At 37.6% G+C, this 144179-nt stretch overlaps 6 protein-coding genes and 1 pseudogene across 9 annotated transcripts; 4 read left to right on the forward strand and 3 right to left on the reverse strand.

The window, feature by feature from the left end:
- Nucleotides 1-1282: 1282 nt before the first annotated feature.
- On the forward strand, nucleotides 1283-21796 carry col2a1a (collagen, type II, alpha 1a). The gene is made up of 54 exons (XM_067394721.1): nucleotides 1283-1376; nucleotides 3456-3665; nucleotides 5134-5150; nucleotides 5250-5282; nucleotides 5374-5406; nucleotides 5571-5624; nucleotides 5839-5931; nucleotides 6016-6093; nucleotides 6902-6946; nucleotides 7110-7163; nucleotides 7367-7420; nucleotides 7518-7571; nucleotides 7695-7748; nucleotides 7833-7886; nucleotides 8584-8628; nucleotides 8733-8786; nucleotides 8884-8928; nucleotides 9276-9329; nucleotides 9448-9546; nucleotides 9679-9723; nucleotides 10231-10329; nucleotides 10480-10533; nucleotides 10660-10767; nucleotides 10852-10905; nucleotides 10992-11090; nucleotides 11262-11315; nucleotides 11954-12052; nucleotides 12168-12221; nucleotides 12663-12716; nucleotides 12847-12900; nucleotides 13015-13068; nucleotides 13176-13220; nucleotides 13330-13428; nucleotides 14285-14392; nucleotides 14513-14566; nucleotides 14658-14711; nucleotides 14811-14864; nucleotides 15027-15080; nucleotides 15742-15849; nucleotides 16087-16140; nucleotides 16277-16330; nucleotides 16464-16625; nucleotides 16749-16856; nucleotides 17165-17272; nucleotides 17456-17509; nucleotides 17882-17989; nucleotides 18205-18258; nucleotides 18573-18680; nucleotides 18781-18834; nucleotides 18942-19049; nucleotides 19149-19437; nucleotides 20175-20362; nucleotides 20786-21028; nucleotides 21279-21796. Exons 1-54 carry the CDS (start codon nucleotides 1283-1285, stop codon nucleotides 21423-21425), a joined length of 4467 nt encoding a protein of 1488 aa, XP_067250822.1. The 3' UTR covers nucleotides 21426-21796.
- An 8045-nt stretch (nucleotides 21797-29841) lies between these two features.
- On the forward strand, nucleotides 29842-51914 carry cry3a (cryptochrome circadian regulator 3a). 3 transcript variants are annotated; one of them, XM_067394724.1, is made up of 15 exons: nucleotides 29842-30009; nucleotides 32140-32312; nucleotides 39354-39462; nucleotides 39644-39786; nucleotides 39967-40151; nucleotides 40457-40545; nucleotides 41598-41738; nucleotides 41979-42290; nucleotides 43346-43497; nucleotides 45397-45599; nucleotides 46783-46875; nucleotides 49000-49122; nucleotides 49236-49316; nucleotides 49452-49618; nucleotides 49709-51914. In XM_067394724.1, exons 2-15 carry the CDS (start codon nucleotides 32155-32157, stop codon nucleotides 49715-49717), a joined length of 1965 nt encoding a protein of 654 aa, XP_067250825.1. In that variant the 5' UTR covers nucleotides 29842-30009; nucleotides 32140-32154; the 3' UTR covers nucleotides 49718-51914. The 3 variants fall into 3 exon arrangements, with proteins under 3 accessions (XP_067250825.1, XP_067250823.1, XP_067250824.1); XM_067394722.1 differs by having other exon boundaries at nucleotides 49452-49613; XM_067394723.1 differs by having other exon boundaries at nucleotides 49455-49613.
- Nucleotides 51915-57316: 5402 nt separating this feature from the next.
- On the reverse strand, nucleotides 57317-59863 carry gpr37l1b (G protein-coupled receptor 37 like 1b). Its single transcript, XM_067393657.1, has 2 exons — nucleotides 59234-59863; nucleotides 57317-58159 (listed from the first exon to the last, which is right to left on the reverse strand). The coding sequence occupies exons 1-2, from the start codon at nucleotides 59849-59851 to the stop codon at nucleotides 57317-57319; spliced, it is 1461 nt and encodes a 486-aa protein (XP_067249758.1). The 5' UTR covers nucleotides 59852-59863.
- A 9649-nt stretch (nucleotides 59864-69512) lies between these two features.
- LOC137027431 (kelch-like protein 10) lies at nucleotides 69513-74123 on the reverse strand (annotated as a pseudogene).
- A 9719-nt stretch (nucleotides 74124-83842) lies between these two features.
- Nucleotides 83843-117302, forward strand: itpr3 (inositol 1,4,5-trisphosphate receptor, type 3). 2 transcript variants are annotated; one of them, XM_067394726.1, is made up of 59 exons: nucleotides 83843-84213; nucleotides 85379-85449; nucleotides 86832-86953; nucleotides 87158-87244; nucleotides 89466-89624; nucleotides 90583-90681; nucleotides 90956-91039; nucleotides 91313-91459; nucleotides 92070-92165; nucleotides 92248-92286; nucleotides 92403-92542; nucleotides 92651-92750; nucleotides 93102-93262; nucleotides 93421-93562; nucleotides 93680-93841; nucleotides 94050-94222; nucleotides 95890-96009; nucleotides 96088-96270; nucleotides 96438-96689; nucleotides 97257-97401; nucleotides 97818-97962; nucleotides 98304-98497; nucleotides 98576-98696; nucleotides 99273-99327; nucleotides 99432-99597; nucleotides 99870-100037; nucleotides 100124-100201; nucleotides 101053-101172; nucleotides 101269-101391; nucleotides 101507-101707; nucleotides 102065-102316; nucleotides 102448-102573; nucleotides 102658-102783; nucleotides 104964-105084; nucleotides 105235-105416; nucleotides 105722-105870; nucleotides 105988-106096; nucleotides 106918-106980; nucleotides 107166-107253; nucleotides 107491-107666; nucleotides 107762-107924; nucleotides 108017-108165; nucleotides 109107-109307; nucleotides 110020-110130; nucleotides 110225-110320; nucleotides 110402-110503; nucleotides 111017-111103; nucleotides 111225-111305; nucleotides 112358-112550; nucleotides 112685-112807; nucleotides 112958-113130; nucleotides 113224-113388; nucleotides 114076-114265; nucleotides 114420-114503; nucleotides 114581-114702; nucleotides 114802-114967; nucleotides 115584-115744; nucleotides 115972-116133; nucleotides 116266-117302. In XM_067394726.1, exons 1-59 carry the CDS (start codon nucleotides 84122-84124, stop codon nucleotides 116386-116388), a joined length of 7989 nt encoding a protein of 2662 aa, XP_067250827.1. In that variant the 5' UTR covers nucleotides 83843-84121; the 3' UTR covers nucleotides 116389-117302. The 2 variants fall into 2 exon arrangements, with proteins under 2 accessions (XP_067250827.1, XP_067250828.1); XM_067394727.1 differs by lacking the exon at nucleotides 106918-106980.
- Nucleotides 117303-117566: 264 nt separating this feature from the next.
- On the forward strand, nucleotides 117567-125040 carry alas2 (aminolevulinate, delta-, synthase 2). The gene is made up of 11 exons (XM_067394728.1): nucleotides 117567-117702; nucleotides 118527-118688; nucleotides 119654-119824; nucleotides 120414-120491; nucleotides 120851-121073; nucleotides 121312-121496; nucleotides 121657-121836; nucleotides 122311-122475; nucleotides 122589-122857; nucleotides 123717-123879; nucleotides 124146-125040. The coding sequence occupies exons 2-11, from the start codon at nucleotides 118538-118540 to the stop codon at nucleotides 124310-124312; spliced, it is 1752 nt and encodes a 583-aa protein (XP_067250829.1). The 5' UTR covers nucleotides 117567-117702; nucleotides 118527-118537; the 3' UTR covers nucleotides 124313-125040.
- Nucleotides 125041-132221: 7181 nt separating this feature from the next.
- Nucleotides 132222-136714, reverse strand: LOC137027012 (chymotrypsin-like elastase family member 2A). Its single transcript, XM_067394729.1, has 8 exons — nucleotides 136602-136714; nucleotides 136291-136379; nucleotides 135334-135431; nucleotides 135035-135157; nucleotides 134802-134938; nucleotides 134512-134657; nucleotides 132431-132583; nucleotides 132222-132308 (listed from the first exon to the last, which is right to left on the reverse strand). The coding sequence occupies exons 1-8, from the start codon at nucleotides 136636-136638 to the stop codon at nucleotides 132291-132293; spliced, it is 801 nt and encodes a 266-aa protein (XP_067250830.1). The 5' UTR covers nucleotides 136639-136714; the 3' UTR covers nucleotides 132222-132290.
- Nucleotides 136715-144179: the final 7465 nt, after the last annotated feature.

The raw sequence follows: 144179 nt of genomic DNA on the forward strand, positions 1-144179 counted from the left end.
ATTGTGATTGAATTGGGGAACAGTTACATAAAGGAACTAAACTGGGGAAGACACAATAAAAATACATCTGCGTTGGAACAAAATAAGTCCTAATTTAAAAGCAAGCCACCTTACAGTGTTCAAAAGATCAGTTTTTCTTCAACAGATGTAAACTAAAATTGTATATATGAATTTTAGTATCGTTTATATACTATAATATTATTTATTTATATTTTAAATTATCTTTTAATTTTAGATTTACAATTTTCATTTCAATTTCAGTTATGTGCTTTTGACATATTTGTTGGTATTTCTATTTAGCTTTAATTTTTTACTGTTTTAGTTTTTGTCATTTTAGTATTTCAACACATTTTTTTTTTTTATTTACTTATCAAACTTATTTAATTCAGTTATTTGCCATGGCAACATTTCTAATTTTCATTTTCGTTTTATATATATTTTCAGCTTTATTTCAGTCATTGAAAATAATGTAAGCTTAGTTTAGGTTTGATAAAGTTGATACAAGTTTAACTTAGAATTGTGAATTTGGTGAAAATGAGATAATGTTTTACGATGTTTCAAAACAGTGATTCAAAGTAATTTGTGGGAAAATCCATAATCATTATGTTCATAATGCCATCTTTTTGTAGCATTAATAATCTCCTCCAAGTTGGAAGTAGGCCTAGGCCTGTTATTGAAAATCCAAACTCCATATATCTGATGCATCATCTATATGAGCACCCATACTCAGTTTTCGATACATAACATTATCTTGGGTTTTCAATGGTCATGTGCAGTCTGGTGGGTCAAAATCTTTGAAACAATGAATGTATTTTGGTTCTCCAAGTCTCTTTTCTGAGCAAAGGCCATTCTGATGCACTTTAATACAAAAGCACAGAGAGAAAGCCCAGCCACCACTTGCCAGGAAAGGGCAACGAGGGGAGGGGGTGATGGTTTGGATGGAATTGTTCTTGAGACAGAGGAGTGGCGGAGTTTTTTTCCTCTTCTTTCTCAATGGGGTGGGGTGGGCTGGGGGGCTGATATGGCTCGTATTTCAGCGCTCATGGGGGTCGGGGTTGGACTCACTTTTTGGGATAAACTAAGATTCATAAATGCACCAGTGAACATAAAACCGCGGAGCTCTGACTGGCGCGGTGGGTTCTGTCTGTGTGTGCCTGGCGTTGGATCCTCCCAAACACATCCACATCCACTTCCACACTCCCCGCGAGCACAGAGCTGCTGCCGCTGCGCCGGTTCTTCGGCGACTTTCACCCCTGAGGACCTGCATGTCTAATCTTTAGACATGTTCAGATTAGTGGATTCACGGACTCTCCTGCTACTTGTAGCAACGCAATGCGTTTTGCTATCCCTTGTAAGATGTCAACAAGAAGATGACCGTAAGTTGGAGTTTTTCATATTGAAATTTAAAGTATTCTGCTAAAAAAACAATTGCACGGTGTTGCCATGGTGACATGAGAGGAAAGTTTGGAATGGATCAGTTTGAGCGTTTCATCTCTGGTCTGTGGGATGCCTTTGCTCTTTTTTAAAATATATAAGACCTGAAGTATATACAGTATGATTGTATTTTAAGTCCAAGTCTGCATATATTCAAAGTTTGAACGCAGTCTACACTGCAAAAAAAAAAAAAAACGCTTTCATTATGTTTAGTGAAGCTGTCTAGTCTGTATCGGTCTCAACTTCATTGATCTTGGTTTTCGCGCGTCAGCCACGCGCAGTGTAGACAGAATGACAGATGCTGATGTTGCGCGACAGGTTAACGCACTGAAACTCTTGTTTTTGTTAGTTTTCTAAGTTTGAAGTTAAAGAACAAAACAGGTAAAGTATGTATGAATGTATTGGTTTTGCTTTTAAGTATGTATGAGCTTTACGAACGCTTTTAAACAACGTTTCAGCAATCACAAAAGTTAGGAGGCAAGTTCATCAGTGCGCTAAACAGACGCTCCAGAAGTACTAACATTCACTTGAGGAGGTTACTATAGCAACAGTTGCCTACGCTGCTCGATAACTTTCTGCTGGATAGGATCTGTATTATTATGGTACAGTAAATAAGTATGTCCCTCTCAAAAAAAAAACTAAACAAAACAAAAAAAACAAAAAACAAACAAAGCAAACTCCCTAAAGGTCACCGAATAATTAGATTTCTTAGTTTTTAAACTTCCTAAAACTGTAATGCTAGGGAAAAAAAAAATCTAAGATAAACTAAACAAACTCGTTTTCCTCAAATGTTTATGTCTGTGCCCTGGAGAGTCTTTAGCTAATCTTCAATATGTATATAAAGTGCGCAGGAAATATTGACATTCTTTGTTCACAGAGGAGCCTCTGCCAGTTTGTCAAAATGAGGAACCCTAAATGATGCTTTAAGTGTGTATATATATTTACAGTGTAGAAAAGAGGGTTATGTGTAACCATTTAAGCATTATTAGGACTAATCTCCATGTAGAGGCCATTAATATCCACTAGTGGCAGTGTGAGTGCTGTTTCACTCAAGATTAGGAGCAAAGGTTCCTACAGGGGTTCAAACGGTGCACCATTAGTACACGTGCAAAGTGTTTGGAAAGCAAAAAAATTTTGGATTTAGTTCAGGGGATTTTGCGTTGATTAGAAGGAGATTTGGGGAACTAGGTTTGGTGGGTGGATAGGGAGGGGGTTTCAGGAATGTTGCTTGAAAGACCAAAACATCACACTGGCAACCTCAAAGGGACACAAGCATCTTGGAATGAGAAAGTTTGTGATCTGTGATATTTGGTAAACTTTGAAGCGATTAGATGATGATATCCTTATGTTCTCACTGTGAACAAGGAAATGTTAATTACACAGAGCGCTTGTTTAGGCCGGAGTTATTTGCGTCCAAGAAAAGTGGATTTTCCATATTTACAGTTCAGAATTAAATGGCTATAAGTGCCTCATTCATGTACACTAGGGCTGGGAGTTAAAGTCAAATTACACTTTCATATGGATATTTGAAAAGCAAACACATCAAGGGGTTCTGTGTGTGTGAGAGGGCTGTCCTTTGTGACCCATGAGGGTGTGTTTGCCCTGGTGGTAAGTGAGACCATTAGATCCAGATGGAGCTTTTGAGATCGGTGTGTTTGCATAAGGCACCAGGCTGTCAATGCAGCCCTGTCTGTGTTTGAGAAAGCCCCATTCATGGCTAGTTTAGTAGATTTGGGGTTCAGTTACAAATACGCAGACTACAGGAGCCCACATTTTACACCGGGGTGTCAGATATTTGCACCCTGCAAATATTACTAGTCCGTGTTGTGGTGAATGTATAATCATAATGTAAACAGATGGTGGACACGAATGTATATTTCTAAATTATAATTATTAGGAGACCCTTATAGCTTGCTTTTTCTGGAAGAGGTTTATTTATTTTCATATACTGGAGTATGTGTTGCTCACCTGTCTCTTACCCCCATACACTCCTTTCTGTCGCCCCCTTCTGGTGGCTGCAGAGGAAGATTTAGGCAGCTGCATCCAAGATGGCAAGCAGTATGCGGACCGTGCTGTATGGAAGCCAGAACCGTGCCGCGTCTGCGTGTGCGACACTGGGGCAGTGCTGTGTGACGAGGTCATCTGTGAGGATGTGACAGACTGTGACAATCCCATCATTCCACTTGGAGAGTGCTGTCCCATCTGCCCAGCTGAAACCGACGAGCCTATCGGTCCGCTCTCTGCTTATACACTTTTTTTTTGCTTATCATACCTGTCCCACTCACTGTCTGCTCTGAGTTCTGTAAATATGGCAACAGTCTCACATACCACTAGACTGTAAAAGTTGGTCATGTGATTGTGTTCAGAACTCAAAGCAACATTTAAAGGGGAAGAAAGCAACACTTTTAAGTTTTACGTTTGCATTAAGTAGTGCAAATTATATGTTTTTCAGTTATAGATGGTTATAGCAGTCTATGGCTAAAATGTGCCCACTTTACATTTTACTTTGATAGTATTTTTTTTTTTTTTTTTTTTTACAGAAAATAACTCAAACCTGCCACCAGTTTGCTGTGGAATGTATGATTTTTAGACAAGATATTAGGTCAATACTAAAAAAAAGGAAATTTACAATTGTATAGTGCTCATAAATAAGCTTTAAGCTAACATTTTTATTCTTGAGTCTCATGATACTAGAGGATGATTTGACTTTCTTTAGGTTAAATTATAGGTATTATATTATATTATATGTTTTCAATGTGTGACAAAAGTAGTTAAAATAGATGGATATGAAAAATAAGGGAAAAGAAGATGGAAATTTGTTTTTGAAAGTGGACTCACCTTTGCCATAGACTGTTGAAAAACTGAAAGCTGAAAAACAAGAGCCTTTGAATGAGAGGTCATGGCATGACCTCTTTCAAACAACCTAATTAACGAAAAATTTAGAAGTGTTCTTTCAACTTTTTTCATGCACTTTCATGTTCAGTCAACCTTGACAGCTGATTATGTTCATTTTAAAAAAAAGAAGAAGTTTTTTGTTCAGATACACACAATAACAAGATGAACATAGTTATCAAAAAATGTTTTTCCTAAACATTTTAATATATTCTGTCTCAGCTCATGGGACTGATACAGAATGAGTTTTCTCTAAATATTTTATTTTAATTTCTTTCATTTAATTTGCTTGGCAGCATATATATTAATAATGCCTCTAATATTCAACTAAAGCATAATGCATCATGTTTTAATCCTCAGCTTGCACCCTCATATTCTGCTTTTAACAATTAAACCGAAGCAGACTGGGAAGGGAATGATGCTGTTTTGGTACGCAGCCTAGTGGGGTGCCGTTGAGTTGGTATTTTCAGCTATGTAGTTTCAGCAGGGAATAGCTGTTCATTAGTTCTTACAGCAGCACCGAGTGTCTGACTGGTTTACCGTCCTCATTAGAATCAGTTGGTTACTTCATTCACAGACAGTTTTCCTGACCCTTTGGTGACCTCTATTTTTTTATAATCAGCTTGCAGTGTTGTTATGAATTAATGATTCAGATGTTATGACTCCAGTTATTTTGCAACATTATTATTTTATTAATACATTATTATTTGAAATACTTGCTTATTGATAGAATACATGAAAACTACTTCATTCGGTGTCTAACTGTCAATCTTTATCTTCCCTTTATCCTGTGGCCTGATTCAACAGAGTCAGTTGGTGCCAAGGTGAGGTCTTGACTTATTCACTTATCAATGACATTATTTAATAAATGCCTATAGTCTTAAGGTTTAGATCTTAAATAAGTTATTACTTACTGTCCACAGGGACAGAAAGGTGAACCAGGTGATATTGCAGATGTAAGTTTTTTCACTAGTAAACAACTTTGTTTTAGAATGATTTTACCAAATTATAAGTTGCTAAATACAATTTATTTGTTTGTTTCTGTAGGTGGTAGGACCAAGAGGACCTGCTGGCCCAATGGTGAGATGATTTATAAACACTTTGGTAGTATATTTCTGAATATTTTCTAACGCGATTCTCCACTAGGTGGCTCTCCTGAACGTTTATTTGCCTACTGTTTTTGCAGGTTTTTGAGTTCACTTAAGAGACTATATAAATGATTTTTTTTCTTTCTTTGATTTCAGGGACCCCCAGGAGAGCAAGGACCACGTGGCGAGAGAGGATCTAAGGGTGAGAAGGTAAGGCATTTTCCCTTTTCAAACTATTATTTTTTTTCTCAGACTTGTTAGGTAAAGTGATGTCAGACCTTATTAGTAGTTATCCGGGTACATTAAGGGGGCAGTGGACACACTCTGCAGGAAGCTGTCATGTGAAAAGGCTTTAGTTAATCTGTTCATTCTCCTTTATTTTCTTGATTTTTGATTTTCTTTCTTTTTTTTCTTCTGCTCTCAGGGAAGTCCCGGCCCAAGAGGGAGAGATGGCGAGCCTGGTACACCTGGAAACCCAGGACCCCCTGGACCACCAGGACCTAGTGGACTTGGAGGAGTATGTCTCTTCTCTCCTTTAATCTACTCCCTAAATTTGTATCTGACACTTGCAGGGTTACTGTAAATGTGTTTTTCTGTGCAGAACTTTGCTGCTCAGATGGCTGGAGGTTTTGATGAGAAGGCAGGAGGTGCTCAGATGGGTGTGATGCAGGGACCAATGGTGAGTAAAAAACCACACAGAAAACATACATATGTATTAAATAAGTATTAAAAGGGAATGTTATATGTTACATCACACCTGTTTTAACACACCACCCATTTGGAATAAATCTCACGTCAAGTCAATATTTTAAAGTGCCCGATTTCGCTAATATGGAATTTCAACAATCTGTCAAAATAAGTCAAATATTCAGTTATTATAGGATATAGTTCTATAATTCATAAACTGCCCCCTTGTGGAATGGTCTGGAATGACACAAGCTGCATTTTTAACATACAAATACAAAAAAAGAGTAAGAAAATAATGCAAAAACAACAGGCACAAATAAATAAAACTTACCTGAAGTTTCAATGTTTAGGATTGAGATAAGCATTAAGGTGCTGCTATTATTTATAGTTATTGTACTTTGAGATCTGTAAGCCAAATTAATCCATTGCCTAAAGCTTTTATTTAAATAAATGATCAACTCTGAAGCATACTGAACAATATTTCAGAGTTTCTTGACTTCTGATCACTAGTGTGTCCTACTGAAATTTAGTCACAATAGCATTTTCAAATGCCACCTGTTCTCAGGAAGCTACAGTGCTTCATGGATTCAAAGCTTTTAACATATGAACAACAAATGTGGTTACTAAAAATAAATAATTACTACTAATTACTACAACTAAACAAATAATTCATCTTATTAGACTTCAACTAGCTTTGAAACATAATATATAAATAACTGGAAAATACAACACTGCCATGCTGTTTTTGTTTATCTGGGTCAAAGTGGCCATGCTGCATTTAACTCTATCTGTTTCTACAGGGTCCAATGGGTCCCCGTGGTCCTCCCGGTCCGCCTGGAGCACCTGTAAGTACATGCACATATTCATATAATTATTTCATATTACCAATGTATTATTATGGATTATATTCTCAACAGAAGCCACTATTGATGAGAGAGATATGAGTAACATGTTAGCACCCACCAATGCCAACTCCTAACCACACACTGTCATTTGTTTCCATTCCAGGGCCCACAAGGTTTCCAAGGCAACCCTGGAGAGACTGGTGAACCCGGCCCTGCTGTGAGTGTCCCAGATCTTGCCGGTTTCAAGAATAAGCCTACATATATGACATTTATATGCCCACATACATATTACATGGCCCACACAGATGACACATTCATATGCACATTGACAATGACATGGTTTTACAGAGAGTGATGGTACATTGTATTTACTATGACACAATACAGTTTAATCAACTTTTAATGATTGTTTTATTTTAGGGTGCCCTTGGACCCCGTGGCCCACCAGGCCCCCCTGGAAAATCTGGAAGTGATGTGAGTAGTTTTTGCCATTAGCTTGATATTTAACCTATTAAAATTAGGAAGGCTTGAAAGATACTAACTACTATGTCTCTGCCCGCTCTTCTTCCAGGGTGAGGCTGGCAAACCTGGTAAGCCTGGTGACCGTGGACCCCCAGGGCCTCAGGTAAACAACCAGCATGCAACAGTTTTGGTCACTTTTTCTTATAATGGTCATATAATGTAATATAATAAAATTTTTACAAAAATGCAACATAATCACTGAATATGATTCTTTTTCGTTTGACAGGGAGCCCGTGGATTCCCCGGAACTCCTGGCCTTCCTGGAATCAAAGGACACAGAGTGAGTTTCAGTGGAGACTGGAGTCATTGGTTTCTCTGTACATGTATTTGTGTATGCATCTAACATCTTTAAATGTGTTTGTAGGGACACCCAGGTATTGATGGAGCTAAAGGAGAGGCTGGTGCTGCAGGTGCTAAGGTAAAGCAACATAAAAAAACAGTCAGTTTTTAGACAAAACACCCAACTGTGACATAAGCTGTGTAAAAGTCACATAACACACTGTCTATGATCATATCTGACAAACAGCATGTAAGATTAAACTGCACACATGTTTCACAGGGCATCAGAACTATTTATCAAATCAGATATTTATCAAATTTATGTAGTTGTAAGGCATTATTGTTTACAAATCTGCTTTGGAACAGTATAAACATTATTAAATAAGGCACGTTTTATTACATGTTGATGCATTGTAAAACACTTGCTGCTATTAAGGTGGGATACAGGTAAGGCTAGGGACATGTTTAGTGGTATGGGTAGGTTTAATGGTGGGTTAAAAGGGAAAGATCAACAGTGTAATTATAGCTGTTATTAATTTGAAATGAATTGCAGATGTCATTCCATGCATCCAATTATAATAATATAAGTACAATGTCAAAAACATAATAAGTGCATTGCATCAAAATAATTAAAATGTTAGTAATTGAAGACATCAGATATAATTGAATTTATTTTATGTATAAAGATATTTTAAACTATAAAAATTCCCTATGAGAAACATATTGAGGAACATAGTTACCCGCACAGATGCTAAATAGGCTAATTCATTTTATTCAGTTCTGAGGAAATTATGCAACTGCAAGGTCTAATCAGTCTCCTCTCTTTTTTCCTACAGGGTGAGGCTGGTTCTAATGGTGAGAGTGGTGCTCCTGGACCAATGGTGAGTACCTAATGTCAGAAATGGCCTAATGATTCAATACATGTAGTTTTCTGACACTGAAATAGTGCATCTAACTCCATCCCATTTTCTTTTTTGTCTATCAGGGTCCACGTGGTCTGCCCGGTGAGAGAGGTCGTCCCGGTGCAACTGGTGCTGCTGTAAGTGAACACTCAGATGGGTCCTGTGATATGATCACAATTTCTGTAGCTGATGGTGGCTTCAAACTATAATGATTCTACTTATGTCTGTCCATAGGGTGCCCGTGGTAATGATGGTCTGCCTGGTCCTGCTGGTCCTCCCGTAAGTGCATTTCCTTACTTCCTTTCTCACATACTAGAAAATCATTGTTCCTGTTCTGTTTTGAAGGTTATTCATTATAACGCTATGGCTAATGCTAACTAATGGTTAACCCATTTGGGATACATAGAGATATCCAGGTGGAAAATTGTTGATATATATTAATTAAACTTGATAGCAAATTATTTCACACAATATTTATTAAAAATTATTTTACATTTTTTACTTAAAAAATCAGAAAGTGTGCATCATTCACTTACAAATCTCAGAGTAACATTAAAGGGATTTGTATAGGGTGCACAAGAAATAAGCATCCCTCTTTGATCATTTGTTGATGTCTCTGTCTTCAGGGTCCTGTTGGTCCTGCTGGAGCTCCAGGTTTCCCTGGATCCCCTGGTTCTAAGGTAAAATACCTCTCATCTACAGTACTTTGTGAATTCTTTCCCATTCTCAAATTTAAACATTTTAAGTATAAAGAATACCATTAGCCTTGAAAATGAGATGTGATCTTCACTCCTGCAGGGTGAAGCTGGTCCCACCGGAGCTCGTGGACCTGAGGGTGCACAAGGACCCCGTGGAGAGGCTGGAACACCTGGATCACCTGGACCTGCTGGTGCATCTGTGAGTAAACTTACAGATAATATTACAAGCCATATATTTGATTTTCTTTGTCAATGTATAAAATATATATACAATATTTTGATTTACAATGGTTACAGTGAGTTTTAAATATTAAATGTTTACATTCTGCAGGGTAACCCTGGTACTGATGGTATTCCTGGAGCCAAAGGATCTGCTGTGAGTATATCCACATAATCTTTTAATTTTCTTTCACTCATTTTTCTGTTAAGAGAAATAACATACATTTTTTAGTTTTAGCCACAATGAAATGGAAGTAGCAACAGATTTATTCTTCCATATTGTGATGTACATCTGAGTGTAAAAGATTATCAAAAAAGAAAACATTTAGGGTGGGAACTTAGTTCTATGCATTGATTGTTGATTGGATTTGAGATGTGGGAACTCAAAAAATGGATGCAGATGAACATGAGCTTGCAGGGGTGGGTTTAAGCATACTAAATGATTAGAGAAGTCACCAGAAAGATTTCTGATTAAACTTTACAAGGTCAAAACATTAAAAAAAAGAAAAGAAAGATATGCACTGATTAATTGTTCACAATAAGATCTATAATATGTATTTGAAGATAGATAAATTATTTTCATTTCATGCCAACTTTAACACTTTGGTCACACTGTTGCATTGAATCTATTGTAAACAAGTACTGATTTATTTCCCCTTTGCAGGGTGCTTCTGGCATTGCTGGTGCCCCTGGTTTCCCAGGACCCCGTGGCCCGCCAGGACCTCAGGGAGCTACTGGACCTCTTGGACCTAAAGGACAATCTGTACGTAATCATATTCTGAACCAAAAAAGCTCTCAATGTTTCCCAGACATCTTTTAGTTATTTCATGTAGATGATAGCACAGGTTACTGATTATTCTGCCATTCGAGGTTTGCCATTGTACTAATTGAAAACACTATTGTATTTATACAGGGAGACCCTGGTATCCCAGGATTTAAAGGCGAGGCTGGACCCAAGGGAGAGCGTGTAAGTAACCAACATCATACTTATCATCAGCTGTGCTTTCTATTGTATCCAAAGGCTGTTGACCATAACAATCATATGAAATATTGTAGCAAACTAATCAGGCATATTTTTCTTCTAATTGTACAGGGTGTTGTAGGACCTCAGGGTGCCCCTGGGCCATCTGGAGAGGAAGGAAAGAGAGGACCAAGAGGAGAGCCTGGTTCTGCCGGACCTCTCGGACCCCCTGGAGAGAGAGTGTGTATCATATCCGAATTAGTTTCACTGATTCACAGAATGAAGAAGAACCACACTAATAAGTCCATATGTGTTCTTCCTTAGGGAGCTCCGGGTAACCGTGGATTCCCTGGTCAGGATGGTCTAGCTGGAGCAAAGGTTGGTGACTCATAGTTGGTTACTCAAATACTCAACACATGTATTCCCTCCTGATTTCTGTACTCAAATGTTCTGTACTATAATAGGGTGCACCTGGTGATCGTGGTGTTCCAGGTGTGACCGGGCCAAAAGGAGCAACTGGAGATCCTGGCCGCACAGGCGAGCCTGGTCTTCCTGGAGCCAGAGTGAGTCATTGTGGTATTTCTGGGATTTATCTGAAAATATATTATTCAGGTCAATTTAGATCATCATAACTGTACACAACATACATTGAAATCTAAAGTTTCAGCTTTTATGCTTGTTGCTTTAAAGGCTCATTGCATTTTTCACCATTCATCTGTTCCCTCCACTAACAGGGTCTGACTGGACGCCCTGGTGATGCTGGACCTCAAGGAAAAGTTGGAGCACCTGTGAGTATCTATAGAATATACAGCACTTTTATTGTTACTTTAACAGTAAAGGGTTACAGTCTGCAAACTGATGTACACTACCATTCAAATGTTTGGGGTCAGTACGATTTGTTTTTTCATAGAAAGAAATTTATATTTTTATCCCAGAGGGACATATTTTGTTTCATTCTTTAATTCACTACAGCTTGAGAGTTAACATAATTTTTTAAAAAACAGAATCCTGAAAAAAACATATCACAGTGTCCACAAAAATATTAAGCAGCACAGCTGTTTTCAACATTGATAAACAGAAGAAATGTTACGTGAGCACCAAATCAGCTTATAAAATGATTCCTGATGGAAATCAGCTTTTCCGTCACAGAAATAAATTGAGTTTTAAAACTTATTAAAATATAAAGCAGTTATTTAAATTGTAAAAATATTTCACAATATTACTGTTTTTTACTATATTTTTTAATCTCTTATGTTGAGTATAAGAGACGTCTTTCGAAAACATAAACAAATCATACAGACCCCAAACTTTTACCGTAAAAGTGACTAAATATCTTTTGGGTATAAACGACTTTCAGATACTAATTGCTGCATATTAACAAAGTTTAGGGCAAACTTCAGTGCTGAACCAGTTTTATTCGTTGTAGGGTGCCCCTGGTGAAGATGGACGCCCTGGTCCTCCTGGGCCTCTGGGAGCTCGTGGTCAGCCTGGAGTGATGGGATTCCCTGGACCTAAGGGAGCCAATGTAAGACCATTGGAGTATTTCTGCAAATAAACTATAAGTGTTTATATTCATGTCCATTAAAGTGGGTGGGAAGCGTGTGTGTTGTACCTCAGGTGACTGTATCTCTCTCACACAGGGTGAACCTGGAAAAACTGGAGAGAAAGGACTTGTTGGACGCCCTGGTCTTAGAGTAAGTCATGTTCCAAACTTCCAACAGACATGCATATTCAGATTACTTGGCCTTTTATGTCAAAAGACACCAGATCTCCTATGAAATACAGTAACTCATAAGAAACAATTATTCTGAAGCATCAGCATGCTACAGCAAACATCACTATTACACATTTGTAAGTAATCAGACTTACAGCATAGGAAATCCTTTAGATTTACATTGAAGGAGGATCACAAACCATATCTAGAATATCACAGATACTTGGGGTTGTGCTCTTTTGGCCTAGCAACCACACAGCATTGCACTGAAAACCAATCAGAACACCTCAGCAACCATAGCGCAACACCTCGGAAAACACCCACAACACCTAGCAGTGTGGGTTTTCCCACAGACAAGCACCAAGAAAATCTAACAGTCAATTTTTCTCATTCTTTCTCACTTTGTTTTTTCTTCCATTAGGGTTTGCCTGGTAAAGATGGAGAGACTGGAGCTGCTGGTCCACCTGGCCCTGCTGTTAGTATTTTGTCACATTACTCACAATGCCTTATGACCTAAATTTTTGCTATCAATCAATAATATTAAAATCCAATTTACTGTTCTCTCTAATACTTCCTAATAAATTGTGATTTCAATGTGTTTTAAGGGTCCTGTTGGTGAGAGAGGAGAGCAAGGTCAGCCTGGTCCATCTGGCTTCCAGGTACAGTTACACAATTAATTGTGAAAGAGTGTTAAAACTGCACTTTTTAAGTTAATGAAAGTGAATAAGTGTAATTACCAGGGTTTTATAAGATTTACTCACATTTTTGCACAGGGTCTTCCAGGACCTACTGGAGCCCCCGGAGAGCCCGGTAAACCTGGTGACCAGGTAAGGATCACTTAAGATATTTTTTATTATTCTCTATTTTTACTGTTATTAGTGATTTTAACTATCCTGACTGTGCTGAACTTCTTTCCTGTTCTTCCTCTCTATAGGGTGTTCCTGGAGAGGGTGGTGCTGCCGGTCCCACTGGACCAAGAGTGAGTTCCTATCCTTAACTAACAAGATTCCCAATTTGTGCTCAATGGAAATCAGTTCTAATGCATCATTATTTTGCACAAAAATAACTCTTGCCTGTGCTTCTCTCAGGGTGAACGTGGTTTCCCTGGTGAGAGAGGAGGTGCTGGCCCTCAGGGTCTCCAGGGACCAAGGGGACTTCCAGGAACTCCCGGAACTGATGGACCCAAGGTCAAACCCAAATCCCGTCTTACTGAGATTGTGCTCTACTATTCAAAATCATAGTCAAATTAATGCTTATAGTACCATTTATAGTCTCTTATGCTCACCAAGACTGCATTTATTAAATCAAAAATAGTAATACAATAAACAGCAAAACAGTGAAATACTTTTACAATTTAAAATAACTATTTTCTATTTTAGTATATTTTATAATATATATATTTTAAAATGTAATTTATTCCTGTGATGGCAAATCTGCCATTTTCAGCAGCCATTACTCCAGTCTTCAGTGTCACAGATATCATTACAATATTACAAATATGCTGAATTAGTGCTTTAGAAACATTCTTATTGTTATTATTAGTGTTGAAAACAGTTGTGCTGCTAAATATTTTTGTGAAAGCAGTGATGCATTTTTTTCAGGATTCTTAATGCATATGAAGTTCAGCAGTTAATGAAAAGTTCAGTTTATTTTAATTTATTTTTGTAACAATGCAAAATACTTTACTGTCAGCTTTAATCAATTGAAGGCATTCTTGTTGAATAAAAATATTAAATCCATACTTTTATTACTCCAGTACTGTATATACATGCACATATATAATATATAAATCATTTTTATATATACATTAACTGCCTGGAGTTACAATAACTTATATATTTTTATAAACAACTTATATTTAACTTAATAACATTTTTATAATAACTTTTTTTATAAATCATTATTATCCAAGTTACAATGAAAAAAAGAAAAAAAAAATCCAATATTTTCAATGTGATCTCAAACTTTTGGACCCCACCCCAACACTCTAAACACAACCCATCTCTCAAACTCCCACTCATGTCTCTGCTTGATTTCCAACAGGGTGCCATTGGACCAGCTGGCGCTGCTGGAGCTCAGGGCCCTCCCGGTCTGCAGGGCATGCCTGGTGAGAGAGGAGCTGTTGGAATTGCTGGAGCTAAAGGTGACAGAGTAAGTATATTTAGAAATGGTACAATCCCCCCTCTCTGTGATTGAATCAACCTAATGTCATATTACTTATGAATAGCCTACTGAATGATTGAATGACTTATTGAATGTCTCATTTGCTAGGGTGACAGCGGAGAGAAAGGACCTGAAGGTGCTCCTGGCAAAGATGGTGCAAGAGTAAGTGCTATAAAGACAGCAAATGTTAGGAAATTGTTTGCATTTTTCTTGCTCATTATAAGTAATGATGTTTCTGTCATCTTTTTGTCAGGGTTTGACTGGTCCAATTGGTCCACCTGGTCCTTCTGGTCCTAATGGTGCAAAGGTGAATGTCTCATCCCTGCCTTGGTCTTCCACCATTGATTTTATGGTGAAATTATTTGAGGAGATTGTTTAATTCGCTATTCTTTTTCTTCTCTCACAGGGTGAAACTGGAGCCATTGGCCCAATTGGTGCTCCTGGTGCTCGTGGTGCCCCTGTAAGCAAAACATTTGTTCGATTTTTGTTCTATGTTATTAGTGTAATTTATTAACATTACAACTAGACAGCAAAAAGAAGTCAAAATGGAGTTTGTGGTTTTGTCAGATGTACAGTTTAAAGGTTTTCTTCTTGTTTATTATCTTTTTTGTCATCCTGTTAGGGCGACCGTGGTGAGATTGGTGCACCTGGACCTGCTGGCTTTGCTGGACCCCCTGTAAGTAGTTACAAAATGCCTAAATTTTTCTACAGTGATACAATTGTGATAGAATATTATAGACTGTCATTTATCATAAAAGATCATTACAATTGTGAATTAATTAATAAAAATGACTTCAATCAAAGCAACTTAAAGAAGCAGTAAAAAACAACCAATTAATAATATATTGTGAATAAAAAGAGATATTCTGTGAGACACAGATGCAAATACAATACAAGTATAGCCACTAGCACCATTATAAATTGTTTTATGCATTCATTTCAAAATGGAATATTCTTGACATGAAAAGGTGGACATATCTTAAGATTTTGGCTTTGTAAAGAGCATCATAAAAGACAAATAAAATGATTAGAAAAATAATGTATCAATTAATGTCACCTAATTTTTACATCTATTGGAAACTCCATTGAATTGCTACAAAACTCAATACTCTTTAGTTACAACGTACGAAATGTACAATTCTCTGTTGCTACAATGTAAAAATGATTATTCATATACTTTTTCATTTCACTTTTTTATTTGACTTTCTCAAACAGCCCAGTGGAAGGTAAAAAATTATCGATTAGGGAGTGTCTTTATTATTTAAACCGGAATTAAGAGCATTTAGTCATGAGAAAGCCAAAACTGATTACAACCTTTCATCTCTGTCTCTCCTCAGGGTGCTGATGGCCAGCCTGGAATTAAGGGAGAGCAGGGTGAGTCAGGACAGAAAGGTGATGCAGGATCCCCTGGACCCCAAGGACCATCCGGAGCACCTGGTCCAGTGGTAAGGGTCTTTGCCTCAGCATTGAATGCTATTTTGAATCTGTTTTACACTGATTTTCAGTTGAAAGATGCTGTTATTAGAAAGCAGTTTGGTTATTGCCACATGATATTTTTTGAAATCTTTGTGATTGTGTACATAAATAAATTGAGAGTTTAGCGTAGTGCATAAACTTTGTGCTGTTTTTACTTGGATGAAATGAATATATTTGGCTCATCAATGTTCACTGCTTGATTTCAGGGCCCAACTGGTGTTACAGGACCTAAGGGAGCACGTGGAGCCCAAGGAGCCCCTGTGAGTTACTAAATAAGTCAATTAATCACGAGTAATCATTTTCAAATAGGTTTTTTTATATTTTCTAGTTACTTTTATAGTAAAGATATTAGACTGCATTGATTTTTCTTAACAAAAATACATTCCTCTATTGTAGGGTGCCACTGGTTTCCCAGGTGCTGCAGGAAGAGTTGGACCACCTGGCCCCAATGTAAACCTCTCAATATCACTGATATCTCTCTGTGGTTCCTCCATAATGTGTTTAAATTAATAGACTAGACTGTATTATCCAAAACATATCCTAATCTAAATCTTTTTTCACTTATTTTTCCCTTTCTTCTCAGGGTAACCCTGGTCCTGCTGGCCCTGCAGGTGCTGCTGGTAAGGATGGTCCTAAGGGAGTTCGTGGTGATGCTGGTCCACCAGGCAGACCAGGAGATTCTGGACTGCGTGGACCTCCTGGTTCTCCTGGAGAGAAGGGAGAGCCTGGAGAGGATGGTCCTCCTGTAAGGCTCAGATTGATTGATTCATGCCCATTTTAGCACCAAAGGCACATTTGACTGGTGTATTCAGTACAGGTTCATTGTTTCTTCACTGTATTCCTAACCTTTCTTCTATTTCCTGTGTAGGGTCCTGATGGTCCTTCTGGTCCTGCTGGTCTTGCTGGTCAGCGTGGTATTGTTGGTTTGCCTGGTCAGCGTGGTGAAAGAGGTTTCCCAGGACTCCCAGGACCCTCTGTAAGTTGAAGAAAACCCACCGGAAACATAATTTCATTTGAAAATCTCTTATTCTTCATTCAATCACTGTTTAAATTCAAGTTAAATTTTACCATAGACTTTAGTGTATACCAGGTCAAGTAAGTGGTTAATATTAAGTATTAATATTACAAATGGCCTCTTTTAATAGGCCACTTACTGTACATATTTTAGCTCATGATATATCTAAATGTATTTTTTTTTCTCAAACTGAATATTAAGTACTGATGGTGATATTATTAGATACCGATGCAGTGTCCCTAATCTGACACTAATGATTTGTACCACAGGGTGAGCCTGGCAAACAGGGAGCTCCTGGTTCTTCTGGTGACCGTGGACCACCTGGCCCTGTTGGACCTCCTGGATTGACTGGACCTGCTGGCGAGACTGGACGTGAGGTAAAAAAAAAAACATTCATGCATAACATGATAATATCAGAACCAATCAAGACAAAACTAGACTGGATTCATCTGACTCAAAAGTAGATCTGAAGTGAACGCTTTACTGAACAGATTCCTTTAATATAGATAATACGATTATATCAAGACCAGATCTCTCTCATCCATTCTGTTTAACTTCAGGGTAATCCTGGATCTGATGGTCCACCTGGTAGAGATGGTGCTGCTGGTGTGAAGGTGAGGAAACAAACAAACACATATGATATCTTTTTGTTGCTCTCTGATCTTTGTAAATCACAAAGCAGTCCAGAAAATCCACACAAGTAAACAATATATTACTATTTATCACACACACTGGTGTCCAAAAGACCTCTAGTTAACTTTTATTTTTTTCATTTCTAAATTATATCATCAATTTAATTTTACTGAAAAAATCAGTAACTTTAGAATGACTTAACATTTAATATATAGTAAATGCAATTATTTAGTAAAATGTTAAATATTTCTTATTCATTTTAAGTAATTTCTCTGTCTAAAATTTTGGACAAAAATTGTGGTTTGTCCATACACAGAAAGATTTGTATGTGTGTTTCGCTTGTTCTTCTCCAGGGTGAGCGTGGTAACACTGGCCCGATTGGTGCTCCCGGAGCTCCTGGTGCCCCTGGTGCTCCTGGTTCTGTTGGTCCAGTTGGCAAACAGGGAGACAGAGGAGAGAATGTGAGTACATAAACACAAGAAATCTCACTATAAAGATTATTTAAAGATTATATCTTCTGGATACAAGAATGCATGACATTAGCATTCAGAGGAAAAAACACAAAAAAAATCATTAGGAGGATTAGCCCGGAGCTAAAGAGCTTTAGCAATGTTTAACACTTACATTAGATTAAGTATTTTTATTTATTATGTATTTACCATCTTACTTTCTAAAGGGCCCACAAGGACCTGCTGGCCCCCCTGGACCGGCTGGAGCTAGAGGCATGGTTGTAAGTATCTTTTATGAAGCTAGTGGAACAAAACAGAAAGTAAAAAATACACAAAAATGGCCAGTTTCAAAATATATTATGCTTACAATATAGCTAAGAAGAAAATACAGTAAATTAACCAGAAGAGTTCAGTTTCTTACACCTGAACTCCATTAAGTTATAATGCAAAAATTGTCCTTCATGTAAATTAACTAGTTTTATTCAGGTTAAACTTATTATTGATTTATTTAAGTCATATCAGGTTGTGTCTGTTGCTTTTATTCATCACTTTGTTGCTCTCATGTTGATGGACCTTTTCCATTTCTATGCATCAGGGACCACAAGGACCTCGTGGTGATAAGGGTGAGGCAGGAGAAGCTGGAGAAAGAGGTCAGAAGGGACACAGAGGATTCACCGGTCTGCAGGGTCTGCCAGGACCTCCTGTGAGTCTCATTTACAAGTCTTAGTTTTTACAAACAGGCTAAAATGGTAAAGCAGAGACATGAGATATGCTAACACCTCTGTTGTGTCTCCTCAATTAAGGGTGCTCCTGGAGACCAGGGTGCTGCTGGACCTGCTGGACCAAGTGGCGCTAAGGTGAGTGTCTCTTCTGTTGTCTATAACTTGATGAGAACCACAATTTAGAAACTTCAATGCTTAGATTGATTATTAATGGTCTGTTTAACCCATCTTATTTGGAATAGGGACCTGCAGGACCTGTTGGACCAGCTGGTAAGGACGGTTCTAATGGTCAGCCTGGACCCATTGGACCACCTGGACCTCGTGGACGCTCTGGAGAGTCTGGCCCAATTGTGAGCACAGCTGAAATAGTCACAGACATCATGTTAATAGGTCTGTTTATATGAAAATAATATGTCTAATTCATTTTTCTTCCTATCCGCTCTCTTTAGGGTCCACCTGGTAACCCTGGACCTCCTGGTCCTCCTGGTCCCCCTGGCCCTGGCATTGATATGTCTGCCTTCGCTGGGTTGTCTCAGCCCGAGAAAGGACCCGATCCTCTGCGTTACATGCGTGCCGATGAGGCCTCCAGCTCTCTTAGACAACATGATGTTGAGGTGGATGCCACACTGAAGTCAATCAACAGCCAGATCGAGGACATTCGCAGCCCCGATGGATCCCGCAAGAACCCTGCACGCTCCTGCCGAGACCTGAAACTCTGCCACCCTGAATGGAAGAGCGGTAAGAAACGATTAAGAGAAAATCTTACATTAGGAAAATGTTCGTATTCATCATGAAAGAGATTCCAAATGCTCAAAATCGGGGGTGTCCAATCCTGCTTCTTGAGGGCCACTGTCTTGCAGAGTTCAGCTTCATGCTCAATTAAACACACCTGAGCAAGCTAATCAAGGTCTGACTAGGCATACTAGAAACTTCCAAGCAGATGTGTTGAGGTACGTTGGAGTTAAACTCTGCAGGACAGTGGCCTTCCAGGGCCTAGTTTGGACACCCCAGCTCAAAACAGTCAAACACACTTGTTTGAATGATACTCACTTTCATTCATTTGAGCAGAGGAGAACTGGCCCATGACTGAGCCTGGTTTCTCCCATGTTTTTTCTCCATTTCTGTCCCCTGATAGAGTTTAGGTTCCTTGGCTCTGTCGCCTTTAGCTGGGACTTAAAAGACACTTGATATTCAATAATATTATCGATTTGACTACACTAACATTATAGGATGAGTGCAAAACCTGAACTGAAATGAGCTGAATAGCGAGACTGTTGTCTTCTGTAGAGCTGCTTATACTGAATTGAACTCGTTTCATAATTGATGAACTTTACACAGTTATTTAACTGAACTAAACCAACACTGAACTGACTGAATTGAATAATAACTCTATCTTTTTAGAGCTTTTTTATTTACAATCTGTATTGTATAAATACAGGTGAGTTGACTTGAACATGTTTGGTCCCTATCCACAGGTGACTACTGGGTTGATCCAAACCTTGGTAGCAGTGCTGATGCCATCAAAGTCTTCTGTAACATGGAGACTGGAGAGACCTGTGTGAAGCCCAGCACTCCCAAAATCCCACGCAAGAACTGGTGGAGCAATAAGGGCAAGGGACAGAAGCACGTGTGGTTTGGAGAGAGCATGAACGGTGGATTCCACGTGAGTATAATCCTTTTATTTTGGAGATGTTCACTTTAAATTTTAGTGAAGTGATAACAAACAAAACAAAACCTAAAAAGAAATCCTAAAAAAAGTCTAAAAAAAGGTTTACAGTACCACAAAAGGACATTTGGATTTGATTATGAACAGTTGTTCCATAGCCAGTCTGGGTCCTTGCAAATTCCCATCATGTGGTTGAGATCACAGCTGGTTTCGGGAGCTGTTCACAGTTCTGAATTTCTGTTGGTCCATGGTGCTGAAAATCGGCCAATTATAAATCAACAGGGACAAGGAGCTAAAATACTCCCATCTTCCAGTTTCACAATCTATTTTTCTAGTGTTTCATTTAATGAACCGTTTTCATGCAGTGACATTAACAACCAATTTTTTAAGTAAAAGACACTTTTTTCCCTTTTCTAACAGTTCAGCTATGCTGATAGCAGCCAGACTCCTAGTACTACCAGCATCCAGCTGAACTTCCTGAGACTGCTGTCTACTGAGGCCACTCAGACCATCACCTACCACTGCAAGAACAGCGTTGCTTACATGGACCAAGCCACAGGCAACCTGAAGAAGGCCATTCTGCTGCAGGGCTCCAATGATGTGGAGATCAGAGCAGAGGGCAACAGCCGCTTTACATATGGCGTGCTTGAGGATGGCTGTCAGGTGAGTCACACCATATAATATACTTTTCAAGCATACTGGCTATGGTTAAAAAGAATTAAATTAAATAAAAACTTTACATTGTTATAAAATTTTACAATATTACTACCATTTTTACAAAAGATCTTGTTGAACCCAAATAAAATAATCAAATATTTATTTATTTATTCATATATATGTTATATATGTACACTTATTTATTCATATATATGTTATATATGTTGACTTATATGGCTTTTTTGCTGTCTTACAGAAGCACACAGGTCAGTGGGCCAAGACTGTGATTGAGTACAAAACTCAGAAGACATCCAGGCTGCCCATCGTGGACATTGCTCCAATAGACATCGGAGGAGCAGATCAGGAGTTTGGAGTGGACATTGGTGCAGTCTGCTTCTTGTAAAAAAAACAAAACATATGTGGATTGAGATAAGACATGGAAAAATACCAATGACGAGCAATAACTGTGAGGATGCAATACACTCTCCAAATAACGAAATATGGAAGAAAAGAAAAGAATTCTGAAAATTGACGAAAGTTTTTTTTCTCTAAAACAAAAAAAGTCGTGCTGTCCACGTTTAGTGTGCAGGAAAACCAGCGCTAAATGGGATTGCCCCAAATAGTCTCTCCCTCTGAAATCCAGCCATGTTTCCCCACAAGTCCTCAGTGCAGCGCCTCCTCCTGACGGGAGCCAAGAGGGGGACGGAACAAGTGAGCGCAACCAGAAGAATAAGAGATTCAATGAAAGACAGAAACATGGCTTGATGTCATCACATCCTGCAGTGGGTGGGTGGGTGGGTGTGGGTGGGTGATGCTGTACAGCATCATGGCTGGATACCACAGTAGTCCCTCCCACTAAAGAAGAAAGAAGGCCATACCCAGTCCCACTTCCCCCCTCCTTCTGCCTCTTGACTGTGACTCAGAAGAAAACATCACATTATGCAAGATTTTGTGAAATGTTAAACCTGAGGAGGGAATAAGTTTATATTTACTGTGTATAATAACAAAAAAAAATCTTGATTCAGTCTGTACTGAAGCAGCCAGATCTATATATTTTCACAATTATGTGTTTGTGTGTGTGAGCATGTGCCTATACACACCGACAATATTTTGGGGAAAGTGCAGTTCCATTTCTTTCTTTCTTTTTTTTTTTTTTTTTTTTTTTGTGTAAATCAATATTTTTTTTCCCATGATTGCCCAAACAAGGAAATGTTGGTCCCTTAACATAACAACAAAAAAGAAAAAAATCAAATAAATTTGGAAAACATTTCTATTTTTTGTTTATTTGCATGATCTTCATTTTTCAAGAAAAGCTACCTCACACAGGAAAAAACGAAGTTAAAATCTGGATGTGAACGAAAGCAGCCTGGGGTTCGAGAAACGTCAGGAAGACACCCCGGCACGGCTCAGTCCATCTTCAGAAGGTGCTATTAGTATTGATCTATCAGTCAGTATTTCCCAGAATTCCCAGACCATCCCACTCCCTAACTGGCCTCATTAAACACACACAGCCTGCTCAGAGGATACGGAACTATGCGGGATGATCAAAAAGCAGAGGGACTCTTTTATTGCTCCCAAAGGATCACCGTAGCACTGAGCAGGATGTGTGTGTGTGTGAGGGTGTGTATATTTTTGTTATAATTAATATTATTATGATCTTGGTCTTTTTTTGTTTGTTTGTTCTCTCTTTTTGGTTCTGGTTTTGTTACGATTTTAATTAATGTAAATTGAAAATAAAGGAAAAAACAAGGAATTATGAAGTCAGATTTTAATTGTGTTTTTAATCATCATGAGCACAAAATGTTAAATGTATCAATTTGGAGTACAAAACTATAATTGCATTGCTTGTTTGAATTAGTTTGTGTGTGTGTGTGTGTGTGTGAATGAGTACACTGAAAGTACGTCTGAAAGTTCACAAATGAAGCAGTTACACTTCATGTAGAAAATATTTTAGGCTTCCTTGAAGATAAAGGCCTGGTTTCACAGACAGGGTTTAGGACTCAAGCCAGGATTAAGCCTTAGTTCAGTTAGGGCATTTAAGTGATAATTTTATAAATGTGCCTTAAAAAACAAACACTACTGGTGTGCATCTTGAGACAAATCAATGGCTCCAACATATTTTAAGATATGTCACTGGCTTTCATTTAAAAACATGAACATGCATTTTAGTCTGGGACTAGCTTAAGCCTTGTCTGTGAAACCAGGGGATAATGTTTCAGCAAGTCTGCTTAAAGAATCGTATCAATGTTTATAATGAAGATTTTCTTATCAAAGTGATAAAATGTGTTGCAAAATTGATTACAGCCTTACTGAAAATTTAGGAATAAAACTCTTCTGGTGCAAGACAAACATTTTTGATCAACAGGTGAGTAAGGTGAACCAAAACATTTGAATAGTAATTCCTCGACAATTAAAAGTGTTATCTAGGCCATTGAATCTTTCTCATACTTAATGCTGACAACAATGGAACCACATATATGAGAGAATTGTCAGAAGACTTATTTCTTTGCACAAAAGAGGACAATGGTACATGAAGATTACCAAAGCAAAATTTTAAGTGTGAAATTATAGCAGAAACTCAAAAATAATGGTCTTGTGACAAAGTTCATGAAACAATTATGTCTTTTCTTTACTATGGACAGTTTGTATGGGATCAGATTCCCGCCAATAGTATTGCGGTCACGGATCAAAAAATAATACCACATGTATAACACATGTAAAAATATATAGCACAAACTTAAAAAAAATAATGCAAAATGATCGGAATGGCAAAGAACATGGTCACGGATCAAAATATAATAAGCGTAAATCGAAAAATCAAAAGCACATTTAAAAAAATAACAAGCATGAATCAAAACTTTAAACACATTAAAAATGATATTGCACAAATCTTAAACTTGTGTTTATGCGTTCTTAAAAGTTGTTTTCCTTGCTTTTATTACTCTTTTCTTTCTGCTCTCTTTACATTTTCTGCTTATATTTTACTCTTTTGTGCGCTTGTGCAGTTTTTCTCTTTGCTCTTCTTTCTACGTTCTGCTCTTGCTTTTCCAAATGTTGCAGTTCGAGTTTCATGTAAATTAGGCTGGGCTTAAGCGCCACCATTGGTCCACTAGTTCTAGATTGACAGCTCCTCCTCTAGCCAATCAATCGAAGGGAGGGAGATGACATCACTTCAATGCGACTCATGGCTACTGATGCTCACACTCATACAGGAGAAGATAACAGTTTAATCTGAAACTTTACACGGACTTTCAATCTGTAAAGTTATCTGAACTATGGACAAATAATTCCTCTTTTTGAGATACTCTTTTTATTGTGCAGTCTACTTATGATTGTTAATCTTTATGTTCATAATATATGGTATTTGGTGTTAAAATATTACTTGGCTCATGGTGCTAATATGCTAAGGCTACTGTAGCTAATATATTTCTTAATTGTTGTTAAACGATCATAGGTAAATTAATTCTAAGACTGAATGTATCATCTCTGCATTGACTACGATAGTGTTACAGAGAAGATAGTTACAGAAACCAGGTGGATTTGATATGCAGTGATTTATTCACACATTTATTGTGTTTAATTACATAACTACATAATTGCACAATACTATAAGATTAATGTTTTAAATAAAAACAAAATTACAGATACAGATATGTAGGTGGCGGAGAGTTCATTCAAACTTCTCGTTCAAATCAGGAATTCATTAATGAAACACTGCTGTGTTGCTCAGAGACGAGCGAATAGCTATATTGATTTATACAACAGCTCAATAAACATTTGCAATTGCTCTAATATTGGGGAAAACACTGATGTGAAGGCTATTGCTTAACTTTATAATTTTATAATCTCAGTGTTAAAATGTGATCAAATTCATAAACCAACACCCGTGTCAATGACATACTGTACATGGAAGACAAAATCTATAAATCTGTTTACAGGAAAACAATACATGACAAAATATGCACAGTTTACTATTACGAGTAACATACAATGATCTAAACCAGTGGTTCCCAACTTTTCAGAGTGGAGTACCCCCTGAGACACTTACCATCCTTCTGCGTACCCCCTCTCTTCCACTTAGATTGTAAATTTTCCATTAAGGGACAATATTTGCCCCCTAAATTGACTTTCTAGTGCAGTTTTTGATCTTTGTGAATACCTTTACAACAATAATAATGTTTTAAATTAAAAAAATGTTCAATAGAGAAATATGCAATGCTAAAAACGTGAAAAGTGATTATTTTAAATACTAAAACCGCCAGTAGATGGCGGTAAGTCACTGTCTTAATGCCTGAGTCATCGAGTCATTCATTCAAAGAAGCAAGTGGCTGTATTTATGAATGAATCATGACTTTCACGAACAATTCATTCAAAGTTGCAGATTCGTTCTCGAAGCACTGCTGTGTTGTAATCCTGCTGTTGTTTTCGTTGCAAAATAGAGCAAATACTGACAATACTGTGAAGAATAACACTTAATATTAACTTACCCCTTTGTTTGTTGAACTGTTGTGTGGATATTTGGATTTGCATTCTTGCTCATATAATATTATCAACATTAAAAACAAGAACTCACAAAAGGTAGGCTATGTTTTGTATCAAGAGTTTGAATCTTAAATTGATATTTAAGCCCGAGAGACAACAAGCAAGCATATTATTATTAATATTATTGTATGAATACTAAAAATATCTAACAGTAACATAACAGGTATAGACGAGCCAGGCACACATAAGAGTGATGTTGTGAGGCTGCTGCATGGTGGACGCTGCGTTTCACGGTGCCAAGTCCAGTTGTAGGTGCATTAAAGATTAATATAACAATGATAGATCGTCAGACAGGCACAACTGTGACAGGTTGTCGTTAGGATGGTAAATTTAACAATAAAAGATTGTCCAGGTAGAAGTAGCCTATATACCGGTGACAGGTCGAGTTGCAGGTACATATGTATGAAGGTACATATGTACATATGTTATAATGTATATATATGCATTATAACAGTGTCCTGCAACAGAAAGAGTTTACCACAGCTCGGAAATTGCCAGCTGTGATGGTTATCTTCTCCTGTATGAGTGTGAGCATCAGTAGCCATGAGTCGCATTGAAGTGATGTCATCTCCCTCCCTTCGATTGATTGGCTAGAGGAGGAGCTGTCAATCTAGAACTAGTGGACCAATGGTGGCGCTTAAGCCCAGCCTAATTTACATGAAACTCGAACTGCAACATTTGGAAAAGCAAGAGCAGAACGTAGAAAGAAGAGCAAAGAGAAAAACTGCACAAGTGCACAAAAGAGCAAAATATAAGCAGAAAATGTAAAGAGAGCAGAAAGAAAAGAGTAATAAAAGCAAGGAAAACAACTTTTAAGAACGCATAAACACAAGTTTAAGATTTGTGCAATATCATTTTTAATGTGTTTAAAGTTTTGATTCATGCTTGTTATTTTTTTAAATGTGCTTTTGATTTTTCGATTTACAATTATTATATTTTGATCCGTGACCATGTTCTTTGCCATTCCGATCATTTTGCATTATTTTTTTTAAGTTTGTGCTATATATTTTTACATGTGTTTTTAATTTTGTGATTCACGTTTATTATTTTTTGATCCGTGACTGCAATACAATTGGCGGGAATCTGACCCCATAAGTTTACTATCCCCAAAGAGTGTAGAACCCAAGAGGCGACACTTTGATACTTTTTGGGTAACAGACACTAGATGGCGCTCCGGTAGCGCGGCCGCCATTATGGGGTGAAAATACTAACTGGACCATAGAATCCTTCACATCTTACACACCCAAAATCGGCGAATTTCACGGCCAAATCAAGTCACCAGTAAATTATATGGCTTTTACAGTAAATGTTGTATTGTCTTATATATGTTTTACTTTACCAGTTGTGGAATTCAACCAATCATCTGAGGTAACGTAGTTAGCTTACTTTGAGTATTTCCATTTTATGCAGCTTTACACATTTATTAATAGTAAATTTAAATTAATAATTTTAAGATCATAATGTTTGCAGCGAACAATATATTTCAGACCTAGGAGCAATAATAATAGCCTAATATATCGGTCTGAATTTAAATATTGTAGGCTACGTTTTAATGGATCACGCTACAAACACCATGATCTTATAATATATGATGCATTGCTGTGTCTGTTATCGCATAATTCCCACTTTTGGACACTTTTGCTTTAACGGACATTAGACAACACTGCAAAATCAAGCTGTTATATTCATATATTTATTGCCCATTCCCATTTTTTTATGCATGTCCTTAATTTAATTTCATATGTTGTATTAATTCAGTGTTTATAATGCTAATACTTGAACTTCAAAGAATTTTAACCCAAACTTACTGGGTTTCTAGAGAGCAAAGGTAGTTATTTTGGAAAACATTAATCAAATTTGATTTAGAGATTGTTAAAGGTGCTACAGAGGATGTTTTGTTTTACATTTGTGCAATACTTGAAACTGTCTTTACTAACAGACTTTATTAGGTGCACTGAAAGGAATAATATCAATATACATCATCTGTGCACGAGGTAGGGCCTTAAAAACATCAGCCAATCGTTTACGCGATCATCGAGTAAATGATTGGCCCTCTGGCTTGTCAATCACTGCCATGACGTTCCTTGTGAGAGATGTGCGCACTATTCCCTCCTCAGGTTTAACATCCACTAACACGACACAGCGAATGCCGGTGGTAAACACTCGTGTTCCAATACTCGTGCACGAGTTTTGGGAGGCGTTCCCTCGAAATGAGCTGTGAAGGAGGGGGGTTGTTCTTACGCATGCGCTCATTTCAAAATCTCAGTAACAGTCTTTGGTTTCTCAATCGATAAGTAGAGAGCATAATAGGCCAGCCAGACAGCATTGTTTGAATGTAATAGTGGGATTTTGATTAGCATTTACATTGAAATTATAACACTTTGATGGATAATACTTAGATCTCTACCCTCGACACATGGTCTTCCACCTTGTCTATTCTTTCAGTGTTTCTACTACAATATGAGACCCATGTGTATTATTCACTTATTTATTTTTTTACTTTTTCCATTTCAGAATGCCAAGATGTCATCGGACCACCCCCCACTGGATGTACGCAAAGACATGATTGCACATTTCCCAGTAAAGACGAAGAGAGTACGCTGCAGACACTGCAATTACGGATACACAAATACACTGTGTAGCAAGTGCAATGTTGGCATGTGCTTTTCAGATGAAAAGAGCTGTCTTGGGGACTATCACTGCAAAACACAGACTTCATTCAAACCACATTGAAAGTGATAGAAGCAAAAGTTTTATAAATAAACATTTTTTCAATATTTTTATTAATTGTTAAATAATTTCTTATTTCTTAAGCTTCACTTTTTGACTTTCTCTGTGTGTTGGGATTTTTCCATTGTGCACATCCTGTACCTACCTAGACAAAACAAGAAGTAGTCCTTGGACACACTGACTCTCTCACACGTAACCAGAAGTTGAAGACACGCACACATTTACGCACATACATTTCTTGTTATTGTATTTCTTGAAATGCCATACATGGTAAGGTTTGATTCTTAAGTCGTATGATTGAATGCTCAAGCCATCCTGGAGATTGATGTTTGACCTATGTCTATAAATATGACCCTTCTTCCTGAATAAATCGGAGAATGCTTTGTACCACACTTGATCTGTGTCTGCTTGGTCATTCTCCCGAGATCTCACGCTGCTGCTGCCACAAATCACAGGGGTTGAGGCGCCTGTTTCTAAACTGATGACTAAGACTACAAATATACTACCTATTATTGAGATTTTGATCTATCATTAATACATGCTTATTCATTAAAAAAAAATATGATTGTTCTGTTATTATTACTCATGATATATACTGTTATGGGGCTAAGTAAGCAATCAACTCTGCAAATGAATGCTTACATGCTCTGTTTAGACAAAGTGAGTACAAATACAGAGATTCTGTTCCTAACTAGGCCCAACGTTGCAACATTACAACATTTCCCTAAAAACTTACTAAAATATAAAAAATTTGAAAAATCTTTCATTTCTACATAGGCCTCCTAAAACAATATCTGGGAGGTCAAAAAAACTTTGCTTGCACATTTCATACTAAACACTAGAACACATTACTTATTCAAAATAGTACCTACTAAAGTGGTTGCACCAGTTCTTAGTTAAATTGGAACGTAAAGTCCACAACTACTAGCAAATATGTACTTTGTTTTGTTGCACCATGAAGTAATGCGTAGTCGCATAATATGACGTTTACTCTCAAAGATCAATGCTGTGAATTTCAGTTTATCCTTCATTCTAACTTTTTTGCCTCACTTAACTAATGCTAAAAATAGGTTTCCATTACTATAAATATCACGAAAAACGTAAAAGGAATTTTATATGTAAATAACATTCAGAAACTGTATTTGAAATTAATAAGGATTAATAAAAATACTGATATAAAAACATTAGAAATTATGGAAACACTTTACAATAAGGTCTCATTTGGTAACATTAGTTCATTAACATGAACTAACAATAAGCAATATTTTTTACAGCATTTATTGACCTTTGATAACGTTGGTTAAGAAACATTTTAATTTTCATGTTCATACGTTCTTCGCACGTATTCTTATTTTTGATATTACAAACTGCTTATCTATTCAGTAAATTCATTCCCACCATCAGCTCAACCATCGTCGTTCACCATTCCATGCTTCCCAAACGTGAGCGTCCGCGTACCCCGTGACCTCGTTTCGACCAATCAGAAGCGTTATTCCGCTCACTAGGAAATCCTCATTGAGAGCGTTGCATTGAACCAAGAGCAGAGAGCCAAACAGAGCAGGCGCGGTGCATGAGCCTCTCATGTAGGCAGCTTGACCGTCTGTGAGCCAGACTGAATCTCAATCGGCGGAAAAGCATAGTTTTTGAGCTGTGAGACTCTCGCTTTATCGTGGGAAGAGATGATCATGTCTTCGGGACTGACATAACGGTCAAAGGTAATGCGTTCGAGTCGTGTATTTATTCCTTTAGGCTTTATTTATTGCCTTGTAAAAAACCGCGTTACATAACGTGCGCCTGTGACCCAATTTCCCATGTTTGTTTTTATATTGAAGTTTTTCATTTTTTTCCCCCCTATGTCTCAACGTTTTAATCTGAATATCTCGTTTTAGTTCTAGGGAAAATTGTGGGGAACCCGAAATGTATACATTAACTCTAACGTCTCACCAGTTTCACCTACTTGAATTGACCTAATTTCTACTCCAGGAGGCTTTCAATGTTTCTGTGGACCATTGTCGCGCGACACTGTAAATTGTTCTCTAAAATATTTATTTTGTTTACTACTATTATTTGTACCATTTTTATTTTTTTATTTTTTATTTATTTTTTGTGGTGTTTTTTCATCAATGGTAATTTGAGATTGGTGCAGTTATGAAAATCTGACCTACCTTTCCTTCCCACAGCATTCTTTTAATGTTAAGGTGTGGGGTTTGGCTGTGGGTGCTTTTGGTAGTACATCCATTCTACTTAATGAGGTTTTCTCATTAAGATTTCAGATTTTCAGTAGACCGTTAGGTAAAATATCTTTAAGTAGATTAAAGGCAGGACACCACTGGTGAATAGGGTAAAAGATGTAACTAATGGATATCACCATACTAAGCTGGTTGATTAATTACAGTACATTAAGTCAATTGTTGTATATTACAAGTTTTCTAAAATGTTTTGTTTAAATATGTAAATGATGGATTAGCAAATTAAATGTGCATTAATTTGCATACATTTCCAAAATTATATATGAATAAACCCATCTTTAAAAACTTTCAGAATATAGAAGTTTTAGTGCTACTGAAGTGGAGATTTCTGGTGCAGTGCATGAGAAAACTAATTTTGAGCAAACAGCCTTTAAATATGTTTTTTGTAATTTAAATCTACAGATGCAAATAGATAATGTGTAATAAAATAAACACTTAAATTTTTTGAAAGAAGTGAAATGGAACATAACAAAATAATCCAAAATTTCAAAATTGACCAGTACATGAAAACAAACTAACAAAAACAGTGGTTTTACCTTTTGTGTCTTGCCTTAAAAAATGTATCAGTGTAATAGTGGCTGGTGTATATTATGCACTTTTTAAGTAATGCGATAAAGTGCTGTTGCATGGGAATTAAGTGGTCCTGTATTATATAAATGTGAGCCATGTCCTGTATAATCAGCTATTATAGTTTATAGTTGTTGTCCTGCAAATTTTAACTTTACACATTAGCCCACTTTAGTCCTCTTCGTACACCCAAACAGTTTTTCAGCTAAAAGATTTTGTAAATATTAAAGACAAGAACCTGCTCAATTTTGTGCACAGTTGTAGCAGATAGGCTGCCAGTACAAGTTGCTAGATCAATCCCAGTTAGAGGTGGCCCACAGTAATTCCCAGGACACAGACAACTGATAAGTTGCCTTAGACAGAAGTTTATCCTTACATCTAGATGAATCCTCTGCATCTTTTAGACCACATTCGTTCTTTGCATATGTGTACAGCTGTTTTCAAGCAGGGCTCAAATATATACAAGTAAGCTTCTATGAAGGCCACATCATCAATGAGATAGTATGGCATTAGCATTTATGACAGTAATTCAGTCCAGTGCAGACGTCACACATCTTGAGTCAGACTGAGGAAAAGCCAAGAATTGAATGTCACAGAATGACTGCTCAGATAGACTGGTTTCAAGTCCAGATTTGTAGAATTCCTCCATCATGAACGGAAACAGGACAAGAAAAAAAAAAGACTAAAATGTATACCAAATTGTCTCTAAGCATAAATTTAAAATGACAATCCATTTTTTCTGCATCAGAGTAGGTTATTTTGATGATGCTGATGTCTGTCAAATAAGAAAGTAATAGTCTAACTATTTTGATTGAGATCATATGAAACATCTGCCGATGACATCTTTTGCAATTAATCAGCAGCTGCTACTAGAATGAATGAATGAATGAATGAATGAATGAATGAATGAATGAATGAATGAATGAATGAATGAATGAATGAATGAACGAACGAACGAAACGAACGAACGAACGAACAAACTTTTTTAGTCCTGATTTAATTGTGGTTGTTTTTTGTTTTTTTTTGAAGGGTGACTCAGTGAACATGGCCCCAAATTCCATCCACTGGTTCCGGAAGGGCCTCCGTCTCCATGACAACCCTGCACTTCTGGAGGCAGTGCGTGGGGCAGACACTGTTCGATGTGTCTACTTCCTGGATCCCTGGTTCGCTGGGTCGTCCAACCTTGGGGTCAACAGATGGAGGTTAGTGCATTTCTATATAAGAAAGAATAATTTCATCTTATAATCTAGCAAATCTCTGTCAGTTATCAGTGTCCCGAAAAAGGAGTGCAAGACACTAAGAATCTGTACCTTAAATTATTAAGGAGTGATAATTACTGAAAATCAGCCATTGATAATAGCCTTGACATGTATAACAACTGCAAGGACACTAGTTGCTAAAGTGAAAGGTTTCTCTTCTGATACATTCACACTCATAACATAATTGTCATTTAGCAGGTAATTTTGATCACAAATTGTAACTGATCTCTCATCTTATGTCACTATTTTGTTTACATTTGAATGAGGGTCAGAAACTTATATTTAGGTCTTGGGTGTTGAAAAAAATCAATGTTTTTAGATTTGTGTACGTTCCGTTCTAATGAAAACGAAGCCTTTTGTTGCATGAACCTGAAATACGAGTTGACACAATTTGATGACCACATAAGCAGTCTATTGTGTTTTTAATATTGATTTTTGTTCCAACGGTAAAATATGACTGGGCAAAGTCATGATGTTACATGTTAAAGTTTAAACAAAAGATTTGATTTCCATATTGTAAATTCACTGCAATTTGAATAATTGTACCGGCACATCCTGCCTGGTGTGATCATAAAGGTGCAGCCTCATTATCAGTTGATTGAGGCTGCATTTGTACTGAAACAGAAATTTCATATTCTCTTATGATCTCAGATTTCCTCAATGTTTCTTAACTGTTGGGTAAATACCTAAAAATGGGATATAATTTGTAGACCAGATATTTTTGTAGATTTGATATATTGTAGACAGCATATTGCTGGGTCTGTCCAGTTCTTGGTAATGTTATACATTTTCATTGATTTGATTTTATAAACATTTGTTTTATGTTTGTACCATAATCAGTTTTAGTATTATGTTGGGTGACCACTTGATGTCTAATGTACTTTTGGGGTTCTGAAGCAAAACCAGTGATTTACAAAATGGTTAAAATTAGGAAACACTCCTTTTGAGTCAGGCACTTGCTGCTTTCACAAAAAGGATTTCAGAATTTTGTTTTGAAGTGAGCAGTCAGATATGCCTGTGTTTCTATTTTAAAGCAGTAAATGCCCACACATTAAGTAATCTGACCACATGGCCATGTATGCAGATCGATCCAGTGCCATAACTGTAAGTCATGAGGAAAGTAGGCCAAGTCGCAAATCAGCAGATGCTTCGCTCTCAGAAGACAATTAGACAGTCTGGTCTCAGAGCTTGTCATTCAGCTCTGCTCACCTGCTGAATGGATACAGCGTGATCTGACAGAATGTTAACGAGAGCTAATTCACCAGATTAAAAGATGAAGCACCTGTGACTGGATATGTCATTGTCAGCTGCAGCGTTCAGATGGCCTCTACTTAAAACACGTGTTGGGCTCCAAGTTTAGGTACTTTAATGCAGGAGAGGAGATTGCATGTCACATTGTGTGGTCTGCTCTAAATTGCCTTTAAAAATAGTCATGTAAATAAGTTAGCTGCAGTTAGGATTCTTTGTCTTTACCTCTATCATGTACACAAATTTCCCTCTTGAGGATGTGATGGTTATATTTTATGTCATTGCATCAAAAATAGGTTTGATGTTATGCACTACAAAATTAGCAGTAACTCTGTAAACCACATTGACACAGGTAAAACTGACATAACTGATTGAGTTAATGATAAATAGTCGTTACTGGTTTGTGTTACCATGTTTTGGGATGGGAATGGCATTCACATAACACTAATATATTAATTAGTTTTGACTCGAGATGTGTAACCTGGCCACTGTAGTTACTCGTCTTGTGTCTGTAGCAGGTTTATTTTTTGCACCCATATTACCACATTACAATATTTATACCGCACATGTAGCAGAAGCGTTACTGAAGCAGCAGTGTCTCTTTTTGCTGAAAATGCTATATAGTTAGTAGAAAACTATATAGTTTTCACGTACTATATAGTAGAGAAGTATTCGATTTTGGACGCAGCGTGTGTTTGACTGTGTGCCAGTGGTGCCAAGTCCGGAATTGGGCTACTTTTACATTGTTGCCGCGGGTTGTTTTTCATGTCTGCAGGTAGAATCGATCCAAAATAACATGATATTTAGCCCCTGGAATGCTAATTTTAACCTCTCAACGATGCTGAATGACTTCTTTAGTTTAGCAAACAAATCGCTCGAGTGGGTGTAAATACCACTCACTTTCATGTTGTTTTTTTTGCACAACCTGCAAAAATTGCTCGATGCCATTGCTGCTATTGCAAACTGCTGATCAATGCTACAAACCAATACAAACCTGTCTGGAGTTTTTGCGTCGCTCTGCAATGTACGTCACCCGAATCGTTGATCTGATTTGGTTGAAGGACTATCCAATTGAATAATGCTCGTTGATCACGCCTCTTGTGCAGTAGAAAATACATACAGACTCCCCAGACCAATGTTCAATTTTAAATTGAGCTTGGTCTGGTGATAGCCAGACAATCAAACTGTGTCCTGCGAGCTCAAACTGCGCCCTGTGCGCTCGCGAATCTCTCTGTGCTCTTGCAGAAATTAATTTGCTTGTGGATTAAATGCTGTCAAAAGTTATCAACCAATCAGAAGAGACGAATGATCCATGAAAATGCTTCATGGAATCTTATTGGCTGAGAGTGAACATCCATCTTTGTCGAAAGAATTCCAGATGCAATTTAATTTCTTTACAATTTAATAATATTAATTAAATGTAGCGTAGTCTAACTGCATCACATTGCAAGTCAAACCCCAGTGTATCTAAACAAACAAAAAAAGTTCCTTAAAGTTATTGTGGTCGTATGTTTTGTGTACTTGTTAAAATTTTTATATAAAATATAGGTAACATTTTAAAATAAGGTTTTTATTTGTTAACATTAGTATTATCTAACATGAACTAACAATGTGCAATACATTACTGTAATTATTAATCTTTGTTAACGTTAGTTAAAATACAGCTGTTTGTTGGTTTACTTCACAGTGTATTTACTAATGTTAAAAAATACAACTTTTGATTTTAATAATGTATTAGTAAATGTTGAAATTAACATTAACAAAGATTAATAAATGCTGTAGAAGTCACTGTTAGTTAATTTTAACTAATGCAGTTAAATAATGTTAATGAAACCTTATTGTAATGTATTACCAAAAAATATCTTCTGATTTAAGACAGAACAAGATCAGGGTCAGATCATCATTCCCTAAATACTTAAAATGTGGAGATCAAATATACCACCTATAGTGAATTTCTTTTGAGGTCGTCTTTTAAACCTTTAAAAATTACAATCATACCGGAATATTTAAACCTGCTTTTGCATTGCTGCTGAAAGCAGTGGTCATGTAAGCTATGTTTTAAACAGCTTCACAAAGTATTTTAAACAACACACTATTGCTACTTCTGTGTTGCAAACATTAAATAATAACGCAAGTATTGCAATAACAATTTATAGTCCGAATATACACTGATATCAGCAATAAAATGAAGTAAATGACCTTTGAAACTAATGTTATTACACTGTTCTGCCAGTAGGTGGTGACCAGTGACTGTTAAAATGTATTTGATGCATCAGAATCATTAATTCAAGAGATTCGTTTAAAACACTGGACGAAACATGTCTTCATTAATTTCACACGATTTTGTAATGAATTCATTTAAATTGATAAAATTTTTTTTAATAGGCTAATTCATAACATTTTACACATTTCTAAATGGACTGATTTATAACATTAAATTAGTTGTTTAATCTTTTGTTTTAAATTAATGTTTAATTTAATGTTTTGGTCCATGATATTTGCTAATATTGTGGTTTTGGATAAATTGTTCAGTGGGGTTTGACCTGTAATGTGATGCAGTTAGACAAACAAGCTTATTAATCTAGAAACCATCCAAGCGCCCCATTCTGAGCCATTTCTAAGATGTGGCCTACATTTTGATTAATATTATGAAATATTATTAAGTTGTAAAGAAATTAAAATCCTTTTTTGTCAAAATAATTCCAGATGCAGTTCACTCTCAGCCAATAAGATTCCATGAAGCATTTTCATGGATCAGTCGTCTCTTCTGATTGGTTGATAACTTTTGACAGCGTTTAATCCAGAAGCAAATTAATTTCTGCAAGAGCTCGGAGAGATTCGCGAGCGCACAGGGTGCAGTTTGAGTGCACAGGTCAGTTCAGAAGAGCAAAGGAAATCCATGTGCGAGTGGAAAGATTTGCGCTCGCGCATTGCATTGATGTGCTCTTGCGTTACAATAATGTGCTCTCGACATTTGTCAGTAAAATAACTCCATAGAAATCCCCCTGAAATGTGATTGGGCTAGTTTGGGCGAGTTTTGTTGTGAGAACCTGGCAACCCTGCTGTGTGCGTACACTAGTTTACAAATAAAAAAAAGAAGTATACCGAGGGCTTATGCGTGTGCTTATAATAAATAGAACATTATCCTGCATTGGTGTAGATGTTAATATAGTTTGTTACAGTTCTCTATATAGTTATTATTCTTGTTGTGAACAGGCATTACATCTGGTGAATCTACATATTTCTTTGGTTTGGATTCTTAAACTAATTGCCATTTTAATGTATGCCATTCCAGTGTCCAAATTACTTTTTTTCCCCTCCCTATGTAAATTATATAATTTTAATCAAGATTGTACTAATAATCAATTTATGGCCTGTTATTCAATCAATATTTATATCACCGTTTATGGCCTATGGTTATATGGTTATATCAAATATTTTATGGTTATATATCAAACAGTTTATGGTTATATCAAATATTAAATTTCAAAATCTGTAAATCATTTTTAAAGCTGCAGGTCACTTCCATTTATACTACCCTTCAAAAGTTTGGGATCAGTAAGATTTTATTTAGCAAGGACACATTAAATTGACCAAAAGTGACATTAAAGGCATTTATAATGTCGTAAAAGATTTCATTTTCAAATAAATACTGTTCTTTTTATTAAATAATACTGAAAATAACCAAAAAATAAGCAGCTGTTTTCATTGATAATAAGAAGAAATGTTTCTTGTGCACTAAATTAGCATATTAGAATGATTTCTGAAGGATCATGCGACACTGAAGACTGGAGTAATGATGCTGAAAGTTCAGCTTTGCCATCAAATGAATAAATTACATTTTAAAATAAATTAAAATAGAATAAAATATTAAATTTTTTTAAAAAAAAAGTCTCTATTTATTTCAATTCAAACTTACATTACATTTAGTTGCACTCAAAGCATTTACATTAAATCAGTACATGCGTTCCCTAGTAATCGAACCCATAGCCTTGGAACAGGAATGTTACTCGTACACTCTGCAGAATTTGAAACCGAAACGTCTGATTTGTTTGCTTTTGCTGAACTTCAGCACTTTATCTACCTTAACGAATGAGGCACGTGTGCCTTTAGTTAGCTACCCATCTTGTGTAACAACTTATATGAACTGTAGCTCATAACTTTTTATCTTGGTTTCCTAGAAGCTAGACTGTTTGTTTTTCGCTAGATGTCATGGCCAGTATTTGAATTCTACACCTTTACTTTTAAAAGACTAAACCCTCTATTGTATCGCGTCCGTTTTCACATGATCTGAGGGAACGGGAATACAATGATGTGCTCTTTTCTCAGACTAGGTATTGTTGTTGTTATGATTGAAAAGAGGTCACTGGGCTAATTTTATGCCCTCCAGTGGTGGAGAGACCATGTGCACTGCAAATCTAGGCCAGGCCAGTTACATAAGGAATAATGTGTGACATGGCAGAGTTCTGGAAAATAGGTTTGTTTTCAATCCTCATACTCCAATAGCTATTAATTTTTGTTTTCTGTCTATTCTTTTGGATTTCATGAATGCAGGTGTGTGTGTTGGTAGAGTTGTGCAGTTGTGTGTCTGTATGTCGACTGGTCAGCAAGTATCTGGAGCATAGGGAGCTTTGTCCCGGTCTGGTCCCTAATCAGGGCTTTGGTTGCAGACAGTCTGCCTTTGGGCTCAGTCGGGACTCTAGGACCAAATAACACACAGGTAGAAGGTCGGACAGGCCTTTCAGACAAATACTATAACCCCATTAATGAAAGAACAAGATGTTCTAACCTGCCATTGCAGTGGATCTGTTGGACTATCCTATCTGCTTTTCACTCATATTTCATGTACAAAATTGTACACTGTAATATATTAATGTCAAAAGTACAAGTACATTATTTAGTTGAAATAGAATAAAATAATTTATAAAAAAAATTTTGACCTTATTTTTAAATCTTATTTTTATTTTATTTAGAAATTATTTTATTTCTACTAAATAAATTGCAGATACTTTTGAAATTATATATATATATATATATATATAATATGTTGTTTTATTTTATTTATTTTTTAAGTTAAAACTAAATCTGACCTCTTTATTCAAGTGCACAGTGTGTCATCTGTTTGCTGATATATTCATTGTTTCTCAGTAAAGACTAGTACTTAATGTCTCTTTAGCTGGTAAGGCAGATGTGAAGAGAGGAAATCGCAGTTAAGCTCCTAATGTTTTAAACAGGTCATGAATGAACAGATTTGTGAATGGAAACTCAGAGTATTTGTATGTTTGAGGGACAGCTTGCAGAAGCGGTAAAGCCTCAGGGCTTTGCTGTAGATCAATAGTTCTCAAACTTTTAAGGACAAGTACCTGGCCAAGTCAAATAAGGACATCCCAGTATCATTTATTCACTACAGTGTTCACTGTATTTTGGAATTTGAGCCAATCTTGGTGTCATACTTTATAAAAAAAAATATATGTATTTATACTTATTGCTATATTTACCTATACCTATACAGGGCTTCATTAGTAAAGCACAAAAAATTTGTCTGAGAAAATGGTGGATAGCAACATTTCCTATTCCTGTTTTTTTTAGGTGGTTCTCAAAAATGGACTGACCTCTTCTGCTCTTTTGTAGAGGTTTACGTTCAAGCTTTTAAACATTTAGCTAGACTTGACCTTTGTATTTTTTTATTGCAGATATATATTGTAAAACACTTACATTTTAATTCTTCCCTGACAGATTTCTCCTGCAGTGCCTGGATGATCTTGATTCCAATCTACGAAAACTCAATTCCCGCCTTTTTGTCATCCGAGGACAGCCAGCCAATGTTTTTCCACGCCTTTTCAAGGTGAATTTCTTCAGTTGAAAACACTGCTGTCAGTTCTTGAATATAGTATAACAAAATAACTTATAGTATTTCTTTGTCTAATTTAATGAGCTATTTTAAAAGCCACACATTACAGTTTAGTTCAATCCACTACACTGACTTTTTTGATTAACTATCCAGTGTTTGTAATCTGTTCTTGCAGGAATGGAAAATATCCAGGTTGACCTTCGAGTATGACTCAGAACCATTTGGGAAGGAAAGGGATGCAGCTATTAAAAAGCTTGCCATGGAGGCTGGAGTTGAAGTCATTGTCAAGATCTCACACACCCTTTACAACCTTGATAAGTAAGAGTTCTTTTCCTTAGATTCGAAATGTGAAATTTTTGATGTTTACATACATTTTCCTATACCTGCTTAATGTGCCACTATAAGTAAGTCCGTTATAAGCTGATCTTCCCCAAAAGGTGTAAACACTGTGGCATCCCACTGGCCTGACTCAGTAACTAACACTCTCTGTTATTTCAGGATCATTGAACTAAATGGTGGTCAGCCTCCCCTCACCTACAAACGTTTCCAGACTCTGATCAGCAGAATGGACCCACCGGAGATGCCAGCGGAAACTCTTTCCAACACCAGTATGGGCTGCTGCGTCACACCCGTCTCTGAAGACCATGGGGACAAATATGGTGTTCCCTCCCTGGAAGAACTAGGTGAGCTGATTGAGAAGTGATTGAGAGGTGAGCTGATTGAGAAGCTGATTGAAGAGCTTTATCTGTCAGGTTTCAGGTGATTTTCAGTTTAGTTAAGTCATTTTGGAATGGTGATTAAAATGATTTTTAAAAATAAAGATACCTAGTATATTAAAGACATTTTAAATGAAAAACACTTGACCTAAATGCTATAATCACTGTATCCATTTCCCATATATTCAAGAGTTTCCTAAACTGCAACACGAGAACCCATCAAGTTATGCAAGATTAGTGGTTGTTCTTTAACCTACATTATCTTGACTCAGGATTTGACATAGAGGGACTACCTTCTGCTGTCTGGCCAGGAGGTGAAACCGAGGCATTAACAAGGATCGAAAGGCATCTGGAGCGAAAGGTGTGATTATATATAGATGTACAGAAGAGGTATCAAACTCAGATTACCTGGGGACATGTGCCAGGTGGTGTTTAACAGCTAAAACATATACAACAGAAATTGTTTTTACAACCATGAATTTTCACTATATAGGCCCAGTTTTGCAGTTATTGATACATTGATGGACCTTTTCAGATACATCAGGCCAATGTTAAACTTTAACAGAACTATGGGATAACAGGTTGAAAGTGAATTTAAAAGAAAAAAAAAGTATTAATTCATAAAGATATTTTTAAAGAAGAACAATCTCAAAGGGATAGTTCACTTAAAAATTAATATTCAGTCATTATTTACTCACCCTCATGTATTTCCAATCCTCTATGCATTTTTCTTTTGCTGAACACAAAAGATATTTTTGCTTCCTAATGACTTCCTTTGTTTTTTTTTTTTACCCATAAAAAGGAAGTCCGTGGGAACCAAAATGGTTTACACTGCAAAAAATGCTGTACTTACTTAGAAGTTTTGTCTTGTTTCTAGTCAAAATATCTTAAAAGTTCTTGAATCAAGAAGCATTTTCTTGACAAGTAAAAAATATTTTCTTGTTTTCAGGAAAAATAAGTCAAAATTGAGTGAATTTTCCCTTAAAACAAGCAAAATAATCTGCCAATGAGGTAAGCAAAATAATCTTATTTAAAACTAAAAATAAGATATATAATCTTGTTTTCAGTTTGGATTAAGATTATTTTGCTTACCCCAAAATAATTTTTACTTGTCAATAAAATGCTTCTTGATCTAAGAATTTTTAGATACTTGGACTGGAAACAAGACAAAAATTCTAAGTAAGAACAGCATTTTTGCAGTGTAGTTACCAACATTCTTCAAAATATCTTCTGTGATAAAAATATCTTCATTTGTGCAACATAAGGGTGAGTAAATGACAGAATTTTATTTTTTTGGGTGGACTATCCTTTTAAATATACTGTGATTGCAAAATTAACTGCATATATTTTTCATTAAAAAAAAAATAGAGCAGACCAGACTTAAATTTTCCCTCCTTACTCATGTTTTTCCAGGCTTGGGTTGCAAATTTTGAAAGACCCAGAATGAATGCCAACTCTTTGCTGGCCAGTCCGACTGGCCTGAGTCCCTACCTCCGTTTTGGCTGCCTGTCTTGCCGCCTCTTCTATTTTAAACTCACAGACCTCTACAGAAAGGTACAGTCATAATTCTACACTAACTACTGTATATGTGTATAAATCTAGTGTGATCATAACTTTTTAACACAGGTGTATCAATTAGGGGTGGACGGTAATAGTATACATCTTATATAATAATGTAGTTTTTAAAATGCTTTATATGTTAGATAACCATGTGGTAACATATTGTTTACATAAGTATAGATTAATATATTTTAATATATTATAATATATCTATGTTTGTAATTCTCCTTTCAGGTAAAGAAAACCAGCACTCCTCCACTCTCTCTCTATGGCCAGCTGCTGTGGAGGGAATTTTTCTACACTGCTGCCACCAGCAACCCACGATTTGATAAGATGGAAGGCAACCCGATCTGTGTGCGCATCCCCTGGGACAAGAACCCAGAGGCTTTGGCCAAATGGGCTGAAGCTAAGACAGGTTTTCCTTGGATTGATGCCATAATGACCCAGTTGCGGCAGGAAGGCTGGATCCACCACCTGGCCCGTCATGCTGTCGCTTGTTTTCTCACTCGTGGAGACCTGTGGATCAGTTGGGAAGAGGGCATGAAGGTGCATCTCTTACACATGGGAGATTAGAATTTTATTTTATTATAATTTATTTATTTATTTAGTTTTTAATATTATAAGTGTAACAAATGTAAACAGTAAAAGAGTGAAATTTAAAATGATTGAAATGATGAATAATAAAAAAAAGATAATACATCTAACAGTACAGTACTATATTGAGTAAAAAAAGTAATCATTTTTTTTTTTTTAAATAATATTATACACTTATAAAATTGATTTTTCACTGTATAAATTGGATCTTTTTGCATTAAAATATATAGCTTTTACATTTTTGGGTGGGGTCCCTTGCTCATGGATGAACATATTGCATTCTCTGACATCGAAAATATTAAAACTACTGCAATAGAGCAAGGTTCAGCAAACTAATGCACATTTTTAGAAATGTCAATCTGCATGACAAACTACCTCTTACAACCTGTAGCTCCATTTACATGTGCTAGCTACTGCAGTGAGACAAAGACTAGTTTCAACCACACATTTTTGTGTCAATACAAGTTGATTTGTGCTGCTTTTTCAGTTTGGTTGCTCTGTATTGGTTAGTTGAGTAGCGCAGTCCCGCTCGTGCTCACGGCGGCGATGCAATACGGTGCAATTTTTGTTCTTAGAACAATACTTTAAATACATGAAGAGGATGTTTAATGAGGATTGTGTATATCATTTTTGAAGGGGCATTGAAGAACTTAAAAATGTCATGTCATGTCAGAAAGGTTACCAACCCCTGTTATAGATTAAAAAAAGGCGTACAGTCACACTTGAGTGTAAAGACCTTGAGTGTTTAGACACTCGTGCTGAATGACAATAGAGTGACCATCTACTTTTTAGCAGCCTTGTTTGTGAAAGTATTTTTTTTCCATTTCATTTTCTCTTTAAAAAAATAAAAAATAAATAAAAAATTAGCCATGAAAAAAAGGAATAACTGACTGACCCCAAACTTTCGAATGGTAGTTTAAATAGGTCACATTTTAATTGGTCCGAATGACTGCTTAATATCAACCATCTCTGATTGGTTGCAGAGTAATGGTAGTTATGATTGACAGGTGTTTGAGGAGCTTCTTTTGGATGCCGACTGGAGCGTGAACGCAGGCAGCTGGATGTGGCTCTCCTGTAGCTCTTTCTTTCAACAGTTCTTTCATTGCTACTGTCCAGTGGGTTTCGGCAGACGCACTGACCCTAACGGCGATTTCATTAGGTTGGTAATGTTCCCAAACATGCACACTAATCCCAGGCTGAATTACCTGCTTTCACCAAAGGGCCCTTGTTTCAAAGCTAGAATGCATAAAAATTAACCACATGGAAGGACAGATTAATAAAATGAGGAAACATTGTTTTTAAAGTAAATCTATTATTAGAGGAATGTAAGAAATTTTGGTGTTATATTTCAGGAAGAATTTAGAGAGTTGGGGGTCATAGACAACTTTAATTGTAGTATAGCTCAGCATTACAGTATATCTGACTTAGATGCAGAAAAAGTATCATTTGAGATCTAGAATTGTGTGTTAAGTAACTTTCTATATGAATTAGTCAGGAAAACAAGTCTGTCCCATGTAGTTTCTTTTTGTTCTAGCTTTTCTACCTAAGGCCTTCCAGTTCCAGAATTTGGTATTCCAGGATTTTGGTACTTTTCCAACTCATTGTCCTCATTATAGGCCACATCGAGGAACAGATGTTTGCTTGTAAACACATTTACTGTAGCTCATAAACATGTTAGCCAAGAGCTTGTATGTTTTTGTGTTTCTGTGCAGTTGCTTCATGGATTGGGTGAAAGGTTCAGCTTTCCCTTCCCCTTTGTGAATTGTGGTTGATTGCTTTTAAGACGAAAGCCATTCTTAGCCAAAGCATTTGGAAACCTGTTAGCTGTGAATGTGGTTGTAGCTTGATGCTTTATCAGCGGGAAATGCAGTAGCCTGTTTTTAGCTCGGTAGCATCTTGTTTCATCAAAAGTGATTTCGCTGGGGAAATATACAAAGCCTGGTCTGTTTTCAATTCATAAAGCCATAATGCATTTCTCAGATAGCATGATATGAGGTGAGGCCCAAAGCCTGAGCAAACAACTTCAGTCTAGCTCTGGACAACTCCTCCTTATCGGACTCTTTTTGAAATGTTTAGTGGTTCTCTTGGCATTGAATGCAGCCCTGCCTGTGCAAGAGAACAAGAGTCCTGGCCTACAGCGCACCACCATTCCAATGAAGTTGCTCACGGTCAGTAGGTTGTCCTGCAATTTCTCAAATCTGCTTCTGTAGATGTAACATGTTTCTGGTCGTTTGCTTGTTCAAGCAGGATGTCACTGTTCCTGGCAAAAGGGTTCTGGTCTCTTTTGGCAAAATGAGGGTGCCACACAGCAGCAGAGGACAGTATACTGCTTTTCTCCTTTGGCGGCTAACAGGTTTCTCTGCTTTGGCTTGGGATCACTGTCGTCTCAAAAGCGATCAGTGGCAGTGCGAGGGGCAGGGAGCGAACCTGAACCTCTCACTCAGCCCTGAGTTTCGATTTGTTGAAGCGGGTGGGATGGGGTTGTGGGAGGGTGCTGTGTCATTGGATCTGGAGGGATTGGGAGGGCCTGGTCACTGCCTCTGCTTTCTAACGCGTGTTGTAGTAGGAATCTCCGTAGTGTCTCAGCACAGGCGGGACCTGTTGCCCTGTTTAAACTGCCTGTCTGCAAGCCGTGCCTCCTGCAGCCCTCTGTCCCCACGCTCTGGTAAGGTGGAGCACCTTAGGTAGGTGGCCTTTTCTGTCCCTGGGACCTGGAGGATAGACGCAAGTCCTGATTTTAGTAGAGCCTTACTGAATTTTTCAGTTCTTTCTGTTGTTGTTGTTGTTTGTTCTGTTGTTGTTGTTGTTATAGTGTTGTATTGACAGTTTCATTAGTTGTTTGAATTGGCACAAATCCATAAATTCATATATATGTGTGATAATACTATTTTGAGATTCTTGTAAATTATTCACCAACACATGCTGCAGTCTTGGTGCTTGTTGTAATTGAAGAAACCATGTTCTTGTTGTTCCATCGAAAATGGAATCCCAATAACCATCTCGCAGAACCTTCCTTGTGTTTATGATGAGACTGTGGTTTAATCTCTCTTTCTTTCAGACGATATTTACCTATTCTCCGAGGTTTCCCTGCCAAGTATATCTACGACCCATGGAATGCCCCAGACTCAGTGCAGACTGCTGCCAAGTGCATCATCGGCGTCCACTACCCCAAACCCATGGTGAACCATGCTGAAGCGAGCCGCCTCAACATCGAGAGGATGAAGCAGATCTACCAACAACTTTCGCGCTACAGAGGACTTGGCAAGAATTTCTGTCTTGATACACAAATAGCTAGCTTACAGGCAATCACTTTTATCATTGAAAAGAAGCATTGTGCAATTGAGACTTCAGAAATGGCTGTATGAAACACAACAGGCTATATGCACGGTTACTTCCTAGTTGTCGTTAAGCCAGCTCGGGCATTTCTGGTAAACTGTTAGCTGTTCATTCTGTAGTCGGTGTACATCGACACAAAGCCATCAGTGGTTGACTTTTTAATGTTGTATTCTTATTTTAATGCAGTTATCACATTTACCTAATTTGCCAATAAACCAGTTTTATTGATTGCAATAAAGACAAAGCTATTGGGACTGTTTTAAAAATGCTGTGTCTGTAATTAATAATGCAGACATTAATAATGTCTGTAATAATGCACAAGCATTTTTTTCCCCAGCACTTCAAATGTTAGTTTTAATGTGATGACCACAAACATTACTTGTTCATCCTTTTTAGATTGTCCCCATTCGGAAATTCAACATTTGATAGAAAACGCTTATTTAAAAATAAAAAAGACAATAAATACCACTTTAACCAGCAGGTGGTGGCAAAGTAGCATTTATTTGCACATATATCAGCCATTTCCTCAAATCGAAGTATGAAATACTCAAAAAAATCGAAAGAAAAAGAATAACTTTTCTTGTGAATGAATGACACGAAGCAATCGCCACGCTTTCCCTTTAGCAGCAGCTGTCAGTCAGTGCAGCACAAGATCAATGATTTCAGCACACTTGTAAAAACATTTTATTCAATTAATCTAACTAAAGTGCACGATAAATATTTAATTTTTGAAGCTTTTTTTCATGTAAAAGTGTGAAAACTGATGGTCGAATTGAATTTAGCTGAGGAGGAACAATGAAGTGCATCTTTATTTATTATTTATTTGTTATGCTGTCTTATGTTTGAATAACTAAATTAATGCTATGCCTAACTATTTAAGTGACTATATTCTGATTATAAACTAAGTATTACACTACTGATGCTCAACACAGCAGCAAATGACATCTCACCGGAAGTTTTTGAGCTGGCTTATATTATTGCGGACGTTCTAAAGAACTTATATAGCTAAATGTATGTGAAAATTGAGTAAAAGTGTTGGAAGTGCTAGCAAATACTTTTGTGTTGCATTACAGCAGTGAAGGATAATTCCACTTTCTGTGTTTTTCAGGACTTCTGGCCTCCGTACCATCCACACACAACGGAAATGGGAATGGGATGGCATACTCCCCAGGGGAACAGCAGTCCGGGACCAATACACCAGGTGAAAGTCATTGTTTTTCCCACTTTATTCAAAGGAATTCTTGAAGCCAATCAGTAGGTTTTTTTTCTTAAATATTCTGAGAAATTCTCATAGATAACAAAAGTTACCATACCTTTTTGACTCACTTAAAAGCAATTATTTTTGTTTATCTTGAATAATTGATTATAATAATATAATTTACAGGGGTTGGACAATGAAACTGAAACCTGGTTTTTGACCGCAATTATTTATTAGTATGGTGTAGGGCCTCCTTTTGAGGCCAATACAGTATCGATTCATCTTGGGAATGACAGATACAAGTTCTTCACAGTGTCCAGAGGGATTTTGAGCCATTCCTCTTCCAAAACGGTGCCCAGGTCACCGCTACGTGATGCTGGTGGAGGAAAACATTTTCTCACATGCTTCTCCAAAATACCCCAAAGTGGCTCAAAAATATTCAGATCTGGTGACTGTGCAGGCCATGGAAGATGTTCAACTTCACTTTCATATTCATTACACCATTCTGTCACAAGTCTTGCTATGTGTATTGGTGCATAATTATGCTGATACACGGCACCCCCTTTAAGGTACAATATTTGACCCATTAGGTGCACTTGGTATTCCCAGAATGGTTCGGTAGTCCTTGGCAATGACCCGCCCATCAAGCACAGCAGGGAATGCCGTGATCTTCCAGCCAGCAGCTTTTAGAGAGGCCAGCAGGGGGTGCTGCTCACCCTGTGGTCCGTGTGGGTCCCAACGCCCCTGTATATTGATGGGGACACTATACTGTCAAAAAAGCACTGTCCATCAGATTAGATGGTAAACTTGAGGTCCTGACTCTCTGTGGTTATTTTAAAAAAATCCCAGGATGTCTTTCGAAAAAGAGTAGGGGTGTAACCCCTGCATCCTGGCCGAATTTGCCCATTGGCCTTTGCCCATTATCATGGCCTCCTAATCATCCCCATATATACTGATTGGCTTCATCACTCTGTCTCCTCTCCACCTAAGCTGGTGTGTGGTGGGCGCTCTGGGGCAATATGTCTGCCGTCGCATCATGCAGGTGGATGCTGCACATTGGTGATGGCTGAGGAGATTCCATCCTTCCATATGTAAAGCGCTTTGAGTGCCAAGAAAAGCACTATATAAATTTAATAATTATTATATATATTATTAGCCCAAACCATCACTCCACCGTGCTTCACACTGGGCAGCAACTGTCAGGGTGTTAAGCCTCTTTGAGGCCTCTCCACACCATAACTCCCACAGATGTGGGAAAGACAGTAAAGATGGACTCATCAGAGAACAATACATGTTTCACATTGTCCACAGCCCAAGATTTAAGCTATTGGCACCATTGAAACTGACATTTGACAATGCCACGATTTACCAAATGTCTGGATATAGCAGCCTGACCATGAATATTGACTCTGTGGAGTTCCTGGTGAACAGTTTTGGTGGAAAGAGTCGAGGTGCGTATTTAATTGTGAATTGTGCAGCTGTGGTTTCATGTTTTTTAGATACAATCCAGGTTAGTACCTAGACATCCCTAATTCTGTTGGAAAATGTTTCATCCTACGTGGTGGTATGTAAACACAAAGTTTTGCTGTCCTGGTTACAGATGAGCCAGCAAGACGTGCACCGAAAATTTGTCCTCTTCTGAATTCTGATATATATCTCCCATTATTTTGTGTGGATTGCAATATTTTATGTGTAGCTGTGATATTGCTCTGCTAATACAACCTTCACTCTGCTCTTACTGATGGAATGTAAAATCAGTGAAGATTGTCCACCAGGCTGTGCATTTATAGACGTGAAACCTCCAACACTATATTTGCCATTTGTTTCAGTTTCATTGTCCAACCCCTGTATAATAAAATATACTATAATGTAATGTAATATAAAAAAGTTACATAGTAAACTGGCCACGATTGAACCAATGTTTTTACCTGTTTTTAACTAATTTACCTAAAACAAAGGAATTAATTAAACATGCTTCCCGCACATGGCGTGCAATAAAAAACAATATACCGTGGCCATAAATTAAGAATCTATTCCCATGTTATCTTTGTGTTTTTTCCCCTGCATGTCATGTGCAGAGCTCCGTACTGATGTGATGCAAATTGACGTTTTCTGACATCCCAATAGCACCAGCTGTATCGGGCAGTTCTGTTGCCAGTGGTAACAGGAGTGGAAGTATTCTGTTGAACTTTGACAGTGAAGAGCACCAGGGACCAAGTGGAATTCAGCAACAAAAACAGCAGCAATTAGGTGCCACCTTGCACACTAATATATTACACTACAAGATTTATAGTTGTAAATGATTATTTGCAAAATTAGCAGCAAAACATTCTAAAATTCCTTTTTTCATGCTTGTTTCCAAGGATACCACCACATGTCTGACACAGGACACAACAGTCGAGTTTACCATGTCTCACATGACATGGCAGGCCCCCAACATTCAGGTAATGGACATGTATGTTACATGAGTATGATACAGTTAAACTATGATGGTTAAAAAACATTTTTGAGAGAGTTGCTTTAAGAAAAAGTTTTAATATGCTTGTTTTAATGTATTTACAATATTCTGTGGTGTTTAGCAGGACACCTGCTGCACACAGGAGGAAGCGTGACAGGGAAAAGGGAGAGGGAGTCGGAACAAGATCTTGAAGGTGAAGATGATAGCCTCTCTACCTCTCACAAGTTACAACGGCAAATTGCAGAGGTCACTTCGGTTCATGCCACCAGAGGGAACCAGTCAAGTATGGTAAATTTAACTTTAAATCCTTGATGTATAAATGTGTAAAAGAAATCATACATTGCATTTAATATGGATATTTTTCTTTTCTCTTTCCAGAAGAGTTAAATGGACATATCATTGCTCTGAGCAGAACAGATTCAAAATGAGGCAGAGTCTAAATGGGACTGACTTTCTCCATTTGAGTGTTGATGTTTTCCTTTAAACAATTCTCAAGCTTAGGGAAAAAGCAATTTGACATTAGTTTTTTTATTATTATTTCTTTATTCCTTTCCCCCCATTGTTTCCATAATCTTACATGTTCAACGAATATTAATGTTAACTGAGAATTCATTTTTATCATTAATGAAAGTCAGTTAATGATTTTACATCCGTTGACAGCAAAACAACCACAAAAAGGTTCTTCCTTGTTTCCTTGGTAAACCCCTTTCTCTTTTGGTCATCTTTGTGATTTGTTTCATCATTGCACAGATAAGGGTTTTATTTACTGTCAAGTGAACCTTAAAAAGTGGGATTAATGTATCAGCTTTTATTAAACAGAATAAAGCTGAGCTTCACTGTACACTCATTGCAGCTAGGATTTTGTAAGTATTTTTGCAGTTTGGCTGGTACCAGCACCAGCCATCAGTTGGAAACATAAAACTACAACCATCACAAAACACTTTTGTACATATTTCTCTGACATTCTCACTGTACAGTTTCACTGATTCTCAGTAGAGTGGTGTATGTGCCACTTTTTGTAAACATAAAAATTTATACAGGTTTATTTTATATATTGGTGTTTCATTCTTTGCCAGTTTAATGTATTAGTGTTTCAGTTTACTCAGAAAAATATATATAACAAATACCAGCAGAGCTGACATTTCAAAATAGGTTTTAAAGATTTCTAGATTTTAAGATTCTTTCCATAAATTTAGATTGCTTAACTGATTTTAAACCCTCATGTTTTAACTTTGGACCCATTTGTAAATTCTATCAGGGACGGAACTGTGGTGGACCATGGTTCTTGAATGTTTTTAAATGGGCTACAATGGTCTATTAAATGCATCTATAGATTAGCTACAGTATCTTCTTCATTGTCATGCTTGGCAGACACACACAGACAGCTGACCTTCATGGTCAAGCCTTAAACACTGATAAAAACGCCAAAGCCAGGAAATGACTCTGGAAAAGAAAATCATCCTAGCTCATTGATCACTGCATCTGTGAACCAAACCTTTATGGATCTTTAGAAAGGAAATGTATGGAAAATGATTGAAGACACCCTGTTGTATCTCTACCCCTTAAAATCTCTTGGCATGTTTTTTTTCTTTTCTTTTTATAAATCCAAAATATTTGAAATGTATCTGTTTGTGCCTATTCAGGTAAAGCAAAACAACCTAGAGGCATCATCTGACAGTATTAATCATAACATGTCATTTTTACATCGACTGACATTCCAAAAATAAGCAAAACATTGACTCTTAATCCTGTTTTTGTTTTGTTTTTATTGTGATAATGGTTTTATAGCTCTCTTCTGTAACTTAAAAATGAGAGTAATTAACATCTGATTTATAATATCACACTGGCCTTTCCTCTGGGAAGATAACCAATAATTAGGATTATGAAATGTTTAGCCTCTGTATTTATACCAAATGCCCTCTCCAGACTTAATATCATTTATCAAATTTACTTGATGATTTGCTACAAGATTGCCCAGAAATAATAATAAAAAAATGAATCTCTGAAAAAAAATCATTCTTTAAAAAAAAATAAAAATCTTTTATTCAGTACTAATATTGGTCACAATGTTAAGAATGGTGAAACTGAGACTCTTATGATAAATCCACTACAATGTTTACAGAGTCACCAATACAGATGCCCTAATGACAACTACTGTGCATAACTATACCATGTATATAAATGTATGCGTCCTCAAGTTCATGTATGGTTGTTTATCATAGTGATCTGGCAACCTTCAACTGAACTGGACTAAAGCTGTTGGGCCTGAATTTGTGTTTGTATAGCTGGATCTACTTTGACACCGTGACATCTGTATTGCTGTTGCCGACCAGGAGAAATATTCAGTTTTAATGTGAATGTTTTGATATGACAATTGTAGAAACCTCAGTGCTTTTTGACTAATGTCTCTGTGCTATTACGGTTTGTTTTTGTCACAAAAGAAGTGAACCCTTTCTGTTTCCCCCCCATTTGAATTAGTAATATGAATTTTGTTTTTATTTTCTTCCTGTGAAATAAATGTGACGTTAAGTCTAAAAAATTGTCCTCAAGTCTGTAAACAGTTGTAAAAGTAAATCTGATTGAAACTGGATTTGTTTTGCTGTCTTTTTTGTGTCCTACCACATTATGGTAACTCTGATCAGTAGCGCCCCTGCCTGTACGTACAATGACATCAGCATTTCAATAAGAGTTCTTGTAACGTCATTTCTAAATCATGAGTAATGTCAGTTATTTTGTTGATGAACTTTCCCTGACCGTGGTTGTCTCCAGCCCCCCCCCCCCCCCCCAGGTCAGTTTTTAACCTGAGAACGCCGAGAGTGGAAAAGAAAAGACGCGTGTTTACATAGGAAAATTATGAAAACGAAGCGTAGGAATAGAAAAACTCTGTTTGAATGGTTCACAGAGCGCAGCGAGCTCACGCGGGGCTGAAAAGGGGGGCGTAATGGTTACTAATGTCCTGCTGGTTTCAACAATGAGGTAATAATAAAACTGTCCAGCGAAATTGAGAACTTGTCTAACTTCTATACTTTATAACGTTGCCCACTTTACAGTGGGACAAAGTTTCAAATAAGGTGACTCAATGTAAACAAATTTTTTTTTTTCGAACCATTTCGTGCCTCTAACTCTGATCATCTTGACCTATGATCTTGACGCAAAAGTGCAATGAGCAGCTGTGACCGCTGGGCGGCGTTGTTGATACTTACATACATTTCATTAGGCGTTGTGTGGACTTGTCCTGTGAATATTTAAGACACTTTTTTTTTTAAACTTGGAAGTTTAGTCTTTCTAACAACACAAAGTAAATGAGGGGAAAAAAGATTTCATAACTTTTTCCAATGTATTGCATCAACAACCATTGTAAATTGCAGTTTGTAAAGCTTTAGTAGGTCATTTGATTAAAAAGTAAGAGAACTTGATTAAATTGAAAGAAAACTGAGCAATAATATATCTTATGATTTCAAACTCAGTATAGTTTCTGTTTTGTGTTCTATTTCTCACAATCAAAGTGGTTTATTCACACAGCGCCATTCTGTTCTCTTTTGGAACCTTGGCACACAACATGAAGGGGAAAAAAGGGTTGAGATGTCCTGAGCCTACGAGAAGCAGGGAAATGTGGCCTCCACAGAAGCCACTGCAGTACCTACTCTTGTTTTTAGATTACCATGTGCCTTGAATACACAAGTATGACAAGAAAATGCAATGGAAAACTTTTTTCTATCCTTAAACTGGCATCGTGATTTAGTGAATCAGAATGAAACTCACTAGCATTTCCTGTTCTCTATTCGCGGTGGTCCATGGCTCCGGTTGTGTTGTTTTTTGTGCCCAGGACCTCAGTCCAGACCCTGATTTGTATGTTAGTGTACCCAAGGGGCCAAAACTAGTTGCCACAGCAACTGTGTTGAATCTCTCACGGACCCCCCGTCCCCTTCCACCCCCTCTCAGAACTCTGTGAAACAAAACAAACATTGTCCCTTAACAAGGCGCGGAGAGACAGCGTTCTGTTCAGAAGTGCGGGACATTCAGGTCATATTAGTCCTTCCTCATTGAGTTTAGTCTGAGAATAAGAGAGTCCCCACATACAGGACACTCACCACTTTCTCACGTCTGCTGAGGGTGACTTGAAACGGGAAGCCCTGGATTCACCTCACCAGCCTGTCATCTTACCCATGCCAAAACAGCTCTTAAAGGTATAGACATATATTTGATGAGTGCCTCCTTCAGAACTGAAGAAGTGTCAGTAGCTGGAGTTCAAGTTCTGAGACTCTGCGTTTCATCTGTTAATACTCACATTTCAATGCAAAATAGATTCTCCTAAGGGAGCACATTCTTAAAAATAATTTCCAGGTTCCAGAAGAGGGTTAGAAGAACCATTTTCAGAACTGTTCATTGAAAGGTTCAATTCTGAAAATGGTTCTTCTAACCCTCTTCTGGAGGGTTAGAAGAACTTGTAAAACTTGTATTCTACTTGTAAAATATATATAAAAAAATTCTTAGTATGAAGAACATTTTAATAATCTAAGAAATATTTTCCACTGTAAAGAACCTTTTGTGCTAAAGGTTCTTCGTGAAACTATAGATAAAGAAACATTACTATATTTAAGAGTACAGATCAACATTATTAGTCAAACAATGCAATTATACACTGCCCGGCCAAAAAAAAAAAAAAAAAAACAATTAATAGGGAAATACTTAAGAATCTATGAATGGATTATTATTACAGTGAATATTATGTTTCTAGCATGTTTTATTTTTGGCAAGGGTTCTTTTAAACCTTAAAGATGGAGTGTGTAACTTTTCATTTCTTAAACAACCATGCCACATCATGGCAATATTCTAGGATGACAATATCAAGATTCACCAGGGTTAAAACTGTGAAAGAATGGTTCAGAGAGCATGAGGAATCATTTTCACACATGAATTGGCACTGACCTTAACCTAACCCCCAAAATGGCTGCACATCTTGATGGAAATAACATCACAACATTTATTTCCATCAAGAGGTGCATCATTTTTTGGTCAAGATCTTGTATTGACAAAGCAAGAGGTGAGCACTCTGTAAAGTCTCCTCCAGCACATCCCAAAAACTTACACTGAAGTTAAGGTCAGTGCCAATTCATGTGTGAAAGTGATTCTTCATGCTCCCTCACAACATTTCTTTCACAGTTTAAGCCTGGTGAATCTTGACATTGTCATCCTGGAATATGGCCACGATACATCCTAATAAATGGTTGTTTAAGAAATGAAAAGCCACACACTCCATCAATTAGGGTTAAAAGAACAGTTGCCAAACATATAACATGCTAGAAACATAATAATCGCTGTAATAATGATCCATCCATAGACTCTTAAGTATTTGCTTATTAAAATCCAAACTTTTTTGGGGGCCCGGCAGTGTATAACCTTCTTGTCCTCTTGTTGTTTCTTCTCAACATTCATTTTGTGATTTGTTATTTAATGTGAAATGCTGGGTAATGCATTATGCTTAAGATAATAACTCAAATTTGTTTTGAAATTGATATGCAACATAAATGTATACAGTTTCTGAAGAAAATGTGTGTGGTGTTTGCCCCTGCAAATGGGGAAACCTAATTTTTTGAATTAAAGCTTGTTTTCTCTAGCCCTTATAGCTTTTTATAAGTCTTACATTCACAGTGTTGCTATTATGACACATCTTCAGTTACAGTATGGGCAATTATGTATATATTAATATATATTAATAAGAATGATATCAAAAGTCATTTACATTCTGCTCATGCTAAACTCAAACTGACAAGGTCCTGGAAGTGACCTCAATAGCAACATGACATACTGATTGCTTGACAGACCGCATTGAACAACTAATGTGAAAGCTGTCATACCTAATTGGACAGTGAAATAGAGTAAATTTGAATGCAATTGAATTAACATGAAGTAAATAACAATTTTACTTTCCAAATCCAAATATGAATGTTAGAAGTACTTTTCCTAATGGATGTGTTTGGTTTAAATTCGTTGATTTACTGTAGTGTAATGCTTCCTGTCGTTTTAGCATGGAGTGTTGTGAGGAGATTTGTTGATTTGTGGCACAAACTTCATTACAGGGAACAGAGCCTCGTCTGTTCTCCTTCAGTCATTATGGCCAGTGGAGCTCCTCTCTTAAAGCCCTGCTCAACTCTCTAATGAGGCCATTCTCTACCTCTCTCACTTGTCTTCTGAATCTCTGACAGCCTCTGAGCGCTAGCCAAAACCACAAGACAGAAGAGGTCCAACCCCCCCGCCCAACAACCCCAGCAGGAGCACACATGTCGGTCTAACCCAAACATTTGTATCTTTGATTCAGTTTATTATCTTTCATGGTCGACTGAATGTTAGATGATCATTTTGAAGATGAGTTTTTCGAGATTACGTCTGCAAACACACAAGACTAAGGACTCCTTTGATTGTTTAAACTTGCTTCCATGTGCACTGGTCAGCGCACCGACGTACATGACAAGCGTACAAACGTTGTACTATTGACAAATTCTTTGATTCCTACATTGACAAGAAAAGGTGACAAATCCAAGTGGGTTTTTTTGTTCACATTTGGCCATTCTGGAAAAACACGTGAATTTTTCACACGGTATCTTGGCAACTCAGCCGTAGTCTGGCCATTGATATTCACAGTAGAAGCTTCCATCTCCTTTTCAGAACAATAGAAACCTTATGGGAATGAACAAACCAAGTCTGCGAGGACAAATCTTCTCCCTCAGGCCTTGATGGACATTTGAGAGATTAGTACAACTTGTGACACTACTTCTTGCGTTTTCAAAGATGAACGAGACAACATCAATTCTTTAAAGACATTTATTGAATAGAGTTTTATAAACTGTTTATGGACTTTTAAAAGAATTTGCTTATAAAAGCAGCTATGTGCAAAAGTTACAATAGTCCCTTGAGGAGATACGCCATTCAATTTCCGTCTTTTATACTACCATACTACATAATGGGGGTTGGAAAGCTAGTTTGCAGGGTATTTGCTTTCAAAAATGATCTATTTACATTCTAATACAGCTGAGTGCATATATACAGTACAGAAGTTGACAATCAACAGTGTAGATGAATGGTTCAGTGGTTATGAAAAAGTGGCATTAATTAAAATTAGTGATAAATAATGTTTGCCTGAGTAACAGACAAATACCGTACATTTCTGTTTTGCAAGTTTTCCTATTATATGAAGAAGATGAAGTGTTATTTGTGATATGGTAGTATTCACTGCATTTATGATCTCAGAGTGTTTAGCTAAATATTTATACACTTGGAGCTATGTGTAAAATTCATATTTGTCTGTACATAAAAGTAGGACTATGATTGTGGGGCATTTGAAGTCAAAAGTACAATGACTTACTGTAAATGGAGACCCTGGTGATATATTAAAGGGATAGTTCATTCTGACATAATTTTCTTACCCTCATGTTGTTTCAAACCTGTATGACTTTTTCCACTGTTTTTCCATACAATGAAAGTCAGTTGGGTCCAAAACATCACTGGAACCCAATGACTATCATTTTGTTTGGACAAAAAAACCTTGAGACATTTACAAAATATCTTCTTTTATGTTATACAGAAGATAGAAAAGTCATACAGGTTTGGAATGACTTGAGGGTGAGTAAAGGATTGGGTGAATTATCCCTTAAGACTTTATAGGTACATTGAGCCATCCTGAGATATTATAGGGGGAAATAATAATATTTATTTAAATAATAATATAATAATAATATTTATCAGCATAATTAAGAGTGAATTAGCCTTCAGATGCCAAACTTAGAACTGAAAATGTTGTTGTACCCACTAAGTTTGTACCTAAACCATGCAGAATTGAAAACAGGATGTGTTGAGCAATGCTAACTTGCTCCAACATAACAATAATGTAAAGATGGGGCCACTTGTGGATGATGGGAAGAAGGTAGATTGTAAGTGTGGTTCCATGTCATCTCATGATGTCATCAATTAGGGACAGAATCCGCCTACTCAGCTTCCAATAGACAAGATGGTTGAACTGTCCTTGGCTTTGTCGAAAAAAATGGAGGACATATCATTGGTGGTCTTGAGCTTGCCTTCAGCGACATTTTGGGTGGATGAAGAGTTGCTTGGTTGGCATTCTTCACAGCAACAGCAGCAACAGTCCATGAAGGCCTGTCCCAGAGACTTACACAGGCAAAGCAGCAGCACTGGCGTCACGGATGACTTAAAGAATAGGAAAAACTGGTTTATGAGGGCCAGAAGAGAAGACACCTCCTCGGACACCTGGATGGGAGCGTACGCCAAGGTCAGATTGCAAACGTTCTCCGGCAGCGTACAGACACCATAGACCACCGCTAGAGCCATGACCGTACAGTTGAGCTGCCGTTCGACCTGATGAGCGTGCTGAAGCTTTTGTTTTTTGGATGGGGATCGCTCCTCGGGGCGCTTGGGAGAACTTCCGCTCCCGCCGGACACGTGACAGGTGGCCAGTTGACAGAGCAGGGTGAAGACGACGGGTAGACAGAAGTAACAGCCAAAGTACCACCACATGCGTGCGTCATGGTAGTTGATAATGAGAGAATAGATGGATTCAGGGAGGTCTGGATATGGACTCATGATGCAGGTGTCCACTTGGTCACCCAGAGTAGCTGGTGTCACCTGATGCAGCTGCCACAGGAGCAGCTCAGGAGCTGCAAGCACCATGGAGCCAATCCACACCACGGCCAGCTTGGCCAGGACCTTCCTACAGCGCTCAACTCGTCGGGCCTTTGGCAGGGAGCTTGTGGCAGCGTAGAAGCGGTCAATGCCCAAAGCACACAGACTGAAGGTTGTCACTCCAAGAGATGTTACCTGGAGGGTGTGCAAAAAACATTATTGCTATAATAGAGAGATACAGTCAAAAGGAATTACTGGGCACCCATGATAAAAATTGTGGTCAATACCAATAAGGCAGTAATTATTTTGTCCATGTTATGGTCAATAACCATTAAATGCTACTATTATTAAATATTAAAAATATTACAATTGTTTGTCTAAATAAATTAAATGTAAAACACTCGTCATCAGTGAAGATGGGTACTAATATATATATATATATATATATATATATATAGAGAGAGAGAGAGAGAGAGAGAGAGAGAGATAGAGAGAGAGAGAAATTTAACATTGTTATTTAATTATTTTACATTTAAAATTGTTATTAAATTACTCAAGTGAGTGTTAATTGATGACAAAGGTAATCAAATGTAAAAATTGGGGGAATGCACAATTAAATATACAATATTTACTGATAATGTGAAATAAAAAAATCTGTAACATTGCCAAATATATAACCAAATATGGTACATATATAAATATTGTGTATCCCTCTTGATTATTATAAATAATAATCATAGATTTGCATTTTTAAAGATTTTATGGGTTTTTATAATTGTTCATTGTGCGTGTTATATGAAAACATTGAAGTTAAAGGGATAGTTCACCCAAATATGAAAAGTCTGCCATTTACTCACCCTCAAGTAGTTTCAAACCTGTATGAGTTTCTTTGTTTTTTTTTTTTTATTATTTCTTTGTATTTATTTTTCCTACTACGGTAGTAAATGGGGGTTGAGATCTGCTTGATTACAAACATTCGTCCAAATATCTTCCTTTGTGTTTAGCAGAGCAAAGAAATGTATACAGGTTTGGAACAACCCTGAGGGTGAGTAAATGATGACAGAATTTTCATTTTTGGGTGAACTATCCCTTTAAAGATAAAAGATTAGGTTACACAGTTTGTAGTGTTAGTAATCAAAAACGATTACTGTATCTGTCTAAATTTAACAGCTGCTGTGATGTTGGCACTAGCTTAACTTTGGCCACATTTATATTCTTCTGGTAAATTAGACTGTGTGAATATGAACAAGATTGAGACTTTGGCCTCACCTCTATATAAGGCACAACTCTGCAGGAGAAATCCCCCAGCAATCTCTTATTGGTGAGTTCGTTAAAGACCACCACTGGCAGACAGAAGCATAACACCAGAAAATCCCAAAAAGCCAAACTCGCAAGAAAATAGTTCCACGCGCTCCTCATGAAGTAATTTTGCCAAACAATGCACATTACCGCCAGATTACCCACGATGCCGAAGGCAAACACCACAAAAGCCAGAAAAAGAATCCCATAGGCACTGTAAGAGCTGTCAGTGATGGGAAACAAAGGATTGTGGATTTTTGTGATGCTCCTTTTTGTTGGAATGCCATTAGTGATCTGTTCAGTAGTCATGTCAGTGATGTTTCGAGTTTCAGCCAGTGAAGAATTGTGCATATCTGTGAAGGGCACAGGACTTGTAGTTTGTGTGTCCATGGATTCTTCATCTTCCAGAGGGAGCACTTCTTGCTGTGTGCTTTGTTGTGAATCATCTTGACCAAAAGTATCCTCTTTTACAGGTGTCTTGTCTTGCTCTTTCTGCCCTGGACTTTCTCTTTGTGCTTCTGAAGCACAAGTACTCAGAAGCAAAGCAAGAGTCATAAAATAAATCAGTTTATAATCTCTCATCCCCATCTTCAATTCAAAGTCCAGTAAAATATAAATCGGAGGAAACTACTTTACAATCAGTACCTAAAACAGACTGCAGAGGCTGAAGTGAAGACCCTGGTAAAGGCACTGCTGCAGTTTGGGATCCCTTGTGCCAAAAGGCTCTGTTTTCTGCAATCCTGTTGGCCACAGACAGCTCCCTTTGCTGAGCTATGGATGGCTGCTCCCTCTCAATAGGGGTCTATGGAGTCACACCCCCTTTTACTGTTGTACCTCACTGACTGATGGGTGTTATTGCCCTCTGCTGGCATCAAAATAATATTTTAAAGCTATCTATCTATCTATCTATCTATCTATCTATCTATCTATCTATCTATCTATCTATCTATCTATCTATCTATCTATCTATCTATCTATCTATCTATCTATCTATCTATCTATCTATCTATCTATCTATCTATCTAATCTTCTGTCCATCCGTCTGTCTGTGGGAATAGTTTATCATTTTTTAAGATACATATTGCAAATAAATACACATCTACATCTACAGATTTTAAACAAAATTTCTTAGTTACAAAACTACACAGTCTCTCCTTTACAGAATCACATATTCTGCTCTATATTACACTGCAATGTTTAATTCTGCATGCAAACAATTGGGATAACAGACTGACAAACTTGTATCAGTGTATCACACTGAACATTTTAGATACAGATTTCGGCTGGTAAAAATTTACTAGGAAAAGTCAATACTGTAGTACACAATAAGAAAATGAAAATTTGGTCACACTTTATATGGGTGTCTTCATCAACTATGTACTGACATCAAAAGATAAGTACAGTGTACTCATGTTGTATATTGTAAAACACTTGTGCTGCTGTGCTGCTACTGAGGTGGATACAATGTAAAAACATGTATCAGTATGTGCACAATAAATCAAATGATTAATTTACAGTAAATGTTTGTACAAAGTAGTTAAAGACACTTAATATAAAGTGGGATCAAACATTTTTATTTATAGAGCACATTTATTTTTGTTGAAATGTTACATGTAAACTAAAAATTCACAGTTGCTTGTTCATTTTTACATATTCTAACACCACATATTCTTACGTCTTCCTATAACTCTTCCACGACAAGCAACTGTGTATTTTCAGTTTGTATGTAATACATTTCTACAAAAAATAAACAGTTGCTGCTGTTTATGGATTTAGATGTTCCTGCATGTTCATAAATGGCAGTGATTGTGCTGTGCTTTTCCAAACTTGATTGGTTGATTGGTCAGATTGTTATTCCTATTTCATTACAATGGCAAGCCATTTGCCAGTTCAGCAAACATTACAAATATGTCATTATACATGCATGTCTGACAGATTTTGATAACTGAATGGATCATTTTGCATGTGGAGGCTCACACAATGAAAGAATGTTTAGAAGTTGTGAAGAGTTTGGCAGTTTCACTGAGAATTGACTCAGTTTTGAAAAGCCATGTGCATTTAGATTTTGTGCAAATTGTAGACAATTGTACTTACACTTTAACACATGCAAATTGCTTAAATCAATAAGAAATCCAAATCTGATGTGAACAAGAAACTAATTGTTCAGAGACCTGAACTTATAGTTTTGAGAAAAAAGGTCTCATTTGAGAATTTAGCCAAAGCAATTGAGAAAAACTGTAACATACAGGAAGTGACGCTGCACTGTATCTCAGACACTAGATGGTGTTAAGAATTTGTTTAGAATTATTTTAGAGATAAATAGTAATTGTTCAGAATGAGAATGTATATGATTGTGTGTGTGTATGTATAACAATAATAATTATTGTTATCATCACTATTATTTCCAGAAGTCAATAATAACACTCCAAAAATGATTGCAGGCTCAACTGTTTAATGTAAAACAAAAGTTATATTTCCATGTGTAGATTATGCCTAAAACATCACATCAATGCTTCTCACAGAGTTTAGCAAAGACCATTTATGAGTTAAATCAATCATACACAATAATCATAAAAGAGACCAAGACACATTCACCGGTCACCCTGAAAGAAGCCAGTAAATGACAGTAATTAATAAAAAGTTTAATAAAACAATAAATAGTTTACTCAGTAAACAGAATTCTCAGTATTAGATGTTGGTTTGTTGGTCTGCAGATCCCTTGCAAAGTTTGAACCTACAATCTTTTTAATGAACAACACTACACCTGAGAGGAAGTTTAACATTTAGTATACAGCCTCTATTTTGAATGCATTTATTCAGGAAACATGACACTCCATTTGCAGTCAGACTGTCAGATCTGCTAGATGGAGATCATTCACTGTCAGACTCGTCTTGTGTCTGTATGGCGTCTCGTGGAGCAACATACTGTGCAATGTAGCGTATTTATATGTGTTTTTTCAAGAAAATCTATTTCATACATTATTTTTCTATACATTGAATCACTGAAGCTCTAACCTGCAATATGCCCTTTAAGGTGGTGGGTGTAAATTGTAAAGTGCACCGCGACACTTGGACCGCTTCACATTGTATTCCTAACATCGTACTTGATGCTGTTTCAACTGTTCTCTCTTCTTAATCTAATTGTTATGACAGCCCCTAACTGAGCATATAATACTCATCTACCGTTACAGCTATAGGATAGGCCAATTTCACACTTCTGCGTTAGCTGTTTCCGGTAATGGCCGCCGCAGTGTAACTTTATTTCCGGTAAAAATTATGGCGGAGTCCAGTAGCAAGTCGTTCTGTTGTGTGCCTCAGTGTAGCAATTCAAAACAAAAACAACCTATTTAAGTTCACGACTTCCCATCAAATGCACTTCAAAGAAAAAAGTGGGTATGTGCAATCAGAAGAGATGAAGGGCTGACGTTTGTAATTCGAAGAGCCAGCAGGTTAGTCTGTAGTCAACATTTCACCGCTGCTGACTACATTCAGGGAAGTTGTCATCTGAAGGTTGGTGTAGTTCCCAGTCTTTTTCAGAGGAACCATTTTTATGTACAACCTCAAAAGCAGTCTGCATACGAGAGATCTAGCGCTCGACAAGGAGTAGATGTGCGTGCCCAGAAGACTGTGGATGTCCCAACTAGTTTGGAAGTTAGCATCAAGGACCATGACTACGCGGCACACACCCCTCCCGGTAAGTATCTGAGTTTAAGTGTAGATGCAAAATATTCACACAATTGTGTAAATATTTGGGTACTTCAGGAGTCAGAACCTGCACCTGGAAAACATTGTATAATATTCAGTTATCATTATGAACTTGAAAAATATTATGCGAATTTGTACGCTAATGAAGAATAAGACAATAAAATACTTATAATGCATTTAAAAAGAAACAATATCATATACTATTTTGTTTTTGCAAATGTACACATTATATATACTGTTGTTTTTTAGAGCTGCTTTACAACAGATTTAAAGTGTTTGCATCTCTGAATTCACTGTTTATTCTTGTAATGGTGCTTTGAAAAAAATCAGTATTGTATAAAGTGCTACATAATTAAGTTACTTGAGTAGTTTCATGTTTTTTTTCTTTTCATTTCTTTATTTAACCTTTAAATTTGTGTGTCATTTTGTAGGTGCACTGGATGAAGCCTTGGGATACATAGCAGAGCTGGAAACTAGACTAAAGAGAATTTCAATGGAGACACCAACTACTTTTAGTAGGTTTTGTGTGTCTGATCACACAATCCGCTACTACACCAGGTTTCCCTCACAAGAAGTGTTTCAGATCTTCTGGGAGTCTGTTTGTCCATCTACCACAAACCTTGTCTACTGGACAAAAGCACAGAGGATGGGTCAAGAAGCTTCCCCGACACCAAGTCCTGCAAGGAAAATCCAGCTCATTGATGAGCTCTTCATGTACTGCTGCTGTGTATCTACTGGCCTTAGGGAGAGAGTAATTGCTGACATCTTTAGTGTAAGCATGGCCACAGTAAGCAGGACAATCATCACCTGGGCAAATTATCTGTACTTTGTTTTAGGCTTGGTAACCATTTGGATGTCAAGGGAACAAATCAGCTCTTCCATGCCTGAGAAATTCAGGTTATTCAGTCCAAATCTACGAGTAATCCTGGACTGTACAGAAATTCGCTGTGAGAGTCCCACATCTCTGACACTCCACTCAGAGATATTCTCCAACTACAAGAGCACCACAACGTTCAAAGGACTGGTTGGAGTGGCTCCATGTGGTGCAGTGACCTTCATCTCTCGTCTGTACACAGGCTCAATCTCTGACAAAGAGATTACAAGAAAGTCTGGCATCTTCGACCTGCTTGAACCTGGAGATGAGGTAATGGCAGACAAAGGGTTCATTATTGAGGACATGCTTACCAGTGTTGGCGCTAGGCTGATTATTCCACCTTTCAAGCGTGACCGGCAATTCAGCAAGACAGACTGTGAAAAAACACAAACCATTGCACGACTCAGAATTCTGGTGGAAAGAGTGATCCGAAGGGTTAAAGAGTTAAAGATTTACTGAGGTGACGCTCTATAGTTTTAGTGACTGCTGGTCTTGTACTGATCGAGTACTCATCTTCTCATCCCTCCAAGGAAGGACATCCATTTGCCAGAGTCTTTCAACTTGTTCGTACAGAGAAGCAGAAGGTGACAAACTTGTGAACAGACATTGTTGCTCTGTGAGGCAATGTTGATGAGCTTGAACTGGTCCTTGCAAAGTCCATCCCAGGACAGTTTTAATCGCAGCAGGACCTCCTGGTGGGCCCAAGCGAACTGGTTCAACTGGACTAATTAAGTGAGGGCAGTCTGATCCAATGAGCAAAACTGGATGAGCAGCTTCAATCTCTTGGAGGGGAAGTCCTTTAAGGTGATGGCACCTTTTCTGTAAAGCCTTAACAGGATGACAGTGTACTCCAAGCCCCAGCTCTGTTGCAGTGAAAGCTCCACTGATTGGATATATCTTGTTTGGCTGACAGGCTGGTGAAAGGTTGAAGGAAACAGCCGCCCCATGCAGGACCTTTAACTCTTGTCTGACTGTGCGCAGGGGCAGGTCCTCTGGCTTACCTTTCAATTTCAGCTGGTTGGCCACAGTGTGCAGCAGAATGCTCCGTTCTGAGCCATCATCAAGAATGGCATAAGCATTCATGGATCGATCTCCATTTCTTAGAATGACTTTACATATTTTCAACAGTACCTTTCAACTTCCTGGGGGCTTGTCAATGAATAACACATAGTTGGCGGCCTCCCCCATGATAGGACTAGCAGACAGATCCTCTCCTTCCACTGCTTTCTCCTTGTTCCGTACATTAATTTCATGGAGAACAAGCAAGTGACGGCCATTACATGCTTTGCAACGCATCTTGAGATTACACTCTGATGATCTATGGCCTCGTCCAAGTAGAACTTCGGTTCCTTGGTGGAACGACTTTACCTTGGTGGATTCCGTGATGACCAGGTTGTATACCCTCTACCAGAACGGCTTGCACATCTTGTGGAATCTTCTTGCACTTGGATTTCATATTCTAACCAGTCTGAGAAGTCAAGGAGGGTAGGAATCTTTACATCTAATGGATAGATGAATCTTCTGAAACTGCTTCTCAGATCATGTGGCAATTTACTCAGAAGTCTGGACATATGAGATCCACATTTTAATTCCACTTTGCCAGGCTTACCTAGTTGCTGCAACATTCCAACCAAGGATCTCACTCTCAGAGCATACATCCGGAAGGTTTTGATATCTCCTGTGTTGGTGCTCGTTCCCTCCATCAATTCCATTATGCGCTGCAATGCCAATTGATGTGGCTGGCCATACTGCTGATTGAGGGCATCCATGGTGTTAGTATAAGGATGACGTGAACTGCTGTAAGATTCAGCAATTAGCTGAGCTTCTTCAAGCTTAAGATGTTCTAGCAGAATATGGAATTTGAAGCGCTCTGTGGTATCAACCGGCAGAATGTTTTCCAAAGCAATCTTAAGCTGTGCAAACTCTCTGGGGTTTGGGTGAATCATGTCAGGGATCATAGGAGTAGGTCCACGATATACTCTTTCTCAATCAACAGATGAACTTGGAGAGTGGTGGTGCCTTCTCCTATTCTTAAGTGATGGCTTGAGCTGTGGCCTGGAGGAAGATTGTGAAAAGGGAGATGACTTACATCTCTTCTCCTACTCTGTCTTGGTGGACTGGTGTTTACTTTCTGTTGCCTAGATGAGCTCAGGCGCAGGTTTCTCATGCCATCAACAGTAGAGGAAAGACTTTCTTGACTGCTTGAACATTTTGAGCTCTCCACACTGTCTGTTGAACTACCATCTTGCAGTGTATCATGAGATACTTGGACATAATTTGGATTTGACACAGGTTCAGTTAATCTTGGCCTCCGTGGGGCTGGAACTGGTTTAGGGCAGTCTAGGGTCTTTGACTGACCAGGTACAAGGAGTGGAGATGATATTTGAGGAAGTTGTGGCTGCTGATTTTGCCAGCTTAACAATTGTTTCACCTCTGCTTGTAATTGAGCCATCTGTGATGTAAACGTACTGTTGGCCTGCTTAAGATCATCTCTTTCATCTTTCAGTAGGCGTACTGTGGTAATCAGGTCACTGTGGAGTTTCCTTAAATTAGCATTTTTCTCACGTAATGCTTCCACATGTTGGTCCCACCGATCTGTTGTATACCACTGTTGTGAACTGTGATAATCACCATGATATGCTGCTGCCTGTGGGGTGTCAGTCCTGACATCGTCTTCGTCTGAAGCAGCACATGACCTTTGGGAATAGCTGGGTGGTGTTAAGGGTCTAGGTAGGTTATAACCAGTCAAGTCATAATCCAGCAAGTGTGCTAGAAGAGCTGATTGTCTCCTGGGATGCTCAACATGAATGTCATCTGTTGGCTGCATCTCCATAACTGTGGAAAACTCTGGCTCCGGCTCGAAGGACCATAAAGAAAACTGATGAAATCAGTTTAGGGATTGCCAGTGGGGGACTAGTTAACCACAGATGTCCGGTTAGAAACATGGAGAAGCAGCATGAAAGTTCTTTGCAGTTTACTTTTGTACTTTTCCTTGCAAGTACATTTGAGTGAGTATGTGTGTGGGTTTTTCATACTATAGACGCACACATCACCCATCATGAAGGAAGCAAATGTCTGTTTGTTTGCACCAGCTCCATGAGGAGCTATATTCAGGGAAGCTAATCAATGCCACCTGCTGGAAATGGGCGGAGCATAGTGTCCTTGCGTTGCTGCTTTGACAGTGGGCTCTGACATTGGCTGATTGCCAGAGCAAGTCTCTCAGACACTGATACGTTTTTAACACACAAGCTCTTTAAAAACCTTTTCATTCGTTAAATATTTGTAAAAACCCACATACAAGCATAAAGGGTGACCTATTCGGTTGTTAAGTCTGACGTCAGGCGGCAGCGCTTCCGGGTCCTAACGCTCTATCTCATACCTGAAGAAAACAACAAATGGTGCTAATATACACACACAATGTGGTGTAATACTACAAAAAAATTATAATCATCTATGATTCATCTTTTATAAACCGTTAAAATATTTATGTCTGTGACGCTGTGAGCACGGAAACTGTTGTGTACACTGTAAGTATTTAAAATGTTTAACTCATAAATGGCCGTCGATGACATTCTCAAGTGAAATGAGTCGAGGTTTGGACCCGGAAACAGCGTTCCTTACGTCATGACTTAACAAGCGGATATCATTGTTATTTGTTTTTGTTTTTTAAATAATAAAACAAAAATTAGGAAATATAGAGACAAGGTGTAGCATTTATTTATTGTTTTTTTTTTTTTGCATTTGGTAATTATCCACAGCACACTTGCCCACTACTGTGCCCAGACAACCGTCATGGGCACAGTAGTGCTTTACGTTTGACTGAACTGTACAATTGTGTTTTTTGTTGTTCAATAAATATTATTTTATATAACTATGTCCATTAGTGCGTAATATGGATTGAGTGAAAGTTACATTAATACGCCATTAGATGGCGGCAACACTTTACAGGTGAATGAGTCAGTGAGTCACAAGAAAATTGACAGGAACTTTTGCAAAGGAAATTGTTTTAGCGCTGTATGATATGGAAAATTCCCATATCTGTAAAAAGGACAAATACAAGATCGATTTCCTCAGCGGACATTCAAAAAGACTTTTATAATGGATATAATAGTATGGACGTCGACTTGAAGAATGAATGTAATGCAATATATCAGACACAGGTAATAGCCTACTCTCTCAGGCGATCTCTCTCTCGCTCTCTCTTTCAATAGAGGCTCTGGAGGGTATACATCAACGTCACTTTCCTGACGAAAACGCGCTCCCTCAGCTGGACTGAGTGGCAAAAGAACCTGCTGCGTGACTGGATTTAATAGGGGAACTGCAAAAACGAGAGTAAAACTAACGAATACACTAAAGGTTGGAATTGAATGTGTTCCTTACAACTTGTCAAACAAACCTGATCCATGGATATTGACATACGGCCAGAAGTCGTGTTTCCTGACATTTATATGTGCCTGATTTCGACGCCGGGGAAATACATAAAGCAAATCTGCCTGTGAACGCTTTATATAACTCCAATATAGGTAGGTTTAAATCCGCATAATCACTTATATCAGTGTTATATAGGGCTGGCCGATATATCGAATGCTTTTGCCACGCGCATTTCGTCAGTAAAGCCGGTTCCCTGATTACCGCTAAATCGCCATCACCTGCTTTCAAATGGAGCGCCATTTAATAGACAGAGCCGTAGTTCACCGACAAACCACGCAATATCTCGTTCATTATCGAAGGCGATACATCTGCGATATGAACGCGATATTGCGTGGCTTATCAGTGAACTACGGCTCTGTCTATTAAATGCCGCTCCATTTGAAAGCAGGTGATGGCGATTTAGCGCTAATCAGGGAACCGGCTTTACTGACGAAATGCGCGTGACAAAAGCATTCGATATATCGCCCAGCCCTAGTGTTATATATACTGTAATATTGCCCAGCCCTAAAACTTATAGTTTTATAGTATAGTTTTTGTCAGTGTTTATTTAAAAACACCCAATTATGCAGAATGGAAATATTTAATTAATGATTTTTCAAAATAATATATAACAATACAATATATTCGGTATGATTTTACCTCAAAATCCAACAATTTGACACAAAATGATACCTGCAAATCCATGTTTCTTTGCCTGGAGTCCAGCTGTTTGTGTGAATTGCAGCAATCCATTTGCTTTTTTTTTCCTGTTGCTTTCTGCAGTTTTTAAATATATACCTCAGGTTTTGTGTCAAAGCTATTTGTACAGTCAGTCGCAAAGCACTTTCCCGTTTTGGATGCGTTTTGTGTGTTTTTCGCGACATTCACGCTGAAAACCAATGCTGCCGCTCAGTCTTTTGACACTTAGCGGGCATAACCGCAGTCCTAACGGTCGACAGTGACGTCACGTGCATACCCACTATACTGTACAAAATTCAATGAGTTTCAATGGAGGGTCTCAACGTTCCTTCGTTACTAGTTCTAAAGTGACGTTTTAGAATTAGTAACGGAGGCTTGGTCCAACTGTCAACTTGAGATTTGAATCCGTGGCGGAAGGAAGTAGTGCTTCACAAAAGAGGGTTTTAAAGACACTCCGTTGTTATTGCTTTACAGGCATCAAGAGTCTCCAGCAGAAGAGCGTGGAGTCATGGATGAGTGTTCTTACCCTGCCCTGCAGTGAGGTGGTGCTGGCGTTACTCCTCACAGCGTCCACTGATCAGTGTTTGGATCATAGTGCTCAGCTGTTTTATGATGTTGGCGTCCATCAAAACCACCTATGGCATAAATGAACCCGTCCAGAACAGCAAAACCAAGAAAGCATCGGCGTTCATGCATCAGGGCCACCTACAACACATCAGTGTCCAAACACACATCAATACACCATCGCATTAATTCTGTCCTATCATTTGCAAAAATTACAATGGTATTAACATTACATTAACTTTTTTTTAATAATACTTGGAGTACCAGCTCATAATCTTGATTCACACTGACCCAGCGGTCTGCCTTCGAATCATATGCCTCAATCACACCGGTGATATTGTTGCCGCTCCATCCTCCGATGGCCAGTAGTATTGCAGAAGGCAAACGTGGACGTCTCAGTTGACGTACAGAGTTCTGAGCTGATGGGTTCATCCGTGTCGAAGTCAAACAAAGTCTTCATGGCACTGATGATAACAGGCCTTCTCCTGATTAACATTCAGCTCATCGTTATCAATGATTTCTCCAAGCTGTTCCACCGAGAGCTCCAGGAACTCCTCAGGTATGGGGAGAACCTCCTCAAAGTGTTGCAGGATTTACTGTAGTACTTTATGGTGGAGCTTGATGCAGGAGTAAAAGTCCTTTGCAAACCTGCAGACGCCAATGCATTTCGTTTGGCATAAACATTCCTCCAGGAACTGACAGCATGCATCTACAAGGCCTGCCACCAAAAACTGATCAGCTGCCACCAGGAGCTCTAACATTCTCTTCTTTAATGAGTGCAGATTCTGTGTACGTGTATTGAATTATCGGAGACGGAGTCTTGGGACACTCCTGGAATTTCATAGATTTCATGTTTTGCTCTGCTCCAATTGTCAGAAAAAAGAGCCCTGTGAACGAATTTGACAAGGAAATACAGGCAATAATAATGAGCCTATGTTACACAAGATGGAAAAATAACTTTTCATTATTTACATTTAAATTTCAGCCAAATTTTCTCATGTAGGAAACCATATGCTGCTTTAATAAATGGAAATTAGTACAGACACTATAACAGATTAGTTTCATATATTAAATTTGATAACTTCCTTGATTGCAACTTCAATTCTAGGGCTGCACGATTAATCGTAATTTAATCGAAATCGCGATTTGGCTTAAGTGCGATTATGACATCGCAAAGGCTGCGATTTTTAATGATATAAATATGTACACAGCGTGTTAGTGAAGAGCTGCTCTGTGATCAGTAGTAAATGACGCTTCATCTGAGAGCACTGCATTAGAAAACGCAACACACGTCAAATATACAAACTTTCCAAACTTGAGAAGCCTTTATGAACTTCTTTTCTAACAAAAGACAACATTTAATGTGGTTTACTGCAAACTCACTTCATAACGTAAGTTGAGTGTTTGAAATAGCATTTTGATTAGCATTATACTTTATTATTACGGAAATACCCGAGAAGGCTTGTAGAAAACAACATATAAACTATGTATTGTATAATATAATAACTTTTCATTATTTACATTTAAATTTCAGCCGAATTTTCTCATGTAGGAAAACATATGCTGCTTTAATAAATTGAAATTAGTATACAGATACTGTAACAGATTAGTTTCATATATCAAATTTGATAACTTCATTGTTTGCAACTTCAATTCTAGGGCTGCACGATTAATCGTAAATGAATGAATATCGTGATTTGGCTTAGTGCGATTATGACATCGCAAAGGCTTCATCTGAGAGTACTGCATTAGAAAACGCAACACGTCAAATATACACACTTTCCAAACATGAGAAGCCTTTATGAACTTCTTTTCTAACAAAAGACAACATTTAATGTGGTTTTACTCCAAACTCCCTTCATAACGTCAATTGAGTGTTTGAAATAGCATTTTGATTAGCACTGAATTATAAATATACTTTATTATTACGAAAAATACCTGAGAAGACTTGAAGAAAACAACATACCATGTATTGTTGTAGTCGTCTGTTTATTTTATTCATGTTTAATCAATCAAAGCGTTTCTTCCTTCTTTTTATTAAGTCACAGCAATAGCATGATGCCCATTGGGGATTTCCTGGAACAGAGATTGTTATAGTGATGTGTCGTTCTTGAACGATTTGTTTATTTTGAACGAATCTTTAATGTGACTTAGAACGAGTCGTCACGGGGAGGTGATTCGTTCAGTCGCGCATGCGCAATATTCTATAGGTTCTGTACTGCTAGTAGTAGTTCACCTGTTGATTAGTTCATTTCATGAGTCTTTCGGGTTTTGAGTCGTTCCTTAATCACGTGACAGTCCCATACACTAATATATTAGACCAATATATCAAGTCTGCCTAGGAAAAACAATTATTATACCAGCAAACTCAAAATTGGAGTAAAAATGAACAAACTGAACACACGCAAATGCTGAAAGTCAGAACCAATCAATCACAGAAAGCGTTCGCTCACTGCCGACACTACATTCAAACGGCTGCATTCGTTTAACATTGTAAAAAACCATTGATGCTTTTGGGAAACGCAGCCCAGAACAATGCTTAACAGAAGACAGAACAACATAATATGTTTGAGTTATTTCACAACAAACAACATGAAATAGTAGCCTACATAGTTTTTTGCAATTACATTTATTTAAAATGAACATTAAGTTCGTATTAATGTTCTGTTCTGTAACTACACTTTCAGAATACAAAGTTTGCATTTTATGGGTGCAACAGCCTGTCACTGGCAGTCCCTTATGAAACCTAACCATTACTACAGTGACCATAGTTCAGCTAGGCCTACAGTATTTGTAGATTTCCATGGTTACCACAAGTAAACATTGTAACCATGTGTAAACAAAAATGTAATCTAATAAATTACAATTAAGGCATATTAAATATTAAAATACCTTTTAAAACATAATGTTAAGTGGGTACCATTACCCATTTTACTCATAGTAATTCAATAATTTAAGGACTTAAATTAATAATTTAATAACTTAAATTCAGTATCGTATCGGTATCAATATCGGCGATATTTGTACTATACTGTACAAAATTCAATGCGTTTCAATGGAGGGTCTCAACGTTTTCTTCATTACTAGTGCTAAAGTGACGTTTTAGAATTGGTAACGGAGGCTTGGTCCAACTGTCAACTTGAGATTTGAATCCGTGGCGGAAGGAAGAAGTGCTTCACAAAAGAGGGTTTTAAAGACACTCCGTTGTTATTTTTATTTGTTTACACACTCGTGCCATCGAACGGTTATATAAACGCAATATCACACTCATAGCCGTGGCTGTATATCAGCACACTGCGATTACCTATGGCAAAATCCTACGGACGAATCCCAGCCGTGCTGATATACAGCGATATCGCATGGCTACGAGTGTGATATTGCTCATATATATATATATATATATATATATATATATATACACACACACACACACACACACACACACACATCAATAATACTTAACACTGACGTGTGTTTAATACTCACAGCATACACTAGATCACCATAAGCAACACCCCTGCGGCATCTTCTCATGGGAGCGTTGAGAGTCCACTGGTCTGTTTCAGGGTTATAGCTCTAACCCAGTAGAACCATCACAGACATAAACCTGACAAACACACACAAATATAACAAGCATGATGTTTGTGCACAATCATCACAGATTGTTTACAACATTCAGAATATTTTATATGACATTCCATTTTTCTTATTTACACTATATGTTCCCAAAATCCACCATTTCACCTCTCCTTCTGCTTTACAGGCATCAAGAGTCTCCAGCAGAAGAGCGTGGAGTCATGGATGAGTGTTCTTACCCTGCCCTGCAGTGAGGTGAAACCTGGCGTTACTCCTCACTACATTCCGGGGCGCCGTCAGCGTCCACTAGGGGTGTGACGAGATCTTGTGGCACGAGATCTCGCGAGACTAATATGTGACGAGATTTCTCGTTGAGGCGAAAAGTAAAGGTGTGTTCGACATCGGCTGCGGCTGGATGCAACCGATCGGCGAGAGTAGCCGCGTGCAGGCGGGGAGGAGCTGAAAACGGAGACGTGAAGTCGGACACTTTCTGCTTCTCGTAATGACGCTCACGCTGCGTTTGCATACTTTATCACAGCTTAAGTGAAATAAATGCAATATTTGACTAATACACTGATGTTTCAGAGACCTTTTCATTCAAAACTTCATGTACTGCTTACAGCGTCTGTTTTTACAAGAATAAAGTTCAACATAAGCGTATGTTATTTAAATAACAATGGGGTCTTTGTTTTTTATCCGTTTTATTTTGATAAACATGACACAATACAACATCGCGACTACATGAAAAGAGCTTTAGCTGTTATAAAAACACAGATTTTTAAGCATTAGTGGAGCTGAAGGCGTGATAATAAACACGAAACACACGTGATCGTTGTCATGCGGTGAATCCGGCCAATCATGAAACAGCTGTGTCGTCATCAGCGCTCGTGCAGCTCCTCTTGAGAAACTGCGCTGGCTAACTCAGGCGGCTGATCTCGAATCGCTCTCGCGGTACTTTAAAGCCACACGTCACAGTCACATGATGTCAGCGCTGTCTCAAGTCGGACAACATTTCTTACCGGCATGCACTGCTTCAAGCCAGCCGCCGATCGGTCTTTGCGGCGCTGCATCAAGTCGAACAAGCCTTAAGGCTTGGTTGAGATGAGCAAATTCTGCGCAGAACCGATCACCGGTGATCACCGCGAGATGCATGCCGGTTAGAAATTTGTCCGAGGGTGGGCCGCCTTGCTCTGATGTCATGCTGACGTATGTCAAAAACCTCTCGGGAGGGCGAGGCGGCCTCATCGGATTCTGCCGTCCATCAAAACCACAAATGGCATAAATGAGCCAGTCCAGGACAGCAAAACTAAGAAAGCATCGGCGTTCATGCATCAGGGCCACCTACAACACATCAGTGTCCAAATACACATCAATACACCATCACATTAATTCTATCCTATCATTTGCATAAATTACAATGGTATTAACATTACATTAACTTTTTTTATAGTACTTGGAGTACCATTATTCAGTACTATAATGCATATCGAAGTAAAATCTGATACCATAGCTGTACCACAGTCCTTTTTGTAAAAGAAATGGAATTAAAGTTATACATGCTGATCTACAACATTACTCACCTCATGCCAAGTCTTAGTTCCATCCATCCATTTTCTTCCACTTATCCGGGGCCAGCAGCCTAAGCAGAGACACCCAGACTTCCCTCTCCCCGACACTTCCTCCAGCTCTTCTGGGGGAATTCCAAGGCGTTCCCAGACCAGCTGAGAGACATAGTCCCTCCAGTGTGTCCTAGGTCTTCCCCGTGGCCTCCTCCCGGTGGGACATGCCCCGAACACCTCCCCAGCGAGTCGTCCAGGAGGCATCTGAAACAGATGCCCGAGCCACCTCAGCTGGCTCCTCTCGATGTGGAGGAGCAGTGGCCCTACTCTGAGCTCCTCCCGAGTGACAGAGCTCCTCATCCTATCTCTGAGGGAGCGCCCAGCCACCCTGCGGAGGAAACTCATTTGGATCAAGTCTTAGTTATAAGACCGTCAAAAAAAAAAAAAAACCGACCAACACAGTAAACAAACTGCTGCACCACGATAGGCTCTGGGAAGCTCATTCTCTTGAGTCACACTGACCCAGCGGTCTGCCTTTGAATCATATGCCTCAGTCACACCGGTGATATTGTTGCCGCTCCATCCTCCGATGGCCAGTAGTATTGCAGAAGGCAAATGTGGACGTCTCAGTTGACGTACGAGTTCTGAACTGATGGGTTCATCCGTGTCGAAGTCAAACAAAGTCTTCATGGCACTGATGATAAAAAAATGTATTAAGTTTCAAAATAAATAACCTATTAAGTCTTTAGGTATTTGGTCTGCGGTCTGGGGTGATGGGATGGGGGGCTTCTATGATATTAGACTGCGTAGCCTATAATAAAAGATAATGAATTTCAAACCTGAACCAAACATATTTTTATTCAAAGATCAACAGTCTGTCATTAGTCTTTAGTCTGCCACAAAAAAACAACAACATTAAAATCATTTGTTGGTCTGTACTATCGCGGTATTGTCAGTGAAAACAAAAGAGAGAATTTAAGCAAACAGAATGTTTGATTGGAGAAACAGATTGAATTGGGGCAGGGTCTCTAAACTTCTATTAACTGTGATTAGAATTTGTTTTATTTTTATTTGATTAAATATAAATTCGAATCGGATTACTTTGAGTTAAATTGGAATGGAAAGACATGCATGCATAAAACATTAATCTAAATTTGTGTTTAATCTCAGTCAACATGATATCTGTTAAGCAGAGTTAAGCGATATAAACTGTCTTCTTATGGATACGCTTCCTTTTTCCTGATAAATACATTGTGTGCTGCAGTTCCTCTTTTGTTCTAGGGAGGGCGCAGTTTGCAAAATAATGCAGACTGCAATGACCATAGTTTACAGGCCACAAGTATTAAAATGTGTAGTCCATGTTAAATGAACACAGTCAAATCCACTGTGTGTGCCAAATGTGTCATCTACACATTTTCAAAATCCTTCTGTTTTCACGTGTATAGCAACAACGAGTGTTACATGTTGCTAGTGATTCAGAAATTAATTCCCTTTTGGGTTGTGCCTAATGTATTTGCATGACATCATTCATTAATTTTTAAATATACTAACACCAAAATCCATTAGGTTACTAATGATATTCACATGCAGAAAGCTAGTTAGTATAGCTAGATAGTAATACTTAAAGGAATAGTTCACCTAAAAATGAATATTCTATCATCATTTACTCACCCTCCATCTGTTCTAAACCTGTATGAATTTCTTTCTTCTGTTGAACACAAAAGAAGCCATTTTAAAGAATGTCAGTAACCAAACAGTTGATGGGCCCCATTGACTTCCATAGTATATATATTTTTCCCTATACTATGGACGTCAATGGGGCCCGTAAACTGTTTGGTTACCCATATTTTCCAAAATATCTTATTCAGTGTTTAGCAGCAGAAATTTATACAGGTTTGGAAGAACTCAAGGGTGAGTAAATAATGACAGAATTTTCATTTTGGGTGAGATTACATCCCTGCTGATTTTACTAATATTGTGTGGTATATGTTCTCAGTGGCTGCTCAGCCTATAGTTCACATGAATAAACTACTGCTAATGTGTGACTGTAAATTGTAAATGTATGATGTATAAGTGTCATCTCACAGTTCTTTGCACAGCATACTGCTAAACTCTGAAACTTGATGCTTCATGGGCAGCGATGTTACTGAAACAGGAAGGAGTGGCACATTTACACATTTTGTGGGTATGGGTGGAGAATAGATTATCTATATGGATGATATTATCTCACAGTACACTCACACACATGCATTTAAAAAAAGCAAAAAGCATCTAAGACTTCTGTTATATATATAATATATTTTTAAAATAGGAGCTTTACAGAAAAGCTTATATGTATATTGTCATATTTATTTAGATGATAATATCATCATAATGATATCAAATTACATCGCAAAATGGTTTTGGTGTAGGAACTGCAAAACCATAACATAAAATTCTAAGTGCTATAAAACATCTTACAGCAACAGGAAATGCCATCTAATACTAATGAGGTCAGATCATTAGTGGTTACTGTAATGAGAGAGTTAGAGAATTTTTCTGGGCTTTTACTCTGCTCCATTTACTGGAAATGTGTAGTGTTTGATATCCAAGGGGGGAAATGCTGATCTTATTAGACTTTGTTTCGATTTTCCATTAAAATTACAATGTTTTAGAGCTTAACAACAAATTGATGTTTAAAAATTGACAGAGGGCCTTTTTTTCAGTAACGAAGATTTCGTCCTGTTTGATTAGTGGGCTGAGGCGTTGTAGACATCTCCCTGTGTCAATAAGGATATGAGTAACAAACTGTAGGTAAAGCTTGAGGATCCTTAGATCATGTGCCTTAAGTGAGCATAGCATGCTTAAAATAAACACTCACACTTCCTATAGTGCTCACACTTTTTTTTGTCTTTGCTATTCTCAGCTGTTATTTGTTTTATTGGTGAATATTTGAATTATGCAGTCATTTTCAGCTTGTGCACGTTTCCTCAGACTCACTGTCTGTTGAGTCATTAATATGTCGTCAAACAAAATCTGTCTATGACCTTGCCCATATAGGGAGATTTGACCTAAAAGCAAGATTTAACAAGTCAATGGAGCCTGTAAAATACTGGGCTTGAAGATAATGTGAATAAAAGAATATATCCATATGAGGCCATAACTAAGGCTTGAAAATCAAACCTTCTATGGTGTGAGAGATTTTGTTGTGGTTGCATGTAATGCATTCATTGACTGAAGTGCTAATTAGAAAAGAGTCATCCTCACCTTTGTTTACTTGTATTGCATTTTAAATAACTGTAAAGTTAAAAGCTTTGCTAATGTGAAAAGTGGATGAATCCTGATTTAAGAAGGTGCTGCTCTGATTCTTTGGCTACAGAAACTCATTTGTCTAAAAACCATTGTGTGCCTACATTCCCAGAATGCAGCAGTAGTTACTTGAGTAGCGTTTTCACATTTTAATCAGAAATATGAGGAGAGAGCGTGGGGATGTCATAATAAACTTCTAATTGACTTTCAGTACCAGCCCGCAATGCAAATCCAGCCACAATTGCATCCCTACTTTCCTGAAGCTTGATTTGAATGCAAATTTGCCTAGACATCCATTTTTGAATGCGTAGAAACTCAGCTAGACATTTAGAGCTAGTACATGGGCACAGATGTGATTTTGCATATCGCAGATTTGTGCACACCTTTTCTTACTGATGCTGGCATTTCCATGGCTCCTTTTTGTGATTAATGGTTTTATATACCAACTTGGCATGTTGTGACCTTGTTTTCAAGCATAAATAAATGGAAAGATTGATTGCACCTTTCTCAGCTGTGAATCTAAAACCTCTCATCATAAACCCAGTGCTTCCCACACATAGACTTTACCTGGGCGGGCCGTGCATGCGCGTGTTTGTGTGATCATGTTCGTTACACATTGCATTTATAATAGCAGTTGGCCACATCCAGAAAAATTAATGGATCTCTATGGGTCCTCTGCTGGATGTACATGGTAATGGTAATTGCACTTTAAAAAAAATGTATTTCCTACAGATTTCTCTAACCAGCAGATGGCATAATTCTTCCCCGAACAGATCAATATCCAGAAACAACTAACTTTAATTTTGAGCAAGTGTTTTTTCATAAAAATGTAATATACGCATGCTAAAGGTGTAGTTGAGGAATTTTGCAGTAAATGGATAAAAAGTACTTCATATCCCCCAAAACACAGCATAATATGTATCAAAATGAATTTTGAGTGAAAACAGTGAACGGTGGGCGGCATGCATGTAAGCGAGTAAATACAGGAGAAATATGGCAGTCATTTTGACATGCCACACTTCGTGTTTCCAACAGGTGACTATAACTGAATATTGCCATGTAGTTGTGTTTAGGCCAGGGGCCTTATTCACAAAACATTTTATTTTACCACTAAGAGTTCTCCTAAATAGTAGTAAAAGTTCTTAGCTGAGAGTTTTCTCTTAAAACCTATTCACAAAGCTGCTGAGACAAACTTTTACTAAGGAATCGACTGAAGTCTTAAAGGTGCCCTAGATTCAAAAATTGAATATACCTCAGTATAATTGAATAACAAGAGTTCAGTATGGAAATGACATACAGTGAGTCTCAAACTCCATTGTTTCCTCCTTCTTATATAAATCTCATTTGTTTAAACGACCTCTGAGGAACAGGCGAGTCTCAACACCGACTTTTACGTAACAGTCGGGGTGTACGCCCCCAATATTTGCATATGCCAGCCCATGTTCAATGCATTACACAAGGGCAAAACGTCTGGATCTGTGCACAGCTGAATCATCAGACTAGGTAAACAAGCAAGGACAATAGCGAAAAATGGCAGATGGAGCAATAATAACTGACATGATCCATGATAACATGATATTTTTAGTGGTGTTTGTAAATTGTCTTTCGTTAATTGTTTCGTTAGCATGTTGCTAATGTACTGTTAAATGTGGTTAAAGTTACCATTGTTTATTACTGTATTCACGAAGGCAAGACTGTCGTTATTTTCATTTTTTAAACACTTGCAGTCTGTATAATGCATAACACAACTTCATTCTTTATAAATCTCTCCAACAGTGTGTAATGTTAGCTTTAGCTACAGAGCACTATCAAACGCATTCAGAATCAAATGTAAACATCCAAATAAATACTATACTTACGCGATTAGACATGTTGCATGACGAACACTTTGTAAAGATCCATTTTGAGGGTTATATTAGCTGTGTGAACTTTGTTTATGGTGTTTAAGGCAAGCGCGAGCTCTTGAGGCGTGGAGCACGAGATTTAAAGGGGCCACACACCCTGAATCGGTGCATTTATAATGATAGGCAGTTAAAAAAATTAATAAAAAAAAAAAGACTATGGGGTATTTTGAGCTGAAACTTCACAGACACATTCAGGGGACACTTAAGACTTATATTACATCATTTGAAACCATGTACTTCGGCACCTTTAAGCTAAGAGTAAGGGCGGGGTTGACCTCGTTGCTATGGAGTATTCACACAGTGATTGGCTGATGGGGGAGGAGTCAGCGATTTAATCATAGAAATATTGTAGAATGAGGTGTCATGTTTCCACATTAAAATAAAGGTTTTAAAATACAAATGTTGCCCTATTCAAATAAATATTTTTTAATAAAAATGTTGCCATAGTCAAAATAAAATTTTGCCATATTGTTACCATAAAGGTTTTAAAATGTAGGCACTACACTACAGTGTCACTAACTAAAGTAGTATATACAGTTAACAAGTAGTATGTACAGTGTGTATATATTATAATATATATATATATATATATATATATATATATATATATTTTTTTTTTTTTTTTTTGCTCTATTCAATCATTTGTAAGTGTGAACTCATGAAAACCACTGGCACAGGTAATCAGACAATATTTATTTATTTGTTAAAAGATTTTCTTGGGCATCTCATCATAGATTCAAATCTATAAATCAAAATGTATTGCATTTATGAAGAAAAGGTTCAGCACCCAAGGCTCTATCGCTATTCCCTCAATGGTGTACAGTGTCTTTGGGTGGATTAGGACTGTTTGTGATTTGGTCTTAGTGACTTAGGAGTCCTCTTGACTACTCCTAACGTTTCACAGATTTAGGAGATAGTTTTAGCACTAAAATGCTTTGTGAAATACTCTTAGAGCAAAAATTTAGGAATCCTAAAATTAGGACTGACACGCCCATTATTTTTAAGAGTTTCTCCTAAATCGGCAAGTTAGGAGCTACTTTTAACCTTAAGATGTTTTGTGAATATGGCCCCAGGACTATTATCAAACACATGAAGTTTGGAGCAAATTGGACATTGTGTGCCTGAGTTTCAACAACTTTCCATTTCGTGGCGTTAATCACTTAGCCAAGTGTTGCATGATTTAACATGTTTCTAGCATGTTTGGTTCTTCATGGCATATACAAATGTGTTTCTGGGAGTGAATTACAGTGTAAAGCATGACATTTCCTGTTGCCAGCAGGTGGCACTATGACTGTAACTGAATATTGGCATGTAGATATCTTCAGGCCAGGACTCAGGCAGATCGGACATTGTATGCCTGAGTTACAACGACTTCCTGTTTCATGGCGAAACATCGAATTTTGTCAGGCCACCACTGACGCGCCCTTCAGCAAAACTCTAGATCTTCGCAATTTAACGCTGCAAAGACCTTTAGATTAGACTGACCAAATATGATGTTGATCTGATTAAAGCTCTAAGAGGAGTTTGTTAAGATACAATGTGTGGAAATGGCAAAAACAGCAAAAATTTGGCAGAGAAAATTCAAATATCTCACTTCCAGTTGGGTTTTCAGATTTTGCACCAACAGACTTTTTTGTAGGTATTGAGCTGTTACATCTGTCTACTGAATTTCATACTTGTCCGTGAAATGTAGCGCAAAGGGCGCTTAATTGAAATTTTGTAGGTGGCGCTATCGAGCCATTTTGCCACACCTAATTCTGAAACTCATATTAGATGTAAATTTTCACCACAAAGTTTCATAAGTTTTCGAGCATGTTTACACCCTCAGAAATACGATACATTTCGGAGAAGAAGAATAATTGACCAAGCAAATAGCTCACACCATCGATGCTCTGGCCCTAAAAATATTGTTAAAAGTCACACAGTATTTGTTTTTTGTCACAAGTAGTAAATTATTTTTGTGGGTAATGGGAGGATTTTTCACCTGGCTACAGCAAGTATTTCACACCTGTGGGAAGCACTGATAAACCACACATCAAAGCGTGAAACTCCCTTGTTGCATGTTCATACAGTAACTGCAGTACTACATTTAAGAATATACAGCTAAAGCATTAAATATTGATATTTTATTCATGAAGCTTTTATTGTTATTATGCACAAAGACATACTTGGTGGAACAGATTGATATGACTGAACAATTACTCAGAAGCTGAACTGACCTATCAAAATTATAACAAAATTAGGTTGTGCGTCTATAAGCAGGTGCCTCTTGTATTGTGTTGCTAAATGTGAATGTTTTGTTTTATGAACTGAAACAGGAAATTTAGTCCTGGATTTTTAAAATGAGAGGTTGGGTGGGTCTGTTTTCATAGAGGCCTGTGCCTCTAAATAGTGTTCGCATTTGTTCTGGCACTGTTTCAATTCTTTTCTTTCTTTCTTTCTTTCTTGTTTTATAGTCTATGATATATCTATCTATCTATCTATCTATCTATCTATCTGCTGTTTATTTAACCCCGCAACCACACATTAACCTTCTGGTGCTGTTCGGTCATTTTTGACTGAAATATTTTACATTTCGTTTTTTTAGAATATTTTACTTCATTAGAATGGTACGAAAGTTAGTAAAGGTTTTGGCACTTATGTGAAAACAAAATTATGGAAATGATTTGAAAAAGTTACAATTGTATTGTTCACGGTCAAAAATGACCACACTGGAAATGAATGAGAGATGAATTTCATCTAGTGGAAACGTTTGGTACTGCACCCAAACTAAATCCTCAAACATCCTCAGATTTGGAGCACAACTTGTTTAGATTTATGGCTCACAGTTTTAGAGTAAAACATGTTTTGGAAAATATATATTTCATATAAAATTAATTTAATATTAAATTTTACAGTTTTTTTTTTCAATTGCTAACAAGCGTTCACCAATACATAAAGTACTTTTTCTAAACTCTTAACACAGCAACACACATACATCACACAATTAGCCAAATAGTTAATTTTCTGCCCAAAACCATATTTTGTAAAATAAACCCAAACTCTACATTTCAAAATGCTAAAAACCTTTTTCAACATATACTAACTCCTCTATCAAAATACAGCAAATCTGATTCAAAATCGAGTCATTCTGTCAAAATATTAGCGCTAGTTTTCTATCCAACATGAACATATAGTCAGTCAAAGCGCAATGACTGTCAAAATACTAACAGCTGATGGCATTACAAAAACTGCACTACTTGTCATGTTTCAGTTCTACCTGCAGAAAATATAAGTTTTTATCATTCAGATTCCTTTTACTGCAGTAATAGTAGAATGCTTACATGTAAGCCATTCTAAATTTTTGGTTGAGTGTTGAATGCGTGCATTCTTGGCAACATAAGTGAATGAGTCATTACTTTATAGAATGTGCAGTAGAAAAAAGAAGAAAGTAACAGAATTGCTCAGGGCAGCTACTGGTCAAATGAGTCTCCTTTGCAGAACTTCAGTTGGCCCCCCTTATTTATTTGGATGTTTACATTTGATTCTGAATGAGTTTGATAGTGCTCCGTGGCTAAAGCTAACACACTGTTGGAGAGATTTATAAAGAATGAAGGTGTGTTTATGCATTATACAGACTGCAAGTGTTTAAAAAATGAAAATAACGACAGTTAATAATAATAAAACATTATAGAACTAAAATAGGCTGTCTACATTTATATAATTGAAATAGCCTAGTAAAAAATCAGTCATTTTTGACCGCAACGTGAGCAACACTAGGGGGTTAACTTAAATGAACAAAGCGACAGGCCAGCTCATATTACAATAAATGAAGCTATCGCTCCACCATTCTCATTCATTGCTTTACTTGTGAGTTTTCTCCTTCTGTCAGGTCTCTCGCTTGCAGTGTCGAGAGGGTGTTAGCGAGTCTCATCTGTATTCTTCCACGCGGTGCCCTCCTCCCCTACAGGCGTGTTTTGACTTGACAAAGTTGCGCGTGCTTCCTGGTTTGAAGCACTATGACCTCAGGTACGTCGCAAAACTCCAACAACAACTCACTTCTGCTCGTCGGACCTCTGTGCTTTACATTTCTAGTTGCACATCCAACCAGGGATTACATTTTTGTAGTTTTTTTCCCCTTTGCGTGATTCTCAACTCTACCGAGATGCATTTATACTTCAACTGTGGGTGAAGCGCGTGCCTACACCCGCTTTATCAGGAAGAGTCTGCAAGAAAAGTGTCCGGGCTTCTTAAGACCAAACTGAAGCATCCAGACTGCAGCGTGCTCTAAATAGCAAAGATGTCTGATTCAGCGTCCAGTTTTCTGCATATAGGGGACATTGTCTCGCTGTATGCAGAAGGAACTGTCAATGGTTTTATAAGCACACTGGGGTAAGTCTTTCATTGACTTCTCTGTCTTCCTGCCTTTCTTCAACTCAGCCCAAGACTTTGCACCAAATAGAATTTAATGTTCATTTAAAATGCAGTAAATCATAGCAATCAATGCAAAATTTCACTTCACATCAGTTTATTATTATTTTTTATTAAATAAAATAGGCTTTCTAGTCTTGAGATTGCAAGCTTTGTTCTTTTTCTCTGCTAGTTGGTTGTACTGTGGCTTACTTTTACACTCCGCTTTGATGTGTTTGAGTTTTTGGTTTGCAAAGAGAGAGAGAGAGAGAGAGAGAGAGAGCTGCACACAGGTGTGCTGTTAAGTTACAGAGTAAGTTAACAGCCTGTATGTGTATATTGTGAACATACTGTAAATATGTCTGTATATTTCGCAATATTAGTCAATAGTGAGGACATCTCATAAACTCTTTGGGTTTTATACATGGGTGGTTGACTAGAACTTTTTGCAAAAACATCAGTTCAGTCAGCTTCATTTGATTTCTGTGCTTCTAAATAAAAGCACAATCTTGAATTTACCTGTCATGAAACCAATGAAACCTGTTAGTCACTGTAGAAACCTTTTTGAATGTTATTCTCTTTCATTGAATTTTTCAGCCCAAACTGTATTGTTTTAATGTCAGGAGGAAATTCCACCCCTTTTTTGGATACAGGCCTAATACAAGAACAAAAAGACTAAGACAGTTATCTTAAAAAGCAAATGTTATGCAGGAATGGCTCTCTAAACAGCACACAGAAGCGTCCAAGTTTTTTTTTTTTCCTTGGGCTATTTCAGCTGTTCTATTCACTGAGTGTCTTATTGAACTGGCCTGGCAACCTAAACATGTTTTAACCTGTTCATTAGAAACCCTGAAAGGCTGCTCTAGTCAAATGCAGGTTACCCTAGGGATATTGACAAATATTGGATATATAATATAATTAGACCTTTAAAGCAACTTGGCAGAGCATTTTGGACTTTATAATTTAAAATATTTAGCAGGATGTCCATCACAAGTCTGTAGAAACAAGGGCATTCACACTCCAGGCCAGGAATGAAGCTGTAGAATTTGTGACCCATAATTCTTTATGACCACTGATACTGATGTGCCATTCAAAGACTTTTGAAGAATTGTTTTATTGAGATGACCCTGTGTGTTTACCTTCCCAGGCTGGTGGATGACCGTTGTGTCGTGGAGCCAGCTGGTGGAGATCTAGACAACCCTCCCAAAAAATTCAGAGGTATTTTATCAATTTTAAAATAATCTTTCACATAGCTACATGTACCTCCAGAATAATTATTGCATAGCTAGCTTTTTGGAAGTCTTGATTCTAATTGGACCGTTGCACATATAATCTTGATTGATAGCTTGAAGTTTGAGAGGTCTCCAGAGAGAAGACAGACATGAAAGACAGCTTGTAAAGCTAACTTGTCTGTATAAAAACTTAGATTGCAGATTAATAGTAATGATATATATAAGGCAATATTGTAATATTGTTCCAGTGTTTGTCTTTTTGCTAGGCTAGTTGTTTTGTGCCGGTTTTCCACCAAAATTATCCGGAACAGTTTTTCCCAGGAACTTTTTTCCGCCCAGACCTGTTGCTGTCTGCATTTCCATCGCGGTCTAAAGTACCGTGAAGATTAATTCCGGTGACGTAGGACTGTGCGCAATATTCCAGTCCCCTCTGGATTTCATCCTTCATGTATAAACTTAATAAAGCCTGAACCTTGTCGTCGGTCCATCGGCCATATTTTTCAAACTCCATTGTTGATTCAAATAGCAAACAACTGCACGCACCACAACAGACTTTTAAAAATGATGGTTGAAATAAAATTCTGCATGTGGTCAAGCAATCAGCATGTTCAGCACACAAATAAGTTCATGAACTTAAAAAAATACTACCTATCGAGCAGGTACTTTCTGAGGGGGAAATTTTTACCCAGAACCTCATTTAGACCCTGGTTCTTGTGGTCGAAACGCACCGAGCACCACCCCAGCGTCCCTAGTTCCTGGGGAAAGTTCCTGCGGTGAAAACGTGGCTTATGTTTTCAACTCAAATCAATCAATATTTCATGTATACATTTATTTATTTGGTAGTGGGATAATATTATTATTTTGACATTATTTATAATATAACTTATATTATTGTTTATATTTTTAATTAGCTTTTATTTTTATTTTTTTGGTTTTCATTTTAAGTTTCCTTAAAATAACCCTTTTAGGTTGATACAACTTGTTTCGCAAGCTGCTCTTTATATTAGTGTTGGTTTGTTTGTACTAACGGGGTCAACAATGCAGAGAAATAACCTCAAACCATAAACCCCCAAACCATTAAACCATCATTGATCTGATCTGCAGGTGATTCAAAAGTTTGATTGAGATCAAATGTGAGCGAATACGAAATACTTTTTTTTTTCTTCCTGTTTCCTGTGAAAGCGAAATGTTTCAATATTTCTCTTATTACTTTCCCAAAATTGAGTTTTTTTTTTTTTTTTTTTTCGGGTCTCACAAGAATATTGTCTAGAAAGTATTTTTGGAGATCGAATCACATTCTCCAAAATCAGCCACATAAGAAATTAATTGGCTGATACAAGTGTTATTTAATTGTTCTTTTTGATCTAGACTGCCTCTTTAAGGTTTATCCCATGAACCGATATTCTGCCCAGAAGCAGTTCTGGAAGGCTAAACAGGCAAAGCATGAGAAGGATAAGATTGGAGATATGGTGCTTCTTCAGAAATTACAAGTATGTGACAAAGAATTCTATGGAATTTTAATCATGAAGCAGAACATACCTTTAGTTTTACAGCTTTGAGCAAAGAAGAATTGGAAGTATTCACTAGGTTTGATAGCACGCATTTCATATGCTGACATTTGAGCCTTTGAGAGCTGCTTGCGGTTCTTTGATAATAATTTATTTTGTTTGTTTTGTTTTTTTGTTGTACCAAAGCATGCAGCTAATTTGGAACAAAAACAGAATGAGGCCGAGAACAAAAAGGTCCATGGGGACGTGGTAAAATACGGCAGCGTCATTCAGGTGAGAACTCGCATTTAGTAAAATTATACCTGTTAATTAACAGTCAGTGCGATTTGATGTTTTTACAGGGTGTTTGTCTATAAATACATCTTAGCTGATGTTGATATTTCACATTTCACATTATAAAAGTATGTTTTTCTGCATATTGATACATTTCTTTAGGGCATCATTACCCCATTTAATAGTTATGCTAAAAAATACAAAACCAGGAGTAAAGCTCTATCAAACAGCAGTCTAGTCCAGATTGTCAGACCTATGTGTAAAACCATTTAAGCCCTTTTATAGAGGAGTAGAATGTCAGAAATGTGCACTTATGTGGCATAAACCTTGTTTCTAGAAACAAAAGATTAGGAGTTATCCTAGTTACGCAAAGTAATCATGCATTTCATTCAAGATTCAAGGTGCACCACCAACGACTTTAAAAGGAGTTATGTGACTTTGTAACAACCCCCTCCCGCCCCCCCAAAAAAGTTCAAGTCCACATGCTTCTGTGATATGACACATTTTACAGTGGAAAAATGGTATGGCTGGATTTTAATTTATGGAATTGACTGGATCTTGAAAAGTAGGAGGTCTTTAAAAGAATGAAAATAAAAAAAAGAATTTGGCTGGATATGTATATAAGAGGAGCTGGTTTGGTAACGTCAGTTGGAAATGAAAGTAATTTCGATGAAAGATAAGGAAGACAAACATTTTGTTTCTTTGGAATGCATCATGCATCAATAAGTCTTGCACAGTATGTGTATTATGTCACTTGATTTTATGTTGACAGGCAGAAATGTCGTTTAAAGGCAGAAAAAGTAAAATAACATGCTGAGTTTATTAATGGGGTCACAACTATACCCGCACATCTTTATCGGAGTCAGAAAAGGCAAAAAGAAATGTGTTTCCTCCCTGTTAGTGACGTCAGTTACAGATAATGTGCCTACAGCAGTGCCACACTATAGGAAACAGGGCCTTTTCCTGATACTATAGGGTATCCTAAAATAAAAAAGTGCTTCCCATGCCCTGTGATTCCTATGGGTTACAGCTTCTGCTTAGAAATCCAGCCAAAATGCTTGTCTGTATATATTTAAGTTCGCCGATTTTCAACCTGTTTTGTATTGCCGTGACCAAAGACTATAGATTTAGAAAGACGGTTCACTCCTATTAGTTATGAATGGGAGAAACAGCAACATGCAATATGGCAGAATAACTCCCGCCTTTTAAGTAAAAGAGCCTGAATCTCTGATTGGAAAAGTCATTGCATCACTGCAGCTGCTGTTAGAAGCTCCGGTTCCCATAGAAACCAGAGACTCGCACTTAGGACTGCACATGGGCATTGGTTGGTATATCCTGAAAAATAAGCTTTTTTTTTTTTTTTTTTTCAAGCTATTTGAGCATATAAGAAACAACATTTATGGGACAGTTCATGTCAGATTTTGTTGATGATTTAAAATGTTATTTAATTGTGTGTTTTTGAGGATTTGAGGATTTTTCTTTCCTGCCATTAGCCACTGACTACAACTCTTTGGATCCTTCACTGGAAACCGAAAATAACTAAAGGTCTACTCTTTGAATTCTTGCATCTGGGAACTATACAAGTCGACATTGTGACTAAAAGTTTGCTAAGAAGTATTTCTTACTCCAGCAACAATGCTGTTTTTGAGACTGGTCAAGCATATCCATAGCAAACTGTAAGTGGCCTTGGATGGCAACATACCCAGTTGAAGTTTGCCTACTTATTTCCTACATATTTCCTACATATTTGGCAAAAGGGAGGACAACAGCCCCTTCTCTCCATTTTCTCTAGTTAGGTAGCACAGATTTCAACTTTTTACAACATGGGCAGCCAAGGTTTATTCAAAGACAATTTTGCCAGTGGTGAATTACTCTTTTAAAAATGAAATAACATTGTAGTCATCAGAAAGTGTTAAGTAGTTTAAAGTGATCAGCTCTGTTTACTGGCATTCAGCAGGCACGGTAACACCTCTTCTAACACAGTGACAGAGGAGGTGTTACCATACTGCAGCATACCCATTCAAGATATTTGCAAATCTCTCTCTCTTTTTTTTTTTTTTTTTTTTTCAAAAAGGAAGTACTTTCTTATTAATAAACTTTGTAGTAAGTGCCACAAGAGGCATGACAGTCTTGAGTGACTTGCATTTATAAAAAGTTGGCAACAATATGATTTAAGACACAAATGTTCAGTTTATTCTAATAAATGCTGATGTGTTTTCAGCTCCTGCACATGAAGAGTAACAAGTATTTGACGGTGAATAAGCGCCTCCCAGCATTGCTAGAGAAGAATGCTATGCGTGTCACTCTTGATGGGACGGGGAATGAGGGCTCCTGGCTTTTTATTCAGCCTTTCTGGAAACTCCGAGCTAATGGAGACAATGTAATTAACGCACACCCATACAAACTACTCAACAGTCACACGATATTCACAAGCTATATGGGTGAATCTCATTAAACCTGTCAAGAATATGTCTGGGTCATATTTTACCCCAAAATCAGAATAAAAAACAAAGACATTTGCATAGTTGAAGCCTGTTTTTAAATCCATTAATATTTTTGCATTTTGATGTTATTTCCATTACAATTAAGCACTACCCACCACAGCTGTCTTGACTGTAATGTAACAAATAAAAAAAAAGAAATTATACACATTAAATAATATACCACTATATAAATACCACCATTAAAACTATAAATTATTTAAATTATTAATTCACTGTACATGATGGTAGTATTTTTGTGATTTATGCTGAAATTATTAAACTTACTACTGTAATATTTTTGCTGTAATGCACTAAAAAAACTGTTATATTATAATCAAATGAAATTCTTAGAGAATAATGAGACTCAAAATAAATCGTCTGGATGCCTTTTAATCAGAATTTGAGGGGAATATGTATGTAATTGTCATGAAAATATCACAAATTCAATGCAAAAATTCTCAATGATCTTTTCAAACAAACTACTTTCTTTATGTAAATGTTTCTGTAATTTTGGTTTTCGAGTGCAGTATAACCTTGACAAGATTTTATACCTACATACACAAACACCTATGTTCTTTAAAGGCATACATTTACCTGCACACCTAATTTTACATATTATAGTCTATACAAATATGTGCTCACAGCCCACATACAAACTCACCAAGTTGGTTAAATGCATGCAAATGATCCTCTTACACATTTAAACAGGTTTACCAAGCTAATCTGTGTTTAAATGTTTGTAGATTGCTTCCCCCTTGTGTAAACTGATAGAGATGTACATATTTACTTTTCAGATATCTCTGTTCGTGACAGTCATATTAAGTCCCTCACTGAATTGTTTGTACTCCATTTCAGGTGGTAGTTGGAGATAAGGTGATCCTGAATCCTGTAAATGCTGGACAGCCTCTCCATGCCAGTAGTTATGAGCTTCCTGATCATCCGGGGTGCAAAGAGGTGGGCATGTTCAAGAAAACATGATCGGTTTGCCTTGAAGTTCTTTGTCAACATGAATCTGAAGTAGACAGATGGATTGTGGGTGATTGAAAGTGGTCCAAATGATTATTAGACACATTTACTTGTGGCTTAACTTGAGAACTGTTGTTGCAGCCATCTCCAACATGTGTATCTGAGATTAGTAATGGCTTTTTGAAGAAAAGTGAGCAAAATAAGCTGAAAAAATAAGTGCTGTTTGCCATTGTCTTTAATAACGTAAGACTGCCACCTACAGATCAACTCAGTGAACAGCAACACCAGCTGGAAGATCAATCTGTTTATGATGTTCAGTGACCACAAAGATGAAGTCCTTAAGGGAGTAAGTGCAACAGACATATACAAATCTGTACTGTGTATCATACCAACAAATCCATGCATTTATTTAGCTGTTTTTCAAATAAATGCTATAGCATATTCACACATGTGGGACCTTCAACTTTTGCATACATCATAGCCAGACATTTTTATCAAGTTTTATCATTTTTATAATTTTATTTTTTTTAAGTTTTATGATATATATCCAAAGCCAAGACCGTTATGTTAACATTTCATAATAAAAGTCATGGATGACTGGTATTCTGTTCATGCTTAGGGAGATGTGGTAAGACTCTTCCATGCAGAACAGGAGAAGTTTCTGACCTGTGATGAGTACAAGTCAAAGCTACATGTGTTCCTACGCACAACTCTGCGTCAGTCTGCTACTTCAGCCACCAGCTCCAATGCATTATGGGAGGTGGAGGTAAGAGTATCCTCATACATTGATTTAGCGGATTTTCTGTATTTAATGGTAGGATTTAGATTTGAAACGAGCCAACATATATCACTAAATAAAAATGTATTTATATTTAGAAATGTATTCAAAATAGATTCCTGTTACCGTTTATTATTTTCTTATACTTTTATATATGTATTATGGCATGCAATATGTTATGTGTAGAAGTCTGGATAACACTTTATTTTGTGTCTTTGTTACACTGTTATTATATATTTAAGTACTAAGTAATCTAAAGTAACTACATGTACGGATTAGAGTTTAGGGTTAGTTGCATGTAATTATGCATAATTTATAGTTATTACTATAGTAATTACATGTGACATATGTAACAATGACAAGTGTTACCATATTACATTACAGTATAGTTATTATTATAGTAACTACATGTAACGTGTAACAAGGACACTGTAAAATAGTGTTTCCAAAGCCTGTTATCTCAGTCTTTTATATAATGTGTATTTATATAATAATTGTGTATGTAATAATTATTAAAGAAAATCAAACATTTTTTATTGTGAGGTGGAAAGGTGCTTCCATTTTGACATGATGATGTTTGTTTGCTTGTTTGTTGTAGGTGGTTCACCATGATCCATGTCGTGGAGGAGCAGGACATTGGAACAGCCTCTACCGATTCAAACACTTGGCCACAGGAAACTATCTTGCTGCTGAGGTAAAAACCCTCCACATATATAGAAATCTGTTATATGGTTTAATAATATTAAAATGATTTATGTGATTTATTTGTGTTGCAGGAGAACCCAGGCTACAAAGAAAACATCAGTGATATAGAGGTAGGTTAAATGACTTGTTGCTGTATGTCATGATAACACTGATGAAAAAAGCTTTGTGGTAAAACTTTAATCAGGAGTTGTTAAACATCAGTGTCTCACTGGTACTTTGTCCATAGGTGGACAGTAGCCGTATCAAGAGAAGCCTTGGAGAAAGGATAAAATACAAGCTTGTAGCAGTGCCTCATGGGAATGACATTGCCTCTCTGTTTGAGCTGGACCCCACCACACTGCAGAAGACTGATTCGTTTGTACCAAGGTATTCAATTATCTGCTCTACTTTCTCTCTCTGTTTGTTTCCATTCTGTGGGTCGAAGGACTTCTCTTGATTTACCCACTGAATATTCATCTTCTCTATCGCCAACAGAAATTCTTATGTTCGATTCCGTCATCTGTGCACAAACACTTGGATCCAAAGTACCAACATTCCCATTGACATTGATGAGGAGAGGCCCATTCGATTAATGGTGAAAAACTCTCTCTGTACCGACAGTATAATCTGTTTGACCTTAACTTCTTAATGTCAAGAATTCTTTATATATTTGAAACATTTCATTCTGACTTCATTTATTTGCTCAATTTTAAAACAGTAAGAAATAAAATATAAATTGTATGTTTTACCACAGCACTAATTTTTTACAATAGAAATCAATTGTAACATCATAAATGTTGTTACTGTCACATTTTATCAATTTAATGCATCCTTGATGAATAGAAGTATTCATTTCTTTAAAAAAAAAAATCTTACTGACCCCAAACCTTTGAATGGAAGTGTGTGTGTGTGTGTGTGTTTTATATATGTCCTCTCCTCCTGCTAGCTGGGAACATGTCCCACTAAAGAGGACAAAGAAGCCTTTGCCATCGTCTCTGTGCCGGTCATGGAGATTAGAGATCTAGATTTTGCGAATGATGCCAGCCTCATGTTGAGCACCGTAGTCGACAAGTTCAACTCTGGTTTTCCCAGTCCTAATGACAGAAGGTAGAGTTGACACGAGACATACTGTAAGCACCAAACCAGAGTCTCAGCCTGAGATTTTATACTTTGTTCTGGGTCCTTAATGGCTGCGGATTAACTTTGTAAACATTTGTAAAGTAAACCTATTGTCAGATATTTGTGTGCCCTCTCTGTATGCACAGGTATGCCATTAAACTGCTGGAGGATGTGGTTTTCTTTGTTGTCGATCAGACTAATAATGGCCAGCCTGCCCTGGAGGTGACGATGAGCAAGCCCAACCGAGAGAGACAGAAACTTATGAGAGAGCAGAATATTCTTAAACAGGTCTGATTTTCAACAATTGGAAATGTATGGCGTGTTTACAGTTGAAACGACTTGGTTGGTGAATGATCTAATCTTCATACCCTTCAAACCAATCTTGCTGTCTATTTTTCTGCTTAGATATTTGGGATCATTAAAGCCCCATTTAAACAGAGGGGCACCGAGCCTCCTCTGCTGACATTGGAAGAGCTGTCTGACCAGAAATACGCCCCCTATCAGTACATGCTCAGACTGTGCTACAGGGTGCTGCGTCACTCACAGGATGACTATCGTAAGAATCAGGTACTCCAATCCATACTAACACAGGTGCTTAAGAATGGTTGAGAACATAGTGATATTACGAGAAATCGTGATGTTGAATGTTTACATGGTTTAAATGGCATTCATACTTTCTGTCACACTGGAAACAGCAACTAGACAGCATTCAAAGATGTGGATTTGATCAGTCAATATGATGTTCTGTGTGCCATTTTTCTTTTGTGCCTTATAGGAGCACATAGCCAAGCAATTTGGAATGATGCAGTCACAGATTGGCTATGATATTCTGGCTGAGGACACCATCACAGCCCTGCTACACAACAACCGCAAACTGCTGGAGAAACACATCACTAAAACCGAGGTGGAGACCTTTGTCAGTCTGGTCCGTAAGAACAGGGAACCCAGGTTAGTGTTTCCATCAGATGAAAACTCTTTGTAAGTAATTACTTATTGATGAAACTTAAGATAAACACTGATTGCTGCAACTATGTCAGATATTACACAAATTAGCTATGCGTTTAATACTAATTTAACTGAGATGTTTACATATTAGTGACGGTTGATGGGTGCCTACGCAGACCTGGAAATATCACAGAATTTTAAAATTGTAATTTCCAGGTCTGGAAAAGTAATGAAACGTAATATAATCTTCAAGTCATTTAAATGTATATTAAATGTAATTTTATAGGGTTACGAAATGCTTATTTTGAGTGGAGTGTTAATAACATAATTCTTACAAATCCTTATCTAGCAATTATGAATTGCTGGAAAAGTAATGGAAAATTAATTGGTCAAATTATTTGGTAAATTTTGAAATAGGAAAATGATATGCAGAAAATGTAAAAAAAATATATATTTTTTTACACATCGCACAAAGATAAATAAGAAATGTATAGGTTTAAAAAAAAAAAAAAATCACCTTCTGTAAAACCCTGGATGGCTTTAGAAACGCTTTAGAAGATAAAAATGGCAATGAGAAACAAAATTGTGACTTTTTTTATTGGTATTTACCAAGACAGTACATAATTGTATATTCAGTGAATAGTAAAAATGACACATCCTATATTCAAGGGGGGAAATGGAAAATAAACAAACAAACAAACACATACATACATACATACATACATATAAACAAACACTCTCTCTGGTATGTATCTTTCCTCTTCCCATTAGGTACCATCGAACTTTTTAAATAACCATGTATGATATTACACTTTTAAAGTGCCCCTATTATGCTTTTTTCGAATATTACCTTTCATGCAGTGAGTAATACAGCTGTTTGTGAATGTAAAAGGTCTGCAAAGTTTTAAAGATCAAAGTGCACAACAAATAAAGTTATTATCTCCTAAAAGTAAGAATCGAATCTGAATTGCCGAAATGAGTTGTCAGCAATTTCAGTTTTACTTCCTGTTACATACCTATGTAACAATGTAACAAATTTGCACAATGCCAAAAAGTCTTCATTGCCTGCCCGCTAACAATGTCTACTTTGACCCACCCTTAAACACTGTAGTTGTAGCTAGGCCTAGAAGAGTTTGGTTTGTGTTGTCGACATGTCAAGAAGATGCTATTTTCTGAGCTGTGAATCCTCTTTGCATGCACTTCAAAAGAATGAGGATGCTGGAATTGATAAGAAAAAAATAGGCTCTGTTGTTACTGTTCGTATCACTGTGTACACAAGCGCTGAGGAAGCCTTTGGAGCTGAAATTCAGATATGGTAATGGGCGATTTGTTTTTGACAAACGCTGTAAATGGTAGATCAATCATAACAGACTGGGCCGATCAGAGGAGAGTAGACTCGTGGAAAGTAAGGGGTTTAGAGGGACTGAATCTTCAAACAAACCATTTTTAGACTCTTTCAGAAATTAAGTGATGTGCAGTGTATATTATGATAAAATTAAAATGTTTTTGACCTTTGATGCATGTAAATCTATTGCAGGAAACCTTCAAAACAAAAATAGGAATCTTGAAAATAGTATAATAGGGGCACATGGATGACTAAATGAAGCATTGACCTTTCTTAATCTGATTATCTGTAAATGTCTGTTCCATGTTGTTTGTTTGGTTTCCAGGTTTCTGGACTATCTGTCAGACTTGTGTGTGTCCAATAATGTTGCAATCCCAGTAACTCAAGAGCTGATCTGTAAATGCGTGCTGGATGCCAAGAACCAAGATATTCTCATGAAAACTGAGTAAGTCTACAAAAAACCATGATGTGTGTCTGTTTTGGGTTATGTGCTTGTGTGAATGCATTTTGTGTGTTTGTGAAGGCGACGAGCCGCTAAGGACACACAGCATACCTCTGAGTACATGGAAGAATTTGGAGAGGAGGATGAAGTTTGGCTGATCTGGTCCGAGAAGGAGAATATCCCCCATGAGAAGAGCATTCGACAGCTTGCCCAAGAGGCCCGCCAAGGAAATGTGCATGATGAAAATGTGCTGACATATTACAGGTACTTGAAAATTGTACTATATAAAAATTGACAGCTGTGAAAATAACAAAAAAAGATTTTCAATTATTGCTGGACAATAATTGTTATTAGAAATGTTGTCCTCTTCTTACATCCATACAAATATATTGTTTTAATGTGTTTTTTTTTTTTTTTTTTTTTAAATCCAGGTACCAGCTCAAACTATTTGCACGAATGTGTTTTGATCGTCAGTATCTGGCCATAGATGAGATCTCAAAGCAGCTGGATGTGGAGCTGATTTCCCTCTGCATGATGGACGAGGCTCTTCCCTTTAATCTGCGGGCGTCTTTCTGTAGACTCATGCTACATGCACACGTTGACCGTGACCCTCAGGAGCTTGTGACACCCATCAAGTTTGCACGCTTGTGGGCTGAGATCCCCACCTCTATCAGCATCAAAGAGTGTGTTCACATACCCACACAATCATATTATTAAATATTATATATGACTTGCTAAGTCTCTTACGCTTACCAAGATTGCATTTATTTGATCAAAATGACAGTAAAAATCGTAATATTGTGAAATATTAATACAATTTAAAAGAACTGTTTTGTATGTTTAAAATGTGATTTATTTCTGTGATGGTAAAGTCTTTACTCCAGTCTTCAGTGTCACATGATCCTTCAGAAATCATTCTAATATGCTGATTTGATCCTCAAGAAACATGTATTATTTATTATCAATGTTGAAAACAGTAGTGCTGCTTAAGTGGAAACTGATAAAAAACATTTTCAGGAATTTTAAAGAAACAGAAAGTTCAAAAAAACAGCATTTATTTGAAATGGAAATCTTTTGTAGCAATATAAAAGTCTTTTGATCTATTTAATGCATCCTTTCGGAATAAAGCATCAAATTCTTTCAAACTTTTGAACTTTAGTGTATGCAAAGATATTTTTTATATTGCATTATATAGTCATTATTTAAACAATGAAAGGTGTAATCATGGTGTTTGCTGTTTTATGTTGCAGTTATGACTCTCACCTGGACTATTCACGTGACAATAAAAAGAACAAGTTTGCCAATACGATGGCTTTTATGGAAGAGTACCTCAACAACGTTCTCATTGATGACCTGCCTTTTGCCAATGAGGAGAAAAACAAGCTTACATATGAGGTACAGTTGCATATTATTACAGTGAATAGTGGTTCTCACTGCAGTGAAAAATGGATGTAATGAGTGGAGCTTGACCTAATCCAGCTTCACCTCTGTGAACCTAATGAGTGGAGCTTAATCTAACTAGGTTTAGAGATACAGGATACGGTTATGGGTAGGGTTAGGATGTGGCTGGACCTTCAAGCTCCACCCATTATGTTCAGAGAGGGGAAGCTGGACGTCAAGATCTACCCATTGGCTCTACATTCTTTAACATTTTATTATAGAACCACTGGTAGAGCATTGTAGTAGTGATGGGTGCAGTGTATTGTAAGTTACTTTGAATAAAACTTCTGTCAAACATGTAAATGTTACATATTTGACACTAATATTTCCAAATCGCATTCACATATTTGCTTTATTTACATTGTTTGTAGGTGGTGAGCTTGGCGAGACATCTCATCTACTTTGGGTTCTACAGTTTTTTCGAGCTCCTGAGGTTAACTCGTACTCTCCTGGGAATCATAGACTGCACTCCAAGTAATGCTACAGTCAACCCAATGTTTAGTGATGACGGCAGTGGTTAGTATTCAAGAACGAGAAAACAATTAAATATCTTATGTGGTTCAGATGTACATAAGGCTCCAGACGGCAACTAAAATGGTCGCAGTTTCTCGCCTAAAAATAATATAATAATAAAAATAATAAAATTAACCTTAAAAAAAAAATAATTATTAAAAATAATGATTATTAGCTAAAGTGAATTGTTATTGCAGTTATATAATTTGTCTCCTAAAGTTTAATTTTAAGGTCCATATTATTTATTTATTTGTGTATAAATTGATCCGTTGTGTTTTATCCACAATGACAGAACTAAACTTGCTAGAATTCCAGTGTCCAAAATCTTGAATCATTCTTCCTAGGTAAGAACGTCAGGCGCTCTATTCATGGCATGGGGCAGATGATGTCCACCATGGTGCTAAGCAGGAAGCCGTCCCTTTTCTCCACCCCTGGTCGCCCTGGTGTTCTAGACAGCCAGGCTGGCAGTAAAGATAGCATTGACACACAGGACATCACTGTCATGGACACCAAACTGAAGATCCTGGAGATATTACAGGTAGATGTTGTCAAATAAGATGGCAACAGCTTTGTGCTGTCAGTGCTGGCAAGATTTAAAACTTCTGGTTTTGTGCAGTTCATCCTCAGTGTACGCCTGGACTATCGGCTTTCCTTCCTACTCTCCGTCTTCAAGAAGGAGTTTGTGGATGTCTATCCTATGGGTGATGCGGATGCAACACATTATACGGAACATGAGGGTAACTGATGTTAAGAAAAATTTAAAAAATGAAACTGTTGTATGAATGTCAGAACCTACCTGCTAATCAAATAATCAATTAACAATCAATAAAATGACATTATAATCAAATAACAGCATAACAACTATTCTTCTATTCTTCTGTGAACTAATCCCTCTATTCTATTTTTCATATTTGTGTTTGTCCCAGTGCTTCGTTCTGGTGAGAGTGGCAATGTTTCATCATTTCTTGATTCTTAAAATGAATTCCTTAAAGATGAAGTGTGTAATTTTGTTTTTGATGTTAAAATACTTTCTCCTGTGGTCACTTTATATACTTAATGTGCAAGACAACTATTAGTAAGCCATTTATATTTTGGAAAACCTATTTGATTTTGTGTAGTTCCAATTGATGACGCTAGTGGCACAGAAATAACACACTTCACCTTTAATGGAAGAGCATTTTAAATCTTATTAAATTTAGATTAGAAGTAGTGATGCTTGAATTCGTTTTCTGATTGTGTGTACTTATTATTATTATTATTATTATTTTATTTATTTATTTATTTATTTATTTATTTTTAAATATTTAAAATAGCTTCCATCAACCTCCAGCACATTGGAGAGCAGGCCGAGGCCATGTTTGGAATTGGGTATGTTAATGAGCAATTCATTCTATTTCCACATTACTGTTCATCAAAGTTAATACAGTGCTTGTGACATATGACCTTTCTTTGACCTTTCTCTGACCGTACAGTAAAGGAAACAGTATTCTGGAAGTGGATGACGAAGGGGGACGAATGTTTCTGCGTGTTCTGATCCACCTCATTATGCACGACTACCCTCCATTGGTTTCTGGGGCCTTGCAGTTGCTCTTCAAGCATTTCAGTCAAAGACAAGAAGTCCTCCACACTTTCAAACAGGTAGAATGTACAGCCCACTCAAACATATACAAACATCTTGCATTTATTGGTCAAAAGATCAGGTCAGGTCAAACATTTTCAGGTAAAGCACATTCCCATGCAGATCAAACAATTCACATTTTATTGCTCATTTGCATGTAGCAAATCACAATCCCAGTGCCACAGAAGTATAAAAATAAAAAAAAACCTCTTTCAATTGGTTGAAATGCAGTCAGTTTTCAAGATCAAAATTGCTTATGTCAGTTCTTCATCCTGCTGTTTGTTCTGTTCAGGTCCAGCTCCTTATTTCAGCTCAGGATGTTGAAAACTACAAGCACATCAAACAAGATCTGGATCTTCTGCGCACCATGGTGGAGAAGTCTGAGCTTTGGGTTATTAAAAAAGGTAGCTCTGGGGGAGATGGGAAGAAAGAGAAGAAAGACAAAAAAGAGGCTGCACCGGTGAGTCATGCACTGAGGTATGTGGGATTGTGTTTATCAGAATAATTAGGTGAAAGAAGCTCATGTTTCTTTTCTTTTTCATGCAGGTGTCTCCAGAGGAGGAATCAGATACTAAAAAACAGAAGGTTGAAAAGAGCAATGAAAGCTACCAGAATGTCAAAGAGGTGATGTTCTTAGTGTATTTCTTTGTTGTTCAATAATAAATTAATAACAGTGGGAACTAAAAGTCTGAAAAGTTGTATTACACCACCGTTTAAAAATTTGGGGTCAGTAAGAATTTTTTTTTGGAAAGAAATTTATACTTTTATTCAGCAAGGATGCATTAAATTGATCAAAAGTGACAGCAAGTATCTACAATGTTACAAAAGATTTCTATTTCCAATAAATGCTGTTCTTTTGAACTTTCTGTTACTCAAAGAATGCTCGAAAAATGATTTCCACAAAAATATTAAGCAGCACAACTGTTTTCAACATTGATAATGATAATAAGAATCAGCATATTAGATGATTTCGGAAGAATAATGTGAATAAGGCTGGAGTTATGGCTGCTGAAAATTCAGCTTAAATTTAAAATAAATCAAATTTTAAAATGTATTAAAATAGTAGAAAGTTATTTGAAATTGTAATAATATTTCACAATATTACTGTTTTTTTGTTTGTTTCTTTTTTACTGATAAAATAAATGCAACCTTGGTGAGCCTAAGAGACTTCTTTCATAAACATTAAAATAATTTACTGACCCCAAATGTTTTATTATATTATATTATATTATATTATATTATATTATATTATATTATATTATATTATATTATATTATATTATATTATATTATATTATATTATATTATATTATATTATATTATATGAAAGACTTTTGTGTGTGTATGTATATATATATATATATATATATATATTATATATATTGTACTCAATATACAGTAGTATTTATAAATTTGGATGGATAGAAACTTGTTAAATGAACAAACCAATATTTAAATCTTTTCTCTGATCTCCAGATTCTAGAGCGTTTGAATAAAATGTGCAGTTCAGGTGTATTTAAGAAGCAACAGAGGCTGTTGAAGAACATGGGCGCCCACAAAGTTATGCTGGACTTGTTGCAGATCTCCTATGATCGGGTTTGTAGTCTTTGTAAAACAGATCAAATCTGTACTAGATATGAAGCAAGGTCTTGATATTGTATCTAAACTCCTGATTTTTTTTTTTGTTAACAGAATGACACCAAAATGCTGGAGATCATCAAGTACACGCACCTGTTCCTGCAGAAGTTCTGCACAGGGAATCTGGAGAATCAGACACTCCTCCATAAACATCTCAACCTCTTTCTCACACCTGGGGTGAGTGCAAAGCAAGGAGGATAAAAAAAAAAAAAAACATATCTTAAAATAGCATGAAAAAAATATGTTTTTCATTTTTGTTCATTGTGTTCCTGTTTGTTTTTCTCTCTCTCAGCTCCTAGAAGCAGAAACAATGCAGCAAATTTTCAGTAATAATTTCCAGCTCTGTTCTGAGATCAGTGAGTCTGTGCTGCATCATTTTATCCATTGCCTGGCTACACATGGCCGCCACATTCAGTACCTCAACTTTCTGCACACCATCATTAAGGCCGAGGGGAAATATGTGAAGAAATGTCAAGACATGATCATGACTGAGGTTTGTGATTTGTGACTAAAATAAAGCAACCTTGAATTATTGTACAGTATGTATTCAATTTAACCATTTGTTTAACCATTTAACTTAAAATAATAAAAAACAGTACTGAATTAAAATGTACATATATTGGAGACCAATTGTTGTAGGGGATTTTATTTATTTATTTGATGGGTTGGTATCATGTTATATAAGGTGCTTATTGTTATTATGATTTACAATGTATTTTGTTAGATTTATAATTTTATGATATTAATTTTTACATGTTATTATCCTTATTTATGTAATGATTCCAAGGAAATGTCAGTTCAGTTCAACTGGTGGTATATACAGTCAGATGACTTCTCTTTTCACCCTTAGCTTACAAGTGCAGGTGATGATGTGGTCGTCTTCTACAACGATGACACGGCATTCGACACCATGGTGGAACTGATGACACTGTCGCGGGAAGGGGTGAAGGACGACAGCCCTCTGCGGTACCATATTTCTCTGGTAGAGCTGCTGGCTGCATGCGCGGAGGGCAAAAACGTTTACACTGAGATCAAGTGCACATCTCTGCTGCCCCTAGAGGACATGGTGAAAGTAATCACACATGAAGACTGTATCACAGAGGTAAACAGATGATGGCAGACAAATTAATTGATTTATTTACAGTAGCATTTATAGCATTAACATGTTTGCTAACAAAAGCCAAAGCCTGTTGCATATTATGTATCAGAAAGAATCTCCTCTGTGTCGTGCAGGTGAAAATTGCCTATGTAAACTTTGTGAACCACTGCTATGTAGACACAGAAGTGGAGATGAAAGAGATCTATACCAGCAACCACATCTGGAAACTGTTTGACAACTTCACTGTAGATATGGCCAGGGTGAGTCCACTGTAACACTGATGCTGTCTAAGATGTGTTTTACTGAGTGGAGTTTAATTTAACTTAGTTTAATTTGAATTTCAGGTGTGCTCCAACCGTGAGAAACGCATGTCGGACCCTGTGCTAGAGAAGTATGTGATTCAGGTGGTTTTAGACACTGTAAATGCCTTCTTCAGCTCTCCCTTTTCAGAGAACAGCACCAGCACAGAGGTGAGACATCATTCGTAGTCTAATTTCTGTTCTCTGCCACATCTGCTTTTATTCACTGTGAGTACCATAGATTATTAGGGCCCAAGCACTGAAAGTGAAAGTGATTCTGTCATGCATTCTTTAAAATGCATTTTAAAAATTTAGTGCAACAAATTAAACTGCTAAAACTAAATTTTTTGGTCAAAGAATAATGGCATAAAATATCTCAAATATGCCCAGAACTAATCACACTTAATTATAGAATGTTTCAGGTTTCCCATTTTAAAAATTAATGATATTCTAAAGTTATAATATAGGGTATATTCTATTCTAAAATAAACTAATTTTTTTCTGAAATAACCAGAAACTTTTTAGAAACACAAAAATGTTGCAACACTTTTTTCAGAGAGAAACCTCACCCACAGAAATTGCATAACCTTAAGTTTATCTTTTGCTTTTACAAACTTGTGAATGAGTCTATATTTTACTGCAGAATATTTTCTGTTATAGTTACTGTCAGTGTGTCACAGATGCTGTGGACAATGTTTAACACAGAATATTCCTTTGTGAAAATAACCTCCTGTTCAAAGGTTTGCGGTCAGTAAGATGTTTTTAAAGAAATCCTTTATGCTTATTAAGGTTACATTTATTTGATCAAAAATACAGTAAAAACAGTAATATTGTGAAACATTCTTACAATGTAAAATAACAGTTTTTCTATTTTAATATATTACAAAATGTATTTAATTCTGGTAAAAGCTGAATTTTCAGCAGCCATTCAGCATCCAGTCTTCAGTATCACGTGATCCTTCAGAAATCATTCTAACACTGATTTGGAGGACAAGAAACATTTCTAATTATTATCAATGTTGAAAACCATCGTGCTGCTTAATTTTTTTATTTTAATAGACAGTTCAAAAGAACAGCATTTATTTGAAATGGAAATAAAGATTGTAAATTTCTTTACTGTCACTTTTGATTAATTTAATGCATCTTTTCTGAAAAGTATTCATTTATTTTTAAAAATCTTACTGACCCTAAACTTTTGAACAGCATTATAAATTTGACTGTATGCGAGTTATTTTTAGAGAAGTAGATACATTTATTGAAGTACTAATAAGATAAACATGACAGCTGAAATATTATGTCACATAAAAATTACTTTCCGATTTCATCATGTCACATTTAAAGGTGCCCTAGAACTTTTTTTTTAAATGTAATATAAGTCTAAGGTGTCCCCTGAATGTGTCTGTGAAGTTTCAGCTCAAAATACCCCATAGATTTTTTTTAAATTCATTTTTTTAACTGCCTATTTTGGGGCATAATTAGAAATGAGCTGATTCAGGGTGTGTGGCCCTTTAAATCTTGTGCTCCACGCCCCAAGAGCTCACGCTTGCCTTAAACAACATAAAAAAAGTTCAAACAGCTAATATAACCCTCAAAATGGATCTTTACAAAGTGTTCGTCATGCAGCATGTCTAATCGCGTAAGTACAGTATTTATTTGGATGTTTACATTTGATTCTGAATGAATTTGAGGCTGTGCTCCGTGGCTAACGGCTAATGCTACACTGTTGGAGAGATTTATAAAGAATGAAGTTGTGTTTTTATGCATTATACAGACTGCAAGTGTTTAAAAATGAAAATAGCGACGGCTTTCTTGTCTCTATGAATACAGTAAGAAACGATAGTAACTTTAACCACATTTAACAGTACATTAGCAACATGTTAATGAAACATTTAGAAAGACAATTTACAAATATCACTAAAAATATCATGTAATCATAGATCATGTCAGTTATTATCGCTCCATCTGCCATTTTTTGGCTATTGTTCTTGCTTGCTTACCTAGTCTGATGATTCAGCTGTGCACATCCAGACGTTCTGCCCTTGTCTAATGCCTTTCATAATGTTGGGAACATGGGCTGGCATATGCAAATATTGGGGGCGTACACCCCGACTGTTACGTAACAGTTGGTGTTATGTTGAGATTCGCCTGTTCTTCTGAGGTCTTTTAAACAAATGAGATTTATATAAGAAGGAGGAAACAATGGAGTTTGAGACTCACTGTATGTCATTTCCATGTACTAAACTCTTGTTATTCAACTATGCCAAGGTAAATTCAATTTTTTAATCTAGGGCACCTTTAATTCTTCTCATTTCTTTCTCTTTCTTATTTTCTCTTTCTTTTGTCTCATTCAGGCTCATCACACCACTGTAAAACAGCTGCTACAGTCTACTATGCGTCTGTTAGATTGTCCCTGGTTACAGCCACAACAAAAAGCCCAAGTAGAGTTATGCATACGAACTCTGGCAATGACGAGTATGTCAACCTGCTCTCTAAGAGAATAAATCAATCCTAAGGGATTTTTAAATTATTTTACAAGCCTAAAATGTGGCAGGAGTTTCAGTTCTTATACAGTTTTTGAAGTATGATGAGACAACTTATTTGTTTCCCTGACTGTCCACACAGTAAAGAGTCGCTCCATTCCTCTGCCAGTGGAGTTGGAAGCTCATGTCAACATGATGTTGACTCACAGTAACGCCCTCTCACTGTCCCGCTCCGGCCACAGCAACAAAACCCTGTCACGCCTCACACGGGCTGCTGCTCCCACCAATCCCTGGGACTACAAAAACATCATTGAGAAACTACAGGTACCTGTGTGTCTTTGTGTATGTCTGATCATGCCCATTCAAGCTACTTCAGATTTTGGAAACAGGTGACTTCCAAAATAAATTATTTTAATCGTTAGAAAATTAAGTTGCTAGATAGATAAAAAAAAAAAGTTTCTAAAAAAAATACTGAGATCTTGCCTAGGGCACCAAGTTAGCGCCCTCAAAAAAGGTGCAGGACACCCCTGGACTGTAAAGCATTCAACACAATTCATGCTTGAATAGATTCTTTGGGTCATATTTCTATCAATAAAAATGTATTCATGTTTCTGTAACACTGCTGTTAGGATATCATTAACACACTTGAGGAGCGTGTGATGCCATTAGTTAATGCAGAGCTGTCAGTGCTGGTGGATGTGCTGCACCAGCCTGAGCTGTTGTTCCTGGAAGGCACGGATGCTCGAGCTCGCTGTGAATCAGGAGGCTTCATATCTAAGTGAGTCCCTAAACTATAAACTAGATCAGCCAAAAAACAGAGATTAAATGGCATCAATGCAATATTACTGTTTGTGAGTATGTGTCTTCATCATCTCACTCCTTTTACTCTGTCCAGATTGATCCAACACACAAAGGCCCTCATGAATTCAGATGAGAAGCTCTGTATCAAAGTCCTCAGAACCCTACAGGAAATGCTCATTCGTGATCTGGATTTTGATGAGAAGGTGAGATTATATAATAAGGTAACACTTTACAATAATGTTTCATTAGTTAACTACATTAGTTAAGACCAACAATGCTTTTGCAACATTTATTAATCTTAATGTTAATCTCAATTAATTTTTAAGATCAAAAGTTATATCTGTTAAAATTGCACTGTGAACTAACATGAACATTTTTATTAACTGACATTACCATAGTTTAATAAATGTTGTAATAATATATTGCTCATTGCTGGTTTGTCAATGCATTAATGTATGTTACAAATGAGGCCTTATTGTAAATTGTTACTGATAATATCAATAATAATATCTTAATGTAATCAAATAATTTCTCATACAAATGTAAATGATCAAATTAACTATTATGAACTTGAAATTTAAAAAAAAGAATGTATACATTCTAAATATTTATTTATTTGATTATTTAAATTTGTAAAGTATTAAACTTTATATTCTAAATGTATATTTTAAATATTAAATATTAAGTGTAATAGTATGAATTAGGATATAATGTATATTCTAAGTAAGCTAAACATCACCTACAGGAATTGCATAACTTGAAGTTCATCTTTTGCTTTTGCAAATTGAGGAATGAGTTGAAATTATTTTCTGTATTAATTGAAAGTGCACTGAAAAAAAATTGGTGTAGAAACAATTTTCACTCAGAAATTGTTGGTAAACTACATAATTAATTACAAAGGAACAGCAAGTAATGCATTTAAATGTGACATTTTGAAGTAGAAAGACTAAAGTAGTATTTTCTTGCCAAACTTACTTCAATAATCTTTGTTTTATTTACAACTTTGAAAAATCTTTCTTTACAGTGTTTATCTCAGATGCTGCGGACAGATTTTAACCAAGAATATTCATTTGTGCTATTTCCAGAGGTTAGCAAAAAAACAACAACAAAAAGAAACAAAACAAAACAACAAAACAAAAAAAAAAACAAAAAAAACTATTGTTTCTGACTATAATTGGTTTAATTTTACAAGTCAAAGGGAAATCACTGTTTAGATGAGTAAAGGTGTGTGTGAACAGTGAACATCTATTAAATCAATGTTGTCTTTTGCAGGGCTTTGCCTTAAGAAAGGTGTTACTCCAGAACTACCTCTACAACAACAAAAAGAACATAAAAGCAGAGCTTGTTGAGCATGGAGGAGGTAATTTTAAATACTTATATATAAATTATATATTTATATAAAAATATAAACCATATATAAAGTTTACAACTTTTTTTAAAGAAAGTAAACAAATGAATGAAAAATGGATAGAATTAAGAAATATCACATGAGCAAGAGTGGCGACTTTTGACTGGTAGTGTAATTGGATCAGCAAAAAACATTCTTTGTGGACTTGCATACATTTTGTGTAAAATGGTGGTGTCTGTGTATGTGAAGGTGTAGAGGGAGAGAGAGACTGGCTGGCAGTTGCAGCATTACAGTGTCGTCTGGACAAAGAAGGTGGCACCAAACTTTTCACAGACCTTATAACCAGCAGTAAGAATGAGAAGATCTTCCAGGAGAGCATTCAGCTTGCCATCTGTCTGCTAGAAGGAGGCAACACAGAGATCCAGGTAGGGAAGCCGCTGTCATAACAATATTTAGCTATAGTCATAAATTTTATACCCATTATTCTATATAAATGTTTTCCTGTGCATATTTATAACAGAACTCCTTCTACAAACTCATGATGGGAGACAACAAGTCAGAGAAATTTTTTAAAGTGCTGAATGACCGCATGAAGAATGCACAGATGGACGTCAAATCCACCATCTCTGTCAATGTGGGGGAAATGACCAATAAAGCCAAAGATGAAAAAGATCTAGAGACAGGTAATTAAAAATTACATTTTCAATATGCATTTCTAATAAATGAAACAAATGAGTCTATGTACATTGCTGGCTCTAACAATGGTTTCCTTCAGGTGTAGTACCTTCCTTTGGCCAATATGAGCAGCAATTTCAAGCTGAGCAGCAGGAAGTAGAAACAGAAATGGGCCCCTCTGTCACCATCATGAAACCCATCCTGCGCTTTCTACAGCTGCTTTGTGAGAACCACAATCAGGACCTTCAGGTCTGAAAAACCCCAGATTAACAATAAATTTAGAATCAGATCCAATGATCATGTCATCTAGGATGATTTGAGAATGATCCAAAGAGCATCTTGTGCTTCAATGTAATCTGGAAATTGGACCTTTAGAATAAAGTAGTTCACATGCTCAGTCACAAATTGTTTTTAGTCGCCTAGAAATAGTGAATAATTTAAAATATTTCAGATTTTTGCTCTATAATGTTTTCACAGTCCTAGATCTTTGTTTATTCTCAGGTTTAGACAGAAAAATAATCCCAAATTTTCAGTGTAGTCCAAAGACTATAGAATAACACAAGACATGTCACTTGTATTGTTTGGAATGGGAGAAAGTGCAACGCGTAATATGTCGGAATAAGTCCCGCCTTCTAAATAAGAGCCAATCGCCGATTGGTAAAGTCATCGCGTCACTGCAGCTGCCGTTAGAAGCTCCGGTTCCTATAGAAACAGTCAGACACGTGCCTCCGAAATGAGACACAAGTCACACACTTAAGACTGCGCATATGCATTAGCTTGATCCAGCTTGAAAAATACAGTTTTTATTTTTGTCATGATTCGAGCTTTTAGAAACAAAATTTATGAGACAGTTGTCAGATTTCATTGGTGATTTCAAATATGAAATTTAATTGAAAGCTTGGCGAACAGCTTTGGAGAAATGTATGTTTCCCCATTCAAAGAGATAGGAGCTGCACTTGCATGCCTGAGAGGCGTTTCAAAGATGGCCGCCGAGTGAAATGACTTGTCTTAAAGGGACTTTGGTGTAGTTTCAGGCTGTTGGACCCAACTTTACATAAATTATTAACCCCATTCTATGGAGTATCTTTTTAGTATTAAGTTTTACTTACAAAATAATACTAAATGATTTATTATGTCATTTAAATGTTCTGTTTGTTCAATTTAAAAAAAATCCTCATTCTTTGCTCTAGAATTTTCTTCGCTGTCAGAACAACAAAACAAATTATAACCTGGTGTGTGAGACACTCCAATTTCTGGACATTATGTGTGGGAGTACGACAGGTGGGCTGGGTCTGCTGGGTCTTTACATCAATGAGAACAATGTGGAGCTGATCACACAGACCCTGGAGACCCTCACAGAATACTGCCAGGGACCATGCCAAGAGAACCAGGTGAGATTATCAATTGCTAATACTAGTATTATTTTATATAAAAACATTTTTGGCCATAGATGCTTTTATTAATCCATGGCTGAGAAGTTGCTTAATTAGTACTTGAAGGGATAGTTCACCCTAAAGTGAAAATTAAGTCATCATTTACTAACCCTGCTGTTGTTCTAATGCTGTATATATTCTTTTTTGAAACACAAAAGGAGAAATCCTGACCTTGACCATTGGTCCTCTGTGCACGGCTATGAGACATGCACGTTTGTGAGACTATTATTGGCTCCAACTCACCCCAAAAAGCTTGTGAGACAAATGTGACATGAAATACAATCCATTTACTTTCTTCTCTGACTGTCATCTGACAATCTGAGTTTCTCTCTGGAGATATTTAACTCGGTGAAGAAAATACACAGATTTCTAGGCATTGTATTTCATGTCATGTTTTACAATACAATGCCACAGAAGACAAGTGGCCAAGGTCAGGATTTTGGTTAAAATATTACATTTCGTTTTTTATTTTTTAAAAAAAAAATTTTTTATACCAAACCCCATTGTATATGCCAAGAATACTTGGAATATACAGCATGTGCTGCATGGTATAATTCTGATACTTTTGTGTCTTTTTAAAAAGCTTGATTCTGGTTGCTATTGACTGCCATTCAGAAAAAATACTTAGAATTCATAAAACCTTTTTTTTTTTTTCTCTCTCTCTCTAAAGACATGCATTGTCTCTCACGAGTGCAATGGCATTGACATCATCACTGCCTTGATTCTGAATGATATCAGTCCTCTCTGTCGTTACCGTATGGAGTTGGTGCTGCAGCTCAAGGTAAAGATGAAGTCATGATGCACAACACAGGCTCTGCTTTAATCATAAAAATCATTTTCATCACTCTTTATAACTAATATGTGATTATTGTCAGGACAATGCCTCTAAGCTGCTCCTCGCTTTGATGGAAAGTCGCCATGACAGTGAGAATGCAGAGAGGATCCTGTTTAACCTTCGACCCCGCGAACTGGTCAGTTTGGCTGTGTCATGTGTATTAGGTGTATGAAGTTTAAAAGTAATATTTTAACAGTACTGTGTTGCATGTCTTTAGGTGGAGGTGATAAAAAAGGCTTACCAGCAAGAGACTGAATGTGAGGAGGGAGAAGTGTCACCAAGGGAAGTTGGACACAACATCTACATCCTGGCACTACAGGTGGACCACTGCATCATAATGACATACTGTTTGCTTTTATATATATATATATATATATCAGTCAAACCAATAACTATACAGACACTAGATATATTTTTTTTACCAGTGGGTGCAGGACACCATAATTCATTTATGTAAGTGAGGATAGCAAAATAAACTGTGACATATTATACCCAAGCATTCTTCATACAGTGGACTACCTGTAAAATTGATAAAAATTTGGGACCAAAAATTATTCAGACACTTTGACCTGACCGTGATTTGCTTAAGTGTTACCTTACAATTATGATTAATTTTTTCTGACACAGTTTAACTCTGAGATCTTGTAATATTTTATAACATTTTTTTTTAAACTATAATGAATAAACTGTAAAAATGAATTAAATGTTCAAGGTGTCTGAAAAAACATCAAAATCGAATTGTGAAATTTAACTGTTTCTTTATGAATTATTTAATATTACTTTGGCTGGCAGTTGTAAAGACCATAAAGTTTCAATGTTGCTTTTTTTGCAGCTTGCCCGACACAATAAATCACTCATCACATTGCTTAAACCACCAAAGAAGACAAAAGAGGAAGAAGAGGAAAGCATCTCATCTATGGTAACTTATGGACTGTACTTTTTATGAAGCAATTTTTTAATATTTTCCAAAAAAATACATTTGCGAAACATCTCAAGTCTGTCATTTTCTGTTTTTGAGTTTTTGCTTGTTTCTATTGCAGCTCAACTTGAACAAGCAGCAGCAGGAGGAGCAACAGGAGGATCCATTAGAGCACTATGACCATCAAACTGCTCAGATTGAGGTAATTGGAAAAAAAGATATGTGTATTATATATTAAGGGTGTAACATTTAAATTTCTCACGGTTCGGTTGTATCAAGAATAAATAAAGGTTTTCTTTGGTTATTTGGGTGGAGAAATTGAATAAATTACATTTGAAATAACACTGCATAGTCTTCGCTGTATAAATTAAATACAGATTAATCCTTATTAAAATTTCAAAAGTTATTCAGTCAAGAGCTGTGAGTGATTTCTTAGTCTTTTGTTGTTTGATTAACATTAAAAACAGACAGCAGCAGGAATATTAGGCTGTAATCACTAAAACATAATGCATGGATCCCAATACTGTATAGTATTGTACATTTATAAATACTGTACACATTCGTTGTCTTTCTTGAATGTTTACGTCAGTTGCATTGAGTGAACGAGACCCAATTTCGCGTGACAGTGTGCACTGCATTTTTTTTTTAAACTTGTTCTCCCCTTCCAGCTAGGCAAAAGTATAAACAAGGCTTGAGACGCGGCTTTCCTTGTGTGCTCTTCGGATTTGTGTGCATACAAATCTTCTCACACAGCCTGTGCGAGTTCTCTTTCGTGTCTTTTTGCACTTGAATGCTTAAATTGGCAAGGCTTAAAAATGCACAAATAATCAACTTTTGCAATGATGCAATGCAACACTGGCCCAATTGGGACTGTGACATTTCTGTCAACTCTCCAGAGTTTCTTTTAAGCTAGCCCCGGGCCATTGGGCAGTTCTTATTGACAAACCCCCCCTGCCCAGCACTTTCATTATTGTTTTGTGTCTGTCCGAATTAGTACTGAGTGTCTGTTTAAACACAGAAGACAATGTGTGCTGTTTCAGTCTCACCTCAGTCAACACCCGGGTGATGCCGGCATAAGTGACTGGTCATGTAGGAGCATACGGCTCTCGCATCAAACAAAGTTTACAAAGAGTTTGTCCACGTTTTTGACCATCGCTGTTATAACACATTGGGAAGTCAGAATGCTCTCAAACAGGAGATTTATATGATGCAGGCAGTGGTTGTGAAATAATTTTCATTTTCATCATCATGCAGATCGTGCGGGAGGACCGCAGCATGGAGCAGATTGTGTTTCCTGTTCACCCCATCTGCGAGTTCCTGACGGAGGAATCAAAGTTCCGTGTGTTTACCACCACAGAGCAGGACGAGCAAGGCAGCAAGGTCACACACTTCTTCGAGCAGACCTCCTTCCTGCACAACGAGATGGAATGGCAGAAAAAACTTCGCAGTGAGTATTTGGCCTGGTGTGATGTGGCTTAGTGTCTAAAGAGCTGACACCCAAAAATGATGGCAGTACAAATTTCTACAAGTATGTGCTTGAGCAAGGAGCTTTACACCAGGTCTGATGTTTGTGTGTTTTAGGCATGCCAGTGCTGTACTGGTTCTCTCGCCGAATGTCTCTCTGGGGCACCATATCGTTCAATCTGGCTGTGTTCATCAATCTTATTATTGCTTTGTTCTACCCACATGACTCTGGTCGCTCTGGTATGTATACGTGTGCATTACCTGTTGGTAGCTACGGACTATTGATTGTATTATATTAATAAATGCTACATTTTTGCATTAGTTTCAAAGCACTCAATTATTGGACCAACAGCTTTTCCATGTAGTTTTAACAGTCTCTTGTGTCTCCAGGCAGCATAGACTCTTCGTTGCTGATCATGCTGTTCTGGTGTTTCGCTGGATTGGCTGTTTTGGGCCTGTTGTTCAAGCGTTATGTGTTCCATTCCCTCACCGTCGCCATCACCCTGCGCTGCATTTATCACTTCGGCATTGGGCCAAGTCTTATCCTGCTGGGTGCTCTAAATGTAAGTGTTAGGTAACCATAATACTGTATGTTTGCTTAAATAAAAATTAATTGTTTTAATTAATTTAATTCGCCTCTTTCCCTTTTTAACCAGCTCATCAATAAGATAGTGTTTGTGGTGAGCTTTGTGGGTAACAATGGCACCTTCATCATGGGCTACAAAGCCATGGTGATGGATGTAGAGTTCCTGTACCACTTGGCCTATGTGTTAACTAGCACACTGGGGCTGTTCGTCCACGAGCTCTTCTACAGCATATTGGTGGGTGCCTCAAAACCTATTTTATCACTCATACACCACCGTTCAAAATCTTTTTTTTTTTTTTTTTTTAAAGAAATTAATCATGGTTTCCACAAAATATAAAGCAGCATATTTACTTTCAACTGTGATAATAATAAGAAAATATTCTTAGGCACCAAATCAGCATATTAAAATGACTTCGAAAGAATCATGTGACACTGAAGACCGGATTCTGAATGGCTGCTGAAATTTCAGCTTTGCCATCAGAGGAATTATCGACATTTTTAAAATATATTTAAATGAAAAACATTATTTAAAAAAATAATTTAAATGGTAATAATATTTCACAATATTACTGTTTTTTTTGTTTTTGTTTTTGTGACCAGATAAATGCAGCCTTGCTAAGCATTTCGCTTGAATTTCTTTCTAAATCATTTAAAAATCTTACCAACTCTAAGCTTTTGAAAGGTATTATAAACTGTAGCTTCTTTATTTGTTTGCTTTTTGCATTGCTGATTGCCATAAAACTCTTTCCAAACACCAAATGCAATTACTTGGTGAATAAATAAAACTGAGATACTGTACATGCCAGTTGAAACATAATACATGGTTTCAAGCAAATTGTGAAACTGTGATGTGATAATTTACGACTGAAAGACATACTATCTACTAATCATCTACTTCATCTTCTTCTTTTACCTCCTTCAGTTGTTTGATCTGATCTACCGTGAGGAGACTCTCTTTAATGTCATCAAGAGTGTGACACGTAACGGCCGCTCTATTCTCCTCACTGCTGTTTTGGCCATCATCCTGGTCTACCTGTTCTCCATCGTGGGCTTTCTCTTCCTCAGGAATGACTTCATCATGGAAGTGGACCGGCTTGCTAGCCCAGATACAGGTAAATTGCATACACCTCCATCTGAATAGTTTTTCGCCCAACAGTTGTTGCAGAGAAGGATCAAATCCAGCGTTTATGATGAATTTAACTAAAATATGCCATTTATTATTCACTGATGCCACTTTGACGGACTTGGTGTAATTTGTCCTCTCAGCAGATTCGGATAACTCTATAAGCAGCTGCAGTGCAGATGGATTGAACTGCACAGAGGAAACTGGGATGGTTGCACCATCAGAGGGTGAGTAGAACATTACAAACAAACCATACTTAATATCATCGAACTTAGCTGTTAATTTTTTTTTAATGGCTGTGCAGAAGATGAAGACAACACAGAGAGAGCATGTGACACTCTTCTCATGTGTATCGTTACGGTGCTGAATCATGGGCTGAGGAATGGAGGAGGTGTGGGAGATGTCCTGCGCAAACCCTCTAAGAATGTATGGAGACCCACGATTATATAAAGACGTGCACATTTCAATACAAAATCTAAACAAACAATCTAACCAAACAACCGAACAATGTTGTTCATCTCACAGGAGCCTTTGTTCCCTGCTCGTGTGGTGTATGACCTTCTCTTCTACTTCATTGTCATCATCATTGTTCTCAACTTGATATTTGGTGTAATTATTGACACCTTCGCTGACCTGCGTAGTGAAAAACAGAAGAAAGAGGAGATACTGAAGACCACCTGTTTCATTTGTGGTAAGAAATCAGCGGATAAGTTATGTTATTGCTACAACCTGATAATGTGACTGCTTGTCTGAGAGAGAAAAAAGAATCAGCCATTACTTCAGTCTACAGTCACATGACACTATCTGATTTGGTTCCTATGTTGAAAACAGTCGTGTTTCTTAATATTTTTGTGGAAACTGAATTAATGCATCCTTGCTGAATAAAAGTTATTAAAATAAATAAATAAAAGATCTTACTGAACCAAAACCCAAAAGATTTTTTTTTTTTTTTGCATTGTGACATTATTTTTATGAAAATTATGCACATTGTTTCACTATATTTTTGCATAATTACTGTACTTTTTGTAATGATATGAATTTGCAAAAGCATTATACATTATAATGAAGAGAATGTGGGGGTAAAATATGCTAAATTGTCCTGAAATCAATGTCATGATTCACTAAAAAAACTCAAATTAATGTATGCTTATTCTTATTTTCTTTATACAAAACAGTTTCTTAATTAATTTTTTTTAAATATGACCCTAGTATTTCTTGACAGGCTTTATAAAAGTCACCTAAATATAAATAATTTGAAATCAGAGGACATTACATAAAGGAATTGCTCTATATTTGTATTTCAACAGGTCTTGAGAGGGACAAGTTTGATAACAAGACAGTGTCATTCGAGGAACACATCAAATTGGAGCACAACATCTGGAACTACCTCTACTTCATAGTGCTGATACGGGAGAAAAACAAAACGGATTACACTGGCCCGGAGAGCTACGTGGCCCATATGATTAAGGTACATTTTAAAAATGAAAAGTTCCAGCTGATTGGACACTACCAGCTATTATCAGCGTCATTTTAGTAGTATTTGTAACCATTTATTAATACTTTGGCTTTTAGTTTTGGTTATTTTATGTGCTTTTGTCCTTTTTGTTAGTTTTTAATGTAGCTTTAATTGATTTGATTAATTCTTGCTTCCCCTTGCAATGGTTTTGATTCAGTCTTGTTGTCGCCTCCTGTTAGAATAAGAACCTGGATTGGTTCCCACGCATGCAGGCCATGTCTCTGGTTGTAACGGAGGGAGATGGAGAACAGAATGAGATGAGGAACCTGCAGGATCGGCTCTCTTCCACCATGAAAGTGGTCACGCAACTCACAAGCCAGTTAATAGAGCTAAAAGAACAGGTATATTTCTCAATGTATATAATGAACTGTGTGTTTGCCCAGCATTAATAATGTTGGTACACTGGAATTAATTAATTTCTCAGATTCTATATTCAAGTGTATAAAATAATGGTTGTGTATCTGTTCATTTAGATGACAGAGCAGAGGAAGAGAAGGCAGAGGATGGGTTTTGTGGACGTTCAGTCTGGCTCAAACCCTGGGATGCCTTTGCCTCCTAGCGCTGCTGGAGGAAATCATCAGGTCTACAAGACCTAATTCCTCCATCTAACATTGCATTGACTTTATAGAAGCAATAATGTAATCCTGTGATGCCGGTGTACTTCTCAATGTGGAAAAGTTACGTTCAACTGTTAAAACGGATTGGATCTACACACCCAAAAAAGCACTACTTGACTCAATAGTCATTCTTTGAGGGCTGATTATGTAAAGTTCTTATTATGCACAAATTTTATATATTTAAAATATAAGTTTTTCTTTTCTTTTCTTTTTCTTTTTAAAGAGCATCTTTTGCTTAAGATGTTTGATAGCTTATCTTTAAAAAATATTGTTGGATGTATGGATAAATGTAGCATTACTGTAAGTGAGGCTGATGTGTTTTTAGATAATGAATAATTGTAGGCTAATATAGTCAAATTGTTTATTTTAATGTGCGCTGATGAGATTGCACATGCTGTATTTATAGGGATGAGCATCATGTGCCTGGCTTGATGAGATGATTTGGGGAATATCATGATCTGTCTTAACCACTTTATGATGAATGGGAAATGCTACTATAGATGAATCTGAGGTGTATAACTGGTATAATGTATAGAGCCGTGGTTAAAGTTCAGCTTTAATTTTAAAGTCAAAGTGCCTAAAAATGACTCAAAAAGAACATAACTTTTGCTCAGGAAAATAACAAATTCTTATTTATCTTATCTGTCATTAAAAAACACAGTTTTGAGAACATCCTAATGGTTTTAATAGACATACTGGATGTATACCTATGTATTTCTCTATTTAATTATTGTGTGACAAGTCACGTGCATTTTTATGGCCACAAAAAGAATGCTGGAACATACTTGTATTTTGGCCTTATTAACAGTCAGCGTGTAATTAAACTATTTGATGTCATAATTCTCATTTTGTTGCTAATATTGTTTATGCTGGTATGAAGAGCCTCACCAAGTTTGCACAAAATAAAGCATTTGGCCATTTCACCTCTTGTCTTGTGTCTCAAGATTTTTAAACCGTAAAGGACTGAAAAAGAAAACAATTAGACACAATACTACGAGTTTACTAGAATAATTCGTTACATAAATCAATAGAAACATTGTTCACAATTACATTTTTTATTCTTTTCACAACAAAATTAATGAGGTCTTCTAAATGAAACAAAGTAAAAGTAATCGGTAACTCGGTAATTAGTGCAGTTCTGTCCGTGGATTCGACGTGTGTGAGATAACGTCCGTCTGTCACGCACAGTTCGCAGTATTAGGGTGTGAGCAGAGTGGCTGATGGGCTCAATTCCTTCGCTGTTCGTTTGAGCGTCGGTGCGTTCAGAAGTTCGTCCTCAGTGCAGGTCAACAGGTAGGATAATGTTTTATAGTAATATAGCAAGTGTTTCTTTTTTGATTATTTGATGCTGTCAAGTGATGTTGAGTGAAACCTCAGACCACAGGAATAGTCAACAGAGAAACTACATTTTAATTGTTTCTACCACAACTATAGCCTACCTATGAAAGATAAATAGGTAAAAGGAAAAAGTGTGTGTGGTTTTGTAATATAATTGTATCATATAATATACTAGTAAATTATTATTATAAGCCTATTATGATTATTAACCTATTACTTTACCGATTATTATATTAACAACAATGCCATTATTTTTATCATTATTATTATTATTATAATTAATGTAAAGTAATATGAGTGAAAATAGTTTGTTTACGCTTTCGCAAGTTTTTTTTTTTTTTTTTTTTTCTTTTACTTTATTTTTGTTGTTGTTGTTTTTGGCCATTGTAATAATAACCTACTTCGTTTTATAGGGTTGAAAATTCTCGGTAAGTATAATCTAGCCTTTATCAATATATATGACGTCAGTTTTAAACTCTTAGAACGGGGTGATGTGGAAAGCCCGAGTCTGCGCGTTCCAGATAAGGAGCGCTATCGGCCCCGCCCAGGTGCCCGGCACGCCCACACCTCCACTGCTCGAAATTTGGAATAGGGTCATTTGAGGGTTTATAAGGCACTTTATTATTATTATGTAGCCTAATCATTATTATTATTATTATTATTATTATTATTATTATTATCTGGGTCTCTTTCCTTTGAATCTGTTAATGTTGTTACATTATGAAAAAAGTAATTTTGAAAATACTCACCCCACTGACCAACATTTCCATTGTTTACAGCTGTTAAAATCATGTCTGCTTTTCTGCATCACTGCCCATTCCTGAAGTCCACTCCAGGCCCTTCTCTAAGGAACGTGGCAGCATACCTCGGCTTGGCTGACAGATGTCCAATCATTGTCCGCCAGATATCTGTAAAAGCCACTCAATCCTTTGAGGGAAATGGTAATGCTGTTGTTTTCTATATTTTCTATAGTGTATCATTGTAAGGTTTACTATACCAGACACAATAATGACTATAATATTCAAATTTTTCATACGAATCTCATTAACACTGGCCAAGTACACTCTAAAAAATAAAACATTGGTTCAACAAATCAAAATATGTTAATGTTTTCCACTAGAATTTTTAACTTAAGCCAATTGGGAGAATTACATTTACTCAAAGCAATATTTTGAGTTGATCCAACATAATGTTTTAAGTAAAATTAAGAAGTTTTTTTAGCCACAATAAAAACATTTCTAAGTAACATGAATGCTACTCTTTAAGATCATCCAACATAATGTTTTAAGAAACATTTGGACACAATAAAATACATTTCTAAGTAACATGAACTTACCAAGCACCGCTTGTCACCATGATGGTAACCCTCCAAAAACCCACATTAACAGAAACTCTTCTAAATTAGCATAACAAAACACTAATTACTAGGCTAAATCTCCCTTACCATTAATCTTGTGCAAAAAACATTATATAACACTTAATTTTAGCATTTACTCTCCCATTCAAGTGCCATGGGCAAAGCATGATGGGAAATATAAATCCCAGCCCAGTTTCACGTCTAAATTAAAAGTGTTCATACAACTCAAACAATGAAACACGTTTACACGTCATCAGATTGTATTTTACATGAACAGAACTTAAAATTAAATACATTTTTGATTAACTGAAAATGTTAAACTATGACAAGTCATGATAATATATCGCATCAATAGGCATAATTTGTGTGTCATCCAAGCTCAATAAAATAACAATTACAAGTAAAAAGTCTAACAGCATTTCAGAACTTGATTTTTTATTTCACAACAATACATATATTTAAGTAATGACTAAAGGTCCTCTGAATTAGTTTTTAGAGTGTAGGCTTATTCTAAATCATTTGCTTATATTCATCTACTTATGTGTTCAGGTCTGCTCCCTCACAAGGAGCCAAAGCGACAGCTGGCTACTACAGCGACTCAGGTGGCAATCTCCATGTCCCAAAGCTGTCCTTTTGTTTCCTCTAAGATTGGACTGGTTAAAGCAAGTCCACAAGTGCAGGAGGATGTCCAGCCGAGTCTTGAGAATCAAGACACCTCAGGTAAAAAAAGAACTGTGTGTGATAGATTCATGGCCTGTGGATATGTGTATAAACAGTGCTAGATGTAAGTGTTTATATTGCTTAAAAAGCAGATATCATCTAGCTGACTGGCTGATATATCTTGAAGCATCTGATTGCCTGTATATCTCTTTTTGCCACCACAGTATAATTAGTTCACTGCTGAAGAGGCTCTTTTGTCTAAGCAGTGTATCATGCAGGGGTTGGTTGCATTTTTCATAATAAGACTCATTTTGGAGAGCATTCTCCTCTCTGCAATTTGCACCATTTAACTCCAATTTAAGAGACTCCTCAGCTGTAAATAGTAAGTAGATGATGACTCAGACTGCTGATGTAACAAAAGCTAGTCTTTAGACAATCACATTACAGATGAAACTTCACACAGCCGCATATGTACGAGAAAATAATATCTAATTGGAAAATTGTTGTTGTTTTTTTTTTTTGAAGCATGGTGCATAGTTCATAGCCTGTAATTTAAAGAAATATAAGACATAAACAGTGGCGTTAAATACAAAACACTTAGTTTTGGGGATGCAATTAAATGTTAAAGTCGATGCCTTTTTTTCTCCAGGCTTGATGAGCTCGATTTTCAGTGGCTTGCAAAGTCATCAGTCCACTGGTCCTACACACCTTCTTCAGGACAATTTTGGTAAATTTAAATGATTAACAGTACAATAATATACTATATATATCTATTCTGTGAACAGTATGCATATTCAACATCTAATTTTTGACTCATTATTTGATTGGACTGCCAAAAGGTACATTTATAAATAAAAAAAATCTGTTACTGAAATTAAATAACTGAACTAAAGGAGTAATGAAATAACAATGTGACATAATGTGGAATAAGCGATGGTGAGTAAAGGGTAAGTTATCGAATTGATCCAAGACGGTTTTATTTAGTATTTAATACTGTATATTCTGCTGCACTTTGTAGTATCAATCTTCTTTCATTCCTGCCTTTCCCTCCTCACTTATTGACTGTGGTGATTATCTGTAATTTAGCCAGAGCCAGTTTCAACTACGATGACTTCTTCACTCAGAAGATTGTGGAAAAGAAGACTGACCATACCTACCGCATCTTTAAGACGGTGAACCGTTTTGCAGAGGTTTTCCCTTTTGCTGAGGACTACTCCATCCCTGGACGCTTGGGCTCCCAGGTGTCTGTATGGTGCAGTAATGATTACCTGGGCATGAGTCGACATCCCCGAGTTGTCAAGGCCATAAGGTCAGTACATAAAACAGACAATGAAACAAATGTTTGCCATCATCTGTTATTATACGTAGAGAAGAACAAATGAGGGTGCAGCAAAGTACATTAACTTATACTCTACTGTGGGATTGTAGTTTTGCTAAATAAGACTGTATGCAAATTTTATAAAACTGTGAAGTCCTTTCCTTTGCTTTTGGATACACATATAGCTGCTAAATCTAACTGAGCAATCACAACTTTCATTGTTTCTTAGAGAGGCTTTAGAGAAGCATGGTGCTGGAGCAGGTGGAACCCGAAATATCTCTGGGACGAGTAACTATCATGTGGCCTTGGAGAGTGAGCTGGCCCGTCTACACCAGAAAGATGGAGCGCTGGTCTTTTCTTCCTGCTTTGTAGCCAATGATTCCACCCTCTTTACGTTGGCTAAAATGCTCCCAGGTATCAAACTAAACAGAATGCCTTTGGTTAATGAATGAATGAATTTAGGTTTTATATTGACTATATTTCAAAACAAAACAATTTTTTTTTACTCACCCCCAACTTTTGAATGGTAGTGTATCATCTGAAATTCCTCTAAAAATGTCTTTTCTCTGCAAAGGCTGTGAGATATACTCAGACATGGGCAATCATGCCTCCATGATCCAGGGCATCAGGAACAGTGGGGCTAAACGCTTCATCTTCCGACACAATGATGCCAGTCACCTGGAGGAACTACTTAGCCGCTCGGATCCACTCACGCCCAAAATCGTGGCCTTTGAGACTGTGCATTCAATGGATGGTGAGTAGAAGATATCACATAATTGATTCAAAAGAGTTTGTTTTCTAGTATCAAAATAGATATTAAAATCACATTCAATTATGAATTCTGCATCTGTCATGAAAATTATAGGCTACTTCCAATTCAAAATAGCAAGATTTGACAAAAAAACATTGCCAATGTCGTAGGTTTGATTCCCAGGGAAAACATGGACTGATATGCCTTACGTAGAGTGGGTCACCTCATTGGGGCGGCCATTTTGAGATCCCGTGACGAGCCAAATACTAATCACTTTATCTTCTCAACCACCCTTGTATCAGATGCTTTGGCTTGTGGAATAAATGAATCATGGCCAGCTGATAATAGTGCATTTCTACTCTGCTTCTGTAACTGAAAACTATTGCTTTTGCATGATGTTGCATCAGTCAATAATACTGAATCAGCTAAATACAGCTACAGTAAATGAATGACAATCTCAATTTCAATGTTTCTCAGGTGCAATTTGCCCTCTAGAAGAACTGTGCGATGTAGCACACAAATATGGAGCTCTGACTTTTGTGGATGAAGTCCATGCTGTAGGACTGTATGGGGCTCATGGAGCAGGTGTAGGAGAGAGAGACAACGTCATGCACAAGATCGATATTGTCTCTGGAACTCTGGGTAAGAGAGATATGTCAAGTGCATGATTTTATCCAGTAGTCAGTGTCATTTCATCGGTGTTCTTGCCCTAATCATTTTAATTAAGATGGTTACATTGTTTGAAATATCTGTAGGCAAGGCATTTGGCTGTGTGGGTGGTTATATAGCCAGCACCGCCGCCCTGGTGGACACTGTGCGCTCCTACGCTGCTGGGTTTATATTCACTACCTCCTTGCCTCCCATGGTGCTGGCGGGGGCTCTGGAATCGGTGCGAGTGCTGAAGAGTGCAGAAGGCCAGGCCTTGCGCAGAGCCCATCAGAGAAACGTCAAACACATGAGACAGCTGCTGCTGGACGCTGGGCTGCCTGTGGTCAACTGCCCCAGCCACATAATTCCTATACGGGTCAGTGTTTACAACTGTAGTGTTAATAATTATGGACAGTAATGGGCGAGTTATTGGATTGTTCTGTAATTGCAATGATAAGTGTGTAATGTACATTTAATATGCAAGACTGTAACCGTCTTGAACACACTGGGGAAACATACAAATTCTATGTAGTGGTTTTTTTTTTTAAAGGAATACTCCACTTTTTTTGAAAATAACTCTAGAAGAGTTGGAAAATGAGTTTAAACAGTTGAGTTTTACCATTTTCGAATCCATTCAGCTGATCTCTGGGTCTGACAGTACCACTTTTAGCATAGCTTAGCATAGTTCATTGAATCTGATTAGACCGTTAGCATCTCACTCAAAAATGACCAAAGACTTTTGATATTTCTCCTATTTAAAACTTGATTCTTCTGCATCGTGTACTAAGACTGATGGAAAATGAAAAGTTGAGAATGAGGAATGAGAATATAGTTCCTAGCCATATCGGCCTAGAAAATCGCAACTTTTCATTTTCTGTCGGTCTTAGTACACAGTGTAACTACAGAAAGGTCAAGTTTTAAACAGGAAAAATATTGAAACTCTTTGGTCATTTTTGAGTGAGATGATAACGGTCTTATCAGATTCAATGAACTATGCTAAGCTATGCTAAAAGTGGTACCGCCAGACCCGGAGATAGGCTGAATGTATTCGAAAATGGTAAAACTCAACTGTTTAACTCTAGGGAGTTGGAAAATGAGCCTATTTTTTTAAAAAAAGTGGAGTGCTCCTTTAATACAATGTGAATTATAAGAAAAAAATGAAACTACAGTTTATTTTACAGTAATGTTGCAATGTGTAAAGTATAATGGTTTGAACTTTAAATCTTACATTTCAGGTTGGAGATGCAGCGAAAAACTCCAAGGTGTGTGATGTTCTGTTGGAGAAACACAACATCTATGTGCAGGCCATAAATTACCCAACAGTGCCTCGCGGGGAGGAGCTACTGCGGTTGGCTCCTTCTCCTTTCCACAACCCCATTATGATGAACTACTTTGTAGGTGAGTGGTCATGCAATTGGGCAAACTCTATTACTTTACAGTTTAAAGGTGAAGAGCTTAATTTCTGTAATGCTAGTGTCACTACACAGAATAGCAGTTTAGTTTTCAAACAGGTTTTTGCAACATTCTGAATTTAATTTAATTTGTTTCATGACATCTGCCACTGCCATATGAATATCCCCAGAGTTGAGAAAATGAGATCTGGTTACATTTTACACTGATAATGATTTGTATCTGTATTTTTAATAATATTTTATGTTGGATAGAGAAACTGTTGGATGTCTGGCAGGAGGTTGGACTACCGCTGAATGGACCGGCTATGGCCTCATGCACCTTCTGTGATCGGCCTCTCCATTTTGACCTCATGAGTGAGTGGGAGAAGTCCTACTTTGGTAACATGGAGCCGAGGTACATTACTGTGGCTGCACAGTGAGTGAGTTTCAGCGGATCAAGATGAAGATCTAATTTATCATTTTTTACTGAGTCTTCAAAAATTCCTCTCCCAATCCAGAATATTGTCATGGTATCTAAGATAAATGTAGAGGGTGCTCAAAATGTCCTAAATCAATTAAAGCAATGTTTGTGGCAAAAATAGTGTTTCTGTATTGTTTGCTGTGACTGTTAATGATGCAAGAAGAATTTGTTTTCACATGTACCACTAAAACTAGATAATTAATTTTAATGTGTGTCCCCTCTGCATGACAACAAACCTGCACATGGGCACTTTTTGGTAATATATATTATTGAATATATGAATCTCGGTCATTGTTTTCAATAATAAATCAAGATGTTATTGTATGTAGGCTATACATACACATGAAATATCATGTTTAATAACAGCTTACACTGAGACTATGCCACATGTCCTGTTTCTGTTTTGGACTGTTTTATTCTTTTGCAAATTGATGAATTTCTAAATTCAATAAATATGGTCAGTTCCAATAAAATGCCTTTGGTAATTTCTTACAACCACTTGGTTACAAATACAAATACCAGCAGTGGATATTTGTACTCTGAATCTGATGTATTTAATTTTAAAGTGAGAGACTGGAAATGCCAGAAGAGCATTTGCAAAACACTAACAAATGATGGTCAATTGCAACTTAAAATTGAAACCATGAAATTGACTTACTGAGCTACGAGATCTCATAATTTTGACTAGCACCACTAACAACTTAGGTCTCCTATGTGTCATAAGTGCATTTCAATCGTGTATTTATAATGTTGTAAATAATGAAAAATAAATTAATGTATAGTGCAAATACATTTACACATTTTCTGTTTGATCTTTAATAGCAGGCTATGTTCTGTAAGAGATTAGAAAGGGAAAAGATTTTCAATAGTATTGCTGTATTTTCCATAATGACAAACACAATCCAAAATGACATTAGCATGTTTGTTAATATAAAACACTTACCTTGCTGATCCAGTCAATGTAGCCACTCAAATGAGTGAAACCGGTGGGCTTCTTGGAATAGTTGCAGCTCAGGCCTGAACCAAAGCTCACAATACCATGGACCTCCCAAGTGCCGTCACTATCAGCACAATTCAGGGGGCCACCAGCGTCGCCCTGTGTTGTTTTTATTAGCCTATTGTTGTTGTTTCCATCATAGTTTTTGTCTTTTGATGAAAATATCCAAAGATTTTTTTTTTTTTTATCTTCAGACTGATTCCATTTGGGCAGAGGATATCAAAAAAATATTGAGCCGATTTTAGAGCACTGTTTTCATCTGCCATTTGCTTCCAAGCCAGAATGCACGTTTCTGCATATGTTCAGAATGACGTGAAAGGTTGTGAAATTTTAAAATCTGTTCAGATTTTGTGTAGTGTATTCAAGCTTTATTGAGCCTTCTGAACTTGCTTTCATTTTGGAATGCAACAAAGTGCAAAGATGATCTTGCCTGAAGTAGCCTATGTTTAAAGAATTATTGTACACCATTTCAAGTTAATTGTAATTAAAGATTACAAGTCACTTTTTTTGATAAAAAAATGATATATAAGTCAGTAGTATCTCCTTACATTACATCCAGCAACAACACCATCAACTGACAACACAGTGACAACATAGTAAAAGCAGGAAGAGAAACATTTAATGTTAAATGTTAATCTTGAAAAACCAAGAGCCCATCTAAAGCAAACGCTCAACTCCATAACGGTGACTTCAATTATTTTCTATAAAACACCCACATAGAAGGCGTTGTTCTCGGGACCTGGCGCAACATTCCCTAAAAGTTCTCTAAATGTGATGAAAATTCTGAACCTTTACAGAACATTGGTGATGTTCCTAAAACTTCCTCTTTTGGTAATGAAAGTGCTGGAGTTCAAGGTTCCTTATATGACTTTAGGGGGACGTTCCATTTTCGTTATTTTATGGTGAAATCTCGTAACGGGATCAAAACCTACCATCACTGAGATCTCATGACCACCAAAACCGACTGTCATTGAGATCTCGTGACCCACCAAAACCTACCATCACTGAGATATCATGACCCACCAAAACCAAATGTCATTTGAATCTTGTAACTCACCAAAACCTACCATTGCTGAGATCTCGTGACCCACCAAAACCAAATGTCATTGACGTCTCGTGACCCACCAAAACCTACCATCACTGAGATATCATGACCCACCAAAACCAAACATCATTGAGATCTTGTAACCCAGCAAAACCTGTCATCTCTAAGATCTTGTAACCCGCCAAAACTGAAAAATCGTCATTGAAAAATCGTAAAGAAAAAAAGTCGACCATCACTGAGATATCGTGACCCACCAAAACCTACCATCACTGAGATCTCAGGACTGCCAAAACTGACTGTCATTGAGATCTCATGACCCACCAAAACCTATCCTCAGTGAGATCTCATAACTACCAAAACCAACTGTCATTGAGATCTCCTGACCCAACAAAACCTACCATCACTGAGATCTCATGATTACCAAAACTGACTTTCATTGAGATCTTGTGAACTACCAAAACCTACAATCACTGTAATCTCGTAATGGTATCAAAACCTACCATCACTGAGATATCATGACCCACCAAAACCAAACGTCGTTGAGATCTCGTAACCCACCAAAACCTACCATCACTGAGATCTCGTAACCCACCATCACTGAGATATCATGACCCACCAAAACCAAACGTCATTGAGATCTCGTAACCCACCAAACCCTGCAATAGCTGAAATCTCATTGAGATCTTGTAACCCAGCAATACCTACCATCACTGAGATCTCATAACCCACCAAACCCTGCAATAGCTGAAATCTCTTTGAAATCTCGAAATCTACCAAAACCTACCATTGCTGAAATCTCGTAACGGAATCAAAACCTAACATCACTGAGATCTCGTGACCCACCAAAACTTACCATCACTGAGATCTCATGACTACCGACTGTAATTGAGATCCTGTGACCCACCAAAGCCTACCATAACTGAGATGTCATGACCCACCAAAACCAAATGTTATTGAGATTTCGTAATGCAAAAAAAGACTAACATTAAAATCTACCATCTTTGAAATCTCGTGAACCACCAAAACCTACCATCACTGAAATTTCATAACCCAGCAAAACCGACTGTCATTGAGATCTCGTAACCCACCAAAACCTACCATCACTGAGAACTTGTGACCCACCAAATCCGACTGTCATTGAGATCTCATAACCCACCAAAACCTACCATCACTGAGATCTCGTGACCCACCAAATCCAACTGTCATTGAGAGCTCATGACCCACCAAAACCAAACATCATTGAGATCTCGTAACCTGCAAAAACTGACCGCCATTGAAAAATCGTGAAGAAAAAAGTCAACCATCTTTGAAATCTCGTAAAACCTACCATCGCTAAAATCTCGTAACGGGATCAAAACCTACCATCAATGAGATCTTGTGTCCCACCAAAACTTACCATCACTTAGATCTCATGACTACCAAAACCGACTGTCACTGAGATCTTGTGATCCAACAAAACCAAATGTCATTGGAAACTTGTGATGAAATAAAACCGACTGTCTTTGAAAACTTATAACGAAAAAATGTCTGACACTGAAAATCACTGTCATTGAGATCTCATACCCACTAAAACCTACCATCACTGAGATCTTGTGACCCACCAACACGACTGTCATTGAGATCTCATAACCCACCAAAACTTACCATCACTGAGATCTCGTGACCCACCCAAAACCGATTGTCATTGAGATCTCGTAACCAACCAAAACTGACCGTCATTGAAAAATCCTTAGAAAAAAAGTCGAATCAAGGGTTAGGAGACCAACTAAAGCAAGTGCTTATCTCCGTAACGGTGACATTTATAAATTTTGATAAAACATCAACAGCTTATTAAGAAGACTTGTATGAAAGAAACAAAGTCAGAGTGGTTTGTAATAAGTGAAGATGCAGAGATATCTCGAGATCTGTTAGTTTTTAATGTTCTGTTTCTGTTATCTGAGATTTGTGAGGTTACCATTGTGCTCTACTCTCGAGCCTGTGCTTCAGGCAGTGATGTTCCAGAAACATTGACGTTTTGCTGCATGTTGCTTTATTTAAAGGCAGTAACTGTGTAGTTGTTATTTTATGTCTTTTATTAGCTTTTTGTGATGTGTATAGCAGTTTAGTTTTCAAACAGGTCTCTGCAACATTTTGATTTTAGTTTAATTCGTTACACAACATCTGCCATTGTTATAGAGAAGTTGAGAAAATGAGATCTGGTTACATTTTACACCAATTATGTTTACAGTGCCGCTTAAAAGTTTGTGAACCCCTAGCAGAAACTGTGAAAATGTGAAAAATTTTGACACAATAAGAGAGATCATACAAAATGCATGTAATTTTTTTATTTAGTACTGTCCTGGTTAAGACATTTTACATAAAAGATGTTTACATATAATTCACAAGACAAAAAATATCTGAATTTATTAAAATTACCCTGTTCAAAAGTATGTGAACCATTGATTCTTAATACTGTGTGTTGTTACCTGGATGATCTACGGCTGTTTTTTTGTTTTGATGGTTGTTCATGAGTCCTTTGTTTGTTCTGAGCAGTTAAACTGAGCATCTTTTCCAGCATCTTTTGCATATTTGAACCCTTTCCAGCAGTGGCTGTATGTTTTTGAGATCTATCTTGTCACACTGAGGACAACTGAGGGTCACAACTATTAAAAAAAGGTTCAAACATTCACTGATGCTCCAGAAGGAAACACGATGCATTAAGAGCCGGGGGGTGAAAACTTTTATAATTTGAAGATAAAGGTGAATTGTACTTCTGTCTTCTGGGAAACATGAAAGTATCTTCTGTTGCTTCCGAAGAGCAGTACTAAATGAAAAAAAAAAACAAACAAACAAACAACAACTGATATTTAAACAAAATAAGAAAAATTTGGACTTCTTCATCCTGCATTGAGCATTGGTGTAATGTAACGAAGTAATAATACTTCGTTACAGTACTTAAGTATTTTTTGGGAGAATCTGTACTTTACTTGAGTTTTTATATTTCTGTCAACTTTTACTTTTACTCCACTACATTTCCTAAATAAATTATATACTTTTACTCCGATACATTTTCCCAAAGCATTTTCGTTACTTACTACAAAATAAAGTCGGAAGAACACAGACTGCAAGCAAGCATGTGCAAACAAGTGCTCGCACAACCGCGGTTGATTTAATTTTCCGGGTTGCGTCCATTGCTGGAGCGGCTGAGAAGTGCGCTGTCATTACGAGCATAGATTATGAGACATTACGAGAGCGGCCTCTAGAGGCGAAATAAAAACTATCACTGATGCCTCGTATGGTTTCTTTTGACACGTGATGTGAGGCTGCGCGCTGCACAGAGCGGGTCACTTCAAAACGATTTAAAACGGACAACAAAACGGTATGTTATACAATGTACACTACAGTACATGTTTTCATATCACTATAAAGTAATTAGTTTGTTGACTAGATGCTGCATTAGTGGAGAACAGTATGTTTGTCGTCGAGGCTGAGACATTAGTAGTAACCTCAAGCGGTTAAAACAATGTGACCAAAAAAAAACACCAACTGTATGCCACGATTGTTACCATTCATTTGCATTAGTTTATAACTATTTGTTCGCTGTTATGCATTCATTATCCGGCGAAGTTGCATATTTAAACTGTATTCTCATACAGCGACAGAAGCTTAACAAATCAGAAATGTAGCCTATTCAATTTCAGTTTTTATCGGCACTGTAACACATATTTTGATTAGATAATCATCAATTTTTCTAAAATAGAGCCAAATAATGTGTGAAAGTACACATATAATAGACCCATGCTATGCCTTTGTGTGACTGTTTTATTTATATGAAATAGTAACATTTTACAATAAGAGTACATTTGTAACATTAAATAAGGTTAATAAAAGTATTGTTCATTTTTAATTTCATCATTTACATTTTAACATTTTAAAGTTGTCTCTTGCATTAGTTATAATGCACTATAAATTAACATGAACGAATCATCAATGTATAATTAATATATTAGTATTTTTTATGTATAAAAATTACAATAAACCTTTAGCCAATTTAAAGAAACAAAATGTAAGAGAGTTAAAACTGAACACAATCTTGCTGCTCAAACTGTGTATAGAAAATTTTTTAATATTTTTTTGCTCCTTTTGTATTTTACATTTACTTGTATTTTTACTTTCAATACTTAAGTACATTTAATATATAAAAAAAATACTTTTCATACTTAAGTGCAAAAAATATCACATACTTTAAAACTTTTACTCAAGTAACATTCTGAACAGCAACTTTAACTTCTACCAAAGTCATTTTCTGGCAAGATATCTATACTTTTACTCAAGTATGGTTTTCAAGTACTTTATACACCACTGTGTTTTAGTCCCTCAATTGTCATCAGTGTGAACAGATGGATCTCAAAATCATACAGTCATTGTTGGAAAGGATACAAATACACAGAAGATGCTGGAAAATCAAAGATTCTGCAGGACCTGGAGGATTTTCTGAAGAACATTTGGCAGTTTAACTGTTCAGAACAAACAAGGGACTCATGAACAACCATCACAAAACAAAAAACAGCCATAGATCATCCAGGTATCCACACACAGTATTAAGAATCAATGGTTCACATACTTTTGAACAGGGTAATTTTAATAAATTCAGCTATTTTTTTGTCTTGTGAATTATATGTAAACATCTTTTATGTAAAATATCTTACTCAGGACAGTACTAAATAAAAAACAACATGCATTTTGTATGATCTCTTATTTTTTTTCACATTTTCAGATTCTTAAAGTAGTTCACAAACTTTTTCTTGCAACTGTATTTGTATCTGTATATTTTATAATATTTTATGTTGGACAGAGAACCTGTTGGATGTCTGGCAGGAGGTTGGACTACCGCTGAATGGACCGGCTATGGCCTCATGCACCTTCTGTGATCAGCCTCTCCATTTTGACCTCATAAGCAAGTGAAGGTTTCAGCAGATCAAGACCAAGATCTGATTTATCATGTTCAACTGAGTCTTCAAAAAATCCTCTTCAAAAATACAGAATATGGTCATATATCTATGATAAATGTAGAGGGTGCTCAAAATGTCCTAAATCAATTAAAGCAATGTTTGTGGCAAAAATAGTGTTTCTGTATTGTTTTCTGTGACTATTAATGATGCAAGAAGAATTTGTTTTCACATATTCATGTAAGTGTACCACTAAAATTAGATATTAAGATTTGGCTAAATCCCAAATTGATTGTGTCCCCTCTGCATGACAACAAACCTGCACATGGGCACTTTTTGGTAGTTTACTATTATTGAATATATGTATCTCATTCATTGTTTTCAATAATACATCAAGATGTTATTGTATGTAGGCTATACATACACATGAAAAATTATGTTTAATAACAGTTTATACTGAGACTATGCCACATGTCCCATAGCTGTTTTGGACTGTTTTATTCTTTAGCAATAAATTCATTAATTTATAAATTCAAAAAATACGGCCAGTTCCAACAAAAATGCCTTTGGTAACTTTTTACAACCACTTGGTTACAAATACCAACCAAAGCAGTGGATATTTGTACTCTGAATCTGATGTATTTAATTTTAAAGTGAGAGACTGGAAATGCCAGAAGAATATTTGCAAAACACTAACAAACATCAACTGTGACTTAAAATTAAAACCATAAAATTGGCTTACTGAGCTACAAGATCTCATAATTTTGACTAATACCACTAACAACTTGGCACAAATATTACTAAATCATGTGTCATAAGAGCATTTCAATCTTATATTTATAATTTTGTAAATAATGAAAAAATAAATTAATGTATAGTGCAAATACATTTACACAACTTATGTGTTGTATAATATTTTTATTGTTCAAGGCATTGATGATACAAAACCCATTTTTCGATTTGATCTTTAATAGCTGGCCATGTTCTGTAAGAGATTAGAAAGGGAAAAGATTTTCAATAGTATCACAGTATTTTCCATAATGACAAACACTATCCAAAATGACATTTGCAGGTTATTTAGCATGTTTGTTAATATAAAACACTTACTTTGCTGATCCAGTCAATGTAGCCACTCACACGAGTGAAAACGGTGGGCTTCTTGGAATAGTTGCAGCTCAGGCCTGAACCAAAGCTCACAATACCATGGACCTCCCAAGCGCCGTCGCTACCAGCACAATTCAGGGGGCCACCAGAGTCGCCCTGTGTTGTGTGACAGGGGCAGTTTTAATTAGCCTATTGTTGTTGTTTCCATCATAGTTTTTGTCTTTTGACAAAAATATCCTTTACATTTATTAAACATTTCGTCATGTCTTTCACTTTTTATTTGACATGAAAGGCTGGAATACACTACACAACTTTTGCTCAGATTTTAGCCCTGATTTAGTCTGGACGTGTTGCTGATAGTTGCCGAAAATCAGAGGCAGTCTGCAGGTTTGAGTCAACAGATTTAATAGACAATTATGTAGTGTATGATGGGTAAAAGCTCAGATTATAATTTTTTTCTTCAGATTGATTCCATCCGGGCGGAGGATATTGGATATCATGATCCGATTTCAGAACACATATTGTTTTATCTGCTATTTGTCTCCTAGCCAGGAGGCAGAGGTCAGAAGTCCAGGGGTCAGAGAGTAAAAGTCCTGCCATGTTTTTACTCCACCCACTGAAGCATTAATGAGATAAATAAGTGTTTAATTGAGTGATGATTGACCATTATTGAAGACACCTGATGATAAGCAGAATCGCCAAAGGAGAAAATCACTATTTTTAAGTTACCATCATCGAGGTCAGGATTTGTTTTAGTTGAGCTCTTGACCCCTGACTTTTTAATATTAGATTTTGTTTGGTCAGTTTTAACTGCATTAAAACCGATCTGACAAGCAAAGTTAAAAGATGATCAAGTGGTGTTGGTTATGTTTTCACATAATAATTATTTGATCTGAACTCATTTAGAACCCAATCTTAGTTAGGTTTACAATATTGATTACAGCAGCACTGTGATTCTACAGCAGAAGATCAACTTTTACAATACAAAAACAATTTTTTCTTAAAAGTTCTGATTAAAAAAATAAATGTTCATTTAAACACACAGACATCAAGAATCAGTCTGTGCATCTCAACAGTGGTGAAAGTAATAAAGCATGTTGCAATGCATTCTGGGTGCCACCAATCAAAATTCATCCATGCCTCCCATCATGCATTGCTGAATGAATAAATTATGAGCTGAATTGTCTTAGTAATTTTCTTTATTCTCACTATTTCAATTTTGCTGTTTTTCTGTGACTTTTTAGCAGCTTGTTTTCTAATGTTCAGAGTTGATCTGTTTATCAGAACATGTTGCTTGTCACCGTCATTGAGATTCATATGCTGATTCTTGATGTCTGTGCGTGCCTAAAATAAATATTTTTTTGTGATAAGGACAACTTTCAAAAAAAATAATTTGTATTGTAAAAGTTGATCTTCTGCTGTAGAATCACAGTGCTGCTGTAATCAATAACGTAAATCTAACTAAGATTGGGCTATAAATGAGTTCAGATCAAATAATGATTATGTGAAAACATAACCAACACCACCTGATCATCTTTTAACTTTGTTTGTCTGGTTGGTTTTAACGCAGTTAAATCTGCCCAAACAAAACCTAATACTAAAAAGGCAAGGGTCAAGAGCTCAACTAAAACAAACCCTGACCTCGATGATGGTAACTTTAAAATAGTGATTTTCTCCTTTGGTGATTCTGCTTGTTATCATCAGGTGTCTTCAATAATGCTCAATCATCACTCAATTAAACACTTAATTATCTTATTAATGCTTCAGTGGGTGGAATAAAAATATGGCAGGACTTTTACTCTCTGACCCCTGGACTTCCCACCTCTACCCCGAAGTGCATGTTTCTGCATGACTATGTTCAGAACAAACAGAAATTCTGATAGGGTGTGATCCTCAGTGTCAAAGTATGATGCCCAGTTTTTCTCTTTACAAAGTTGTCAAGTGCATGATACCTAGCATTTTAAAACCTGTTCAGATTTCACATAGTGTATTCCAGCCTATTATTGTATGCAAATTAAAGTTATTTTTACTTAAGGATTACAAGTCACATTTTTTTGATATGTAAGTCAGTAGTATCTCCTTACATTACATCCAGCAACAACACCATCTCCACCGGCGCAGACCATGTTTTGTGTGACCTGAGAGCCCCACCAGTCAGACTTAGAGCAGGTGGCGTAATCCACTACAGGCAGGAGAGCCTGCTGCAGGATATCAGCAAGGGGTCCATTGGCTAATAATTAACAATGAAAAATTTGGATGAGAAGAACAGAAGAAAAAATGTCTGAAATGTGGAAATTTTCTGTGATTGTGTTGCCTGTCTCAGTCAGTTGAGTTCGAAATCACAACTTGATCCATACCCATCAGCATTACTTACTGTAGAGACGTCCCCATCCAGTGACGTAGCAGGGAGCATCGTGGGGCAGAACAAGACCATTTGCAGGAAGACATGCAGGTGTGATCTTGTCACTAGTGGTGACAGGACTCTCCAGTTTGATCAGGGCGATGTCATTACTGTGGTCCAGAGACAATATTAAAACTAAATTTCATTGCACAAGTGTTTACAATACGAATCTCTGTTCTCCGTGAGGAGTCTTTTGGCCCCTGTACCGGATAGTGAAGGAATTCCAGCCCTCATGGACAATGATCTTGCTCGTGGAGATGGCGAGAGATCCGTTCTCCTCCTCCTTCAGGTTATGTTTTCCCAGATACACCCTGTAAGTTCTGCTTTTGCTGCAAGGCCACAAGAGAAAGACAAAGCATTTCAGAAACGTTTACAAGTGCTATCAAATGGTAAGTAATACCATGGTACTTTGATATATGCCATGTAAATAAATTGTATAGTAATATTAAAATAGTACTTTTTTATTACTAGGGCTTTGTTTAAAATCCTCAGCCTTCAGACTAACCTGATGCAGTGAGCAGCAGTCAGAACCCACTCATTGGAAATAAGGCTGCCTCCACAAGTGTGGTACCAGCTACTACCACTCTTGTACTGGAGGGAGATCTGGATGAAGAACAGAGCAGGGGTCAGTTGACTTCCTTGTGTCCTTTTGTATTTTACATATATATGAAAATTTATATGAACGCTTCAAATTTCGAAGGCTTCTAAATGATCAACATGATCAAAACTTTGCTGAAAAACATGTTGGACACAATCTACTATATGCCTTCTGTTTACTGATTGATAGTTTATACTTTTTTAGTAAGCAAAAGGCCTTTTAGTATCATTCTAAAAAGATCCCTCTTCAGGTCAAGTAAATGTAGGAATAACTTCTATATTGTTAGTAATATTTCAAGATGAACACTCACTGGACTGAAGCACCTTAGGTTTACTTGATTATATAAATTTGTTCATCTCTCAATCATCATTGTCAATGTTTCAATGTCAAATGAAACATCTGACATTGAAACAATAAATGATTTTTCATGATTTTATCATTAAAATAAGCATTTAAATATAACCTATTTAGAGAGTGACAAGTGAGTGACGAGTGACAAGCCTCTTAATAAAATTTTTAGTCCTCCAGTATGAGCTTCATAATCTCCAGTATCATAACATATGAGCCATAAAAAGCTTGATGCTTGATGTCTCATATAATTAAGAGCTGATTTACTCAAAACGTCACATTATGCTATTCTGGTGAGCTTTAATAATAATAATAATAATAATAATAATAATAATTATTATTATTATTATGATATATATGGCGGGAGCAACAATGTGCTGACTATGTTTTGCATTTTTAAATATGAAAATAAAAAAACAAAATTGCATCCTTTTTTTGTTTTTAGATTTTTGAACTGTTTTGTCTAAAGGTTCAATAAACTTTTCCATTTCAAAAATGAATGGAATGTGCATTTACCTGCCAGGGCCAGCTGTTAGGGCGGACATCCACACCCCCCACAACCCTCGTCACAATAGGAGGGTAGGTGGGCAGCCCACATCCGTAAGCTGAGGTCAAATATAACACATCATGCTTTTTTAAATAAAAATAATAATTAGGCATTTTAAAAGAAATATATTTGTTAAAACTTTTTAAAACATTATCAATCAATCAATCAATCAATCAATCAATCATTAAATAAAATGTAAAAAATATAAAGTTTTAATCATTTGAATGAAAATTAAGAACCAGACCTTAAATTAGTATATCAGTCTTTAAAGGCTTCTTACCTCCAACGACCAGAACAGCCAAGACCAGAAACTTCATCGTGGTTGTATCTTCAACGTTTGCCCTCTCTACTGTGCCTTATATACTGGCTAGTTCACTTTCAACGTAATGTATGACCAAAGTTAAGTAAACGTTTGGAACAAATGTCCTTGACTGCTTTAGGAAAAACAAATAAAATAGCACCACTTGGTACACTTTGACCTTGATATGTATTTCACAGGGAATAATCTAATCATTTAAAGTAATTTTTGCTGTTGATTAGCATGTTGAACATTTGTTATGTTCTCACATTTAATTTCATTATAGAACTACCTTTTACACAGTTTCCCACTTTTATTTGCACCAGTTCTTTAGATAAATGTATTTAACTGAAGACCAAATCAAAAAGACATGATATTCTGTACATTTTATTTATACAGGCCTCTATTTTTTGTCACAAATTCTTGTTAATAGCTAATTTCCACTCACAAGTTTCAGCTAAAAAAATCAAATATGTTGTTAAAAGTATAGCTTTTTAGTCACTGCTTTGTGCACATGATGTTATTGTTCATATCAGCATGTCATCTGTGCATTTCACAGGCCACATACATAAGTGCCAGAAGATAACTGATCTTTTGGGATGTTTATCTACAAGGTTAACTGGTATTGACAATATTGTTGGTGGACTGCTACATGAGTTGTAACTGGTCTGTTTTGATGTGGTGCATTTTCCAAAGCCAACTATGGTCACAAGATCCATTGTTACCAACAGAGTTCAACAAAGATTGCAACCCCAGTTGGCTAATGATGCTTTTGTGAAACAATCCCCAGGTTAGTTTTATAAATGGTGTAGTAGACTGTAATCAGGCATCATGAAACTTGTAATCTTGGCTTTGCTTATTGCTGGTGGTAAGTTGACTATTTCTTTCTTCTAAACTCTACTCTAAATGAGAGTTCTTGTTCTTTGGTAAATATGAAAATATTAAACCAGAGTTAAATAAAGTGTAAGAAGTACAGCAGTGGGTCTGTTTCTATCTTCGTTGTGCATGTCTGAATCTGATATTTGCACATGTTTTCTCTCTCTCTCTCTCTCTCTACTCAACATTAGTATGTGAAGTAAATGAGAAATGTTAGAAACTTAGATTGTGTCAAAGTGGCCATTTACATGTCTCTGTATCGTCCAAAAAACATTTTGTCTCAAAGGACACAGTCTTTATGTCTATCTCTCCCCAAGTGCTGTCTGCACTAGGTCAGATTGGTGGGGCAGTCTGGTGTGTGCCAGTGAAGACTGAGTTTGAAGATGGAATGTGGGTTTAATGCACACTTGTTATTAATAATAGTCATTGTCCTTGAAATATGTATTTATATTTTGTTAGTTATAGTAAATTGCTGAATGAACATATAATAGATTTAGCAGTATTTATATTAATATCTAAGTTTCTAAAATGTGACTTGACACAAAGTTGTCTTGAGGAACCTGAGGAATGTGACTCTCTCCAAAAAAAACAAACAAACAAAAAAAACACCATACTGCTGCTTGAGCTATAAGACCTCACAACAACAATCAGTTTTATGAATTCTGAATGAAAATAATGAGAAACAAACAAACAAACAAACACACATACACACACACACACTAAATCATACAGGGCAAATGCATTTAAACAGAGTATCGTCTCGGTTACAAAGGTAACCCTCGTTCCCTGAAGGAGGGAACAGAGACGTACGTCGGACAGACCGACGAATAGGAATCTCGCTAGAGAGGCCAATCTACTTCGAGTGTAACTAAACGAGCCAATGCACATTGGCATGCAATCATATGCATCAGCTGCTCGCCTCGCAGCGCGGGTATATAATGAGCAGCAGGTGCGTTGCATCTTCAGGTTTTCGCTGAGGAGCCGAACCGGATAGGCGGCAGCATCAGCGGGGTACAGCGACTGTGGCGACGGGACGTACGTCTCCGTTCCCTCCTTCAGGGAACGAGGGTTACCTTTGTAACCGAGACGTTCCCATTCAGTCGGTCACGTTCGACGTACGTCGGACAGACCGACGAATAGGAATCCCTACCAAAGCGCCACAGGAGCTGCCCCCTTCCAGCGCTCTGTTGCAAGCCACCTGAACCCCCTTGCCTGAGGATGGTGGGACAGGGCTAACACAGAGAGAGTCGATCACTGCTGTTCCCCAAAACCCATTCAGTGAGACTATTGGATAACGCTGGGAAAGTGTACCCTTCGCTGGGAAAGGAACGCTGCGGAAGCCACATCCTTCCCCGAAGGAGTTATGTGGAGAAGTACATATGGACTAACCCTGTAGGGCTGTGCTACATATGGAAGAGCTGGGGTGACTCCAACCCGATGAAGGGTAGGTTCTCCCAGAGGGAAAGACACGGGCTTCGTTTAGGAGCAACCGTGGAACCAACCATATGGGATCCCCGTAGGGTCACACATATGGAACCCAGCCTAAACCCGGTTCTCAAGGATACAACGGAGTATAGGCCTGGCGCCAGACGCTCCGCCACGTCGGCTGCCGAAGGGATATCGGAGGACTCGACAGGGTCTGCCTTGTAGGGACTCTCTGGAGAAAAGAAGCGCATGTAGCGCAGCAAGCCGACACTAAGCCGGGGCCTCTCCGTGCCTCTGACCTGTGGCGAGAACATGGGAGGAGACCGGCTCGACACGAAGGCTATAGTATCTAGCGAACGTGTTAGGTGTCGCCCAGCCCGCAGCTCTACAAATGTCTGTCAGCGAGGCGCCACGAGCCAGCGCCCAGGAGGATGCGACACCTCTCGTGGAGTGAGCATGCAACCTGAGCGGGCAGGGCACACCCTGAGCTTGGTAAGCCAGGGCGATGGCATCCACTATCCAGTGGGCCATCCTCTGCTTGGAGACAGCCTTTCCCTTCTGCTGGCCTCCATAAAAGACAAGAGCTGGTCTGAGGTCCTGAGGCTTTAGGTTCTGTCTATGTACAGTCGCAAAGCGCGGACTGGACAGAGTAAAGCCAGGGCTGGGTCTGCCTCCTCCGAGGGCAGCGCTTGCAGGCTCACCACCTGGTCCCTGAAGGGAGTGGTAGGAACCTTGGGCACATAGCCAGGCCGGGGTCTTAGTACCACGTGGCTATCACCCGGCCCGAACTCCAGGCACGATTCGTCGACCGAAAAAGACTGCAGGTCCCCTACCCTCTTGATGGAGGCCAATGCCACCAGCAGCAAAGTCTTCATAGACAGAATCTTTAAGTCTGCTGACAGCAAAGGCTCAAAGGGAGCAATCTGAAGTGCTCTCAGCACCAGAGTGAGGTCCCAAGAGGGTATGGAGAGGGGACGAGAAGGATTTAACCGTCTCCCCCCCTAAGGAACCTGATGACCAGGTCGTGCTGACCAACAGATTTGCCATCTAAGTGGTCGTGGTAAGCGGATATAGCAGCAGTATGGACTTTTGAGGGTGGAGGGGGGACAGCCTACGCTCCAACCCTACTGCAAGAAGGAAAGCACGACTCTGATCGAGCATCTTCGGGGGTCTTCCCGGCGAGAAGAGCACCACTCGACGAACAGGTTCCACTTTGGAGGCGTAAGCACGTCTCGTAGACAGTGCACGTGCCGAAGTGATGGTGTTAAGTACCTCAGGGGGTAAGTCACCTAGAACCTCCGCATCCCGTCCAAGGGACCAGACATGGAGTTTCCAGAGGTCTGGACGCGGGTGCCAAAGAGTGCCCCGTCTCTGAGAAAGAAGGTCTTTCCTCAGAGGGATGGGCCAGGGAGGGGCTGTCGCGAGGAGTGAGAGTTCTGGGAACCAGGTCCGGTTGGGCCAGTAAGGCGCAACTAACAAGACCTGCTCCTCGTCCTCCCTGACTTTGCACAGGGTCTGTGCAAGTAGGCTCACTGGGGGAAACGCATATTTGCGCAGGCCCCGGGGCCAGCTGTGAGCCAGTGCATCTGTCCCGAGTGTCCCCTCGGTCAGAGAGTAAAACAACTGGCAGTGGGAGGTTTCTGGTGAGGCAAACAGGTCTACCTGAGCCTTTCCGAATTCTCTCCAGATCAGCTGAACCACCTGGGGGTGGAGTCGCCACTCTCCTGGCAGCGCAGCTCGTGATAGCTCGTCGGCCACACGGTTGAGCACACCGGAGACATGAATGGCGCGAAGCGACCTCAGATGCTTCCGACTCCACAGGAGGAGATGGCGGGCGAGTTGTGACATGCGACGGGAGCGTAGACCACCTTGACGGCTGATGTACGCAACGGTCGCAGTGTTGTCCATACGGACCAGTACATGCTTGCCCTGAAGCAGGCCTTTGAGGCGGCTCAGAGCAAGGCGTACTGCCAGCAACTCGAGGCAATTGATGTGCCAATGCAGATGGGGTCCCGTCCAAACCCCTGAGACTGCATGCCCGTATTACGTGGCACCCCAGCCGGTGGCAGAAGCATCTGTGAACACCACAGCATGCCGGGACACCTGTTCTAGGGGCACTCCTGCCCGAAGAAACAAGGGGTCCGACCACGGACTGAAGGTTCGGCGGCACTCCTGAGTGATTGGCACCCGGAATGTGCCGCGCTGCCACGCCCATCTCGGGACTCGGCCGTGAAGCCAGTGCTGAAGCGGTCTCATATGAAGCAGACCGAGCGGTGTTACAGCCGCAGCAGCCGCCATATGCCCCAGGAGCCTCTGAAAGAACTTCAGTGGGACCGCTGTCCTGCCATTGAATGTATTCAGGCAGTTCAACACTGACCGAGCACGTTCCTCTGTGAGGCGTGCTATCTGCTCGACCGAATCCAACTCCATACCGAGAAAAGAGATCCTCTGCACCGGGGCGAGTTTGCTCTTTTCCCAGTTGACCTGAAGCCCCAACTGGCTGAGGTGTCTGAGCACCAAATCCCTGTGTTTGCACAACTGATCCCGGGACTGTGCTAGAATGAGCCAGTCGTCGAGATAGTTGAGAATGCGAACACCCCGTTCTCTCATGGGAACAAGGGCTCCCTCCACGACTTTCGTGAAGACGCGGGGAGACAGGGCCAGCCCGAAGGGTAGGACTCTGTACTGATATGCTCGACCTTCGAACGCGAATCTCAGGAATGGCCTGTGTCGCGGAAGAATTGAAACATGGAAGTACGCGTCCTTCAGGTCAATCGCTGCAAACCAATCTCGGGGACGGATGCACTCGAAAATGCGTTTCTGCGTGAGCATTTTGAATGGTAGCTTGTGGAGGCTCCGATTCAAAACTCGCAGGTCCAAGATCGGTCGTAACCCGCCGCTTTTCCTGGGTACAATGAAGTAGGGGCTGTAGAACCCCGACCTCAAATCGGCTGGAGGGACCGGCTCTATCGCGTCCTTCGCCAGTAGGACTGCGATCTCCGCACGCAGGACAGGGGCATCGGCATCTTTCACTGTAGTGAAGAGGACGTCCCTGAACTTGGGGGGGGGGAGCCGGGCGAACTGAATCGCAAAGCCGACCCTGATGGTCCGAAGGAGCCAGCGAGACGGACTAGGGAGCGCTAACCCGGCTCGCAGAGACCGTACAAGCAGGACCAAAGGGACCACCGGTGTACCCGCAGCAGGGCAGCGAGGTGGAACACAGGGACGCGGCTCGGGGGCTCTCTTTGTGAGGCGGCCCGAAGCGGCGTCACAGTGTGCTAGGCAACACTTACCTGGCTCCACGGATGGACAGAGGGAGCAGTCGAGGCTTTGGCTGCCCGCTGCTCGCTGCTGTCCGCTGGCGACAGAAGAGGGGGATGAGAGTGGTGAGGTTTTTCTCCTCCCACTGCTCTCCAAACCCTCTTCAGACCTGGAAATGGAGGAACTGCTCTTTAAAATTTGGGTACCGCTGCCTCTTGGGTCAGTGGCGGAACAGAAACAAACCCAATAAAGGATTTACCACCTGGCCCTCCTCCAGGGGTGGAAGAGCAGCCCCACCCATCTCTGGGTCGCCCGTCTCAGGGGTGATTCTCACCAACCAGTTAAACAGCTGCAGAGACGGGAGGCGTCATCTCCCCGCAATGGATACAGCAGAGCCTGCTGGGCCGGAGTTTCTTGCAGGGGACGACACCCTTGGCGATGAGCAGACTGAGGGGCGGCCCAAGAGGAACTCAATGGTTTGTCATGGGAAGCTCCCCTATCCGCTACTAACTGAGGAGAACCGCTGGGCTCAGTCCTCGACAGTGTCACCGAAAGGCCACCTCGTAAGATGGGAGCATTGAGAAAGCATTTAGCTTGACAACCTCTCACACCTCACAAGGTAAGCCAGGGGGCACTTCTGGACCACGGAGGTGGACATCGTCTGGCTGAGGGCCTGCGCCGTGACTTTGATCACGGTTAGTCAACAAGCGCAGCTCAACCCCAGCACAGAACTACCCTCATGCAAAAAGAGTGCCTTGGCCTCACATGCAGGGTGGGTGTGGTCTGTGTACAGCCACCCCATCCAAGAGGGTAGTGAGAGAGGAAAAACTTATGCAGATTGGCACCTTTGGCATTCCATATTTATGGCACCAATATACCCCCATACTGCCAAGTTTTCCATGCACATCTGGAAGACCCAGGAAAGCATGGCTGTAAACTCTGAATCTGAGTCAGCATAAGCACACACCATTACAGTGGGCAGCGTCACCCTCATTTCCAGAGCATAACAGCACTCTCTCCGATGCTGCAATCGACGTCTGTCCCTCAGCTGGTGCTCTGAATGAAATGCTAGGTTCCCCTATGAAAAGGACCAGCAATCCAATCCAGAAACTGCACAGCTTGCAATGCGCTAGAGAGGGAGGGGCCCTAGGGGGTTGGTTCCCCGAAGGAACCCCTCAACCTCATGTCACCCAAGCCATATCAGCAAAGTAGACCTCTTCTGGTGCACCAGAGAGGGCGCTACAATGGAGATTACGCAAGGGAACCGCGCATCTAGAGCGCCGAGCGAGCGCTGGGTTGCCGTGACAACCCGCGCTGCAGCCCGGCAGCTCGACGGCACACGACACGCAGAGGAGCGAGAGGTTTGCTCTCGCTGATCTCCGCGGTCTCCCAGAGTGTCGGGCAGAGCCGCGGCTGTGCTTTTACACACAAGCGGCAGCTGGCCAACAACAGAGGGGACTCAAGCTTCCCGGAGAAAGAAGAGTCACGACCGGCGTGTCGACGTGATCATGTTCTCATATGAAAACATGAACACCCACGAACATCATTTCAGCACGCGCCCAGACATGCGAAACGGTGATCGTGGCCGTCAGTGAGGACAGGAACGATCGCATCCAGAAACACAAGTAGGATGTCGTCTTTAAAAAGACGCGAATCTACTTGTGTAAGCTCTTTCAGGGACTTTAATCTTTTAGAAGTGCTGAAGCACGCAGGGGAACGGCCACCGCAACACAGACAGGGATTGCAGACACTCGCTTGCAGAGAACAGGAACAACACCGTTCGGCTCCGAAGCGAAAAGCTGAAGATGCAACGCACCTGCTGCTCATTATATACCCGCGCTGCGAGGCGAGCAGCTGATGCATATGATTGCATGCCAATGTGCATTGGCTCGTTTAGTTACACTCGAAGTAGATTGGCCTCTCTAGCGAGATTCCTATTCGTCGGTCTGTCCGACGTACGTCGAACGTGACCGACTGAATGGGAACTATGATGTTAAG

This window comes from Chanodichthys erythropterus, chromosome 9 (genome assembly GCF_024489055.1).
Source record: "Chanodichthys erythropterus isolate Z2021 chromosome 9, ASM2448905v1, whole genome shotgun sequence".
In the NCBI taxonomy this organism is placed as follows: Eukaryota; Metazoa; Chordata; class Actinopteri; order Cypriniformes; family Xenocyprididae; genus Chanodichthys; species Chanodichthys erythropterus.

Coding starts and splice junctions, on each gene's coding strand:
- col2a1a (XM_067394721.1), top strand. CDS start 1,283: ATGTTCAGATTAGTGGATTCACGGACTCTCCTGCTACTTGTAGCAACG. Junction 18,259..18,572: donor CTGGAGCTAGAGGCATGGTT/GTAAGTATCTTT, acceptor TCTATGCATCAG/GGACCACAAGGACCTCGTGG. Junction 20,363..20,785: donor GCATGAACGGTGGATTCCAC/GTGAGTATAATC, acceptor CTTTTCTAACAG/TTCAGCTATGCTGATAGCAG.
- cry3a (XM_067394722.1), top strand. CDS start 32,155: ATGGCCCCAAATTCCATCCACTGGTTCCGGAAGGGCCTCCGTCTCCAT. Junction 49,123..49,235: donor ACAAAAACAGCAGCAATTAG/GTGCCACCTTGC, acceptor CTTGTTTCCAAG/GATACCACCACATGTCTGAC. Junction 49,614..49,708: donor CACCAGAGGGAACCAGTCAA/GTATGGTAAATT, acceptor TTCTCTTTCCAG/AAGAGTTAAATGGACATATC.
- gpr37l1b (XM_067393657.1), bottom strand. CDS start 59,851: ATGGGGATGAGAGATTATAAACTGATTTATTTTATGACTCTTGCTTTG. Junction 58,160..59,233: donor GAGTTGTGCCTTATATAGAG/GTGAGGCCAAAG, acceptor CACACCCTCCAG/GTAACATCTCTTGGAGTGAC.
- itpr3 (XM_067394726.1), top strand. CDS start 84,122: ATGTCTGATTCAGCGTCCAGTTTTCTGCATATAGGGGACATTGTCTCG. Junction 84,214..85,378: donor GGTTTTATAAGCACACTGGG/GTAAGTCTTTCA, acceptor TTACCTTCCCAG/GCTGGTGGATGACCGTTGTG. Junction 92,287..92,402: donor AAAACATCAGTGATATAGAG/GTAGGTTAAATG, acceptor CTTTGTCCATAG/GTGGACAGTAGCCGTATCAA.
- alas2 (XM_067394728.1), top strand. CDS start 118,538: ATGTCTGCTTTTCTGCATCACTGCCCATTCCTGAAGTCCACTCCAGGC. Junction 121,837..122,310: donor GACTGTGCATTCAATGGATG/GTGAGTAGAAGA, acceptor AATGTTTCTCAG/GTGCAATTTGCCCTCTAGAA. Junction 123,880..124,145: donor TATGATGAACTACTTTGTAG/GTGAGTGGTCAT, acceptor TATGTTGGATAG/AGAAACTGTTGGATGTCTGG.
- LOC137027012 (XM_067394729.1), bottom strand. CDS start 136,638: ATGAAGTTTCTGGTCTTGGCTGTTCTGGTCGTTGGAG. Junction 135,432..136,290: donor CTAACAGCTGGCCCTGGCAG/GTAAATGCACAT, acceptor TTCTTCATCCAG/ATCTCCCTCCAGTACAAGAG. Junction 134,939..135,034: donor TGGAATTCCTTCACTATCCG/GTACAGGGGCCA, acceptor TCTGGACCACAG/TAATGACATCGCCCTGATCA.